Here is a 144,179-nt window from a genome sequence, read left to right on the forward strand (position 1 = left end):
GATGTTGAGATTTTTCCGGTCAAACAGCGTACATTTGATCTTTTTGGAGTTGAGGAGCAGGTTGTGGAAAGACTGCTGGATAGAGGTGAGGCTTTGTTGAAGAGTGGACACAGCAGCATGGAGTGAGGGGCCAGCTGAATATATGATAGTATCATCAGCATACAGATGTATCCGGGAGCTACCAACGGCCTTGGCTACCTCGTTAATGTAGATGGAGAACAAGGTTGGGCCTAAGATGGAGCCTTGAGGCACACCTTTAGTGATGGAAAGTGGTTCCAACGTGATGTTTTCGGTCTTCACCCTCTGGACACGATCAGCAAGGTAGCTGGCAAACCAGTTCCAGCATCTGCTGGACAGGCCAATGCTACTAAGTCTTTGCAGGAGGATATTATGGTCGACTGAGTCAAAATCCTTGGCTAGGTCTATAAAAGCAGCTACACAGACTTGCTTGTTGTCCATGGCGGTAACAATGTCGTCAAGGACCTTCAGGGTAGCGGTGATACATCCGTGGCCTGTCCTAAACCCAGACTGCAGGTCAGACAGAATGTGATTAGAGTCAATTAAGTGAATTAGTTGTTTATGAACCAGTTTCTCTATGACTTTGGCCAGGCAGGGTAAGATGGAAATTGGCCTGTAGCAGTTCGGGTCAGAGCCAGAGCCTCCTTTGAAGAGGGGGAGAATCATGGAAGATTTCCAGTCAAGGGGGAATACAGACAGTTGAAATGACAGGTTAAACAGGCTTGTAATGGGGGCAGCAATAATATGAGTGGCCGCTTTTAAAAACACAGGGTCAAGCCCATCAGATCCAGCTGACTTGTTTGGATCTAACTTAATGAGTTCATCCAGGACTTCCAAAACCATAACAGGTTGAAGGGAGAAGCTGTTAACGCTGGATGATGAAGTAGGAGTATGAGTTGAGGCAGTGTTAGGAGCAGCTGCATCAAAGACATGAGATGACTTCACGAAGTGGTGGTTGAAGAGCGTGGCCATGCGTGGTTTATCATTAACAACAATTTCACCGAATTTAATAGAGGTGGGTAGATGAGGAGAAGCAAGTTTGTTTTCCATGGACTTGACTGTTTTCCAGAACTTTTTGGCGTCAGATCCGCAAGGTGAGAATTTCTCTTTGAAATGATTGATTTTAGCTTTCCTGATCGCCTGTGTGGTTTTGTTTCTGCATTGTCTGAAGGCCAGCCAGTCGGCAGGAGACTGAGATGACCTAGCTCTCCGCCATACGGCATTTTTTAGTTGGATCATAGCAGCCAAGTCGTGAGGAAACCAGGGGCTGTAACGATTCTGGGTCCGGAATCTTTTCAGTGGGGTGTGTTCATCAATGTAAGGCTAAAGATATTCTTGAAATAAGACCAGGCATCATCCACAGAGGGGATAAGGTTGATTCTATCCCAGTTCACAGCTGCAACATCATGTAGGAAGGCCTGATTGTCAAAGTTTTTCAGTGAGTGCTTGGTCGTAATCACTGGTGGGCGTTTGACAGAGAGGCCAGAGCGAACGCATGCAATGGCACAGTGGTCACTCAAGTCTTGACTGAAGACTCCAGTTTGATAGTTTGATGGAGTGTCAGTGAGAATAATATTGATCAGTGTGGCAGATGAGGGTGATTTCAAATTGTGTCTGGCTGGCTCAGTCATAAGTTGAAAGAGGTTTAAAGCATCAAATTGCTGTATGACTAAATCTGGGGGATTGATCATATCCCAGTTTAGATCACCCAGAAGGACAAACTCATAGGAAATGTGAGGGGCCAGAAGTTCACCAAGAGCTGTTAGTGTACATGCTGGAGCAGAGGGTGGTCTATAGCAAACAGCAACAGAGAGAATGAAATTTGTTGACAGTTTAAGTTTCAACAGTAACAGTTCAAATTGCTTGGGGACTAACTTAGACAGTGTTGCAGAACATTTCAAATGGTCTTTTACAAAGATAGCCACACCACCTCCCTTAGTGGATCTATCCTGACGAAAGACATTGTAGCCCGGTATTTGAATTTCAAGATTAGAGACACTTTACTTAAGCCACGATTCAGAGACAGCCAGAACATCAGGGTTAGCAGTATGCACCCAAGATTTCAAATAATCAAGTTTTGGCAACAAACTACGGATATTGACATGTAAAAAGCCCAAAGATTTGCGTTTACAAAAATCATTAAACGACAGACTAGAGGCAGTGGGGCCTTGAATAGCAGGCCCTGGGTTTGGGTGAACATTGCCAGAGACAAACAACATGAGAATGATTAACCCACGTCTGAAAACAGTGCCAAAACATCACATTTGTTTATCTTTCACTGAGGGTTTGGTCAAAATTAATGAGGAGTCATGGAACTGATGCAATAACATGTAAGAGTGCAAATGAATAAGATTCAATACACACCGAGTAGGAAGTCCAAAAGTCTTTGTAATCCATAAGGAAGAAACGTCCCTGGGTGATAAACCGAAGTCCAAAGCACCACCACCATTTGAAATGATGGCAGACTCATGCACCTGCTGAAAAAGCAGGTTGTTTGAGCCGATGTGTGCCAAAAAATAAAAAAGATTGTAAGCTGAAAAGGCAAAGAAGGTTTTAGTGGATAAAACATGTCCAATCCAATATCAGAGGCCCAGGCTGTGGCTAGCAGAGGAGGCCCAGGCTGAAGCTAGCAGAGGAGGCCAGGCTGTAGCTGATAGAACAGGCCCAGGCTGGAGCTAGCAGAGGAGGCCCAGGCTGTAGCTGGTAGAAGAGGCCCAGGCTGTAGCTGGTAGAAGAGGCCCAGGCTGTAGCTGGTAGAGGAGACCCAGGTTGTAGCTGGTAGGGGAGACCCAGGCTGTAGCTAGCAGAGGAGGCCCAGGCTGTAGCTGGTAGAAGAGGCCCAGGCTGCAGCTAGCAGAGGAGACCCAGGCTGTAGCTAGCAGAGGAGGCCAAACTGTAGCTGGTGGAAGGCCCAGGCTGTAGCTGGTAGAAGAGGCCCAGGCTGTAGCTAGCAGAGGAGACCCAGGCTGTAGCTAGCAGAGGAGGCCAAACTATAGCTGGTGGGAGGCCCAGGCTGTAGCTCTTGATTAGATGTAAAAAAGTCACTTTCCTTGGGTGGATTGTCAGTATAAAACACAGATAAAACGCAGATAAAACAAAAATAAAGTTAAGAGCTCACATGCAGGCACACAAATAAAGGACTGGGCTGGCGGCCATCTTGGATTGCAGTCACAGTGCCTGATGTTCTCGTTTTAATTTGTATAGTGGGTTGAAACCAGTGAAATATCATCAATTGAAAAGAAATGGGTTCGCACTCAAAAAATAGCTACAAAGCTTAAAATGTCATTAAAAAAAATTGTTTTCTTCAATGCAGAATCATGCACAAACGTTTCGGCACGTTGCCTTCTTCAATGTGCAGGAACAATGATTAGGACATTCCACCTTCTTTATCTAATTGTTTCACTTGAACTTGGATGCGAGTCCAGCTAGTTTTGAACCAGTGATCTCTTGATTTAACCTGCTGAGTTTACACGTGCACGCGTGTTGGCGAGTGTTGCTGCACACAAAATGTATATGCACTCCACTGGCAACGCGCACCTACACCCACGCCCATTTATCTATCAAACTGCAAGGTGTGGTGTGTTCATGTGGCGTTTGCTACAACTTGCCAAAGTACACGTATAGATGCTTATACGCACTTTAGCCGTAGCAGGTACGCGGTGAAGGTACCGTGCATTCGTTACGCTGGCACGAAGTACGCCCCATACGCACGCACGAACGCATGCACGCACACACAGTACAAGAAAAAAAAAAGCTAAACAAAATGCCTGACGACTGCATTGCATTGAAGGTCTTAGGAATATCAGGCAAGCACAGCACCAAACCCAAACATATCAAAAATATTTTTTGCCACATAAAGGGTCATGTGGTGTGAATGTGACTTGCCTAGAAGTAAAAATGCAGGCAAGCGAGAGGAAAGTGATGGGGTGTCAGGTTGTTGTTTGCTGCACTGGCATCACCCCACAGGAACCTGCATTTCCTGCCTCCCGCCTGGTGGTTCTGCTCCATCAGCCACCGACTGACAGGCGAGCAAGGCAGGCTGGACTGATCATGTCCCCAAATCCCTCACCATGGAGATGGCCTGTCACAACAGGCCAGACTTTCTCTCTGTCAACGCGCAGCACTGGTTATTTATGCCCCACCCTTTCATTAGCCTCTCTCTCTCTCTCTCTCTCTCTCTCTGATTTAAAATTTTCTTTGCTATATATGACAAAAGAAACTGTATTGCAAAGTATAATACATACAACATGTTAACAGTACAAACAGTAATATATATAAAAACACACCTACCTATGTCCTGTTGATACATGCGTAATATACTGCATGTACATTCATAGATTCACAGTTCAAAAATAATTCCATGAAAAAACTACCATAACCTATTATTCCAAAAAATAAGGGCAAAACTGAAGTTCAGTTACAGATGTACAAACATGCCTGCTTCCATAACACTTCATAGTTTTGTAAGTTAACTTAATAACTTATTTAAAGAAATCCATATCTTAAGAAAGCAATTGTTAGTTCTGTTATTGGTAGAGCAAAGCTGGCGGGCAGTTTGCGCAGCAATGTTTGAGCTATTGTTTTTTAAGGCGAGGATTTTCTCTGCATACCCTAATGAAAAAAAAAGAAGTTTATTGAAGTATATTGTCAGATATGTAGTGCTTAGATTATGGCCTTAGAGAGGGAAACAGTGAATTTGATACAATATTATATTGTTTCTAAGAATGTGGCCTGGCCTCCCGTTGCAAGCATCAAAACAAATGTGATTGGGGCAATTTAAAATCCACTGATAACCTAATCTTGTGAGGGAGGGGGGAGTGTCGGAGGAGCACATGCAACTGTACAGGGACTCGAAAAGCTTATCCCCGAGGTGATAAGCCACTGAGGCTAGAGGGAACGAGGAAGGGAAAAAATAAAACAGACTGACAGGAGCGAAAACTCAAACTCCCTGTCAAGCCTTAAAAAACAGCCAAACAGAAAACAACCCCCTAAAAACAAGGGCGAGAAACAGAAACAAAAACACTGAGCACCGCTCAGGAACAAAAAATAGTTGGGATAGAAACCAGGGAAACCCAACGTAACTGAGTCACAGCTCAGACCCAAAACAAAAAGGAAAACTTGGGGTCGAACACCGAGATACCCAAGAACCTAAGACGCAGCTTAAGAAAAACGAAAAGGTAAAGCCCTAACGATCTGCCGGCACGAAGCTCAGAAACACAGACCGAAATACAAACCTTCTAAGGGGGAAACGCTTCTAGAGAAGCGAGAGAACAGGAGGTTTATTAAACAGGCTCTGAAATACCTTACCGGCTCAATGAGAACGTAAGTTGACACTGAAGCAAGGACTGAAAGTCAGATAGCGTCTTAAATAGCCTTGCCTGACGCAGGTGGCCGAAATCACGGCATAGGGAGGAATAATTGGAAACAGGTGCATCCAATGAGGTAATAATCAGGCCAAGAGGCCAAAAACGGAACTGCACCCAAACTCATGACAAATCTAGGCAGGCAATCTGTGGGTCTCACCTCTGGTTTGTCTCAGAAGATACAGGACACCATATCGGGGGCCTAACATTTCCCTTTCCCATTTCCTCTTTAAGTTTGAACGCAATCTTTAGGTAGGCTAGTCCTTGTCATAAATGAGTCTGACCCCCCTTCCTTCCTCTTCTACACCTTAACTCGGCATCACCCAATCAGGGCAAACATCCTCAAGCCATGCTGGGTAAGGTAGTTAAGATGGGCACAGGAAAAGGTTGTGTGTGTTGCTGTTGGTTTCGGAGCCTTGAAGAAGAAAAGTTTTTCTCTTTTCATTTTCATTTTGGTGATGGTTCCTTGGTTATGTGTTTTTAGCTGGTTTACTTTCATCCCATGGCACTTAAACTGGATGGGTGATACTTTGGCAAGGTCTGGCTTATCCATCTCTCTCTCTCTGTTTTCTGGTATTTCATGATCAATTGTTTAATGTTTTGTATTATGTCTTCTGTTTTATAATTTAGAAGTAGTGAGCCTGCATTCAATAAAGAATGTATAATTTCAATACAATAATATGAATCTAAATCTAAATTCAATTATTTAATCTTAAAACCTGATATAGAGCTTGTTTTGACTTGTTGGTTGATTCCACCAGTCCACTGTAGACTGATCTATCAATGAATTTGGCTATTTAATCATTATTCTCATTTTCAATAATAATTATTAAATTAAATCACACAAAATATATTTTACATGTAGGCTAAGTGAGGAGTTCTAGCATGCAATATTACTTGTGTTAATTATTCAGAGTGCTGAACATTTTAACAAGGGAATTGACTGTTGGATCCGCTGGATTCAGAAAATAAACATTTTTAATTAATCCTTGCTTGATTATAAGTTTTTTTTTTACCAAAAAAATGCGAGAGTACAATTAAAATCTTTCGAGAAGTAAACTCATGCCAATCACTTATTTTATCTGTCCTCACACATTACAGGCATTTAGCAGACACTCTTATGCAGAGTGACTTGCATTTTACATTTATATAGCTGAATTTACTGAAGCAATTCAGGTAAAGTACCTTGCTCAAGGGTACAACGGCAGTGTCCTACCCAGGAATCAAACCTATGACCTTTCGGTTACAAACCCAGTACCTTACCCACTGTGCTACACAGCCGGTCCTTGCCTGGCCTGGAAAAAGATTGAGGTTTGCAATCTTCTGGAACATTCAAACTGGTTAAATGGTCCTAGGAGCTAGGAGCAAGGAGCTAGGAGACTCCCGAAGGATGTATTCCTGCCTCTTGCCCAATGCAAGCTGGGATAGGCTCCAGCATCTCCTGTGTCCCTGACCAGGAATAAGTGGGCATAGACAATGGATGGATGGATGGAAGTAGTGAGCTACATTCAACAATGAATGTACTGTTTCAATTCATTAATCTAATTGATGTTTTTTTCTTAATTACTTAACACTGGACACTTAACACTTGATATAGTGTTTGTTCTGACTTGTTGGCTGATTCCACCAAGTTACTGTTTGACTGACCTATCAATGAATTTGGTGATTTAATTGATGATTGTCAATTCTAATAATAATTAATAAATTAGATCGCTTAAAATATATTTTAAAAGTACGTTGAATGAGGGATTCTTGCACAAAATATTGCTTGTGTCCAATATTCAGAGTGCTGAACATTTTAACAAGGACATTGACTATGGAACTGCTGTATTAAAAAAGAAACATTTTTACTGTATCCTCACTTCCGCGACAATGGCTAATGTTTTTTATTTACTAAGGTTTTTCAGAGGTTTCCAGAAACTGTTCAGATGGACTTATCAATGCTACGCTTCTATGAATATTGTACTTGTTTGAATATAAGTAAATGTTTACAGAGTTTAAAGGTTTGACAGTAATTATTTGGCAATTTCAGATGAGATATTTTTGTTTTTGCACCAAATATATTTTTCATGTTTCTCACTGCCAGATGTCTTTACTGTGATTGTGTGTGGTCCCCAGAAAGCCATTGGATAATTTTGGCAGTTGAATGCTTTCTGGTATTCTTCTGTACTATTTTGAGTCCATATCTAAGATTTTGGTATATTGTACACCTTACTGGACTGGGTGAGTATGGAGTTTCTTTTGAGAAACAGAAATTATATGTTCCTATAGAGTCACCTCTCACCCTAGAGTTCCAGACAGATCCTGGCTTCGACAGAGCTGTGGGAGGTTCTTTCCATTTGTATTTATCTTTATATTGTAGTTGTTCCAATGGGAAATGTTAAAATGATCACATTTGGTTTGGCCGGTTAGGTAGTTAGGTAGTTCTTTCATGAAAGCAAAATATGGAAAGATAGCAGTTCTAGCATTTGGATGAGAGATGAGTACATTTACCTGGGAAATGACACTTCTGCTTCTTAAGGGTTGGAACATTTTCCTCTGCAACATAAGGGTATTCTGATAGAGGGATATAAACAGCAGGTACAGAAATATCGCCTTGAGTTGAAAATATTTCTTTATCCATATGTGGCATTTCAAACTCCACCCTGGGTGTGTCGAAGTGTCCTTGAGCAAGACACCTAACCCCTAACTGCTCTGGCGAATGAGAGGCATCAATTGTAAAGCGCTTTGGATAAAAGCGTTATATAAATGCAGGCCATTTACCATTTACCTTCTGTGATACAGCTGAGTTTTTGAGAGGGCACAATAATCTCCGATATCCTCTCTGTTGTCTGTGGGACAATGAGTGACCATGTACCTTGTCTTACAATTTGATTAAATCGATACAGTTAATATTTGCTTTGAACTCAGGTGCTAAGCTCTTTGATCTGAAAACTTAGAGCTTAGCCTTGGATGTTCAATCTATTAACTGAAAAAGATTTCTTATACTTGCGTGAGAGAGAGATGTTCCTGCCTGGTTAAAGTGATGAAGGTATTGTGTTTGGGGTCCACTGGATGCAATGGGTCTGTTGTGCTGTTGGCAGCTATGTGGGGCCTGGGCTGAAAACATGATGTAGTGGGTCTGACAGACAATGCTGGAGCCCCTGTTCTTCAGTGGAGCAGTAAGGTGTTGTCTGTTGAGTGCGACATCCTCTAGTTTCTTGGCAAACACACTGTGTATGTGGTAGGAAAGGTGTTCTGGCTCACTTACTGGGTGGTGTGTCAGGTGGTGTGCCAGGTACATGTTGGGCAGTAGAGCCTTGGGCAATGTCAGCGTTAATCTTCTGAAGTGAGAGGGAGTAAGTCCTTGAATAGCAGCAGAATAGAGATGATGATCTTGGAGTTGGTAAAGGCCTCAGTTTGCCTCACCTGATATTTTCCTCTTGTCCTGCCCCCGTTTCTCTAAGAATAACAAAAATTGTGATAGTTTCTTAAAATTGTTTGTTGCCTCACTCAAAACAACACTGCAGAACCGTAACCCTAACAAAAGATCTATTGACATAGATTGAAATGACTGGCAGGGCTGAGAGTTTCACTAAGCTATTATTATCATGCAAATTATTTTAATGGTGGTCATTTGTTCTTGTCTCCCTTTTTGTTCCATGGCAACAAATGAACTGCAAATACAATGCGACGTCAACAATGTGACGATAGTGTGTTCAGACTGAGAAGTCAGGAGCTAATGAGGAAACTGACTTAATGAGACAGAAGCTAATTAAAAAGAATCTCACCCATGCTCAGATTCACCTCTTCCTTTTTGGAATCCAGATTGAGTAGCAGGGGCTATTTAAGACTAAGGCAACAGAAATATTTACCAATGTCAAATTACTTGTCTTGTCCCCTCAAAGAAAGAGCATTGAGGAAATTCTTGCTCTTGATTTCCTAAACCAACAGGGGTGTGGGCAGGGGGGAGAGGGGATGGAAAGAAGAAAAACAAAAATATACATTGACCTGTATTCACTCAACATTTGTCCTTGAATTGCAAGTAAATGCAAGTGTTACACTTTTTCTCCAGAGGATGCCAACTCCTAGTCATGGATATGGGCATTTGCTAAAGCAAAAAATATTAGCCATGTCCACCAATGCAACAATTATCATGGACTAATGAGTAAATGAGGTGAGCAACATTGCTCCTTTTAAGGCTAAGATAATCTAGTTCCAGTATAGTTTGTCACGACACACTTAAAAATGCATGTGTCAGGGGAACAGAACTGCAGTGTGCAAAAGTGCAAATTATGATTACACGAGCACGCGTAAGTGAGGAATGTCATGTAAAAGTGTTTCTGCATTTTATTCATTGATTAATTCATACTGCAATATGCAGTGAGGCCTCCCTAATACATTCCCCTGGCACCCCCTGACTGACTCATCTGTCCTTTACTGTATATCTCATGCACCAGACGAAACAGGAAATCACTGCTTTGTGGGAGAGAGAGATGCAATGCTGCTGCTCATCACGCCATTGCACACTTATTGGTGCCCAGGTCGAATAATGAGAACGTCTGGAAAATAAACATACAGCACCCCCTGTAGGGCCATAGAGTATGAGCATGGTCAGTTCCTTTGGGGGAACACCTGGGGCTTTGGCTTGGTGTACTGATCATAACTTTTGGCATGCTGTTTGGAACGATCAGCAGCTGCCTGTACTTTTTGAAATAAAGGTACAGTGAAGGTACAATTTTGTTCTTTAAGGCACAAATTTCCAAAATGTGCATTGAAAGGTACAATAATGTTCTTTGTGTAATAATATGAACCTTTTACAAGAAAAAACAGTCAAAATTAATTATTAAACCCATGGCTAGGGGTACAATTTTATGAACCTATAAGTCACCACCCCAGTGGCAAGTGTTGTAACTTTTTATGCACTTTTTTGTCCCTTTTTTCTGAGAATGTCGTCTAGAAGGCGCAGCAGGCCCAATTGCACTATCAGGAGACACGCTCTGCAAACAGTTCCTGATTCCGTCCTGAACGTGATGCTAGGCAGATTGAGGGATTCTGCCACCAAGTAATCGTCTACTTCAGCAGGGTCTTAGGGTTTCAAGTGCTTGTGGTCTTGCAGTTGTGAACATGTATGTAAACAATTATTGTCCCTGTCATTCTTAATGTTACCCTGGCCAAGGCTTGCAGCCAAAATGAGTAGGCTTCTGGGTGAGTTGGTTTTGTATTTCATTTTTTTTCTATTGTTGTTCAAATTCTTAAATCCAGTCATTGCATGTTTCATGCATCTCATCAGAAGTGAGCGGTAGCTCCAAAATACTACTTGTTCTTCACAAGGGGAGGGCTCTTCAACTGTATGCACCCTTAGTGGGGGGGTTCAGCCCCATTGCTTTGTTGGTGAATATCTACAATGGGGAAGGTGAACATAAATACAGCCTAAGGATAGGGGATCTTCAAAACAAATGTATGATAGTTTTTATTTGATCTTTATGTAACCAGATAGATCACCTGGGAACTGGGTTCTCTTACGCAGTTACAACCTGGGAAGGGGATTCAGAGTTGGCTGATGTCAGAGTGATAAGGTGGCCAGGCATACAGGCAATTACCTGGGCGTTTGACCAGGACACCCCTGCTCTTCATAAAATTGGCTCTGTGAGTCACCATTGTTTTTACCATTTTGTCTGTAGGACGACACATTCTTTATCACACAGTATCCCATCTATGTGGTGCAGCACTAGGATTATATCTTGTACCAACTCCTCTTCCAGCAGCAGCTCAGTTTTTCTCCCATCCAAGTACAAACCAAAACCTAACCCAACCCAACAGCTGACTAATTAAATGTCTCCCCATTTTTGTTGAATGGGTCTGCGTTTTCTTTAATTCTCTCTCTTCTTTTGATCGTTTTTCTTCCTCCCATGTCCCATTTTTCAATTCAAACATTTGTCAACTTATTTCTGTATTTTCATTCCTCTTTGTACAAATTCACTGTGAAAATGATTGCAGCATGCTGAGTCCTTGCACTGAATGTGTGATATTTGTGAAAATAACCACATCCTTCTCTCATTCCTCATGGGTTTCCTGTTTAGGGATGAGGAACCTCTCTGGAAAGGTTTATGTTCACGCAAAGCCGTGGGAGAAAATGTTCAAGGATATAAGCCTCTCTTGGAAAAAATTGGAAGCAAAAATGTCATCGTATTTAAAAAAAAATCTAACAGACCCAATGTGTATCGGTAGTAAACCTTCATCAGGCACAGTGAAGAAGGCAAACATATACCTGCAAGAACAGGATTGTATGTAAGGAGCACAGTAGGTGTGCAGACACCTCATGCTTCATGACTTCTTTGCATAACACAAACTTTTCAGGATGAAATAGCAAGAAAGTACTAAATTTATATCATATATATAAGAGGGTATAGTAACGTTGCACAGTGCATTTGTCGGGCCACATTTACAGCATTGTATTAATTTATTATGGCAGTACAATAGATATGGATGTTAAAAAGTGCAAAGAAGGGAAACTAAATTGGTTCTAGGTATAAAATGTAAGAATGATGTGGAAAGACTTATTTCTGTTATCTCTTCAGGATTAGCAAGAGGATACAAAGGAGAGATTATTACTATTATTGATAATAATAATAATAATAATAATAATAATAATAATAATTAATTGCCCTGCAATAGATTGATGGCCTGTCCATGGTGTATTCCCGCCTCTCGCCCAATGCACACTGGAATAGGCTCCAGCACCCCTCCTCCCTCCCCCCGTGACCCTGACCAGGATAATTGGGTATAGATAATGGATGGATGGATGGATAGATGGATGGATGGATAACTATAATAATGATACTAATAATAATGATAATAATAATAATACTAATAATAGTGGGCTACAATATATATTTTAACAAGGGGGCATGGGTGATATTAAAGGTTCTTTTTTCACTGATATCAGCAAGGACATTTTTCCACACAGAGGTATTAATGTCCAGAATAGCGTGTCGGGGCGTGCAACAGAAGCAGAGACCCATGGGTCTAAGCTGTCCAGGGTGCCAAAGAGAGTAGGTACAATGACATGATTATATGTGCTGATTGGCCTTTTCGTGTCTTTACATATGCTTACGTTATTTTCTTCTGGCAACACACATTTTAAAATCACCTCCAGAAGATTTCATAAAATTGTTCTGGGGGCAAAAAAAGATTTTTAAACAAAATATCAAATTAGTAGGATTGTTATTTCAACCACTCTTTCATAAGAGTATCTATTTTTCCTTCAAATAAATCCTAAGGTATTGTTCCTCATCTAAACTCCATAGCGTGTCTGCACAAGCTGTAAAGCCCCCGAAATAGCCACAGTCCTTTGAGGATATTTATGAATTTCCAAAAAGCCGATATTTCTCCAGCTTGTCAGTCCAAGTGGCCTATCCAAAATAAAGCTAAATGCTATGAATGTATGAAACTTTACGTATAGAACGGAACCAATACAATATTCCCTTATGAAACAACGACTCGTTATCTCATGATTCACAACTTTAAGCGTGGATTGCAATGGGCAAGTAGAGCACTGCATTTATTAAAACCAATTCTATGGTTTAAATGTAGCATACGTTCCGTTAAACGTTAAGCGTTAATCTTTTTATTACCGCGTTATCAAGGCGAAGATGTGTGTCCCGGGCTAATTGTAGAATTTTCTTGTCGTTTACACATTTTCAATCGTTTGAAGATCGGTGCATTCACACAAGTTAAGACAGAAAAACGCAGTGTTCGTACTAGCGTCGTAGCAGTAACCTAATCCAGAATTCTTATCTTGCAGTAATAAACGATTAATCCACAAAAACGAATAAATATCGAATGAGTAGACCAGAACAAGGAGTGCCTAGCTATATTTCGGCTGAACCATTTTCGACATGCACGACATGGTCTCAGTTTTCAGATTACGGCAGACCACCCCTTTTCAGTTTCCTTTACCTAACAAAGCTAGTATGCTTGTTTTTCAGGAGAACTAGTCGTCAGTGCCTTGTTGACATTATTCATCAAACCCGCTTCTAGCCTACATCATCTGTTCGTGTTGACAGACGATATTTTGTTGACTTATTTATTACACCTAAAAAACACTATTGACATTTTTAAAGAATTGCTGATATGTTGTATCGCCAATAAATATTTCGCATACTCCCTTCCACATAAGCGTTTCCTTATTCGACTACCAGTTGGTAAGATTTTTATGTTTTTCTCAAGCGCTGATTTCAGAACTGGACAGCTCCTTCGTCGCTCTACCTAACTTACCCCGGTTAAATGATTGACACAAGAAATAGCCATACACGAATCAAGGGCACTTTAGGAAACCTATAAGATAATGAAGGAGACGGGATTTAGGAGCACACGATTCTTTCTGTCCCTATGGTTTAGTTACTGCTTGTTATGGACAGAGGAGGGCGGAGTGTGTTTGCCACCAAAGTGTGAGGTACGACTCCGAGCATCAAAGTAACCGGATTTTCCCTTTTTTTTCAACCGACTCGCTCACATTCGAGCATCGCAGTGCAAAAGGGGCTGTGCAACATTTCAATAATAAAATCACCACTGTCAAGCGGATATAAACGAAAACAAGCCAACTACAGTCGCTTTCTAAGGGAAATATGAATTGATCTGCTGGAAACCGCCTTTCTTTAGATTATATTGACGATACAGGCTAGAAACAAGGGTGGATTCACTTGCCTACAGGTGAACACATTTTGATGTGATTACTGAAAATTATTTGGCTGGCTTTGTGCATGTTCGCACCTAACGGCAGAAGGTTAACCGGGGCTTCAATATTAAAGGCTAAACGATATGGCTGTTTTGATGTTTTTCTTACTCGTCCATGTGGGATTTGTTGTTGGATCAAATTATGGATATATGGAGTGGTCAGAGCACCAGAGAGACGCTGAAATCGGAGCAAAGCAACCCATCTACAGCACTCATATTAACAGTCAAGAACCACAGCATCATGCGCCTTATTTGCAGAAACCCGCGACCGAGCGCTCGGTCTTAGCACAGAAAATTGAGGAGGATCTACCCAGAGTGGTTACGGCTTTTCTTCATACAGGAGATTCGTCAACGTTAAAGCATGCGAACTGTTCACGGAGATACGAGCTGAGCAGACTGCTTGACAGATCATACATGACTTCCCATTATTCCCTATACAGTGTGATGGATACTGTGGTTCAAGCCGCCAACTTCCTCAATTTGATCTTGCAAGCCAACAGGTCCAGGGGGCACGATCTCCAACAAGACATAGAGTGGTACCACGGGTTAGTGAGCAGTATACTGGAAGGAGATCCAAAAATTCACCGGGCTGTGCTCACATTCAACAGTGACTCGTTTTCACCGGGTCCCCACGTCTTCCTGCAAGCCACGAGAGCGGGAAGCGAGATCGTTCTTCAAGATCTATCGTTCGCGGCCCACCATCACCTGAAGAACAAGACGCCGGAGACAGAATGGTTCCATGAGTTCCGGGACCGGAAAAACCCCCACCTGCATAGAAGAGTGCTGAGCCACGACATCAAATCTCTGGATGCCTCCCTCAGGAGAGGAGATAGCTATGTTATTGATAAAACTCAGATTAAGTGGTCGGCGCCTTACCTCGAGTGCGAAAATGGGAACTTCATTCCTATGTGGCTCCTCACGTTATCTGCTGCGTTCTACGGCCTAAGGCCAAACATGGCCCCTGAGTTCAGGTAGGTATGAATACCTCTCATGTCACGGAAGTGTCTGTGGCACAGGAATAAGAGAGTAAATACTCCACACTTTAATAATTGATGGATAGTGATTTTTATTGGTGTTCCTAACACGTTGCAGACCCCCCCCCCCCAGTATTCATAACAGTACCGTCCGCAATCGTGTGTTCCATAACTAGCCTACAAATGGATTGATATCACTTAATGTGAAGTGTATTATACCGCGTTCTGCTCTCCTTCTGGAGACCATAACAACGCAGTGGGAAAAACAGAGTTGCCTATGAGCTTGAATAATGGGATAGTCACCACGTATCGCTCAATGAAAAAAAGAAAAAAGAAAATAGGCGATGCCATTGAGACGTAGCCTAAGTCTTGTCTATTCCTGTGAAAGGAAGCGCTATACTTCCCACAAACACCCCCAGACGCAGCAGACGTTATTTCCAAGGATGTCACTGCACTGACAACACAAGCATCACGCTAAAAGCTGAGAATATCGCTAAAATAACGGTTTTGTTATCCCTCCTGATAATCAATTATTATTTTTGTTCAATCTCGCCCGTATCTAAATGTACCATGACCTCCGTCTTCCAGTCGAAAATAAAATGGCATAGCAAGTACAATGCAACATGTACGCGATAAAGTCAGCGGTATATTGAATATCAGTGTTTTGAACCTACTGATCACTATGTGCATGAGGTGTCGTGGTTGGTGCTTAGTGAACACGCGTTTCCCCTGCATTTAATGTGGTAACCACCCCAGAGATGTCACTAGTTTTTTTTCCATTGCACAAAATCTGTGTCTTCATTATGTTTTAGTTTTCCGTTGAAATAGCTGTTTTTGCTGGGTGTTTTGTATCTATTATTGAAAGATGATGTGCCATTTGTGTTCAGTCCCTCTTTTCGACTCGACTGTACAAAACAGCTACTTTGCAGATTAATTTATGGTAGTGTTTAGTTGGTATACCATAGAAACTCACGTCAAAGGGTACTGACAAAAACATAAACATAATAGTCTGCTCTGCTAATGTGATACAAGTTCAAACAGTATTGTTTGTTTGCGTAATTTCTGGAACGTTCAGTTAGAGGACAAGAACAGTTATATGTTAGGCTACATTAAACATACGGAGATAGCATATTTTGCATTATTAAAGAGTGAAGTAAAACCCAGACCAGGAATGGGAAGTAGCCTACATAATTTATACTAAATTACAATAGACTGGATTAACTCAATTTATTCTCTGAAGTACTGGAGGTCTGGCCTCAACTACAAAAATTAAGCAATATATTTTTGAAGGCAACAATATTCAATTGCAAACATTTTAAACATCACTTGTTACATGCAATACTTGGGAATTTTATATCAATAGCAAAATATGTTGAGGATGACTATGTTACATTTCATTTTTGTCCTGTATAGAATGGGCAAGATTTGGATATATGATGGAAAATAATACTCCTTATATGTTAAAATGTGATATCTTCCCCATTGTGATACATTTTATTTTTGAGTGGATAATTCACAGAGATTCTCTTTTTTCCATGACTGAACATGCATTAGCTTTAATATGAAGCAGCATCTTTCAGTTTATCTGTTTTGTGCCTGTTAAAACAATAGGAGTGTCCAATCTTATCCAAAATGGCTGATGTGGGTGCAGATTTTTATTTTAGCCCAGCACTATATTCCACTTGATTCTACTTATCAAGAACTTGATTGAAGACCATGATTCGTTAATTAGTTGAATCAGGTGTCATAGTGTTGGACTTAAATCAGTTAGCCCTTTTTGGATAAGATTGGACACCCTGGTCTAAACTGTCTTGCTAGTTTTTTGGTGCAGCAGATTTTGGACGACTGCCCTTGTCTTTAATGATCTTACTCCCAGTCCTTTGGATGTGGCATACTCCTGCTTATATGGTTTTACTCTGAGGCGCTAGTTAGACCTGCTTCTGGATTCTTTCATCAGACTGTTAGCCACTCCTTTAACCAACCCTGCACACCCCTGGTAAATGAAAAGAGGGTAAAAGCAAAATGCTAAATGTTAGGAGCATCACAGTTCAGGCAGCTCTCCAGATGAATCCACAATCAATATCATGATGAATAAATAATGAATGATGTACAACTGGAACACAAAACAATATTTAGCACAGCCTTTTATACTTAGATGATTCTGTTTTCGTTTTAGACATTTAATGAGTTCACTTGCTTGTTCAATGCACAGTAAGTTCCTATGGTCCCTGGTGGGGCATTCAGCTCTAGCACCAAGTGCAGTGAAGTGCCCCACAGGGCAGATTGAATCCCAAATGCAGTAGTGGTGACTGTGGCTTGAAGCCTCTTGGAGTGACACATCAAGTATTTGGCCATGATGGCAACAGGGCATTCCTTTATTCAGCAATGCCCCAAGTGGTAGGGCCTACACCTGCGTGTATATTTGCACCAGTTGCTTAAGTTGTGCAGTTCTTCTGCACAAGCCACTGCAAAGGAGCTCAGGTTGTGGGCCATGAAGTGAAAGCAGCGGCAGCTGGCTTGCACACTTGTCAGATGATGGACAGTGTAGTATAATGGGTAAGGAGTTGGTCTTGTAACCTAAAGGTTGCAGGTTCGAGTCCCCGCTAAAACACTACTGTTGTACCCTTGAGCAAGGTACTTAACCTGCATTGCTTCAGTATATATCCAGCTGAATAAATGGATGCAATGTAAATGAGTGTAAGTCGCTCTGGATAAGAGCGTCTGCTAAATGCCTGTAATGACAGGTGAGTGGCAACTCTATCAAACTGATGGAGGCCATTGCAAAAATAGGACAGTCCTGCTATTATGGCTGGGTAGTGAAGATAAATGAAGGCAAAAAGTTGTTAAAAAGTCACATGCATTGAGATTAAAATAGACTTCACGTTTGAAAATGTTCCCATGCTAACCTGCCTGCTGCCAAGATTCCTCCAGGTACAAACTCTCTGCGGAGGAGAATTGGATGTAATGTTGTCTTCTCCCCGGGAAAGTATTAAGAATGTTACAGGCCTTCCCATCCATTGGTTAGAGCCAGCTGCAAAGCCCAGTGAGGAACAATATGCAATCCACACACTGCTTGTGTTTTTTGGCACCAGTGGAGACCACTCCCTCCTGTGCTGCACTTCTCAGCTTAGTTTAAACTGCCAGTGCAATGCCACGCAAAGTGGTGTTGATAAAAAAAATGTAAGCAACAACAGAAATGTAACACGTATCTAAAATGAACCCTAGTAGGCCACACCAAGTTCAGAAAATGCGAGCCAAGCAGGGCTGGACTGGGCAGGGGATGAACCTGTTTTATATATTATTATTATTATTACCATATGTATATATTACTAGCATTCAAGTGCTCTTATCCATAGTGACTTAGCCAACATTTGCATTTTATGCAGTATCCATTTATACAGCTGAATATATACTAAAGCAATTCAGGTCCCTTAGGACACAACAGCAGTATCCTAACTAGGATTCAAACCTGCAATCTCTAGGTTCCAAGCCACGTTCCCTACCCATCATACTACACGGCCACCCAAACCAGGTGCGTCACAAGATGTGCCACTTTTTAAACACGTCTGCATTTCAACCAAGTATCTGATTTGTCTGCTACTGTGTCACAAGTTGTTCTGGTCTTGATTGAGGTTGAATAACAAAAAGTCTTCCTCTTACGAAGACATATGTGCATCCTTCACCAAAAGAAGCAAGTGAGGACTCATACTTCATGCTTTGAATTCTTTAACTTTAACACTTTGACTTTCCTATGTATGGCGGTTGGTTAACAGTGTCTGGGTCATAAAATGGAAGGCAGGACAAATATTTTCATATTTTCAGGCATATGAGCACCTGGTTCGTCAAACCAAATCCATGATTTTATTCAGATCTATGCACCTTTTAAATAATATTTGTATAAGCAGTTGTGCTATGCTGGAAGAGTTCCTTTTTTATCATGTATTTATTATGGAGCCATGTCCCTAAGGAAACACATGCCATTTATTCACCTCCAAAATATACTGTGGCTTTTGTGCACTATGCAATGCTATAGCCATTTACTGTGCTTGACATTCTTCTGTTATGGGGCTGATTTCCATTTTAACGCCTATTAACTTTCTTCATAGTGTTGATTATTAATCCATAAAGTATTCCTAGCGTGTTTAACTCCCCCTAAATATATTAAAAAAGAACTTCTCTCCTACATAAAATCGGATTCTGATGGTGATCTTTATGTCATTTTATAACATTGGGAATTCATTATTGTATTTATTTTAGTACAGGGCAGTCTGACCAAAAATAATGTTCAGTTGTTGAGGAAAAATGTATTTAAGCTCATGGTCAGAAATGTCTGTGATGAAATAATCATCACTACAAACAATCTCTCCCTCTCGCTCTCACTCTCAGCCTGTAGTATATTACTGCTCCATTATATTTGGGACAAAGACATATTTTTTTTCTTGATTTGGCTCTCTGCTCTGCAATTTTAGATTTGTAATCAAACAATTCAAACTGGTTAAAGTGCAGATTCCCAGCTTTTCAGCTTTTATTGAAGGATATTTTTATAAACTTTGGTTTTACCATTTAGAAATTACAGTACGTTTTATACATAACCCCTCTCCCCATTTCAGGACACCATAATGTTTTGGACAAATGGTTTCACATGTGTTAATGGAGGTATAAGAGAGATTTTTGTATTTAGGCATGATTCTAGGCTTTTGATTGTCTTTGCAGTCTGTTATTGCCATTTGTGAACATGATGACCAAACAGAGTTGTGCCAATTAAAGTCAAGGAAGCCATTATAAGGCAGAGAAATGAGGAACAAACAGTCAGAGACATAGGCCAAACCTCAAGCTTACCAAAATGAACTGTTTGAGATATCATTAAAAAGAAAGAGGGCACTAGTAATCGCAAAGGGCCTGGTCGGCCAAGGAAGACCTCAACAGTTGATGATGGAAGAATTCTCACATACTTCAGGAGGCAGGCATGGATGTGTCAGTAACTACTCTCCACAGAGAACTTCAGGAACAAAAGTACAAAGGCTACACTGCAAGATGCAAACCACTAGCTAGCTCCCAAACAGAATGGCCAGGTTACGGTTTGGTGAGCAGTACCTAAAAGAACCTGCATAAAGTTCTGTATAAAGGTCGACTGGACAGATATGATCAAGAATGACTTGTTTCAGAGTGATGACCAAAGCAAAGTGTGGAGACCAAATGACACGGCTCAAGATCCAAAGCACCCCCCTTATCTATGAAACGCGGTGGTGGGGGTGTTACTGGCTTACTTGCCTTCACTGATGATGTAACTGCTGCAGCAGAATGAATTCTGAAATATCCGGAAGCATGTTATCTGCTCAAGTTAAAACAAATGCCTCCAAACTCATTGGATGGAGCTTCATCCTACAGCAAGACAATGATCCCAAAAATTCTGCTAAAGGAACAAAGATTTTCATAGCCAAACACTAGAAAATCTGTGATTGACCAAGTCATTCACCTGATCTGAATCCAATTGAATACACGTTGCATATGCTGAAGAGAAAACTTAAGGTGCCTAGCCCCCAAAATAAGCAGGATCTGAAGATGGCTGCAGTACAAGCCTGGAAGAGCATCACCAGAGAAGATAGTCAGTATCTGGTGATGTTAAAGGGTCACAGACTTCAGACAGTCATTGCATGCAATGGATATGCGACACTACTTTAATTTAAACAAAATGAGTGTGTCCCAAACATTATGGTGCCCTGAAATGGGGGAGTGGGGCTATGCATAAAAAAATGCTGTCATTTCTACAAGGTGAAATCAAACTGTAATACCCTTTACTAAAAGCTGAAAATGTGCACTTTAACCAGATTGAACATGAATTGTTTGATTACAAATCTAAAATTGTGGAGTACAGAGCCAAATAAACAAAAATGTCTTTCTCCCAAACATTATATATATATACATTTACAGGTTGTCAGGTTCGGTCCAGTGGCTGCAAGCAAGGCATAATGTGAGCATTGCTATGAGTTGAATTTAAAGGAAAATTGCAGCGTTTATAGAGTGCGTCAGCAGTCCCAGAGAAACTGCAACTTCATGCATAAGTGATAAGAGCAGTACATCAGTTGCCCCATGATATCGATTATGTTTTTGATCTTGTAGTTATTAAAGCAGAGCTGCCCAATCAGACTTGGGAACCCCTGTGTATTCATTTGCCCATGTGACCTTTGAAGCACACCCCTCTACATCCAGCACTGCAATGCTTAGCATAGTTAATTCACACCTCAAACAAGTTCTTGTCTCTTAGTTAAGAGTTCTCATATCCAAGTCTCCCCTTTCAGACCTACCATGGTGTCAAAGATGGGAAGTGCTATCATGTGAAACCCAGGAATATATATTTTTGTTCCATCCATCCATCCATCCATCCATCCATCCATCCATCCATTCTCTAAACCACTTACTCTTGAGGTCAGGGTCACGGGGGTGCTGGAGCCTGTCCCAACAGACATAGGGTGATAGGCTGGAATATACCCTGGTCAGGTCCCCAATCCATCACAGGGCCCACACAACATTTACTCATTTACTCAGTCATATATAAGGACAATTTAGACCCCCCAGATAGCCCAACCTACTGGTCTTTGGACTTTGGTAAACTGGGGTAACGAAACAAAGCCCACTCAGACATGGGGATAACATGCATGTCCTACACAGAAAGGCATTTGACTGGGATTCAAACCTTATTGCTGTGAGGCGATGGCACTACTTGCTATATCACCATGCCACGCTTGCTTTTTGTTCTCACTCAAATTATTATTTCCAGTTTCTAAAGAACTGTTTAGTTGAGCTTTAGGGGAGCTGTAGATGAGGTTATATTACAAAAACCTCTATAATTGACTTATGGTTTTATTGATCGATTGACTGACATTCAAAATCATGCTGGAGGTCCGAATGCTGAAAGTATGAACATCTGATTGATGTAATATCTGTCACTGAGAAACAAGGGAAAAGGCAATGGCAACAAACCAGGCCTGCATTCTTCATGAATCAAAAAAGAGATGGACGCACATAAATGCAAGCTTTCAACTATTTTAATTATGGAATTGATTGGAACAAAGCCCAGAAAGGGCAGGGGTCCATATTTGTTTGGTGTATAGTACAGTATATTGGCTATGGGGAATATGGAGCTTGTATGGAGATTGAACACCTCCACCCCCAACTGTAATTTTGGAGAGTGGCTTCAACACCAAGACATGACGTAAATGTGTGTGTGTGTGTGTGTTGCATCTTTGTATTCCTGTGTCTATGCGCATGCATGCATATTTGTATGTGTGTGAGAAAAATTGATAAGTCAGGGAGTTTTTCCTTGCCAATGTTTCCCTAGGCTTACCCTTTGGGGGGCGGTTCTCTGTAAAGCTGCTTTGTGACAAAGCTCCTTTGTTAAAAGCGCTATACAAATAAAATTGAATTGAAAATTGAATTGAATAAATCTAAAGAATCTTTATTGTCTGCTGTACACAGAATTTTTCTGGACTTTATAGTTTGTATCTTCATAGTAGTTACAATAAAATACTGGCAGACATATTTGACGACAACCAATATTAAAAAAGAGGTACATCATCATAATCATAACATCTCTTTCAGACCTAAGTTAGCAAGTGTCAGATGGCTTGACATCACCTTTAATGGGCTCTTCTCTGAAGTCTACATCTCCACACACTTTAGTCAAGGGAGCTTCCCATAATTCTTTGAGCCACTGAAACACTCTTTTATTTGTCTATATTTTTTTCCTAGCGTTCATGTACAGTTGGATATATACCCGAGCAATTCCACTTCAGTGCTTCAATCAATTGTACAACTGCAATACTCTACTTGGGAATCAAACAACTGCTGGGTTACAAGTCCAGTTCCATAACCATTGCATTTTACTATACACATAGAAACTCACTTGTGCTGTAGTCCCAGTCTTAGCTTGGAGTGATTTGGTGAGAGGAGGAATGTCTTAGAGTCAATACTAAACCCCTAAACCGCTACAACTTGCTTGCAATCTTCCCAAGCGTGCTAATGGCATTTAATTTCACTGGATACCTGTTACAGTTTGCACCAAATTTTGGTACTCATATACAGGGCAGTGAATGGAACAGCTCCACCATACCTCCAATCAATCTTAAAAGCTTACACCCCAACCAGACACCTACATGGTCCCTTCTTCCTTCACTATGCTTGTTGTACTGGCCCCATAGTGGTGGCCCCATAGTGGTGGTCCCAAAGTGGTCAGGACAGTAGAATCATCTTCTGACGCAGACTGAAGACCCACCTCATCAGAGTGGTTCCCCTTCTATCCTCATACCATAGCACTTCATAACATACCTTTTGTAATAATCCAGGTTATGGTATTTTTAGGTTATATTTTTATGCCTATATGTTTCCTTACTTGTGGCTTGTTATGGATGTAGTTTGAATGTATTTATATTTGTACTTTGGTTCTTAGGTAGCATGGTTAACCTGCATTGGTGCTTTAGTGATGCTGCATCTGCATATTAATAAAATGAAGGCACTTACGTCTCTCCTATACTGTGCGACAATCTGGATAAGTGTGTCTGCTAAATTTAATGCAAAAACTGCCAAGATATTCTATTCTCAAATCCTTTTTAAAATCTGTCCCTGTCTGACTGATGGTTGTATTTTTAGGTTTCTGTAGAGTCATTAGCCTGCTAAGAATGGCAGGCCAGCTAAGTCACAGCCTGAGCATAGACATGAAAGGCCCTGAGTCTGTTCATTTTCCTGGAATTTTTTTGCATATTTGAATGTTTTTATGTGGCAAGGCAACAATGAAACTGTGCAATAGTGTTATTTTGATATTTTGATGGTTCTAGTAACCAGCAGACAAGTTCCTGCAGTAGGATTAGGAAACCTTAGAGGAATAAGTAAAATTTTAGGATTTGAGAATAATACCTCTAGCACAAGACCTTCTGTGGAATTTGTCTGTCCTCAACACGGATGCATGAGAAACATTCTTCCGGTGGATAAAAATGCGTATAATGCAGTGCACTGCAGTATAATCTTGGAGCTTCCCTGATCATTTCAGAAAATGCATGGAACACAGTGGAAATGCATTATCTCAACTGGACAAGTAAGATCTAATTCAGCCGAACTCTCTGGCGAGATGGTGCTTCCTATATGTGATCGAGGTCATTTGAAGTTCCGTCTCAGATCACTGAAGCGGACAGCCGGCCAATGGCAAATTTACTGTTCCGAATCACTGCGCATATATACACCCTGCCTTTTATAGCATTTGCAGCACAATAGACCACCACCCCCCACCCCCCACCCCCCAGCTACACTTTTCTTTCCTCATTTACCTTATAATAATCAAGATGCTGTTTGGTTAACCTCTTAACCCCAAGGAGAAATGCAGCACATCATTGGCCTAGGAATCATAAAAAAACTTAAGCTTAACCTGGAACGAACGGTCCATTGAATAAAGTAGAACTAATGCTGTCTCTGGGCTACATTGCAACAACTGACTGATTCTATGCTTGGCTTTAGTACAGAGATCAAATGGATAACACTAGCAGTTAGGTGTGAGAGCAGATCCTAAAAGAGCAGATTCTGTAGAGAGCTCAGAGATTTCTATTTTAGCTGAGAATTTCATTTCAGAAGCATGCTGTGCACAGAACAGCACCACAGCCCTTTGAGTTCGACTTGTTTATTTTAACCATTTATGTTAACAGTCCCCGTCATTAAGGCCGGCATAATGCATGTTTCTTCTCGGAACATTGAACACTTTTGGAGCATTTATGTAAATGTGAGCCGCTTAGCCCTGCGCTTCACAGGATCAGCTCTACAAACAGGCGCGGGCGTGCTTATGGGTAATCACGCACTGATTCTTTTAATCAACCCCCAGAATAATAAATATCTCCAAATAAATTGGGACGTCCGCATGATATTTTGCCCTAGTTCTCCAAATAAGATTACGTGGTGATTGATATAGGGATATCGCCAGATAATACCACAGTAGGCGCAGCGTGTTTCTAGAACAGATGGCCTGTGATTAACATTAATATTCTTATTGTTATCATTAAATCTCTTTGTTTGCCAACGTGTCTGACAGGATCAGATCAGCCCGGCTCGTTGACTTGTTGATGCCGGACGATTTCATCGCGTTGACATGTTACTGAAAACATTGCTCCTGACGGATGCCAAGGCAACCATCGCTACAAGGCCTTGCAAATCGTAGCTGTATTAAGTAATGGTGAACAACTTGCTTCATTATTCAGGTGGCTTGCAGGTTGTCCCAGTTTACAAAAAGCTTTATCACATGAGATACGGGACACCAGCTGAAACAGAGTCATGTGTTTGCATGCGCAGTGCATTCTGTTTGGTCAGGACTGTGCTATACCTAGTGGACTCCTGCTTCCCTGATCACCATTACGTCTGATACAGCAATAGCAATTACAGGATTTAATTTGTGCGGGGAGTGCATCGCATTGTCTGGGACTGTGCATATTGCATCAAAGACGAGCGCAGCCATGAAGTCTGTCCAGCATCAAAGACGAGCACAGCCATGGAGTCTGTCCAGCTTAACCCAGGCGCCTAGCCTTCCCCGGCTGAACCGTGAACTGTATGTTAATGGGAGAGGACTTTAAGTTTGGCCGGATGCATGCCCTGCATCACCGGGCTTTGTATACCTTAATGAATAATAATGGATGGAAATGGATGGCCTGTGATTTGCTCTGTACTCGACAAGCTGCCTTACCTTACGCAGATCTGAAGCTGCTTCTGTTATGTGATAGCCAGTGACAGGCCTGCCCTCTTCCTGGGTGCACGGCAAAAATGTCTCATTCTGAAGCATTTTTGTCTTGTACTGAGTATTAAAATCTTATTTTTTCACTCAAATAGAACATCTGTGTTACTTTTTGCTTAACATGTGAAATTCTAATACCCCATTGGCAAATCTTGAAAATAAAACTTTGAGTAAAACATTGCCAATCTTTGTAAGATTAAATATAAAACTAAAGTACGTAATTGAGTTATTTTTTGGTTTTTGCCGTGTGTTCTTTATTGCTATCCAAAGCATGTTAAATTGAAATGTGTTGAGATGTGTGACTGATATGGGTGGAGGTTTTTGTTTTAGCCCAGCATTACAACACCTAATTCAAAAATCAGCTAATCATGGTCTTCAGTCAAGACCTTGATTAGTAGAATGAGTTGACTTAGTGCTGGGCAACAACAAAAACCTGCAGAGTGGAGACCGACCACCAGAAGGACATGTCGCATCTTGATGTTTCTGGAACATATGTCAGTTCTGGCTTTGATTTGGAAAACGTTTCCAGGAGAGGGGAGTAGGGAGGACAGTGATTTTAACTTTTGAGGAAGAAAACAAGTGGAATTAGCATATTTACTGTTTTGGGTCTTGATAGCAATAACAGAAGGAAATGCGCCAGTGAGCAAACCAATGTTCCCGGGTTCAGGGTTTGGTATCCAAGCAGATGTCTTGTTATGGAGGCACATATTGGTAGTTTATTTGCGAGGCTGCCTTCCCTGGCAGAGTGAACCTACTTGGCAGTCTCAGAGTGGTGGCCACCTCCTTCGCCTAATATTAATACCGTAGGAGCAAATACAGTAACATTTTGTGGACAACTGTAGATTGCATTCTATTGTGAGTGCCATTCTTTCAAGACTTTTGCATCTCTTTTAATAAAATGTTTTTTTCCCCTCTTGAAATTGTTTAAAATCAGAAATGAAAAATCCCAGAGGATATTCTTCTACCACAATCCAGAACAATGAGACTCCTTCGTTCTTTCCTTGCAGAAAACCTTGTGATTATCTTTGTGTACAAATTAGGACTTGATATTTGAAAGATGGGTAAAGCATCCAGAGATACATACAGGTTTGGTGGTTTATTTAATGCTTCATCTAAGATAAATGAATTATGGAAAAGGAACAGGAACATGTAGTCAAGTAGATGAATATTTAGCAGAAGCAATAATTCACTGGAAATGCAATATTTTTCTTCTTGGGATTATTTACTTGTTTTTAATACATACATTAAAGAGACCTGAACCATTGTGTATGTGTGTGTGTGTTTGTGCGTGTGTGTGTGTGTGTGTGTGTGGGTATGCGTGGGTATGTGTATGTGTGTGTGTGTGTGTGCATGTGTGTGTGGGTGTGTGTGAGGGGGTGAGGGGGTGTAGTAATAAAGTAAGCAAACAGATAAGTGTGATAACTTTGCCTGCAGACTGGTCTCTCTCAGAGTTATTAATAATAGCACAGAAAAAGAGGCTGAGCTCTTTCTGCTGTTGCACCTCCTCACTCAACTGTGGACCCACATCATTCTCACTGTAGAAGTTGTTTCCTATTGCAGCTCCCTAGTGTGTGCATGTGCGTGTGTGTGTCTGTCTGTGTGTGTGTGTGTGTGTGTGTCTGTCTGTGTGTGTGTGTGTGTGTGTGTGTGTCTGTCTGTGTGTGCGTGTGTGTGTGTGTCTGTCTGTGTGTGCGTTTGTGTGTGTGTGTGTGTGGCATAGAGCCTCAATCTACACCAGTCTGTACTTGGGTTCTTTTTTAATATGATAAAGACTGCTGAACTTTTAGGTACTTCATTTTACTGATTCACTTTAAAATTCCCCCCAACTCACACACATTTACATGTGCATACATACATGTACATATACAAAAAAACTTCCAGCATGTATGCAGGTTTGGACATGTACATAGCTCCTATAGTTGTATACACCTGGCCAATTGTATGCAAATATGCATAAATACTGCTGGTGACTTTGTTCATAAGCGGAAATAAGGTACTTAATTTTTACAAACAATGAAAGCTATACAAATCATGTGTTTTTTTAATGATCATCTTTTCAAGGATGCTGGTTGCATGTTTGGCAGCATTATAGCATGCTCAATTATCAATGACAATTCTGTTTACTGCTGAAACATTTCATGTTTTGATGAATGCCACAATTTTGGCATATTTTGTAATATAGCCTACTAACAAGAACCACTGAAGTTCAAAAAGGAATAATTTTTTCTTTCATCTGTTGATGATCGCTTATTTCATACTTTTCTGCAAGTTTAATATCGGGAGTTTTTGGGGAACGGGTGGCCAAACCCTGGGTACTGGATTATGTCTGGCCCAAAATAATACCAGAGTAGACTTGTAATAGTCTAGTAACCCTGGTGAGAATCTGTACCCTCAACTCACTGCTCAGCAAATCACATCAGAGTCCTTCTGTCAGTCATCTGCTTTATCCTTATCACAACTATTACTGAGAGACTTAATAAGCTATTTCATTGTTAATGTACTGTAAATGTTAGTCGCTTCATCCTAATGTGAATGTGACAATAAAGAGCTTTGTGTTAATGGCAGGAAGACCTCTCCAACAGCCAGGCTGCTGGCAGGGTTGTTAGGAGACTACCACAACCCCATCCTTTATTGCCACTAATTAGAAAGATGGGCACTTTTTTCTGTGGGCCCTGTTGTTGGAATGTGTGAAGGGGATTTTCATTATGAGCAAATGCTGATCCGAAAGACTTCAGGCATCTAACAGAGCACTAATGGCTCCTTAACGATCAGTAGCACTAGGGGCGAAACCATTAATAATTGAAAGACAAGCTGAAATTATAAGCACCTACAGTAACGCTCTATTACACTATTTGCAGCTTGAGTTTGCATTATCTTTTTCTCTCCCTCTTACAAATAATAAAAATACAACACAATTCAAGAATCTGCAATACAAGCTTTCATAAATGTTCTTAAAGTGTTCCACAACAGCCTCGTGTTGGGATTAATAATTGAGCTTGCTCCCACGGTATACGGAATTAACATTGTGAATCAAAGCTCTGCGGCCAAGTGTCCCGATTCTGGGTGACATTACAGTTGCTTGAAGTAAGACCCCCAAATCCCTTAACCGTTTTTTACTTTCGCTGTTTCCATTAACCACAGGACCGTTGTTTGTCATATTTTCACATCTTAATAAAAAGGTTGTGGTAAGATACATTGCGTGTCTGAGAGGCATTTTGTGTATTGTAGCGCAACACATACACCAGACATTTTATGTGTAATAGTACATGAAATGATGCTACATTTCTTCCTCATTGCAGATGTAATTTAATTCTTCCCTTAGCCTGTAGTTATGAATGTATGTATGAAGAAATGTATGATTTAGATTATTTACCTCTGAATACACTGACTATTGTGTTTTGGTTCACTGATATTACTGTCAGTATATTATAATTAAGAGTTCTCTGTATTTATATTTCCTATTGTACAGCAGGTGAAAAGTATTGCTCTTTCTTTTCTTTTCAGAGGTGTGGTCCGGGTGGACGTCAGTCTGCAGGATGTGGACATTGACCAGTGCTCCAATGATGGATGGTTTGCTGGGACCCACAGATGCAACTTAACCAGTATGGAGGTTAGCCTGCCCTCAGTCAAAAATAGCTGTTTATTGTAATAGATGTCATGATGCCACAGATTCTTTATACTGACCAGATGGTCAGCTGGCCAGTTCATGGGTTCCTTCCACTTTCAGTGTTGCATACCTGGGAGGATGCGCTTGGTGAGGTTTCTGATGTTACCTTACAGTTTATGGCTATTCAGGAAAAGATATGCCAGAACATTTCTTGTCACAGTATTGTCTTTACGCATGCTTATTCATGAACATTGATATGATCCATAAAGTTGGTTTTGGCTTCAATATTAGGGAAGTGTCAAGAATATGGAGCTGTGCATTTCATGGGCATATACAATCTGTGACGACAACTGTGAGCCGTTGTCCCCAGCTTTCTGCATGCCTTTGAATACATTTTGCTGGTGGTTTAAGCCTTCTAAAAACAATACAATTACAGTTTGTTATATTCACCTGTGTTCTCTAATGCACTTCCTTTTGTTGAGTTCTGTATTTCTCTTGACACAGTGATTTACATTAATACCTTTATTTGGGGCAAACTTTGATTTGGAAAGTCACTGCTTAATGTTTTGTTAATTGAAATGACATTTTTTTCCATTTAAAGAAGTTTACCATAATTATTAGATTGACCATGGACAGTCATTCATTTATACGGTGAATGCAGTGCAGCATACAACAGTACATAGATTGTACTTGGTAACTCCACCTGTCTTGTGGTTCATGAAGCAAAAAATGGATAGTACCAGAGAGAAAAAAGGCTAAATGAACAAGAAAAAAAAAACAAAGCAACATTTTGCTAATATATATTTTGTTCTGTTACTGGTGCAGTTAACTCTCATCAGTAGCATTAAAATACGGAGGACTATGCACGTGCAGGGACAAGCATACACACATAGAGATAGAGATATTTATGTGAAACTGGTCATATTGCAAAACCCCTCCCTCAGCTGGTAACACAACAGGGGCAGTTACAGACCACAGGTTGCGCAACTTAGCCATGAGCAAACAACAACTCAACAGGATCTTAATTGCATCCTCTTGGGCCTGGGTTTCATTAATTGCACTGGTGTATTAAGCTCATCCACATCCTTGTCGGTGCAAAAAAAAAACAAAAAACCAAGTCAATAATCATAATGCCGTGGAGTCAGTGTGGTCAGTGCGGTTCGAATTTCCACTGTGTGAAGTGGTTCAGGTGTGTTTCTGTTAATTTAATCAATTAATGAAATGCTGTCTGTCTGAAGCACAGACATGCAAGTGAAGTGGCGTTATGCTATGTGCTAGGTGGGAACTGTTGTGAAGACAAAAAAGGAGATGTTGTTTTGCCACATGCACACTGTACCTTCAGCATTGCTGATCAGTCACTTTACCATGCATTTCAATGATCTTAATGTAATCTCTTTGGATTATTAAGAGCGATAGATTTTAAAACTAATGTGGAACTGGCTCCTCTATTATACATGCTGTGTAATGGATTGCAGCAGCCACACTGAATAATTAACTGGACTCTTTGTGTGATTCCTTCACCCCAGACGACTGCGGGAGCGAGGACAGCCTGCTCCTCATAACCATGTGTTATTAGTCAATCATTCTTCATTAGGAATTGTTATAGTGCGTGGGCACATGGGCCTGCCTGGTTGTGGATCATTAGATCTTCTTTACCATGTAAGATATTGTTTACCCTCATGTCTGATGCTGTTGACAAATTGGACTTCTCTGTGTGGTTGTCTGTTTACACTTGATTTTTAATATTTTGCCTAACTAGTTTGCATGTTTTTGGCAGTTGTGCTCACTGTTTCATCTGACCAGATTTCTTGCGTTTAGATTTTGTCAAGAAATGGGATATGTTGCATAAGAAGACGCGTGCAATTAGGGCAAAAGATGATCTTGTGGCAGGGCAGAAATCTGACAGGGGTTGGCCTGTTTCTGGAGGAACATTATGGTTGAAATACAGTCAGTGACGCAGTATCACTGTGATAATACTTTCTGTTTGTGATTTTTTGATGTTGCCTATTGTGAGGGCTTGGCATTTGGTGGGTGAGAGTTTAGAACAATGCACGATAACCGGGTTGTATCGTGGCTTTGTTACATCTAGAAACATTGTTGTGTCTAGTACCCTTTCAGTGCAAACAGGGGTACATTTTTGTTTCATTAGTCAGACAAACTATGGGGGGGATTAAGGCCCTTCGATGCGGTCTATGGGCAATTCTTCCTACCCTGTTCTTAGAATTGATCCCTCTTTTTATATGGAAGAGTGCTCAACATAAACCAAAATATTCTGCTTTGGGGTTTTCAGCAATAAAACAAAAGAAAATAATCTCCACCCGAGAGAAGGATGCAAACAAGGTAAATACACTAGAGCCATTATTATTCCCCCATCTGCTTATAAGCAGCTAACATACCCCTCCCCTGAATAATGGACTCCTTGGGCTTGAGAAAGACTGACCCCTTGCATGAAGACAAAAGAGAGAGAAGAGATGTTTCCATGTACCTTGTGAAGCACGATGCTGCCGCGCTTAAGACCATGTCCTTTAAAATGAAGGAAAGAATTGGGGAATGCTGTTTTGCCTTTGGTCAAATTGCAGACCTCTGGAAGAGTTCAAATCACTTCAAAGGCCCTCTGTTATTCTTTACTGTGTGCTACAGTGGGTGAATGTTATTCAGTGATCATTTGAAAAACTTGAAATAAAAAGTGACTGTAGGGTGATTGAAATGTGGAAATGAGAACTGTTAACTCACTCCCACTTGAAGATGTTGAGTGCTCAGACAAGCTGTGTGCTGGGATAATCTTCTGGAGATAAATGCAAACTTGTACAACTGGAAAACAACACCTTGTGTGTAGGTGTACAATTAAGAGAAGCTTTTGGTTCATAGCTTATAGTGTGTGCAGCTGAAATGTGACTACCCCCACACACCACCTCCACCAGCAGAGCCAGTCATTCTGAGAACCTCAAAATGAAGAATTGTCGGCCCAAAGGAGGTCCCTGCTCACTGCACCAAAACCAAATATAAACATCATGAAGGGAAGCCCAGTCTGCCACAAAAAGTGCATTTATTTCCCCCTAATGTGTGTTATTTTCAAACCCTCCATCCAAACCGTGTCTGAATTGATTCTTTCCTGTCGACTCATCTGCTGCGCTTCCTGGCTTCATTTATAACTTTTGCTATTTTCACTCTATTTCTGCCGCTATTTTTTCCCTTTTGCCCTTGCAGTGTTTGCAGCTTAATTGACAGGCAGTCATCAGCACTAACAGCAATTGGATGTTGCCACTCCACTGCAGCTGTATATTCCTGAGCGTTCCGCCAGGAAGGAAGAATGCTATAGAAGTGCCAGAGACTTTTTTTGCAGTTTATGTAATTTCAGGATTTGAGAAGTGTGTTGTGTGAACAAAGTTTGGGGTGGGCTACATATTTTTAGAACCTTTTTTTTGGTCTTTAGAAGTGTCATCATGGAGATACATTTCTTCAAAGGGCTTTTATAGCAGTAAGAGTCAGCTGGGGAGAAAATCCTCTGCATGAAATTTTAAAAACACATCACACACCCCTGAAAAATTAGAAGCTCTCTGCCTACACAGCTGTGTGAAGAGATCGAGTGTATATATTCATACACCTCTCTCATCAGCCCCACACTTATCTACATTAGCAACACGACACTCATTGACTCACCAAATCTTCGACTAATGTTATCGCTCAGCCACCCTTCAAATGTAAATGCTGCGTGTAGTAAGTTTTTTTTTTTGCAACTTGTGGACCTGCCGTGACAAAAGTTCTGTGTTACCACCCAAAGTTGATGTTCGGCATATTTATAAGTATCTGGGTTTGACATTGTTGAAAGTGTAACCAATGGTCAGTGGTGTTAGTGGGCAGAATTCACTGGGGCAATCCATTTATCAAGGGTGGTCCAGGCTATACTTATAATGTATCTTGATTTTAAGAATTAAAAAATGCAAGGTCAGTTTATGTTTAATTTTTATACTGAAAATGTAGGTATGTTCACATTTAGATTTCCAAATGTTTATGCATACCACAGCTATTTCTCAGTGAAAATAATGGTTGCACACAAACAAGCGTCATATTTGGACTCAGAAGACTAGACTTTCAGGCACACTGATCTTTTACTTGAGCAACCCATGTGTTTATCAGTGATCCATCACAGCTATCCATCTGTAAAGACAGATGAGCCGCTTGAACAGCATAGTTGCTTTGGTCTGTCTATAATCATTATCCAACTTCCTGCGTTCCCTCATCAAATTCACTTCTGGTGCTTTCTGGCCCAATGACAGCACTGCCCCTGATTACCTCACATCCTTTTTCATGAGATTGCGAGATGGTGAAGGTCTCCTTGTAACTTCTTTAAGATGGCTTCCCAGAGAGTGGAGTGTTGGTATAAGTGATGAAGTGCTGTATTGTGAATGTGACGTGGTGGGTTGGTAGGACTCAAAGGCAGACTCAGACAGACAGGTACGGTTCAACTCAAGGAGAGTTATTTGTTACAAAAATGAGGCAAACATGACCGGACTGGTTTCTGGCAGACAGGACCAAACTAAGGCAGACAAGACTGGACTCTGGCAGGACAGAACTGGATTCAGGCAGACAGGAGTGGAGAGGACTCAGGCAGGACAGGACTGGATTCAGGCAGACTGGACGGAACAGGGACAGGCTGGACGGAGCTGGGCTCAGATAGACTGGACAGGCTTCAGACAGACTGGACAGGTTAGTGAACTTCAGGCAAACAGGAACAGGCTCAGACAGACTGGACAGGTCATAGAACTTCAGACAGACAGGAACAGGTTCCAACAGACTGGACAGGTTACTGAACTTTGGGCAGGCAGAACAGTCGCAGGCAGACTGGGCAGGTTGGAAGAGCTGGGAAGCTGGCAGGCTGAACGGGGAAGAGCGTGACAGGGGCACGACAGGCAGACAGACAGACAATAGACAAGACTAGGGAACACAAACCCAGACTGGACGAACAGGAAGGATCGGGGCACAGGTAGGCAGGTTAGTTAGCAAGTTAGGATAGCACGTAACCGAACTGTGGTTACGGGACGGACAGACAAAGGCAAGCTAGCAACTTGGCAGCGATAGCAAACAGAGCCGAGATTATGCGTCTAACAGACTGGTAACGAACTGACAGACTGGGCAACGAACTAGCAGACTGGGCAACAAACTGGCAGCGAGTAACTGGTGAACCAGGAATTTATACTATGACTAGTAATCAGGAAAGCATGAGAATGTGAGGAAAACAGGTGGAGAGAATCAGCTCCGAGGAGACCACGCCTACACTGCAGGGGAACAAAGATCGTATGCAAAAACAAGATACAGAAGGCAAACAGGAAAACACTAGAAACACAAGGGCAAGCACTGGAGACAAGGCAGGGGACATGACAGTGAAGACTGTTAAAACGCACATACTTGAATTGAGTCTTTGTTTAATTTCTGTGTAGTTGCCCAAATAAATTCAGTCATCTTGCAATGTGCCCTGCCACTTCAAGTGTCAATCACAGTTCTCCTTCCAAGGATAGTCCCAGGAGTGTGCTTCTAATTAGCTTCTTTTATGGATTCATAGGAATGGTCTCAGTCACTGGGCTGCTGAATTGGAAACATATCCAGATAGGAAAGCTATGAAAGAACACAACCTCAATATAAACAGCATTTTGCAAAATCAGTAGAAGCACAAGGAGGAAGGTTAAGAACAAACTTCACAAAGGAGATTGTAACACCAACCCAGTCTTCAGACAGACTAGCTGCTATGTATTAGTTTCTCTAAAACCTTCAGATTTCTACGTATATGATCATTGTCATCATTTTCATATAATGTACCAGAGATAGCTGGCCTGATCAGTGTGCCCATGACATAATGTACAGGTGTGAACTGATGAGTATGGCAAACATAGTCGCGGGAAGTAGGAGTGCTGAGGGCGCTCCAGCACCCCCGCCCCCAGGTTCAGCACCCCCCCCCCCCCCCCGGCCAAGGGTGGGCTGTGGGAGTAAAAAAACGCATTGCATATTTAAGAGAAATAAATATATTTATTTTAAACTGTACAACTGACAAATCTTTTTTAAAAAAATTATTATTATCGCGAGCGACGAGCGTGACTGTTTCCGGTCATTGGCTATGGCTAGCATCACGGTGAAGGAACTCTTGCAAAAAACTTGCGCGAGCTTGCTGCTGTTACAGTGGACCTGTGCTAAGCTTCTGTAATTCATCCATTAATTAATTACCTTCAATAATACATCCATGGGTGCTACGCATGCAGTTTAGCTAATGTTAGTTACTCTTATACATGATGGCAAAATGCCCAAAATCCACTGAACATTTATTTATAAAAAACAAAACAAAAAGGTAAAACCGGGAACCCCCTGCCGGTGATGCAGTAGCAGCTGTTATGAGTAACATTACATCTACTTTGGTCCTAAGAATTAGCAACAATACAACGCCATCATCGATGCTACTTCAAGCACAGACGATAGCAGCACAGCCAACGTTAGCTGCAATGATTTTGCAGACTACAATGACAGACACGCATCTCAAGCCTGGCAATCCTTCAGATTGAAAAGGCCCATATACGATCAACATCAAAAGTAATTCAAAAGTATGCAGCAACCAAGAAGGGTGCTCCAGTTTACCATCTAAAGGTAGGGCTAAGGTTGATTTATTATTTTGCTTGCTTGGATGTTTTGTTATTCCTTGGCTTTGAGTTGTTTCTATTTAGTCATATTTTAGACCTGCGATAATATTGTACATGGTTGACATAGTAGCTACGCTGACAGTGACATGCACTGGTGCCTGTGATATTGCTGTTATTGTGCGGTCTACAGTGACGTTGTGGGTGCATTGTCATTGGTGACGACTCGACGCTATGCCAGTGTGTTCATCCTGATTATTAAAGTACATTCTTAACTATGCCGTTTTCATATTTTCATACTATACTGTTTGGCTGACATGGGGCTGTCAAGATGTGATTTACAATGTTGTATGGAGGCTCCTACAGTACAGCCTCTGACCCTTTACTGCGCTGTTATGCTGATATTTTTGTCGTGGTGATCTGACTTCAGACTTGGCCACCCCTGACTGATTTGTCTAAAATCGCCTATGGTTACAGTCACTGTATGCAGTCAGCTAGCTATCTAGCTAATGTTGTGGTCTGGTGACAGTTTTGCACGACAAGTGGAGCAGAAAAGGAAAGGAAAAAGCAGAGTTTACAGTCCCAACACATTAGCCAGGTTGCTAAAAGTTCATGAGGTTGAAGCAATAGTTTGATAGTCCATGAGGTTGAAGCAATAGTCCAGGCACCAGATTCTTTTATGCTAATGGTTTGCAGTCAAGCACAAAATAGGACAAAATTCCATTGCAGCTTTTTGGACACCTGCCAACAAAGCCCTTTTCATAACTGAAGCGTTGTTTTTCTTTTTAATGGAGGCTACTTGGGAAATTGCTGTCATATATAACCACCGCTAATGCCACATACATTTTTGGGGAACTGCACTTTAAGAAGTGTGACTCATATTTTCCTATATATGTTTGCCAGTCATTGGGTTCATGTAAAGGAGAAGTATTTTAAGTATTTTCAAATCCCCTAAACATTTGCTGTTTATTGTACAAAAAGAGTCCTTTCCTTTCAAAGGAATATTTCATATTAAATCAATAGAGAACAGGTTAACTTGAACCAGTGCAAGTATTTAAATAGGATGTCATTTAAAATGATCATGCGCACAGTAGACCTGACTGCTCTTTATTTTAAGAAAAACAATGTATATGTGTCAGGGTCTGGGGGAGGACTCAAAAGCAGACCAGATGTCCAGTGAAAAAACGTGGAGATTTATTTCCAGACACAGGGTACAGGATAAGCAACAGTCTCGTAGTCAGAATACAGGCGCAGGTCAAAAATCCAGAAATCCAAACACAAACAGGCAAAGGCACAGAATCAGGAGCAGAGACCAGGTCGAAGGAAACAGGCGGAAGTCAATAATCAGAAGCTAGAATAACAAAGTCGGCAGGCTAGAAACGTAGTCGAAAAACAAGCAAAGTTCAAAAACCGGGAATACACAAAGATACAGAGATAAGGCTTGAACGGCACTGGCAAAAACAGAGGCACGATCTGGCAAAGAAAAAAGGTGCACACAGAAACTAAATAGCAACGCCAATGAGTGAAGATGGGATGCAGGTGAGGAAGGTAAGTGGAGGCTTGATTGCAGATGCGGAAACCGGTGGAACAGGGCGGGCGTGGGCGTGGACAGGAACCAGGAACCTAAGGGGAAAAACAATAACAAACGCACACCCAAGCACACGAACACAGAAAACACAACCGCAAGCGAAAACAAGTAAACTGAAAATAAAAATAAATACACACTAGACAATAAATAATAAACAAATTTAAAAGGAGTCATTAAGAGATCATCACAGTGACGATTCCATTTGACAAATATGGAAATAGTATCCCAATGTGATAAAATAAATTTTACACAACAACATGTGTGTGTCAGATGCAAGTATGATCAATTATTTTTAGCATTTCTCAATTTGGATCAGAATTAAAAAAAAAAAGTATAGCTGCGTAGACTCAGGAAAGCTTATTTAATCACCAGTGCACCTGATGAAACTATACAACCAAATCCATCATTGCTGGAACTCTTTATCACCTACTGATAGTGCTGCAATTATCCTGTGATAAAAATGATGATTCTTCCTTGAGAATGCAAACACACTGTATGTCGCGTTGCATTACCCTCATAAACTGAACTGAGGACCTTCTGTTGTCTCTTTGAGAAGGTTCCTGTAGTTTTGGGATATTATTTTAGGAATGATCCTTGTGCTTGCCCGGACTTGTTACACTGGCTGGAATGTTTTTTTTGCCTGGACCGCAACAGCAGGGCCAGTCCTACAAACGCAAAAGTCTGTGAATGACTGACTGACTGAGTGATGAAGTTACACCATTGGTCAGCCAAGTTATGAAGTTACACCATTGGTCGGCTGGATCACGTGTGTTAGGTCCAGCCATATACTAGGTTTTAACCTGGTCTTGTTTAGGTTAAAGATAAGGGGTCCCCATTGGTGATTTATTAGTCTTAAGGTTTTTTCTTCATGGCGTCATGTGCCCCCTCTTATCATCATTACTACTGTCAGCTTGAGGTTCTGCATCTGAGCTGTAAATGTGTTTTGGCATCTGTTTTCTATTGCCATTGGGTTCAATTTTGAGTGTTCAAGTCACATTTGTAAGGTTGTGCAGGCCCTCTGCAATGTAAAGACAGATCGATCTTGCATATTGATGAGGAGGGACGGTGACCCACACCTTTCGAATTTTCCACTGTTCACTGGTGCAAACATTGATGAAATGTTATTTCATTCAGACCTTGAAGGCTGGGGGCATCCTTCTTTCATAATCACAGTGATGTCGGGCAGAATCATGAAGGCAGTCTCCAGATAAAAACATGAGTCATAAATCATCTGACTGGATTTAGTCCACTGGAAGGCACGCGGTGCATCATGGAAAAATCCACTGGAAGCAGCCCGAAGACAGGGCTTTCAATTACAGTCAGACCTGTGACATGTCTAAGTCATGCTTGTGTGCATGCTAATTTAAGGATTAACTCACTTTTAATCAGGGTATATTGCCATGGTAACTTATGCTGCACATCAAACCTGAGCCTTGCTTCGTGTGTGGTTAATTCAATTCAATTAGTCTGTTGACCTTTTGTGGTAAACTCAGGATTTTCGGTTTCACAAAGCAAGCTCGCATTTTAGCCAGACTTGTTACTGGGGCAACAGAGTCTTAAGCCCAGACCTGTGAAACTGTAGGTCTATGCTTAAGTTAGGTGGATAACACAGTCTATTAGCCACATGGTGAAATCACACACATGCGAACAGCAGAAATGTATGCAAGCTTCTTGTTGATGATCGAGCCATCAAGAATACTGAAGAATACAGAAGTGTTTTTAAAGACCGACCAGATCCTTTTAGGCCCTTGCACGATTATCTTTATGAGCGTTAGTGACTAGTGAGGGAATTATTTACCTCCAGCAATTAATAGTGGTGCACATTGCCAACTCGGAGAGAAGCAAGACACTGTATTGAGCTCCACTTCCTTGCAACGGTACATTTTATATGCTGTTGGTGAAGCTAAAGATATAATAATAAAATATATTTATTCATTAGTTTCATAAATAAAATGCAACGCAAACAAACAAAATGCAATGCAAACAAACAGGATACAAGATTACCTACACAATAAATATACAGTAGTAAAATTAGTAAATTAAAACAAGGCAAAAAAAAATCAAAGTCAGAGAAATCAAAATGTTAGAAAAGCCACAGTATAGGGTACCGAGCAATCAGAAAAGTGTATCTAACATTCAAAAGGCATATCAGTGTATTAATTTCCTGGCCATGCAAGGGTGAACACTATTAAGGAAGGTTTCTATGCAGGTAATATCATTTGCTTGAGGGTTTCACAATGATAATGCTTACATAATCCCTATTAAGTATTAATGTTTTCATAGCGATTCAAAATGTCCTGTGAGGTTAGCTACTCACCTGTACATTACCTAAAATTACCTTTGAAATGTAGAATTTTAATCAAGAGGCTATGTTTGCAATATATATATATATATATTGCCTTTTTTTCCCATTTTCTCCCCAGTTTAGTCATTATACCAATTCCCTGTGTGGGCTAGCCACTGTCCTGGTCGATGCGCTATCCTCTGTCAGTCTGGGGAGGTGTGGACTGCCACATGCCTCCTCCGATACATGTGGAGTCGCCAGCCGCTTCTTTTCACCTGACTACGAGGAGTTTCACCGGGAGAGCGTTCACGCTATCTCCCCCGGATCCCCACCCCGCTGGACAGGCACCCCGACCAACCAGTCGCTAATGCTTCCCACCCGCAAACACTGCCAATTGTGTTTGTAGGAATGTCTGACCAAGCCAGAAGTACCACTGCCCGGGACCCAGGTCCCTGCGGTGGTAGGCGAGTGCTTATACCTCTACACTACCCAGACGGCCGCAATATATTTTCATAATTTTTCAGTGTGGAGAAATTATGAGAAAGTAAGTGAATGAAAGTCTTAGGTATAGGCCTATTTAATTTTTTTGAAACTATCTGCTTCCTCTCTCATTGTGGTCGCTCTACTGCTTTACATTGTACCACTATAGGCTTATTGTTGCAGACACTGGGAACACTTACATGTACTGGGAGCTTTTTTGGGAATGTGTACATAGCTTTTTTTGGAAACATACACAGAGCTTGTTTAACAAAGCCTGCGTTCACTTAGCAAGTTGATAACCAATGTTGTGATTCCGGTTTAGCCCAATTGCGATTTTTATGTTTTGTCAAGGCAAAGAAACTCTGGGTATATTCAGCTTCCTTCATAGTATACCCCTCTGTCTCTCACAGCCTTGACAAAAGACTAGCCTTCCTTATACTGTGGGATGCAATCAGCTTTGAGATACCTTGCTGGTCAGCTTCACTGGCGAACAGAATTCAGCAGGGACCTTTGTGCCTTAAGTGGGTAAAAACAACTATTTAACAGCAAGGCTTGTCAAAGTATTAGCCAACCACCAGCAGTCTCTTCCATTTACCAAAGGGCCCCTTTTGCTATTGTTGTTGCTGCCGTTGTTTGGAATTATAAAATGAGGAGCCTGAGGTAAAAACCAGGGTAATTTCACGTGGATATGGAATCCCAGCAGCACATCCAGTATCACACTGTGCTGGCCTCCCTGGTGTTCATGTCCTCCTCGTGATGCTAAATTATTGAGGTAATTAGAGTTCTGAAAGAGCTGGCCTCTCCATGCTCATTCTTCTGTGGGCTGATAAAAATAGCTTGCTTGGTGTGGATATTTGCTTGAAGTGGTGTAATGCCTTGCGCAGCAGGCCACTGACAGATGCCCAGGCACCCCCAGGCTAGCGATTTGTGGCAGATTCCAGTCATCTCCTTTAGGGCGGGTGGGGGACGGGATATGGGAGTGGGGGTGGGTACCTCTTCCTCTGCTATTTCAGAGTACAGTAATCATTGATACACGTGGTGCTCTGCATTACCATCGTCATGGCCAAAGGGATCATTCATCTTCATGGAAATCCAAGCCAGTTAATTTAGTGTTTCTGTGCAGCAGCTGGCGCCAATGATATTAAAAAGGGTGTCAACATAACACAATCTAATTGGCTAATGCCAGTTAAATGTGATTTCATCCCTTTGAGTGGCCACCCTAGAAGAAGCTTTGAAGCTAGGAACTGAAGAGGATGTAGCTGTCAGCATAAGACATGCTAACCCCCCCTGTACTCCATCCTGCCTCTGGCAAACAAGAAATCTGTATGAAGCAACCCAGCCCTGACTAAACACGTGTAACTCCTCTCCTTTTCCTACAGCTCTGTCATTTTAATTAACAAGTCAGAAGAAGAGGCAAAGTAGGATGTTAAACCCCAGAGCAGGGCATGTTTATCCTGGACACTGAAAGGAATTTTTCTTTTAAAATGGCGAGGCAGTGAGAGGCTCTCTGTTGTACTTATGAATGTGAAGCATTACTACTGAATTCCATATTAATACACATTTCTTTTTTTGTATATTTTGCCAGCTAGTTTAATACCTCAGGTTATTATCTGCCCAATCACTACTATCAATGGTGTAGGCAGAAAAAAAATTTTTGGCAGGCTGACTTGATAGGTTTTTCTGGAATACATTTTCCACATTCACTATGCCCCACTCCAGCGCTCCTTGGAGCTATCCTATAACATTCCTATATTCCTAATGGCAATGAGTTTAGGGTCTGACATATTTCACCTTCATCACTTATGGTGTTAAGGGGGTGAAGGTAATGCCACAGCTAGTGTAATGTGCACTAATGCAGGTGGGTAGGTACAACAGTAGCTCAGCTGAATAGCAGAGGATTTAAAGCTGCAACCTCTGCTTTACAGATCCTGCTTTCAGGCCACTACTCTGCTTTGCTGCCTAAAGTTATGCAGCCACAGAAAATGGGAAAACTGGAAATATCAGTTAGATTTAACAGAAAACAGATGGAGAGCAAATGAAATGCCATTGGCGCCAGCCACCAAAGAAACAAGTTGCCTGCTTGGATTATTCTAATATGAGGCAGGAGACCATTGGTTAGAAACCAGCATTATTTTTAAAGGCTTTTCAGACAGTTTATTTGTCCATTTTTATTAACCGTTTGGTCTTCTGTTCAACAGCATGTGTCTGTTACAGCTGAACTTTCTAAGTATCTCCAATGGTGAAGTCATATTTTCACATAGTGAGTTGGGGCTGTCATTATATGATGTTTCCTATTGATAACTCAATAGAACCGCAAAGCTTTTCTATCATTTTTTGGTGCTGATCTATTTTTTTCTTTGGCACATTGAGATGTTTTCTGTAGATCACTTAAAAAAGAAATGTAGGTTTTTGCTATTTTTTATATTAACAATGTGAGAGGAAGAAGTAACATTTGATCATTCTTTTCCTATTATTTTGCTAAAGGCAAATACTCCCCACCAGACCCACCTCCTAAATCTAGAACCATGGGCATTTCATTATCTCTGGTTTTCAGCCAGAACCTCATTAATCGTGGCAATGTCCCAGCGATATTCCAGGCCAAGCTGTAAATGTAGGCAGGTTTCTTGATGCCCAGAGGAGTTACCCAGTGTTACAAACATCGCATCATCCTTGGTTGGACTCCCATGTGGTATTACATCACCGAGGGCTTGACATCAGCAGAGTGCATCTTTCCATTCTGTTTTTCGTTTGCTCTTCACAGCTGATTACAGCTTAATAACCCAAGGGCACAAAGGCAAAAGCCAAGCATTTGGTTAGGCACTTACAACAAATCACATGTAGTTTTTCCCCCTTGAAGTGTACAAGAAAAAGTACAGAGAACTAGGGGCAAGGTTTTGCACCTTTATGACCTTCAGACATTGCTCGTCAAGTGTAATTGTCCCTGGCTACGTTGTGACCACAATGTACTCTGGAGATTGGTGTCAAAAGGGAATGGGCCGTTCATTTGCTGTATCATTAAGACAAAGGTTCAAATCAATCAATTCTTGTTTTCTAAGACTCTGGCTCTGTGTCTCAAATAATATTTCTCAATGAATCTGCAAGCACGTATGTTGCTTAAAGATTAGTGATGGTGCCACTTAACAATTAACCTTAAAGTGGAACATGTTTAAAAATAAAATTAAACCGAGCGAAAGTGTTTATAATATAGTACTGGGCGGAAACTAGGGGCTGGTTTCCTAGTCCTAGATTAAAAGAAACAAGTCAATGAAGATCTTCATTGAAATTTCTTTTAGTCTAGGACAGGGTTTAATCCATGTGTGGGAAACCAGTCCAAAGATCTAGGAAGAAGCCTTCACAAAGACCCATAAATAATTGATTTCACTGATTTGTCTGACTACTTGCACTAGATCTGTTTTCTCATGAGAAAATGCCTACAGCTAGGTTCACTTAGAGCTTACATTTTCAGTGCATTTGTAATTCTGGTAGTTTGAGACCATTGCTTTACAATTCTGGCTAACCAATTGAAAATATAAAAACAGTCAATACCCTCCTGCCTACTACATAGTTCCACCCAGTAATTCGTTGGCTATTGGCTGATTTCAATGGCTGGGTCACATGGCCTTTCATTTTTTTTCAGAATCACAGCTTTGTGATTTGAGTTGTCATTGAAATATTCAGTAGATGCTCAGATTTCCAGATAGATTCATGTCCATTCCATGTTAAACCCTGGGGATCTTGGGAGAGTGACCTATGCAAGACATATATCATAGAAGGATGGGGTAAAGTGGTTTGAGTATTTCTATTGCATAATTAAGTCAGATTTATACATACACAAACTGCTGATATGTCTTTTAATCGGCGTATGGCTTTATTCCTTCGGTTTACAGCTTTATTATTTGTGTCTGTAATATATTAGCCCCTCCAGGAAATCTTGCGATTGCAATAATTAATGCAAATTCAACCAAACTCCACAATATTTGTGTGGGCTTGCAATTTTGCAAAATTCCTGCATTTTTTCCACATTAAATGTCCAAATCCAGAGCTGTATAAAGAGCCGTATATATGCGTTAATGCATATTAAAAAAATATGTAGCAAAATGCGTCTGTAGGGGCTGCGGTCATAAAGAAATGCATGACAAAATAGTTAGGGAAAGTAATCATAGGTACTTATCTGTCACCCAAGTCTTAAATAACGTTGACTGGTGATCCATTTTGTGAATAAATTTGTTCTCTGATGAAAAAATATCTTTGTTGGCAGACAGCTCCTTCGGACAATCTCTGTTATCAACACTGCTATCTAGCATAATTAGCAAGCATAGCCTAGCTCGACCTGTGTAACACGCAAGTGCAAATGCACACACACCTGCTCCTGCTTGCGTGCGCACACACACACGCACACACAAATATATATACATTTTATATTTTACGTTTAGGACAGTGTACTATGTGTGCTTGGAGGCAAACTTTGAAATTCCATCATGTTCATGTATGACACATGAAACCGTAACTGTTTTACACACCTTCAATGAGCATATACGTCCAATTAGCAGCCTGACACCATGTGTAGATCCTGCACTGTATGACATATTCTGTGCATGTAGATAATGAAGCCATGAACAGAAAATGTGTAAAGTCACTTAGCAGGGCTTTGGACCAAAATATGCGGTTAGTATTGCCTGTATGTGCTCTTGGATGTAGAGTCGAGTGGAGTACTGAATTTTGCAGGGTGAATACAGATTCATTCTCCCATAAGAAACTCAATTAATTTGTGGTTACTTCAGAATATCCCATTGTTCATAACTGAGAAGTGTTCAGATTGGGTTTACTGGTTAAGCCGTGTTGGTAAGCCTGGCTATTCTTTAAAGAATGTCCAAAACACAGTTGTGTAGGGGGTTCATACTGTGATTACTCTGTATTCACTTTGCCTCATGTAGACACCCCCTACCTCCAGACAAAAAAAAAGCTGTTAATGGTGTCTGACCTGAGAAGAGATGTAGGGCCAGAAGAGGCCTGTTCGAAACCCCTGACCGCCCCCCCCCCCCCCAGCCAGAGCTTAGCCACATTACATCAGGAGTGTTTTTTAGCCTTCCCTCCTAAGGTCTTGTCAGTAAGATGCCTGCTTGTGGTCTTTGTTTTTGCCCTCTCTCTGCTGCCCTGGTGGTGACTCAGGAGAATCCGCTTTTGTTTCACCATAGTTAATGGTTTATCTGCCCATAGCCAAACTCCCATAGTCTGTTACGGGCATGAACTCCAGAACCCGGCCCTGTTTTTTCTCCTGGGATGTGTGTGGAGAATATGCTAGTGCTTATTAAAATCCAGAGAATGAGCTATTTATATAAACCTCACTTCTTTCACCTGGGGTTTTCCTGGTTAAATAATGGTTATAAATAATGGTAACTATTAATAATGGAAACCTGCATTTATACATAGAGAAATGCTCACATGCACACATATGCACGCACATGCACATACACACATACACACAAGCACAAACACACACACGCATGCATTTACACAGACATATAATGTTATGACTCAACCCCTATAGCTAGGTGGAAACTAATGGGTGAATTGTACATCTGCAACTAAAACCAAAAAGTCAGCAGGTCCTTGCAGGGAGACAGTCCTACAGCCTAAAGCAGGTGGTTGGTGACTTACCCTCTTTGCTTTTTGGAGAATCTGCTCTTTGTATGTTTACATAGTCGATCTTCTGGCTCTGCAGCAATGCTGGCATGGAGTTTGCATTGTCCTTCATTTTATATTGGACAGTTCAAGCGTATATGTATACCACATTGTACATGCATATGCATATACAATTTTTAAATAATTTTGGTACCCAATGTGGGGCTGATCATTTCCACATTCCTTTGCAAACTCTACAGCCAGTTTACTGCATGAGAGAGTAGACGTCCACAGTTCTCCTCCGAATCAAGTGGTGTCACCAGCCTGCTTCTTTTCATACCAATGCCCGCATCTAAGCTGGCATACAGTGGAGTCGGAGGAAGACCTTCAGTATGCTGCTCTGACATGCATTCCATGAGCACCTGATCAACCAGCAGGGATTGTTAGATTGTGAAGAAACACTGACCCCTGACTGACTGAACCCCCGTACCCTGGGCAATATTGCCAATTCCACGTCTACCTATGGAGCTACCAGCCACAGTTGGAGCTGGCATGACTTGGATTCAGTCCAAGACCGTGGGACTTATCTATGCACGACAGCATGGCACCTTAGCTAACTGAGCTACCCAGCAGCCCCCACACACATATTGAAGTACAGAATAGCCAAACTAACGTGTCGTTCTCCTGTTCGAGGCTGCAGAAAAGAAAAGGAGATTGTTTGTAAGGCTTGAGTGAACACACAACAGCCTTAACAAGGGTGTATGTGTTCCATTGCTCTACAGTATAAAATAAAACAAACGAAAAATGTTCACAATTATTTTGGTATTGAATTTCATCTGAGTACAGTGATCCTGCCTGGGAACTGTGAGCTGGCTGTTCTGCAAATCGAAGCTGTTACAAAGCCTTGCGCTGAAAGACAGTGTTACACAGCGAAGCAGATTGGAATTAGGCTGCACTTCTGTAAATCTACTGACTGAAGCAGCTCCTTGTGCTCTGCTCTGGAGCCAGTTAAAAACGTCATCAGTGGCGAGCCGGGACTGGAATCACAGGGGCCATTTGAAAGTGAAGAACGGTGTTCTGTTAGCTTGTAATTAGCCGGTCCAGTTCTCTGGTAGGTCACAGATGAGCCCAGGTCTCCTCATCAATATCAAAGTTTTTTCTACATTTCCCCCCCCCCCTTTTTAAACGAGGCTATTCGTGCCCTGGAGGGGGAGGAAGAAAAGGGGTGGGGGGTGGGGGGGGAGTTTTCACTTTTCATTCCATGAAATGCTTCCTTCCCAGTCTCTGGTGGGATTTTGTCAGACAGGCCTATAGTTTCATACACAAGTAAGCCCACATGCTTCAGCTTTTGTGTGATAATGGATCAAGTGGCGTGTGTAAAAAGAGTGGGGAGTAGTCTAAAGAGTTGGCAACCCAATAGGTAAATGGGGGGAGAGGCATGTGCATATTTCAACATGCTGCAGCAGAGAGTCCGCATCTGTAAAGTCCACATCTGTAAAGATAGATTGAATGGATTTTTAAATGATTTTTATGCCTTTTTTCTTTTCTCGAGAGAGAGGTTAAACATGTTTGTAGGCCCAGTCATCACTAGCGTCCTTGGTTACCGCACGGACGAGCATGCGCTCTTCTTTCAAGCTCAGCTGCACAGTAATTACCCCTGAGGAGCGCACTTCATGCGCAGTCGACGCAGGCAGGCTGCAGGTGTCTGGTACTGATTGACTGGAGGAGTTGCTTTCTGTGCAGTGGGACTGGGGCAAGCCTGCCAGATGAAACCCCGCCAGAGCAAGGCTATGACCAATTACACGTTATCACTGGCAAAGTCAGGGTTCGACATCTTAAGTCATTTCACTAAATGTGTTCAGTGCCAGTGCTTTAGGGGTTCTTGCTTAATAGAATTATTAATTATGGGGTTTGTGTTTTGACATATAGTAGGTGGGTATGAATATAAAACCGGCCTTCATTGCTGTATGAACCGGATAGTAGCAAACAGTGACAGGCAGCCTTTCAGATGAAGGAAACTATACTCAGCTCAGCTGCTTGCATGGAGACTGGTGAGGTTTGTGATGCGCTAAGCCTAATTCAGTCAGTTGAGTCTGTGCAAATAATTGCTAGAATATTGTTGATCTGTCATATATTGTCCCTTCACATTTTGGTTACACATCGCTAGCTACACTAGTGTTGATGGTACCACTCCAAATATACCTGCATATTTTGGAACTAAAAAGAAAAAAAAATATTATGGATTGAAGCAACTCTAAACTAAGGAAATTAGGTCACGGCAAAGGTGGATTCTGCTGCTTGGGAAATTGAGCAAATTTCTCCATTCAGACTAAGCACTGTACCAGAGACACTTTCTCTACCTTGTTTCCCTGCCAACCGTCTGGGTCCCACAGTATCCAGGGAAACGGGAGGAAACCGGTGCTATGTCATGTCATCTCAAAATGACATCATGCAAACTAACGTCACATCACGTGAAGTCGCCGCTCGGAGTTCCTGTCCAGACAAATAATGGGGTGTTTTATGCGAAACGTCAGGCTCGGTCCGTGGCACGCGGAAAGCACAGGCCCTGGGACTCCTGTTTGGAGCCTGAGAATAGGTCATCCATCATCTTGATCAAACTCATTGAATATCTGTCTGCTCTGCCTTCCTGGTGACTCATGAGAGTTAAAACCCTGAGAGAAATACTGTTCTCTGTAAACATGGTTACACTGTCCTTGTTCATTTGTTGGCCTCTTTAATGTTACTTTTTAAAAAATAAAACCTTTCAAATATTGGCAGTGGTCGACAGTGCGGCTCACTGAATTTATGATTGGTTCTTATTTTCTCAAGGGGAATGACCACATGAGCAGCCAAAATGCCAATATTTAATTACTACAGGGTCAATTGCTCTGCTAAGTTGAAAGACAATAAGGCAGTAAAGCCATATTGCGAGACACCATTGAAAGACATCCAAGTTATAATCATAAATTGGCCCACCCGTTTATGTTTTTTACTTTGGTTATTTACAGTATGAAATCATATTTTTTGGGTGAAATCAAGAATTGTTAGTCATTCTACATGTGTGTATGCATAGTATTATAAATTATAAAAATGACTGACAGAGAGTGAAGTGGAAATGTAGAAATGTGTGTGTGTGTGCATGTGTGTGTGTGTGTGTGTAGATAAATAGTTTCTTTGGGGGGTGGGTAATGATTTATTGATCACAAAAGTCACTCAAGAATGCAATCTGACCTACATCTAAATCTCAACAATGCAACAGTGCAAATTGTGAATAACGTGCGCCGTATGTGAACCTTTGCTGATTTTTATGTAGGGCGTCAATTTTACAGTCTATTGGAATGTGTTGCACGTGTGGGTGCCTGACTGATGGGCCTGCTCCTGGATGCAGGTGCTGTCTGGCGCTTCCCTTCAGTGAGCACCCTGCCTCAGCACATCAATCAGGGCGTTGACGGCACCTTCATCTGTGCCTATTTTTGGAGTGTTGCGTTGATGCTGGCTGACTGGAATCGCACGTGGCAGAAGGCATCCCTCAGATTCCCATCTGTTCCAGGGAGCTCGGAGTCGGTCTGAATAGAAATGAGGCAGAGGTGCACACGTCTGTGTTGTACCAGTGTGTGGGTAACCTGTGCACAAGCTTTGCTGCTGAATCTGCGCAGTATGAGAACAGGTAACCTGTGCACATATACCTGTTCTCTATTTGTGTAGCATCAGAATAAGTATCCTCTGTAATAATTTTGATGGTGAGAGATAGTTAGAGTAGGTTACACTTACAAGTTGGCCCTAGCTTGAATATTTAATGGTAAATATTGGCTGTGCTTTGGTAGCAGAGATGTGTACCCCCAACTTTGGGCCCTCATCTGGGCCTCATTGTGATTCATTGTGTGTGATGTTCTGTGTAAGGACCCACATGCAGACCAGGGAAATCCGAAAAACGTTGTCTTTAATCAGTCCGAGGTTCGAAGCCAGGTAGTCAGAGAGAGGACGGTGCCGAATCGAGTTTCCAAAAGAATAGTGAAAAGACAGGCAAAAAATCAAAAACCAGGAGATCAGAATGGCGAAGGTACAAAGGGACAGGCAAAAGAGAAGTCAAGGCAAAGCGAAGGTCAAACCAGAAGCAAACAAAACCAAAAGGGGCAGGCGAAGTCAGGCAAAGGGGTGTCGCAGGAATCTCGATAGACAAAGGCTTACTAACAATCGGCACAATGAATTCGATCAACGTTCTGACCATGAGCTGGTGGAAAAGACTGACATTTATACACTGGGGAAGGTAACAATCAAGGAGGGGTTAAGTGAGTGAGGGCGGAGTAACAAACAACATCCAGGTGAAGGACATTAGGATAACTAATAAAATGACAGGGGACCGACAAAACGCGGACTGGAATCACATAGACAACAATGATAACAGACGGCCTGGGTTTAGCAGGTAAAACACGTGCAGAGAGAGAGAGGTGCAGTCAGAGCAAGAGACAGGTGCAGGCAATTGCAGAACTCAGCGTTAGAGCAGGCTAGAAAGAAAAGGGGCGGAGCTACAGCGCAGCATGGAAAAGGGGAGACTGGTTAATGTATTAGTATAGTGATCTAAACTATCAAAAACCCAAAACTAGTGTGTGTTAGTCCATTAGTAATATTCACATGTTAGTATATTAGTGAGGTTAGTACTTTACAATCTATAAATTAGTAGGGATTAGTAGAAATTAGTAAAACTAGAAATAAGCAGGAAGAAAGTAAAGCGAGACTGGAAAGAAGGGGGGAAACCACGAAAACCCGGAACCACCCGAATAGTGAAATCACACAAGTACAGGGGAGTGAAGCAGCTCAGGGAACACAGACACAGAGACAGTACTGGGGAGACAAGTGACCGGGAAATACAGACTACAACATTGTGTGCACTGTGTGCTCTTAATGGAGTAATCTCCAGCAAGTCAAACACAACGTGCCAAAAAATAATTCAGACCATGAATCCTTTAAGACCGCACAGTCACCATCTTTAGTGCACTTTAACCTGGTGGACAGCCAGGAATAAGCTGATGGTTGATGTTTAGAACATAGTAAAAAAACAACCCTTCACAGAAATGGACAATTCACATATGTGTATCTGCGTCTGTGAGTGACTGTTTCTGTCCATGCATGTGTGTGCACTTGTGTACACATTTGTTACTGTATGAGAAGTGACATCCATTTTTTTATGAGAATGACATTCTTTATTTATTGCTTTTACTTCCCATAGTAGTTGTTGCCATGTAAAATAAAACCCATGAACTCGTTAGGAGTCTGGGTTAGCCATGTTAGACACTAGGATGCTCGATTTGGAGGTGTGTGCTAGAACAGTCACCTGGGTGAAAGGTACAAGTAGGAAATGCAGCCTGGCTGTTATTCCCTGATGCTCTCTGGAGCTTTCTAACTGGCATGTCCACAGAATGACAGTTCAAACTGGGAAAGGAAGTAAAAATTTTCAAATCAAGGACCTTGAAACATGAATGAAGGTGATGTGTGCCTATTAAGAGTACAATCTCAACATCAGGATATGTAAAGTCCCATGGATGTATTGGATGTACTATAAATTCTGTGGACACTTCAAATACTGTGGCTTGGATTTGGCAGGGCATATGTGCCTATTGTCATTAGAAATTATGAGGGCACTGCTTTTCCAACAAATGGATTTAAGTAGGATTTTTCAGCTTGAGGTTATACAGGATAGCAAAATTCTGAAGATTCCAAGTCTGACCCTATTCCATAGAGGCCTGCAAGAAATGTGAACGGACATTCCTCTCTTGCCAAAATGTATCCTGGTGTATGGAATTTATGACCTAGGCGTTTAAGAAAATGAAATCACAATCATTAGAATTAGAATTAAGCCCTTACTTTTTATTTCCGCAAAATAAGCCTGTTCTAAATTTAGATATTAATTAGATCTTGTAACTTGGCTGAGACAGAATGAAAGCTGCCAAAGATGCCCCTCGACACTTTGATTGGATTTATTACCATTGAGTCTGCTGGAGCAGTGTTAGCTCACCAAGTGGAGGCTGCAAATAATTTGCTAAGGATATCAAAGGCACATTTAAGGGGAGAAAAAGCTCAGAACATAAACACTCATGGCTCATGTATTCCTTGCGTAACATAAAATATGGATTATTTGACAATATTAGGCCTACTCATTGATTAAAATATGCTTTAGAGAGTTATGTTACATTATAATATTATCATTTAAGTGCAATGGAAATTCTGTGCATACACCCATTTCTAGTACTTAAAATATAAAACACCCACACACATGTTCATAGGGGCCCCACTGAAATTTCCCGTGAAATTCGGATCCTATTAATACAAATATTATGACAGAAAATTTATAGTGCGTTTAAAATGTTCTCATAATATATCTATATTCCTGCAAGCCTAAATTGTTGATAATATGAATCAGTGTTCGCAGTAGTAATAGGCCATTAGCTGGGTCACTAGCACTCTTATTGCGAACGTGCGCAGACCAGTTTTCAAACCTTTTTCTCTGTTTCATCTCCAGTGCATACCAATACGGGGCTATGGATTTGTGCTGGACAGATACAAGTGCCAGTGCAAGAAAGGCTTCTACCATCCCAGGAGAGTGGCTGTCAATGGCTTCAAAAGTAAGTTTCAGTTCATTTCAGTACATACATGTATCATTGTAAATAAATGCTCTCCTTTTTTCCTTCTTTCTTTAAAAGTATCCAAACCATGTACTTTTTATGGACAAAGGCAAGTAAGTTCTTTATTGGATGGCTTCCGCTGGTGCAACACAGAAATCTTATACCCTGACAAAGCTCTTGGACATGGGAGGCTTTATAGCTAGTCAAGTGTTTCAAAGCAAGAATTCCCAAGTTGTGATGTATAGGCAAGTCTGCGAGGTTAGAAGTAGCCTAGAAAGTGGCTGTTTCTGTCAGTCGTTGCAGACGAGAGCTTTTGGTAAGTAATTGTAATGAATGCCTTATTATACCAATTGCTGGTGTGATTCCAAGGTGGGGCACTGCTGTCTTATTCTTGCTTTGCGATGAATAATATAGTGTTTAAGTCTCTCTGGATGAGTGTCTCCTGCCAATCAAGTAACAATAATAACAATGAAAGAGCTTGACGTTTTTGTGATATAAGACTAAGACCCATTCATCATTTGTCATTGATTTTGACTTGCAAATAAATGCAAGCATTCTTCACGTCCTTCCCAATGACAGTTTATTGAGTTCAACTTGCCAAACTATGATTGCGAAGAAAAAACAACGCTATTGCCTTGTGAGTGAAAGTTATATATACACAGATGTATAGCTCTGAATTCTTGCCCCTATTTCTCAATTCCGCATCATTGCATAATGGCCTCCCTTTCCTACGCTCAGATTTCTGCCAGGATCCCTCTCCTCTGGTGGAAACACTGACCGAGGACCCAGCAGTTCAGTAATATTTGCTTGCTGTGGAATTTGCCACTGGTGGGATTTCCTGAGGCGCATGTTTACTGAATTAACTGCTTGGTTTCTCCTCTGACTGCTGTGCTCTGAAACACTCTCCAGCTGGATTGTAAATCTCATTAGTGTCCATTCTTTAATTAGCTGTGCCATGCGTCTGGAACATTCATGAACTGAAATTGTTCTTAAGATTATTATGATTATGATAATCAAATTAATCAGTATTTTCATTGTGATGTTGATAACAATGATTAGAATTTGGATGGCTTTGATCACGATGATGGTGATGATTATACTGTATATATACTTTATACATACATTTATTTATTTAGTGTTATTAGTGCTTGTTTAAGCAGTTATAGTAGTTGTAGTAGCAGTATTTGCACTAGTTAGGACTGTAACAGAAGTACGCTTGCATTATTGCATTAATTGGTAACCCATTTGCTTCAACTATATTCAATGAAGGCAATATTACACTGACGACAGCGTGGCATAAAATTTCTCGTCTCCCTCCACTTGCTACATAGTGTATGTCAATTTAAAAGCTTGGTGCTGGCCTATCAGGCAGCTGAAGAAACTACTAGGTTCTAGCTTCAGAAAATCATGATACACTACAAGCCAGTTAGACCTCTCTGGTCTGCTACCTCTGGGCACTTGACCTCTCCCCCACCTGCATGCTTGTACTTCCTGGTCACATCTCCAGTCTGTTCTGGCCCCTTGGTGATGGAATAAGCTTCCCATCGTGATCAGGACAGCGGAGACCCTGCCAACTTCCAACAGACTGAAGACCTGCCTCTTCAGACTGCACTGTCATTCCCCAGGCCCTTATTAGCTTTTCTCTTTCCTTCTTTTTGGATTTCCTTTTCAAATAATGTTATACATGGCATTTAAATGGTATTTACTTTTGTCTGCAAGACTGATTGTTCCACTAACTTTATACTTATTGATTATAAATGTAATTTCCAGACCTGGGTCAACTACATATTTGTTTTGGATTCAAATACTTCTCTGTGCTCTATTGATCTTGCCTGGTGTAATTGAGCCTGCCAATATGACCAGATGGTGGGGTTTGCACTTTTTGAGAGTATTTCATTGGTTCCAATACACCAGACAAGATCAGTAAAGCGTAGAAAAGCATTTGAATCCAAAACAAATATGTATTTGACCCAGGTCTGGTACTTTCTGTGCCTCCTTGGTGATATCTCATTTTGTATTCACAGAGACACTGATGTTCTCCACTTCTTTAAGTCACTCTGGACAGATTTGCCTGTGCAATATTCTTTTATGGCTGGTTATCACAGGACTTATGTCATGCTTATCACAGCATTATGTAGGCTTCATGGCCTACAGTTCAAGTTAAGTATTACCCATTAAGGTAATGTGCAGAGTTGAAAGGAAGCTCAAACAAAGAAAAACCTCTGGTGATCAAGAAAGCGGAGCAGTCACATGTAATTAATCAGATCATTAATATTGCAGAGCATGCATATAGAGTGTATTCGCAGTACAGCATCTCCCAGGTTCTGCAGTGACCAACTAGGTCACAAGAAATATAATGTAATGTCACACTCAGTCTCATCACACAGAGGCTAGTAATTCTTCTGAGGAATTACATGAAGAAACTGTATTCATTTGTTTGTTGGCCAGAGACTTACCCAGAATCATTTGCAAAGCCACCATGACAGAATACATTTTAATACATGTCACAGGAGTGCAAGAACAACAAGAATTTTTAAAATTAGTGTTTGTATTTTAATTTGGACTAATCTAGCAATGCATGCTGGCACGCACAGTACATTTCTGAGCAAGACTGACAAGAACTATGTATCCATCCATCAAAGGACACAGATGCACAATGGACAGTTGCTATGATTTAGCATCAGGCTAAAACAGCAGTGCTTACACACTCAGTAATAGCATAGTAGCAGTAATCATTTTTGCACATACAAAATTACTGTACAGTTACTGTAAGAATTGTCCTTTAGAACATCACACTTAACATGCACATAAAGCTTGACAATAACTTATGAGTGCAGGATTACATTATGTCACAATGTTGAAGTGGTGCCAAACAATTATTCCTAAAAGAAGCATTACCTTGCATTATTCTAAAGTGCTTGTGGTGCCCAGTGATCTGTAAGAGCAACATTATACCCTATCATATTTCAGGGTTTCAGTGATCTGATTCTTGTCCTCAGGTACAGGAGAGGTCAAAGTGTGAAGGTGAACATATTTTGCATTTTAAATCGCTCTGCCTGTCCTGCTCTATGGTTATGAAATTTGTAACATGAGATAGGATGTCACTCTTTTCTGGTCAAGTGAATGAGGTTCTACACTGATGTCGTCTTTGTTGGCGATCCATTGGTACAAGCGATGGCCCCAGATTTTCGCAGGCCACATGATGTGTGAGCTCATGCGCAGTTAACACAGTGGAGTACCCAGTCGCCCGGGCCCAACACCCTCCCACGTTTCAGTATGTGGAACAGAGGGGGTGGCAAGTGGCGGGTGGCTGGCTCCTCACTGTGGAGTTGGGGTAATGAAATTACAATGGAGGGGCAGATGTGTTGCAGGAATGCTCTGCAGCAGCAGGGCTCACTGTAGGGCATTAAGCCTGAACAAGTTTGGAAATCATAGAATGTATGTAATGTCAAAATGACATTGATTTTCATAAAATCATGTTAGATGAGTCTGTTTTTCTTTTACGTTATCTCATGGAAATATTAGAATAAATGGCACCCCCCCCAACACCCCCCCCCCCCCACACACACACACACACGTGCGTGTATGCCCCCAGTACTGTCCTGTCCCTCCAGCTGTGCGTGAACCTCCAGTTTGAGTAGGTGTGGGGGATGTCTGTGGCGTACTGTCATGACAAATGAGATCTGGCATCAGCAAGCCAGAATCCTGTGAGAAACATTGACTGCTGCCCAGGGAAGCTCCAGTGAGTGCTCCTGTGGCCACCACACTCCTTCTTCTGCTCTTCTCCCTCCTTCCTCCTCTGCCTCTCCAGCTACTGTAAAATGACCTTGACATATATATAGTGTGTGTGTTTGTGTGTGTGTATATATATATATCATACACATTATTTCAATGTTTTATCTCCCTGTTGGGCTAGTTGATCCCTGTATTTAATGTCGGCCCATGCTCCATCAAAATTCAAGTTTACTTTTCATGTACATTTTATCAGATTGAAAAGTGGAGGCTGTGATTGTGGTCAATGTTGCTCTCATGAATACCAATATGGTTTACCCTTGGCTCAGATTCTTATGATCTTGAGAGCCATATGAAATGTAGTCATAGGCAGTCATGGACAATCAGTCAGAAAACCTATGTAGAAGTGTCAGCATTGCTGTAGTAAAGTATAATTTATATTTAGCATAGTCTGGCTTAAATGTCATTTATTGACGCTCTCCTTGTGTTGCTGTGGTGAAGAAGCTGATGTCTGGAGTTCCTATCTTGTCCTGTCTTTCTGCATTGGGCTCACAATAGATGGCAGAGTGTGCTAAAAATAGACTGTGAATCACCACTTGGTCCCTTCAACGTCTTGAATGCAACAGCTTAATGAAGCAATGCCGGCGTCAGGGGAAAGCACACAGTGCACAGAACTGATTATTATGATTTCAGATAGAAATATGCATATTGTTCCTCTGCACATGCAGTAGCTAATAGCATGCATGTGCATCATTCTTTCACTGAATAAAATTTGTCATTCCTGAATTCTGTGTGCATGCTATATTTTCAAAAAAAGGAATACATTTTTTCATACAGGAATAAATAACCATACTTCCTTTTTCATGGCCCATTATATATTCTGTGAAAATGAAAACATGCAACCGTAATAACGTCATGTCAGAGACAATATAGAGCTACTACATCATTACCCACTGGCACTTGCTTTGCATATGTTTCTTATCATATAGTTGGATGAGCAAACCCCTGATAAGAAAACATCACAACCCCAGCTTTCAGCCATATGGTATGCATGCTGTGATCAAAGCATGCAGTTCTTATTGCCTACATAATCCTGTGTTTGGGGGAAAGCATGTTTGATAAACGTGTCAATGTGAAATGCCAATAGATACTCTGATTTTCCTCTTTGACGCATTCCCCTCATGAACATGAACTTGAGTGTTGTTCACAGTATCTTCAGACACAGCTACAACTCTTCAAATAACTCTCAGCTGCCTAGGTAAATGAGTGGAGATTGATATTTGTTTTTTTTAGTAATTTATTAGTTGTCAAGCAAAACCTGATTATCAAGTAACAACTCTCCATGATGCAGTGACGTGCATCGGGGACCAGAACTCAACCCTGGCCAATGGGGGGGCAGACTTATAAGATGGCTTGTCTGGGAAGAGCCTCAACCCCTTATGCTTTTTATTGGGGGTGATTAATGCCTTTATTAAGGTGCTCATTCGGAATGACGACCTGCTTGTGGAAGGTGATTATCTGGATTGAAGGTATGCTTGTGGAATGAGGGTTTGCTCACAGACGTGCTCATTCGGTATGAAGACTTGCACACATTAAATGCTCATGTGTAATGAAATTGTGCAGTACATATGAAAAATACAGAATTCATTCCATCAGTTCACACTCTTATTCCACTGCTAGCATGAACTTAATTGTTTGCAGTAAATTTGTTTGTCTCTGTGTTGTTCTTTTTGAAATGCATCGTTCTGATGCTTGAGCAGCATTCACAAAAAGCCTACAGGCCAACGTTTACTGTGTCTCCATTTGTATACAAATGGGGTAGTACGAATGGAAATTTAATTTCTGAAATCATGTACCTGCTGTCCTTTATAGACAACTTGTTGTCCTTTTAGCCTGCTCGAGACTGTTTAATTAAAATGTAGAATTAAACACGTTGAAGCTTGCAAGCTAGTTAAGAAGATAATTAACAGTACTAGATGTCGGCTTAAATACATAGCTGGCTTAGCAAATTAACTACATAATTGCACATTTTATTTAGCTTGTTAGCTGAAACAGCAGAAAGATAAGCTAGATAGCCTGCCAGTTTGAAATAATGTTTTCATAAGCATTTCCTGCTAATTTCCTTACAGACCCTTCTTATGCTAAGTCAGGTGTTCCATCCCTGAGCTAGATCAAATTGAGCAGTTGTGTACAGTACACAAAGGCATTTCTATTAGCTGGTTAGCTCTCTCTCCCTCCTCTGTCACACAGCTAGCTGGAATGCAGTGGGATGCAGTGCAAAGGCAGATATTTCATTCCATTTATAGCCAACCATGACCAGTTCAGCTGATCGACTGCTCTCACATAACTGTTCTGTGATAGAACTGTACTGTATGTCGATGATGTCCTACCCTTGGGAGTAATTACACTATCACCGTCTCCTTTATGTAGAAGCATGTGTGCAAGTCTTCATGCGAATGCGTCCTCTTTCTGCGTGTGCATGTTTTGCTAGCAAACACTCATTCCGAATGATCACTTTACTCAATTTGGTCTGCATTCTGAACGAGCCCCTTAATCACCCCCCATGCTTTTCAGTGTGGTACTTAAAATGGCAACCACAGAGTATCATGGAAACTGTAAAGTCTAGAGTGACCATGTCTAAAACTAGTGCTATGACTCCAACGTTCCAATGACTAGCTTTCCATCGTATAGGTGAGCCTAACCTGATATTATGTACTGCCGAGTGCTAGAAACCTCTGGAAACCCAAAGAAAAAAAATACTCACAGGCACTTGCAGTAAGGCAGTCACTAACCCACCTGCAGGAGGGGTCTGTGGTTTCCTTCCTCTGGTAGTTTCCCATGGCAGATACGGTCTTTAGGCCCAGGAGTGAGGCTGGTGCTATAACTTTGCACTACTGTAGGCATCTGAAAAACATTCAAAATACAAAAACTATGCATCACAACTGCTAATCCAGCAATAATGTGAGCACATACATGTACAAAAAAAGAACAGGACCTTGCAATGGCTTCTCGAAATAGGTTTGGTATCAGGATTAACCTCAATGGTTAGAGTAGCAAATTAAATACAAATCTCCCACCATCTGGGTTTTCTACACCACCATTTTCCCGTACACAATCTTTTCCTAACACTAGCCATGTATCTCATAGGTCTTTTTATTTATTTTATACAACTTCTGGCCAACACCAGATAAGTAAAAAACAATTAACTGGTGGCTGGTTTTATTTATTTTGATATTGAAAGCTAGTTTTGTGAAAAGTTGAACAGGACACTGGTAAACAACCCTACTCTTTCAGTAACATTACATTTAGACAAGACAACTTACATTTTACATACACTCAATTTATACAGCTGGATATTTACTGAAGCAATTTAGGCTAAGTATCTTGCTCAAGGGTTCAAACGACCATTCCCCACTTAGGAATCGAATCTGTAACCTCTGAGTTACAATTTCTGTCACAAGTCCTGGTATGCTTGCTGGCTGAAATCTGGCTGAAGTAATTTCTTCTGTAATGAAAACTATCATTAATATGGGGCCCGGTTTGGTCTGGCTTCCCTCAGGAAAGGAGAAGGAGAGGGCAGTTTCGGGGAGTCCCCAAGGAGAGGGGGCAACAGAGGAGGGCTCCAACAATTGCCTGCCCTGCATGGAGGGGTGCGCCTACTGCAGGGATGACACGCCCTGCCACACTCAGGAGGATGGCATCCTGCGTGTGGCCATCATCTCCTTCCAGGGACTGTGCATGCTGGGAGATTTCATCGGCATGGTGCTGGCCTACCACTTTCGCAGGAATAAGGTATGTGTAGTTCCCCTTTTTATTCAGAGCAAGGGCTTTCAAATTAGATTCCCGAGTACCGACTGCATATGCTGGATTTTGTTCCAACCGTAATAATAATAATGAGCTGTTAATTCTGCTGCATTAGACACATTATGTGTAGATGATTTACCATCTTAAAATCTAATTATGTCAGAAATAGCTATATATATATATGCCATGAGGATGAAATAGTTCATGTTCACAGACCAAGGCTGCGTTTCCCAGAGCCTCCTTAGCGCTACATGCGTCTTAAGGTATACCTTAAGGTCTTCCTTTAGTTGTCGAGCCGTTTCCCAGCGCCTCCTTAGCTAAGGTATGCCTTCTGAAAAGTATACCTTTAGAAGGGTGGTCTGAGGCACTCATAGCTGTCCCTTAGCGATGCGCTCCGCTCATCCTGTCACAGTTTTAGCCTTATTAGGCCACCATTTTGCTTTTCAAATCGACAGTTGTACTACAGTGAGCATCTAGTAGCCTACATCTGCATGCTCTCACGGCCAGCTCGAAGGGCTGCAACAAACAAAGTCCAAATGCACCAAAAACAATCCAGAAAGTGATTTTAAAACAAAAACCCAGACATTTATTAGTATAAAATCACAAACTAACACGCAAACTACAACAAACGAAAACCCAAAATTCACAAAACAAAAGATCTCCACACAAACACCACAAAGCACAAACCACACACAAGAAGCCCCAAAGAAGATCTCTCTTCACAAAAACCACAAACTATCTACAAACCACACAAAAGAAGCCCCAAAGAAGATCTCCCCCAGCCTCATACTGCAGGGCTTATATTGGGCCACAGGCAGGTGGAGGCAATCAAGCAATTAAGCAATTAGGTATTACCTCCACCTGCACTACCCAGGCAAGCAGAGGCTGGGGACGTAACAATGCACAAATGACATAGATAGTTTAATATTAACTTTATGAAAATTAATTATCCAAACAACGTTTCTGTGCATAGCACATCATGAGAATGTTGTTGTTTCACCTGCCTATTCTCATCATGATGGTAATAAAGTATAGGGCCTATCCATAATACTAATCCAATTTGTGAAAAAAATAAGCTGATATTATTTTTACATAGTGGAGCTTACTGAGGATATGGCTTTTCTGACTGCATACCCTGAAGAAATTAGTTCATTTGTGTGTGAGTCAATGATCACACTGACTTGGAACAAACCGCCGGTTTATCAAGAATATAAAAGCCGTGTGAGCAAAGCTGACATTGAGTGAGTATACTTGCATGACCGAACTAGACGGAACTAAAGCATGTTGATTGGCCTAGCCATAAACACACGTACAAGTACGGTGGCTCATAATGAACAAACAGGACAAATGATCTACATGCCTTTCCTTTAGCTCACACCTCCTATATAAAACAAAATAGCACTGGGTAAATATCAACATTACAGAACATTTCTTTCTTACCATGTTATTTTTACGATTTTCAGTAAACAAAACAATAATGATATTCTTGGTTAAACTTAAGACTATCCAACAGCAAATCAAGGTGGATGAACATATCACTTTAATAGGTAGGCCTATTCATAAGGCATACCCGGTTTAAAATTAATCATGATCAATTTCCACAGACGCGCTTTTGCCTTTCATCTACGGTCATTTTTGCACTGCAGAGAAAAGTCAGCAGGAATCAGTGGATATGCTGCTACAGTTGCCTATATATTGTGTGACAAAAACAAATTAAGCCTATATCCCTTTTCCTGGGCGCCCCAGACTATGGCTTATATGTCCCGATTGATGCTCTTTTATATTATATTTTGTAGCCCACGGTATATGTATTTATTGAAACTATCACAAGGTCTCGTCTTGACTTAAAGAGATTAGCAGATAATCTTTAGTAGGCATAGCTTCCTCTTCTGCAATATTAGATTGATGTAAAATGATTATGACAACACTTGTTATATTAAAACGTCATTCATAAGCCTTTACAAGAGAGACAATCGATTCGCGTGGCATCGATTGATACACTTTTCAACACCACAATGAAGGCCAGCTCCAACTTACGATGTACCTTTGAGACTGTCCCTTAAGGCAACTGCGAAGGTACTGGGAAACACTCGCAAAATAGCAAGCTCCCTTTGAAAGGTATACCTTAGAAACTTTCATAGAACATTAAGGTACATCGAAACTGGCAAACGCAGTCCAAGACTTTAAATCTGTCCAATCAACTAATACTTTAATTTTTGGTTATTTGACAGATCCTTTTTAAAGAGTTTAGATTTTTTGAATTGATTTGAAGTTATGGGGTCACAGGTAAAATCACTGGAGCCGTAATTGTTGAAAGCACGGTCAACTGGTCATGGGAAAATGAATGTGTTCAATGGCAGTGAAAATTGATCGTGCTGGAATAAGTGGAAGTACAGAATTGTACAAAATTGAACTTATGCACATGTTTTCAGTAACCTCAATTGATCAACAGTCACTGACTGTGACAAAAAACACAACATATACAGTGAGTCGCCATGACCAAGTATGAAAGCCACAGATTTAGAACATTCAGTTCTGGAAAGGATAGCTCTTCTTTGGTACATCTCCAAAAACATCACACACCACAGTTAGAAATGGAGTCTTCCCTCGTGCTACTGCCAGAGATGCACTGTAGCGATAAAAAATTCTGGTGATACCCAATGTCAGCTATTGCACTGCAGAGTGCAAAATGAAAGGCAGCTGACAGACAGTGCTTCAGAATGCTGGTAGAATGTTTGCTTGTCTGTGCTTTTCTCAACTGTTGGAGGAAGCTGCAGTGATGGACTGGGCATTCCAAACTGTGAGACAATAAAGAATGTGAGGAAAAATGGGCTAAAAAGTGAATCCATAAAAAATAAATAAATAAATAATAAACAAAGAAGGATCTTAAAAAAGCTGAATCTTGGAAATTACAAGAGAACATACTGTATTTTTGTGCACCAGTTTGGGCGTTTGTGTGAGAGAAACACATTATAAATCGTCATTATAAATATAGCTACTGTTTTACAGCTTTAGAAAAATGTGGAGAGAGTGGGAGAGAGAGAGGGAGAGAGAGAGAAAGAGTGGAAAAGGGACAATGGGAAGAGCTACAGTCACTAATATACAGTATGTGCTTTATAAACTATTGTCTGAATCTTCCAGTGGCCAACTGCTTTGAGTGGTGAGGCAAAAATCAGGGTTCAGTTCAGTCCTTCCTATCATGAAGTTGATTTGCTGCAATAGCTTTCATGGCACTTTGCCACACATATCTGAGTACTGAAGGCATACAACTTCTGCGCTCTTACTGTTAGATCCTTCGTCCCATCTAAATAACAATGAACATTGTTTTCCTCAAAGCCATGCTATTGATGGGAGCTCTAATTCTGACTTGCTGGACAGACCTGAATGCCTATTAATTGCATAACTGAAAAATAACAATTGGATGGTGGAATAATGTGGATCCGTATTGAGGGTGTGATGCATGCTATAATGAAAATGTCCGAGAACTTGATAGCTCTAGATTTCGAATCATGTGATCCTACAACTAATAATTATGCAAATAAGATCAGACCAAACGGAAATAACACATTTCCAGCATGATGCACAACAGTGCAGATAGATGGTTGTGGGGTTTGTAGTTAGCAGGCGAGTCCAGTAAAATGACACTAGTACACCGTAGTGCACAGTTAAATAGGTAGACAGTCCGGTTCAGTTATATGGTCACAGTGAAACAGTTGAACAGTACAGCTTTGTTATATGGCCACAGTGAAACGGATAGACAGTCCAGTTGAGTAAAATGGTACTAAAACTACTAAACAGTGCAGTTCCAGTAAAATGACACATATTTTGTATATGGTACAATGCAAAGAAAAACAGCTGAACTGTTAATTTATTTGGATTCTACCAAAATGTGTGATTCCAGTAGGATATATCACATATGCTATGATGCACACCCGAAAAACATTATATGCTTCTAAATGTTCCTAATAGGGTGTCTGCACTGCACAACTAGGCAGACACCGTTGCACGCTGCACTATATTCCTAATGTGAGATTCCAGTGCATACTGAAGGGCAGACAGTTTTTCGGAGAGTGAAGGTACCATGGGCCTGCTTGTGCTTGGGCTGTCTGTATGCCTAAGTCCCATGTCAGATTCACTGGCTCATCATTCTAAACCTTTTTCCATTCTTCCAATGATTTGGGGATTAAGGAGTAGTTGGATGGTGGCCACTAAGCGCACAAACCTGAGCCAGCTATAGGTTAGAGATGGAATTGGAGTTTTCCCTTGTACGATGTTGCTTCACGATGTAATGGGGGCTCAGTGATGAAATCCTCGTTACCCATCTGTCCAATTAATGGAATCTGCAGTAGGAATTCTGCAGTATGGTACAGATCATTTATTTTGTTTTTCTAGATCACTCCTATTAGCTACCCTTCCTTGCATCAGAAAAAAAATAAAATAGAAAAATACTGGGGTTGATAACGATACCAGTTAAGAAATAAATACATATTAATACAAATAATAATAGGTCAAGCATAACAGATTGCATGGCCATTGACCTTTCTGCTTGAGAGAGGGAGGAGCACTTCCGCTGTATGAGAGCCCTGGAGTAGCACAAATCAACATTTCCATTATCCATGTGTCTGTGATGTAATTCACTGAAAGTCCTGTCATGGTAGTGAATATATGGATGGCAAATCATGCATGTAATGCTGCAGTAACATAATTTTCAATCATGCATTCTGTAAGAGGAGTTATGACCATAACAGGAAAAATGCAATCAACAGAAAAAAATACAGGCTTTGTTTGGCTGATGCCACAAGATTGAATGAATACCTCTCATCGTCTGTCACTATGCTCACATCTGTTTGGATACAGCATATATTACACATATGTAACAATACACACACACACAATCACACTATTACGACCTGATCCTGGTCAGATCGTAATAGGAAAAAAGGAGAAGGGAAGTGAGTGGACGAGTAACTTCGGTCTCTATCTGCAAAGTGTACCATCAACAGAGATTTCAAATTTCAGAGTTACCTTCAAAATAATAAAGGAAAAATAACAAAGCAAAATAACAAAATTGTGTCCCGAGGGAAGGATTTGCAATCCAGTTGGGAACACTCCCTGGAGTCACTATATGTAGCTAACAGTGACCAGAAGATGTTATTTGAAGGACTTACGGTGTTGTTACTTGAAGGACTTTATAGTGACCTTATGGTTGTCCAACGTTTGTTATGTTTTTTTAAATCCGTGTATACCTTTGTCTGTGTCATTTGCAATGAGCATTGAGCTGAAGGTCAAATGTGTCAAAATAAGGTCAAATGTGAAAAGTCAAACAAAGTAAACACTATCCACAAATACCAAGCACAAATTTTGAAGCACTAGCCTTCATTAGTGAATGACAAATGACGGCTTTTTCAAACCAAGTAACCGAAGATGGAAACGGCCAATTTGGAGAACATGAGGCATGTACACAGCAGAAACAAAACGTACCACAGAGGTCGTAACACACATCAGACACGCATGCACTCAGACACACACGCATGCAAAAATGAAAACAAGACTCTTTCATCACACAATAAAGTGAATAATACTATTAATTTGCAGTATCCTCTTAGTTAATCTACACTAATTAATGATAATTGTGATGAATTAATTTAATTTAAAAAGAAATACAATCCCATAAGCTCCTTTGGTTGGGTGGAACTCCAATGCAATGCAATATTGTAAATGTGCTTTTTACTTCCACTGACATGTACACGTACACTCCTCAGTGGACAGACGAGGAGACAAAAGTATGTTTTAAGAAATCATGTACCGAGATATTACAATACAGAAAGGCCATCACTGGGAAAAGTGTTTGGATCTTTCTTGACATTCCCTACCTTCTACTTAATGCAAAACACATGCTTCTAAGTAACAGATCTGTGCCACAAGGTACAGCCTTCGCTAGTTCTGATTGCAGTCTAATGCATTCTTTATTTGTAGTGGTGAGGGGGTAAAAAGGCACAGCACAAATGCCTTGGAGCAGCCAGAATCGTTGCTGCTCAGAAAATGCATTAAAGTAAGAATCCATCTAGGCTTTCAGATGTGGGCCTTGGGTGATGTCTGCGATTCACTGCTTCCGATGTCGGTTTTGTCACTGAACCGGACGGTGCTGGTGCAGCAGTGCACGGTCCATCTGCAGCCACTCTTCCTCCTGCCTCGCGGAGTCCTTGTTCCCATGGTTATTATTGCCAGGTATTTCCCGGGGAATGGGCATGAGAGTCACTCTGGCTGCAGATTATCTCTGTGCAGGAATTACCTTCCGAGGCCTTAATGCCAGTTCATGTGGGCTGAAGGGGGGGAGGTGAGGATGGGCGGGGGGTGGGGGTGGGGGTGGGTGGGGTAGCGGGGAGTTGGAATGTTGAAGCTACCCTGGGGTCTGAAGTGGATCTGGGGAAAATAATGCACTGTTGACCTTGAGGGGTATTTGTATAGGGAAAAGGTCCAATTGTGCTGAAAATAAAGCTTGTTCCTTCCATTCCAAAAGCCAACAAACCGCCTCACCAACAAACACACGCACGCATACTGCTAACTTGTGAGTTATAAAGCCATTCAGTTCATATCATATCGGCCTTTCTAGCCTTTCTACAGTTCACTTGCTTTAGCTAACTGCTAGGCCTTCCATACAGGCCTTTCTATAGCTCACTTGCTTTAGCTAACTACTTAGCTTACCGTGCTTTAGCCAGCAGGCTAATAATGTACGATGGTCCAGCGCAGATCCTAAGTGAATAACCACATAATTACACATATTACATTACATTACATTACAGGCATTTGGCAGACGCTCTTATCCAGAGCGACGTACAACAAAGTGTATAACCATAACCAGGAACAAGTATGACGAAACCCCTAGAGAGAAGTACCGGTCCAAGTACAGGGAACAACCGCATAGTTCAACTTGGACCCTGGTGGTTAAACTGATTAACACTAACAACGAGAACGGCAGCAACGCAATCTATGGAAAAATAAAAATAAATAAAAATACAAGTAGTCGTTAAGACTGGCGCATCAACTAAGTCACCTATTAAACAGCTGCCTAGTTGCACCCCTAAGTTTAGTCATTTACAGGGGGGGAAGGGAGGGATGGGGAGAGGTGCAGCCTGAAGAGGTGGGTCTTCAGTCGTCGTTTGAAATGGGTCACAGTCTCAGCTGTTCTGACCTCCACAGGGAGGTCATTCCACCATCGTGGGGCCAGAACAGACAGGAGACGTGTTCTGGAAGTGCAGGTGCGAAGAGGGGGAGGTGCTAGGCGTCCTGAGGTAGCAGAACGGAGGGATCTGGCTGGCATGTAGGGTTTGAAAATCTTGTGAAGGTATGCTGGGGCTGATCCCTTGACTGCCTGGTATGCTAGAACCAATGTTTTGAATTTGATGCGAGCTATAACAGGCAGCCAGTGGAGGGTAGTGAGCAGGGGAGTTACGTAGGAGTGTCTGGGGAGGTTGAAGACCAGACGAGCCGCAGCATTCTGGATGAGCTGCAGGGGTCTGGTGGCAGATGCCGGTAGTCCAACCAGAAGAGAGTTGCAGTAGTCCAGGCGGGATAGAACCATTGCTTGGACCAGGAGCTGGGTTGAGTAGGTGGTGAGAAAGGGGCGGATTCTGCGGATGTTGTATAGGAAAAATCTGCATGCCCGGGTTACTGCTGCAATGTTGTTGGAGAGATAGTTAGCATTGTTTCCAATAAGGGGTTGATACATACAAAAGACACCAGTACTGGAAGCAGAAGGCAACAATACCGATAATATTATAATATGAATTAAGATACTTTTATGAATAGCATATGCATTTCCAATTATTTTCTATCTAGTTGGCAGCTAACTAACAAACTAAAAAAACAAAACATGTACAAAATGGAAATGAAAATGTTCATAGAGTTAACTGTACATACATCATAGAGGTATCCGATAATCAGGGCATGTTCCTTGAGATATGCAAAACTTGAGACCCCTGCAACTTTTTCCAAAAATACAAAAGCACATGAAAATGATCTCATGAACAAATGAGCCAATTTGCATGATACAATATATGATGTCCAATATATGTAGCTGTCTAACCTAGATTTGTTATATTCAGAGGTCAAAATTTCAAAATGTTTAATTTTTGAAGACCAACATTGATTGTACTTTAAACATTGTATCTATTAAACTATCTCCTTTCAGCTTGGAAGTTGGTAAACAGTTGACTGACAACCTATAGCTCTTATGCCAAACTTTGTAATTATAATTTTAAAATGCATTGAATTCTACATACACACATATGTACAGCTACTCGTATATGCAAGATGTGGACCTGCAAATGCTGAGATTCAGGTTTCAGACCCAGCGACAGCTCACACTTTTCATGCAATTACAGTAACAACAATGATTTGTGAAATGACAGCTGAACCTTGTTTTTCTTGGTGCGGCCTCCTGTTTGGACCCCGTAATAGCTGCTTTCAGCAATATTTTAATTTTTTCTTCTGTTCGCAGAGTATCAGAGCATCTGGACTTGTCCTTCTGGAGGCTATTCTGTTTGGAGGCCTGCTCCTCTACTTCCCTGTAAGTCTTTACTTGCTCACCAGCTTGCCATCATCTAAGGCAAGCTGTTGTATTATTTACTGGATGTCAACATGAATGTAAAACACTACCTTTTTGTCACATCATATTACCAGCTGTTTGCATGACATTGCAGGTTGACTTATCACCATGTTGTCAGCATTGCTTTACAACACTTCCTCTTCACAGTGCATATCCTCTTTATAGCAACTTTTGCCCTCAATAATATACACAAACAGGCAGATTCCATCCTTTTGCCCTAACAGATGTTTCTTGCATTGTTTGCAAAATAGTTTTATTTTGAAGATGGAGCATACTTCAAATATGCAAATAATTTATGATAATAAATTGTGATAATGTGATTTGTGCAAATGAGGTGGTATGCAATTATGTATGCAGGTTGAACCATGCAAATAAGGATAGACCTTTTGAAGTGTCTTTGAAGTTAGCCAAAAAGGAGCCAATCAATTTGCATGTCTCCCCTTACAACCTCATTTGCCTGCATTACTGCTTACAAAGTCATCACTGCATGCAGTCCATGTTGGTGGATCTGTTTTGTTGCGTTGTGCTTACTGGCGGTAGTCCTTGATATCAAAAGCAGTCTTTGCACATGCTTGTCGTTAAAAGCCCACAAATGTAATTTTGATATAACCCTTGTAGTTTCCTGATTTCCACATATCTCACTGCAGAAATGAGACAAGCCTACACATATATGTGGAAATAATTGGACATTCAAAATTTTGAGGAAAGAAAATGTCATGTTCTTCATAGATGGCTGTATGCTCTTAATTGTGCCAGGTACCGGTGTAATACAGAAATTAAGGCGTATGTTTTATTATCATATTATTGTCATGTTATTAACATATTGTATGTTATACTATCTGGTTGTTCCTTGCTTGACAGGACCTCTGGCTCACAGTAATTGCTGTTTAGTGGAAATTATTGAGAACTATAGGCCTGCCTGACCATGAAGGGTAAACGTAATTAAAATGAACTGATTTAGAGCCTATAATCAATGCAATTAGCAGAGACAAGGTCTTGGAAAGTAATAACCTTTAAATTGCTGTTCTACTTTAAAACCTGTTGGAACCACCAGAGAAAATCCATGTTGAAGCAATGAAACATATTAATCTACTTACCAAAGAGGTTTTACTGGGCAGTAAACAAGCTTATACTCAGCATGTTGCTTGCTCAAAGCAAGTGGCCCAATTTGTCATTATTCTTAGCATGTGCAATATAATATTGTGTTGCTATTTTATCTATACATTTGTATTTATTTCACAGCTTTAACTTTACCAAGCTTAAAATCCCTCACCAAATTTTCAACAAAACAAATAATGATGGCCATACCATTTCCCCCCCAAAAAATACACAAGCATAATCATTGCTTTACTTTTATATTTTATTTTGGTGCTCATTACTGTTTTAAAGTGTTATGACCAATATGTGATCTGATATCTTTGGATCGCAATTAAAACTGTTTTTTTCTGTTATGCATATTTATTATGATAAGCTATACAACTAGATTTGCTCCTATGTTTCTGCTTTCTGAGTTAAATTTTTTTTTTTCTTCAAGTATGTCTCTCACATGCTTTATTCTTATCCAGAAATAAGACTGGATCTGGGACAGTTTCACAGCTTTTGTTTGGCCCATAGACTCCTTTGCCGCATCATATTTGTCTCCACCCCCAGCTTTTGGCTTAAAATACTTTCTTTTTTGGAAAAGGAAAAAACAGGTGACAGAAAGACAATTACTATATATGGAAACTGTTGCAGAAAATCTTTTGGACGTATATATTAAGTGCTATTCATTTTTTCATATGAAGCCAATTCCTACTTTATCACGTGGGAAATCATTGCTGCTACATTTCAGATTAAATTAGAAATGTGAAAGGCATGTCGCTAAACGTCTTTGAACTATGGTGCACAAAGAGTAAATATAGGCCAGTGCTTCCCAACATGCCTGATGATAAATCGGTCAGTTTCTCTGAGGAAATAGCAGAACCTCATCATGAACCTCATAATGTGTGATTCAGTGAGTTCCCAATAATTGACTTGTTTGACCCAATCTAGATTTTTCTGTACTGTAAAACACAATGATTTTTTTTCAGCTTCAGGCTGTGGCTTGTCAACCCTGCTTGAACACTGGATATTGTAAACTCTTCCCATTGTTTGACTCTTTTGTTGCCAATTTTAATTTAGTTTGATTTAGAATCCTAACAACATTCTTGTTTATTTCTTAGATATATACTTTATGTGCCATGATTCCAACTTGTTCCCTTTTGCAAGTAGTGAGGTTTATTGAACTAGAAAAAAGTATAATGGTTTGCCTGCACTAAAGCTAATTTGTCATTCACAAGATTATTCCTTTCCTCTATGTAACTTGTTGTGGAGTAGCAAAAATCCTATTCCTATTCTAATTTTTTTTTTCTTTCTTGGAAACATTCTTTTAAAAAATAACACTGGCTATAAAATTTCTTTAAATTAACAGCAAAATATTAGAAGTGCTGTAACAGCAATTTTAAAAATGAATTATTTATTAACTATGAATTTTGGTGAACCCTGTGAATGAAGTTGTATTTTAATTTGATCAATAACTCAAAGGTTAGTAATTTGCAGAGATCTGCAGAGCATATTTGTCAATATATTGTTTTTGTCAAAAAGCATTTTTTGCCAGTTTTATAGATATAATCACATAAACGTGGAAGTGGAAGTTCCAGGAGCGGACCGTCGGTTGCCGCATGGAGAGAGAGAGAGAATAAACAAACGTCTTCATCCTTCTCCCTCATGGGTTCTGGGCGAAAACAATTAACTAAAACAACAAACTAAAATAGCAAAGAAAAAAGAAAGAATTTGCCATTAACAGTATGAATCCATGGATCCATACTGCCTTGTGTCAGCGATGCAGGCTGGTGGTGGTGGTTCAGTGCTGTAGGGAATGTTTTCATGGCACACATTAGACCCCTTAATACCAACTCAGCATCATTTGAATGTCAAAGCATACCTAAGCATTGTTGCTTTAAGGCTACAGTTTACCGTTTTTCAAATGGATACTACCTACAGGATAATGTGCCATGTTACAAAACACACATCATGTCAAGTACCAAGGAGCTTTTCAGTGCCAGAAAATGAAGAAAAAAAACAACTGAAAATGGCTGCAGTACAAGCCTAGCAGAGCATGACCAGGGAAAATACCTTGTGATGTCTATGGGTTGCAGATTTCAAGCAGTCATCGAACGCAAAGGATTTGCTACCAAGTACTAAATACGACAATTTGATTTCAAATTATGTTATTATTATTTCTCCAATTGCTTTTGGGCTCTTAAAATGGGCATGTGTGGAAAGGGCTGCAGTTCCTACACAGATCACCTGATATGGATGCAAATACCCTAAAATTTTAAGTTGACAGTCTGCACTTTAACCTTATAATCACTGTTCTATTTCCAATCCAATGTGCAAGAGTACAGAGGCGAAACCAAATATATTGTGTCACTCTCCCAGTACTTAATTTTTTTTTTTTTTTTTGCTGATTGGCTCTTTTTTGCATGCAGTGTTAGCACTGTGTCATGTAGGGTGTTTATTTAAAGAAACCCCTCATCTTTTTAAAACCATACCCATGGGTTAATTAGCAGGCAAGATGAAAAAGTCACTTCATCTCATTTGTAGAACTGCAGAATTGCAGATCCCTTTACGTGGAAATTATTGACCTTGGCCTTGGTTTTAACATGCAATCAGCTGATCTTTTCTACATCTCAGCAGCTCCTCTCCCCTACTTAACATTTTCTCAGTGAACAGGAATATATTTTAGCATCATTGAAGATTGACTGAGACTATCTACAGTCCAGTGAAAACTAATGCTTACTTCAACCATGCAATAATTAAGCGATAAAGCACGAGAGGCCATGCTACATTGTGAATATAGTCATGGCTGAAGGGCATTGTTGCAACCCCCTTTAGCTGTGACTATATTCACAATATGGCACGGCTATGTTTGTGTGTGTGTGTGTGTGTACAGTAAGCTCCATGATGTTTGGGTCAAATACATATTTTTGATTTTGCTGTACTCAACAATTTCAGATTTGTCATCAAACAATTTGTATGTGGTTAAAGTGCAAATTCTTGCTTTTATTTAAGGATATTGTTATACATCATTCGTCATGTTAAACAGCACTTTTTATAAATAGTACCCCCATTTCAGAACATCAATGTTCGGGACAAATGACATCACAGGCATTTAAGATTAGTCAGGTGTATTCAATTGCCTCCTTAGAACAGGTATAAGAGAGCTTTCGGTATCTAGTTTTGATTTTAGCCTTTTGATTGCTTTTGGAGTCTATTATTGGCATTTGTCAACATGTGGACCAGTTGTACAAATGAAAGTCAAGGAAGCCATTATGAGGCTGAGAAATAAGAGGAAAACAGTCAGAGACATAGGACAAACCTTAGGCTAACAAAAGTCAACTCTTTGGAACAAAGAGCATGTGGGAAAGACATAAATTAGGTAGGATTACTTTATGGGAGGAACAAAATTGGAATGTGCTTAGTTTGAAAAAGACTTGGGAGTAATGGTTGATCGAAGCCTTTCAGGTTCTAGGCGCTGTGCTGTAGCAGTAAAAAAAGGCCAACAGGACGCTGGGATATATAGCCAAAAGTATTGAGTATAAATCCAAGGAAGTTATCTTATACAATACATTTGTTAGACCTCACTTAAGCCGCGTTTCCACCGCAGGAACTTTCCCCAGGAACTAGGAACCTTTTGAGGAACTCAGTGCGTTTCCACTGCAGGGACTCCTCCGGGGACTTTATTTTACCCCAAAAAAAGTCCCTGCTCGGGGGGTAATACTTTCCAAAAGTACCGGAACTTTTGGGGTGGGGCGCAAGTGCTGAATATTTCAGATTGGTCGACTGCTCGCAGTATTTTATTTCAACCGCCATTTTTAAAAATCTGCAGCCACAAACCGATTTATTTTCATAATAACTTGAATTCAAACTTGTATGTTATGCGGCGCAGTAGCCTACTTTTGGTTATAGCCTGCAAACATGTGTGCTCTTCTGTTCTTTTCTTGCTTTAGTATTCGTTTTATAAAATGTTAAGCATTGCTGCTGGGACAGCATATTTTGTACCAAAACATTCAAAGGGTTTAATTCGGTTGCTGAATATTTTCTTCCGGATTTTCTTTGTTAGCCCGTTATAATTGACTCAAAACGTTTCATACAGTTATGTGAGGTATGCGGTAGTTCTGCGTAATTTACATTGGTGACACAGTAAAAGCAAACTGGAAATCACCTTCCGCACTTTTTGTCAGGGTAAAATAACAGGTTAATTCTAGTAATCGTCCCTTTTGCTTTTTCAAACTGCCATAATTTTACTCTGCGATTCTTCAATTCCACAAAAAGACCAGGAAGAATATTAACTAATTTATGGTGCATGGTTCGCATCTGGAGGACACCCTTTGCTGCTCCGCTAGCAGTAACTTTGAAGGAAAGCAAACGGTGGCTGTACCACTGCTAATTTAAATTTTCACGAGTCCGAGTTTTCATTCTATTTATTCTTGTCATTTTGCGATTAGCCTATACGGAATTGACGATGAGAGTCGAAGTAATCAATTCAACAGCAAATTGTTTATGACGTGTGCATGTTTTCTGATGTTGTTGCCAGTTATTTGTGGAATGTGAATGCATTCTGTTGCCTCGGATGTCAAGGCATGAAAGTGAATGTTTGCATAAAAACATAATAAATGTGTTTGAGAGGATATATAAAACAGTTACAATCTGACTATATCCTATTTGTTGCATAACAACGGTCCAAGTCGAACTACCAACGAGAGTTTTGCTTGACAACGGTAAAATATGCCTAAACGGCCGCAGAAGAATATTTCAATTTCAGGTTATTAAGTCGATAAAAATACTGAAGTAACCATATATAGTCATTGTTGGTAACCCATTGTATAAGTGGAGTAAACCCCTCCGGGCTGTCCCGGTTATTAGAAAATAATGTAGGCTACTTCGGTGGTAGTATGGGGTTACAGAAGAAATCATACGACAGATGGACCGATGACGACGTTGCTTTTTCATACATCAGTGGACTAATTTGCCTAATTTTCGCGGGACTTTAGGACCACGGTGGAAACGCAGACAACAACGGGCTGAAGGAACCTTTTAGTTCCATGAAAAGTAGTTCCTGGGACTAAAAGAAGAAAGAAGAGCAACCAAATTTATTCCTGGTATGAAAGATAAAAGCTATGAGGGAAGACTTAAGAAGCTTAACCTCTTCAAACTTAGCAAAAGGAGTCTCAGGGGTGATTTGATTGAGGCTTTTAAATTCATGAAGGGGATCAACAAAATCAACTACAAGAGATTCTTCAGGTTGAGTTCTTTTAGTAGAACGAGGGGCCATAAATGGAAATTAGCGAAAGGTAAATTCCATACAGACATTAGGAAGAGTTTTTTTCACACAGAGAGAGGTCAATGTGTGGAATAGCCTGCCAGATCACATAGTAGAGGCTGAAACTCTGGGGATTTTCAAGACTAGGCTTGATGCAGTGTTAGATACAGTCTAGTCTGTAGGTGATGAGAGCACTAATTTAGTCAGGAAAATGGCGAGCATTGTTGGGCTGAATGGCCTGTTCTTGTCATTAACCACATGTGAATTGTTTGATTGCAAATCTAAAATTCTTGCGTACAGAGCCAAATCAAGAAAAAATATGTCTTTGAGTAAACATAACAAACATTAGTGCATAAACTGAATAGGAAAAACAGTTATTAGCACACTCACATACACACAGATATACACAAGAACACATGCACACACATACACATACACACACGTACACTCAAAGGAGTTTGTGTATAGTGGCAGGGGGCCTCTGATGTCATTAACATAGCTGTCATCCCAGTATGGGGGAAAATATCTTGGGATTAATGATGAGTGGTGGGAGGTTTGGAAATCGTAGGAAAATGGCAGAGTTGCTATCCTGGCTAAGGGACCCTGGCCCCGAGGAGGGAGGGGCTGGGCACAAAGTAATTTACACTCTCTCCTCCTGGAGAGCAGCAAAACCCATTACCCTAGCTGCAAGCCCCTCCCGGGGGGGAAAGGAGGGGGTGGTGGTGTCGACACTCCCTGCGAAAAAATAGTTTAATTTGTGCTCTGCTCACCATGCTGCCTTCATATTAAGGCGTCTGATGGGCCAGACTGGAAGAATGGATGGAGGGATGTGATGAGATGGAAATAAAAAAGAGAAGGTGAAGCAGGAGGAATGCAACACTGCTTATTGTGTCAAATGGAGAAATGCCGTCGCGGTTCAAGATGTTGTTGTGACATCATTTCTTTTCCCCAAAGAGAGCCAGCCATAATAATCCTGTGCACTTGTCTCTCAACAACAGGTCTGGCCGCCAGAATCCAAAATGGGAGCTTGTATTCTGGGATACCTCCAGTTGCAATCGTTAAATATTGTATCGGGTTGCAGGCTTTGGAAAACAATTCCATCCATTCCCATTTATATCTATTTGCTTAGCAGATGCTCATATCCAGAGTGCCTTACCACATAGATCTCCTAGCCAATGGCTAGGTGCACACCAGTTGAGATACAATTGCAAAGCAGAAGAGCACCACCAATGCCAAGGCGCATGTAGCAAAATATAATTACTTTGCTAAATAGTGTAAACCGAAGGTTTGATAAACACCACTTTAGATACAGACCCAATGAAGAAGTGCACTTTCATCCAATGTATGCATACATTTCATCTAAAAACTGAGTGAAATAATTGTCCAGTTTTGTGAGTGTTGACTAAAGAACATTTAGGCAGTGGACACTGAAAACATGGAGATACCAATAAAGATGCTTGACAGGATTTTGAGCTACCACATGTGCCATATTGGCTTGTGCTGTATGCAACGTGGATTTGTGTGCTATCACTAGTATGCTGTCATATACAGAAAGTTGAAAATGTTACTTTATACATTGTTTGAGAATATTCTGTATCACTAATTTACACTCTACCATGAAAAAACATCAGTTTTCCTCAACACACTTGTATTTCCAATATTTGTTCACAACCTGTAGCTTATATATCTATATTCAAAGCAATTGTTTTATACCTAATCTAAATTGCTCTGGCCTCAACCTTGACTCACAATGAAATTTGTGTTGGCTTGTTTTCGCCTGAACACAATTTGGCAAGTTCTGCAATGGGCAAAATTTATTTGCCATTCTGTTTGTGAGAAGTCAGGATTTTTTAAATCAGTGCGTTACTTACCTGAAATAAACAAAAGGGTTTTAAATGGTAATACTGAAACTCAGTTATTCTGAAGGTAATTGTACAGATTTTGGGATTTTACATTATGGGAAGGTGGAAATAATGGAGATTGGAGAACAAATATAGTAGAACAACATAGTGTCTGGTTTGCTGGATGGTTCATGCATTTGGATGAGCCTCACAGCCTCGAATTGAATATGGACCATGCCCATCCCCTAGGTAAATAGGACAATGCCCAATTGGCGATTATGTTGGCATGAATTCCTTCCTCCAAAATCTGGCCGGTTAAGGATCTGTGTTCACGGCTAGCAACCTTCACTGGTCGATCAGGCACCCATAGACTGCATGCGAAAGATGCATATGAAGGTCTTCCTCCAACTGTATGAGCGTAGCTGTTGTCAAAGATGTGAAAACAAGCAACTGGTGATACCATGTGTTTGGAGAAGGTGTGTTGGATGTCTGCACTCACCTGATTTGGCAGTGGGGTTTGCTGCATGAATGTAGTTGTGGTTGCAGATGATTGGTTATTGCAAGTTTGGTTGGGGATTTGAGATTGAGGACAGCATGAGTGAGAGAGAAAGAGAGAGAGAGAGAGAGAGAGAGAGAGAGAGAGAGATTTGATGTATGTTAGAGTGAGACACATCACAGGACGTGTGGACGTCAATTCAATGCCACAAGAACAGAACGGGCAAATTTAGCTATAACTCAAGGCAGGGGCTTTGGGTGATATGATTTCAGAATTTGACCGGAAGAGTATGTCACAGGCAGGGTGAGTGCAACCATTTTTTGCTATCACTTTCGATAGCAATGCCTCATAGAGAACGAATTTGTGCAATCCAGACATGCAGATGGCTGTATGCATATTTCCAACCTGAACTGCTGAGGGGTTTTGTGTGATGGGATGACACAAAAGAGCAGATGCGCCATACCTCCACAGGCTAAGGCGGTGTGCATGGAGCAGCCAACCAAATGACCTTCGTGGAGTCATCTTGATCCAGGGACTATGACGGCGGAAGTAACACCAGTAAATGAGAGCCTTAACTCCAGGAGGCTCCGGTGACAGTCTGGCAATGTGCCATTGCGCAAATCCAGCTGGCACAGGCTGAGGGGACCTCATTCATAATTATAAAGGCTCACTGCTGGAGGGGCCAGCATCACAGAACCCCCCCTTCCCCAGCAGCTCAAGCTGCTGCTTACTTAGAGACCCATGAAAGGGGCTAGTTTTATAGCTTACAGGCTACAGGCTTAAGTCATTATCAGTTTTACCTTTGGGAAGAGAGGTTCCACAGTGGGGTGGCTTGAATACAACTGTGTTTGTAAGGTGGAATAGATTTCCCTATTAACTTTTGTAGACCTGTTTGCTACAAAACCTGTATACCTAGTTCTCTTGACTAGAAGGACTCTGTTACACTGCAGTCTTTCAGAACAGGCACCCAAGTACTTTATGAATGAATGAATCATTGCATTTATATAGCACTTTTCCAAACACTCAAAGTGCTTTACAGTGATGAGTGGGAACTTACCTCACTCACCACCAATGTGTAGCACTGCAACCATTAGCTAAGGTGGAGAGGGGGAGAACATTTTTAGCCACTTAAATCAGGGGATGATTGGGTGGCAAGTTTGAGTGCCAGATTGGGAATTCAGCCAGAACACTGGGGAACTTCCTACTCTTTTACAACAAGCATCACAGGTTGTTTAATGACCACATTGAGTCAGGACCTTGGTTTAATGTCACATTCAAAAGGCAGGATCTCCAACAGCACAGTGTCTCCATCACTGCATTGGGGTTTATTCGAGCAGAGGGAAGATTGCCTCCTGCTGGCCCACCAACACCACTTCCAGTAGCAACTTATTTTTCCCAGGTGGTCTCTCATCCAACTACTAGCCGAGCCCACACTTGCTTAGCTTCAGCCATTGGGCAGGAGCAAGGTGCATGGTGGTATGGCTGCTAACACACTTAGCACAACACCCCAGTGACAGAAGGTAAAGGCTTTGCCGTAATCCCATTACAGTAAAAGCTTTGTCACTCCAGTCATAGCTTTTGGGGTTTGCAACAGTTAGCGACAGCTACCAGTAAGGCTCAAGTATTCTGCTGTGTTGGTCGCAGTTTAGGCCACAAATGGTCTCAGTAGTTGTTCACTTGGTGTTATAGGCCGAGTAACTAAACGGAATTGAGAGTTCAAGAATTATAGCCAAGAATTTGAATTTTTTGCATTGGCTTTCCAAGAAGTCTTGCCTCTGATGATAAAATCACACACAAGAATAATCAAGGTTGCTGAAATTAGATGATATGTTCATGCTGGAAATGATTCCTATTAAACATATGAATACATAATCTAGAGCTGAAGAGCAGAGACTGAAGTATTTCACCATAAAGTCAAAATGTGTTCAAACAATTGATATTATTGACAAGCAAGCAGCTGTCCTTAAAGCTGGGTGCTAAACAGTAAGAAAGCAGGTGAACACACAATCTCCTGTTACGTTACTCTCTCGAAAACATTTATAAAATTTTATTTATACTCTAGAGCCACGTGTATATTATGCAAACGTGTCATCATAACAGCAGTTTTTGAAGCTAGCTAGTTTGCCAGAAAATAAGTCTATTGTATTTTTGAAGTGAATCAGCCTATAGCTGCATATTTGCTACAGCAGCTTTATTATATCTTATTTATCTGTTAACTTCCCAAGACCTTAATATTATGCTAACATTTTTTTTGTTAATTTGTTTTTTTTACAAGCCCAGTGCCTTAAATATTATATAGCTATTCTACCATCATATTATACTTCAGGGGTCTGGCGATTTCATTACAGAGCAGTCGGTGCAACTATGATGGCAGTGCCCCTCAGACTCATTTTGGCTCTGGGATAGGAGTCACTCCCAAGGCTTAATGCCAAGAGTTCTCACTTTGAAAGCCTGTGAACAAAGGTATGTGGTCATTTTCCTGAACTGACCAGTTTGAGTTCCAGTGGGCTATTAGGTTTTAGCTCATGTGGTTGTAATTGTCAGGCTGCATTCTCAATGCTCACCTCCTCAAGTCACGACTCTTTCACTGCAGCGAGCATTGCGTGAACCATTAACACAAGCCTTTGCCTTTTTTCTGCCTGTGTAATGCTAGAAGAGGGCTTCCAATCAATATTGTGCAGTTCAAGTCAACAAGCATAGCTTTGGATGATTCATTTTGGCTCACAGTGTTGCATGTGTGGTCCTTTGGCATTGTAAATATCCAGTTGATATAATCTCACAAGTGGCACCTTAACCTAATTTGACCTGAAACCACTCACTCTGTATTATTTGATGGCCTGCAAGGTAAAAAAATCTGGTGGAATTATACAGGGTCCGAGGAGTAGCATGAAATCAAGCGGTTGATGCTCAATCAATGAAGTGGGGGGTTTGAGTTCTGACCTTGACTGGATGCTGCACCTCTTTAATCAGTTTGCACAGTTTTCTCTGTAACTGTTTATTGCATCGATTATTATCTTCTCATTTACATGTTTATTGTCTGCAGAGTACGAGCAGTTGGGACGCTTGTCAGGGATGGCTGCCGGGTGTGTTAGGGGCTGTAATGAAGTAGGGGTCTGTGCTAGGTCTCCATGAGTCGCAGAAAGTGTGTGTGTGTGTGTGTGTGGGTGTGCGTTTGCGTGCGTATGTGTGTGTGTGTGTGTGTGTGTTTGCGTGTATCTGTGTGTGTGTGTGTGTTTGCATGTATGCCTGTGTGTGTGTGTGTGTGTGTTTGTGTGTATATGTGTGTGTGTGTTTGCATATGTGTATGTGTGCGTGTTTGTGTGTATATGTGTGTTTGTGTATGTGTGTGTGTGTGTTTGTATGTGTATGTGTGTGTGTTTGCGTGTGTGTGTTTGTGTGTATATATGTGTGTTTGTTTGTGTATGTGTGTGTGTGTGTGTGTTTGTGTGTATATGTGTGTGTGTTTGTGTATGTGTGTGTGTGCACGTTTTTCATCCTCAGTCACATCACGTCTTCCATCATTAAACTCTAATTGAACCAGTCAAGGTACCTCCAGCACTGGCTGCTCTATGATGCAATCACCAGATCACCAATTCATGATCTCTCCTATCTCTTGACAACTCTAAATGCTGCGCTGTATGTGTGTATGTGTGTGTGTGTGTGTGTGTGTATGCATATGTGCCGTGTGTGTTTGTGTCTGTGTGGTGGAATGGAGGGCAGGGTGGTGGTGTTGAGGTCTTAAAAGAAGCGCTGTTCAGAATAGCAAGGTCTGTTTAGGTTGCGCCAAGTCGGTCCATATGAAAAAGTGATGACCTTTGGTACTGTTTGAAAAGGGGGAGGGTTGCAGGGGGAGGGGGCTAAGATTTAATGAGCATGTCTTACTGAAAGGGAATACGAGAATTTGTCCTTATTCTGATTTGTCAATGTCATGGCAACCACCGGCATTTCCACACTTAATGAGCACCAAGACCACATCTCACACCATAGCTGCACTGCTGATGTCACATGGTACATTAGTTAAGAGGGAGAAATCCGGCAAGGATTTGTAAGAATGCACGTGACTGAGTGAAAAAGGTTTTTTTTTCCTAGCGATGCTGCTAAATTGCGAAATCTTCCTATGGATCTGGTTGTTTTGAAGGTGTGCGAAATTAAAATACACACAAGCCTCTTCATCTGGAGCAGTGTCTCATGCTCATCCTCTACGATTACCACCCTTTCTTAAAGCTCACTGTACCTCTATTGGACATAGGAGCTGCATAGGACTTGTGTGTACCTGCCATGGCCAATTTCAAATGGGATTTTGTGCTTTGATTTGCTGGCTATGGTCTTATAATTACAATGCAAATGTAACCCAATGCATGATTGAGATATGTCTCACACTCAACCATTTCACAACAGAGGCTAGAAACATTGCAAAATCACTATCCAGTCAAAATGGAGTTAACATCAGAATTGCATTCCAATTAATTTCAAATCAACTATTCACCCAAATTTCTAATTCTAATTGTTGTGTAAATTTGTGGAATATTGGCAATATTTGGTCCTCCAGTATCTGACAGGTATAAAACATTTCTTAGACTTACTGTAAAATTGGATTCCCAAACAAAACTTTCGCACATTCAAACATCTTTGTAATTGGCATGGTCTTACAGATGGAGATCATACTTTATCAGTTTTTGTAATGCAGTGTTGCAGTATAAAGTAATACTGGTGCTATAGTGTTATAAAGTAGTCTTGTTCAATAACAGAAATTATTCTTTCTTCTGATGTCTTCTGAGGTTGATGCCTACATTCTTTGGTCAGTGTGGTATGCAGTATTGTTACAGTTTTGTGCCGCTTTCTGAAATAGTTAAAAGAGATGGGGCTTAGCTGATGCTAGTGAGTGCCTGACTAATGTCATTCACTCATTTATGTGAAGTAAGTCCCTGTAGATGAGTGTTATAAAATTTTAGGGGCACTCCTTGTAGTATTATTGTTATTTCAATAGGGAGACAACTGCTGTCAAAGTTTTGAAGTTACGTGATGTTGGGTGAGTCATACCAAAATAATAAAGGACGTGGAAGAATGTAAAGGGATAAGGGTTTTGAGCTAAACCAGAGGTTAAACTTGAGATATGTTCTTTTTTGTATTTTCATGATTTTATGGTTTTAAAAATACCATAATCAATCCTATTCAAAATCACTGCAAGCACTGAGTTAGGAACTACACAAATATATCAATGTCCTACAATAGTTCCTAGTGTGATGGGGTAATTTATGATGAGAAAGGGCAAAATTCCCAACAAAATTTTAAAGCTGGTTTTCTCAAATTTGTGTTTTGCTAAATTTACAATATTCAAACAGTCATATCTCCAGGAATATATTTGCTCAATCTCATCAAATGATGCCTCATTTTATAGCTCACATTCTGTCCTTTAACATGAGGTGAATACATTTTTTAGGTCAAATTTTGAAACTTGTATCCAAAGTATGTGTTTGGTCACAAATGTTCGATGAGGCTCAGTCATTTTTGGAGAAAGTGGAAAGGCTTTAGCAGTTTCAACAGTGGCAATGTTGCATCCTTTTTATCATCATGTTTTTCATCAAAAACATTTTTACATCATCTATTCAGTGCTTTCCTCGCTTTATTTGTGTGTGTGTATAGTGTAGGCCATGGTACAATGTGATGTGGACATGAAAACTGCATTCAGACCATCTGCGCATTGTTGTGAATCAGTCAGAAGTGCTCTTTAGTGCTCACCCTCTCAGAGTCTTAATGGCCTCGCGAGTCGGACTCAAACGACCAAAGAGCCTTCGCTAATGTAAGCAGGAAGAAAAAAGAAGCTCCAGGCTGTTATTAGAGGGAGATACACACACATCCTGGAGACCAACATTGGGATTCATGCTGTGTCTTCAAGTTTTTTTTTTTTTCTTCCCTTAACAGCAAGGTTGACAGGGATAACAAAATGTGAGGTCATGGTGACACTTTGGCACCCCTGGTTATAATTTAGGATGTGTATCCTCTTTCATGTCACATACATCTCAAGTGCTTTCAGACTGTGCACTGTGCACAAAGAACCCCACCACTGTTCTCAATTGTGTGTATTTTGTGTTCTCCCACAATGCACTTACATTGCAACCTTTTTCTGTGAACCATTACAAGTAATTTGTTTTTTTTTTCTCAGCCCCTCCAAGAATGACTTAATTGTGTGCAGCCATGCTTCTGGATTCATTAGAAAAGTTTGTTCTGTTTTTGCTTCAAAAGGAGGTTTCCTGTGTATACATAGTGGGAGGAATTTTTGTCAGATTCAAACAGTATGATTGACCTCACTGGTACAGTCTGCTTGTAGTGTCCTTTTGCTTGGCCAACATCGCTATTATTTTTTTAGCTGTAATTCAGAAATGCCTAATACACAATTATTTTATTCATAAACCCAGACAATTTTTTTTGACGTTGATGGCTGGTATCCATTATTGTGCTTAAGTTATACTTTGCCATTTTTATTTTTGAAAAAAACCCCACAAAAAACAAACTTAGTGACTGAATTTAGATTTTTTACACAAAGCTACAGCAGCATGTGGAAAGTATATATAATTGATTTCATTTGTAGGGGTGGAGTGAAGGTTATGTGTGCTTCCAGAACCACTTACAGTTTGGCTAAACCTCCTGTAATACTTTGTCAATGGTAATATTCATTTGTGTGCAGAGAATGCAGGAAAGCACTTTCACCAGAGAATCTAACGAGTCTCTCTCCAGACATCTGAAGTTCTATTGCTTTACTTCTTGTTCTCTCTTTTTCCTGACTATGAGCAACGTGTGAACCTCAGGTACAATGAAGTATCAGTTCTGCTGTGGAAGAATGATTCATGTATGGCTGAGACATTACGACCTCTCTTGATAATTTCTGTTTCCTGTTTTTGTCTGTATTTACTAGCAGTTTATCAGTATTATCATGTTCCCCTCCCCCCTGCTTCGTTTTCTCCCTCAGTAGTTTTAATTTCTTTTAATTCAGTTTGGGAGAGAAATGGTGGAGCTAATTGTGTATGGTAAAGACTCTAAATTCCTGCACGTGAGCCGAATTCCCAATGCAGTAGGTTTTATTGATCGAGTCTTATGTTATTGTGCACTGGCCCCGTTCATGCTTTATACCTCGTTTGAGCAGTCTTCAAAGGCTCCTTTTTGTTATGCATTTGCTCCTGTCAGCTTTGCTGTCTTTTACTTAGGTTGTGATGAAGATGGAAAAAACATCAATAGCATCATCAGTTAAAAAAACAGCGCAAATATGGAAAAAAATCTTGACCAAAAAATAAAGATTCCTCAGTTGTTACACAAGATGAAAATCATTCCCTCTTTCTGCTTATTTTTACATCTGCCTTGTGTCATTGGTGGAAGCTCTTTTTCACTTTGATGGAGCCCCTCCCACCTCCCCAAACTGGTGCTAGAGGAACGTGTTGTTCCTGTAAAATTCACACATGGGTAGACAAGCCTAGCAGATCAAGGGGTGGGGTGGGGGTAGGGGTAGTGCAGGAGGAAGGCAGCAGATGACACCATCCGCAGGACAGCTCTCCTCCACAGGAACTGCATCCCCATCTCAGCATGGGGCAAAACTGTGTCAGAGGCACCTACAGTGAAGAGGAGAAAAAAGTCAGCTGCAAAGTCAAAGCCACATACTCACAATTTATCTCATGTTTGAAGAGAAGAATTTAGAAAGTGTTGCTGGTGCTGCAGCGTCACATCACGGAAAATAGACCACTCTGAAAAAGGAAACAGAATTGTATAAAGCCTTTTACTGGGGTGATACCCTGTAAGGTTTTTTTAGAGGTACAAATATGTTTTCTTTGGCTTTGTACCCAAAATAGACAGTGAAAGTAATGCATCATATAAAGATATAAACAAATATTACACAATTAATCTTACTGCCAATTAGAGCCATTATGGATTTTCCAAGATCACTAATGTCAATGCTCTATTGAGCAGGAATGTCAAACAACTGATACTGATACCAATTGTTTTTTTTCCTTGTGAAAAAGGTTGAAAATACCAGGCATAAATGCATGTGAGAAATGACCATTCCCACCACATTTCACTTAAAAGGCTCTGAATTCTGAAAAATAACATCTTTTATTAGACAAAATGGTCGTGAACAAATGGTATATGACTTCCTTCCCTATTGACTATAATGATTACAGATTTTGTGTAATCAGTCTATTACTTTGGGAACCTTAATTGTAGAAAAATGAGGCAGTGAAGAACAGGTTAAATAAATTCATATCAAGATAATTTTTAATGGCCCATGAAAAAGTGCTTACAAAGGTTTATATGCAAACTAACAATGCAGAATGCAAGCACATCACAAATAACTAACTGCTGCGCTGAAATTAATTTTTGGTGTTTAAGTTTTGGTGAACACAAAGTGGTTTGACACAGACACATATATAATAGAGTGCTGTGACATATAATGACAAGCACTGGCTTAGTCTATTCGCAAAATTGCTTTTAAGGAACATGGTACAGTGGAAAGTTTTCCTTAACTCAAACATGATGATTGGCTCTGGAAACTAGACTGTAAGCCCAGTGCTGCTTGTCTGACACTTTATAGCAATAGTCTTCATTAGTCCCCATTCATCATGCAATAAATCTGTCAGCCAGTGCCACTAAAATTGTGACTTTGTCCTTTTTCTGGCATTTTTGAAGCATCATCTTTTTCAGATCCATATTTAATTTCATATTTTGTAGCAATATGCTTGTTAATCAGATCATGAAATGTAATCCTGATCAACTAACTGGTTAATTAATTGCAATTATTTTTGTTTTAGTTGCTGTATGCTTAAACAATGGATGCAGAATAATAATAGCCAAGATGAACAATTAAGCAATGATTTTTGCAGATAACATTGCACAAATAGTAAACCAAAATAAGCTAATGTCACAAAACGTATCTAATTAAGGAGCCTGGGTGGCTGATGTTGTGATGTTGGCAAAGTAGCTGGCCAGCTAAAATCAAATGTGTAGCTAGCTAATTAAAGCTATAAAGTTATCAATTAGTTGAGCTATGCAAAATCATGAAACGTTAAATATGTTTTCAGATATATCTTAAAACAGGGTGGTATTAGGCCTACAGCCTTAACCTGAATATTTGAGAACTTATAACATTAATAAGTGAGCTTGTCAAAACATAGTCAGTCTTGGCAAGTATAGCTCACCAACTAACTGTAGCAGTTTGGTCATTTACAAATGCTTGAATGTCAACAAAGTATTTTTGTTGATATTTTTGTTTTATTTATTACAGGGTCACAGTTAATTGATTCAGAAGTATAGTATTTCCTGTATTATTACAATGAAATGGCAAATGAAATACATTAGATGTTAAGGCAGCGTTGCATACATTCTGTCGTCACAGCTTTCCAGCGTCTGAGAGCATGGTTCACAGTCACGTAGTCTGAGAGGTCATGAGCAGTGCGAGGGAGAAATATTTCAACACTGGAGAGCCTGCTTTGCAAAAAAATGAGGTAATTATATCCATGCCTGGTGATTACTAATTTCTGATTGGGTGCAAAGTTCAATAGCAGGCCGATGTATCATGCAACTTCTACTGCTACTTCTCTTACATTGAGGATGGCATGCTTAACCAGTACCTATAATAAAATGTGCATTTATCACAAATACATTCATTTTAATTGCTGTGAATTTAATTTCATATGGGCAGTACATACATTTGTAACATTTGTAAAGAAAGTGACCCATTAACCTTTGTTCTCAGTGCCTTTTGTCTTACTGCTTAAAAAGGTCAAAGGTCAAGACTTAAAGATCAAAGACTGACATTACTATAAATGAAATAGCCTTCCAGACATAAGCACAGAAATGCAATAATATAGAGCAGTGGATGGGCCTGCCTCTGGCTCATGCCCCCGGCTTCTTTATTCCTCAGGGAGTTTCTTGTGAGGTGTGTCATCCGGAAGTGCTCATTCTGCTGGCCCTTATAGCTGTTGGAACGGGCACAAACCTGAGGTGGACATTGGGGAGATGTGTGAGAGTTGATAATAGCCCTGATGGTATTGATGTCTTCTCAGAGGTATATGATAACACCAGCTACCTCATGGGAAGGGAGGCTGAATTCCCAGCACTTAGCATTGATTATTTATGAAGAGTAGAAATCTGCTTCCCAGACAAGATAGGACTTCTGTTTTATGCAACCTGGCATATGCTTAGACATGCCTGGGCTCTGATCCCCCCACAAATGATGCTCCAAAGTGCTGTCTAAGAAAACAGGGCCCGACTAATGAGTTTGGAGGAACCTGAGATGAGGGAGGTCTACTTTCCGAATGAGAATCTGAGATTCCAAAGGGAAAATCTATGGGTTCAGGTAGCAAAGAAACTACATCCCTCTGTTTGTAGTGTAATAGCGGACTAGGATTTTGTACAGCCAAGTATAAAGAATGAAAAGTAAAGATGATCTAAGATGTGATAACTGTTTGGCCAATTAGGGGACATATTAGGGCTTGATTTGGTTATTTCAAAAGTCCTGATCCTTGATGGAATTCTAGTACTATTCCACAGATTATTAACCAAAATACATTACCCTGAATATAAGTACATTCATTTGTCCATCTCTAATGGTGAGTACTAGTCAGAGGTGACTTGAATGGAGACCCTACCCTCAACTTTTATTTGTCAGGGTGCATACTCCACAAACAAGCCCACTGAATCAACCTACAACATCACAGTAACCATGGTCACTACTTGAATAAATGGTGCAGTTTGTTTACAAGTAAAGCTTCTGATTTATCTTGCAGAACTGTGTAGAGATTACTTGGTTGCAGGAGGCAAAACCATATGAGATCAACAGTACCACCCTGCTCTTTGTTCTCCCTGGAAGGCCTGACCTGCTCCCAGTGTATGTGTGGTTGTAACTCCCGTGATTATTATTGACTGCCATGAGGCTCTTGTTACAGAGCTGCACAACACCATGTTGAAATTATACATCCTGTTTATTGAGGGTATATGACATTGGAGAGAATGTGGAATGTGGACAAGGCTGGTTCTGAAATTTACATAAAATAATTTTCGAGTTTTATGTAAACAAACAAAATGTTTGACATCAGTCAATATATTATACAGATATCTGGTATTACTATGTAAACAGCAAATTAACTGGGACAGCAGTCATGACTTGCCCACCAGAAAGCAACGTACACTAAAACTATTGTAGCTGTTAACTGTGATTAGTTCCAGGAGGACCAATGTTACACATGTACCTCCATCCAGCACTTATATTGCACTTGTATCATTATTGTGATGTTGTAGCTCATTGTCATGTCTCCTAGTTTGACTTAACATTAATTTCTGACCTAGTCTATGCTTAATGTGAACTGTAGTTACTGTGTTCATGGCTATGAATAATTGCTACATAATGAGTATTGAACCTTATTGGACCTGTGTTGGGTAGTTGTACCAAAGACCTTTGGTATGCACTTATTGTATGTTGCTTTGGATAAAATAAATGTAATGTAATGTAATGTAGTTTAGCATTATGCTGTGACCAACCACCATCTTGGCACTGCACACTAAAATGCAGTGTGCACACTAATATGCACTAAATCAGAACAATGTTTTGGATTACATGGATTTCCTCATTAACACCAAGCAATGGTGGTAATATTTAAATATGCCAAACATGGTAACAGTGCATTGTATAGTACACTAGTATCAGATAGATAACATAACTACATAATACAAAACAGTAAACAGTATACAAAGGTTGTATAACAGCAGTAATATCAGTATGCATAAGCCTTTCAGTGGCCAGGTCAGTGCCCAGTTGTTGCTGCAGCTTTTACAGTACAGTTCTTGTAATCTCTAAACTGACTTGCTTGTGATGTTTGACCCTCAAACAACAGCCATCCTCAAATTTGACTAGCAAACTTTAACTAGTGTGCAGTTGTTCAAGTGTCATCTGACTGCTGTATTGTCTGGGATAGCCCTCTGTAGGTTTTGCTATTAATTACACCTTCACAGTCCAGGTGAGGGATCAAGTTGTTGATGTTCCCAAGGAGCCACTGAGCTCAATGTAGTTGAGGGTCAATTAACATCCCCACAGTGTGGAGTGATCTGATGATTTCTGGCACCTTTAACTGGCTTACAGTCCAGGAAGGTGAATTAATGTGAAAAGGGCCCTGAACTGGTCTGCTAGAATATGCCTGCAATGCCTATGTTTTCAGCGTATAGGCGGCTTTGGGTTGGAAAGCAACCCATGAGATACATAAAATGTTTCTGGGTCAGGGTCCACATTGTTCAAAGATGCAATACATAGCATTTCGGAGCGTTAGCTGTACAGCAAGAGTGTTGAGACACATGATGATCCCTAGCAAATCTTCTTATGGGGTCAAATCTTAACTGTGAAATGCCTAAAGCAGTCAACACCTATGGACTGCAATGGAGGGCTTAATGGTCATAGCTGAGCATTTTGTAGGTTTGCCACATTGGGCGCTGTGGGCTATGCTCTGCCTGACAACCGGAGCAATTGTGCTAATATTGTTTAACAGCTTGCCTGCCATGCAGGATCCAATAATGCCTCCATATATCTGCAAATACTCATTTGTTCTGGATGAAACAGGTATGTATTGAAGTCCTGGAGCAGCTTTGTGGGTAGCTTCCACCTGTGCCTCCCATGAGGTGTATCGAGCAGTATCAGGAAGCTTTGGTCTTTAGTCACAGCAATGAGACCCCCGTAAGGTGATTCCTTTCAGCTGTGCTAATGGCTGAGGTTTGGAAGCTCATTTTCCCTGGTGCTCCTGCGATCAGACAGTTTTGCAGGTAGGCCTGGGTCATACCAGTTACTTTTCTTTTCCCATAGCTGGTGAACAAGGAGCTGGGAGGTGAATGCAGTGATGAATCCTAAGCTGGTTAACACTTTGTGCACCGCTCTCACTGTCAACACCATGTCCTGTACAGGTCTGCATTTGTAGTTCAGTATTGTTCAGTGCCACTAGAGACCCAGGGCATGTTGTAGCAGGTCTGTCCAATTTCATGTGAGCCACTGAGCCATGTTGCCTGACTTAGCCGTTGGTGGCAGTCAGCAAACAAACCAGAAGGGCTAGATGAGAACTGGAATCAAATAGAATGTGTCAGTGGTCAAACACAAAATCTAATCAACAAACGAACCATAAGGGCTAGATGAGAATCAGAACGAAATAGAACACATCAGTGGACAAACACTAAATGTAATCAACAAACAAACCAGAAGGGCTAAACAAAAGAAACACGCAAACATACAAATTCAAATGAATTATCACAATCCACAAGTGTGGAGCATGAATTTCGAAGATCTAGCCTCCACTGGTGAATGGCGAACAGCAGTGTTTTCAAACTGAATAACAGAGACGGAAACGGCCAATTTGGTGAAGACCAGAAAAACGGGACAGACACACAGTAGTGACAAATGTAAAAACAGAACTTATGACAGAGGATGTAACACAAGGTAGCCGTGGAGTTTCTCATCATCTGGAGGCGAGCCAGCTCGCCACCTGACACCAGTCACACCACATCAGCTGCTTTCGCAGCCACAAGCTAATGTATTAGTTTTCATCTAATTTTACTCAGAACATGTCTCTGCTTTCATTATCTGTATGTCTTAATATCAAATTCAGATTAAAAATAAAGTTTTAAGTTAGAGGACATGGTAGCAGCAGAGTTTCATTAGGTTACCGAGACCCAGCCCAATGTCGCCAGTCACACGTACCGATTTCAGTCTCACTACTAAACTTTGAAGCTGTTTTGGTGGTTTGGTGGCACTCAAAAGGTCATGGGACATAACTTGCTTAATATCTAGATTAGATCATCTATCATTTTTATTAAATCATTTTGGTATCATTAGAACATTTGCATTCTCCTCAGGTATAAAGCTCAAAATAAGTTGTGGGGTCATTTTGAAGAGCAGGTCACATTGGCATTTGGCATAAGAAACCTCACCATTCCTGTATTGAATTGAAGTGAGCAAACATGGCCAGGTAACTTTTAAAAGAAGAGCATGATGCCATGGAAGCCAGTGTCTGTCTTGTATCCTCTGCCTCGTCCTCTTCTTCCTTGTCCTAACCTACCAGATCTAGGCAGAAAGGGGAGACAAAAAAGACATAATCCCTCAGAGGGCACGGATGAGTTCATCAACCTCTCTGGCCCTTGGTTTCATTCAGTAGGGGTTCAAATGTATATATAAAGCTGAGGTCTGAGTGTCTTTGCAGTGTCGTCCCTCACAAGAGCTGGACACGCGCCACTTCACAGCACTTTCTTTTGACTAGTAAAAGATTCATGAGCAGCTCTTTCTTACAGGATGAAGTTTTATCAGTAAGAGCTTCTGCTCTTCAATAACATTTGGGAAAAAGGCATACATATAGAAGTAAAATGAAATATATTAATTCCATCTTTGCCTTTTCTGCTGCTGTGTGCTGTCTGCAGTTTTGACACACTGCTTGTCAAACAGAACGTTCCAGATAAGTCCTGAAGGTGAGTTTGGAGCATGTGGCATTGTGCTTTTTCTATTTCAGCTCAGTTCATCTGTGCTCCTCAAAATGACTTAGGGCTTAGCTGTTCATATTCTGGCAGGGCTAGGCTTTTGCAGCCTCTTTCCTTTCTCAGCTAGCCACACAATCACCTTATTCAAATGAATGGCCGTCTCATTAAGTTCTTTGAAAAAAAGAGTTGGGAAACCGAACAAGTTTCTGATCCCCCGGGAATGGGAAGTGTGCTCGAATGTTTGCTGCAAATTGAATGCTTGCTCCTTCATGCACTCCATGGGGCACATTGTTGTGGCAGTGTTTGCACACAATCTGCCCCCCCCCTCGGTGGTCTCTGACTAGAGACACAGAGTGGAAGTATTTGGATGCTTGCTTTTTTTTAGACTACTGTGGGGAAATATTAACGCCGTTGTTAATCGGATTAACGTTAAACCCTTTTGGGAAATAACTGCACATCTGCAGAATGCTGATAGTTGTATAGCCTCAGCTGTTTTATGATTGGATGAATTTTGCATCCCTGTATTTTGATTAGTCACCATTTGCATTGTCTGCTTTTGTTTAAAACCCCCTCTGTGAATTGGGCTGATGCCTTCCGTCATATGCTGGAACCATAGGTCTGTCTGTGCTGTGGCATATTTAGTTGCTTATATTTTTAAATACTGTCTATTTCATTTCTCTCTCACTACAAAGTCACTCCAATTTCACTAATGAAATTGGAGTGATTTTGTACTGAGAGAGAACAGGAAAGGGTCCAGCACTAAACCTTATAGAACATATGTGGAAGGCCTGGTAGTGTGGGGCCACTAACTCTAGCCAAAGTTATGTCTGCATTACACAACCTTTGTTTCATTGTCAATTCATCCCAATCAAGTCTTCTTTTCTCAATAAGCTCATATATCCATGCCCTGGGCCATGATTCCACTGTCAAATGCCAAACAGGGTGCCTGATTCTGTGCGATGGCTGCTTTATTAATTCAGAAAGGCTGAGGAAATAGACTGTGCAAACCATTAAACTAGGAAAAGGCTCACCGTTTCTTTTCAGAAACTGAAAAACAAGTCTTGTTTATTGGTATTTTTCTTTCCCAGAGGAACACTGACATCAAATTACTTTTACTGATATTACAGTGTTGGTTTGGGCAATTGTTTATTCTGTAGGTATTACTGGTATCTTTGAACTTAATTACGGAGAAGCTATCTATAGTTCATAATTTTAATGATTCATTTGCACAGAGTTTCATAATTAATCCAATATTTGTCTATCCCAAGAAGTGTACATATGGCTTTATTTGATCAAAGAAAATGAGAATTTCCCTGTTTTCTCATAGCCAGTTTGAGGCAAATGTGTGACAGATGTTTTGATAGCTTGCCGGAGGCTGGGCTGCTGTCTTGTCTCTTTTTCAATTATAGAGCTTTGCTGGCACCTTTCACAGCCTTTCACACTATATCATTGAGGAATATGATGGAATTGAATGAACGGCTGCAGCTTTCTTGGGTAGAGACTGCATGGTTTGATTCAAAACAAGTCTTCCTTTAAGAGGTTATTTCTGGGGCACTGCAAAAAGAGAGAATCTTTTTGACCTTGAAACTCAAGCTAGTTTGGCCATTACAGCTTAAGAGATACTGAGGTATTTGTGATCATACGGATAATGGGTGAGGGAGGGGATATTGTTGGTGGATAAATAAATTATTTTCCCATGTTCCTAAACTGAATTATACCCAGGTATTCCCCTAGATTTAATCATGTGCACATTAGAATAATCTGTTTAAGAGTGTATGCAGTTTAAACAAACCAACCAATTCAGATTCAATCAAATGAATCTTAAACTTCTTTAAAACTGAAAAAAAATAAAAAAATTCTACAACCAAGAAAAGGTCTGACCTTAGATTTGAGGTGCCAGGAATGGAGGTGGGAGCTTTTCTGAAACATCAGGTTATTAATTTAAAAGCCTCAATAAAATATCCCTTTAGTCTCCTTTTACTAAACTTGAACAGATTAAGCATCTTTAGTCTTTCCTAATTGCTTTTATCTTTCCTACAAGGAATCAATTTGGTTGCTCTTTGTTTAACCTTTTCCAGAGGCTCTATATGTTTCTTGTCGTATGGTCCTCAGAACACAATACTCCAAGTGTGGTCTAAGAAATGTATTGTATAAGATAAGTATAACCTCCTTCGATTTATGCTCAAACTGATGAAAAACACATTATCAACATACAAAAATGCAGAGTTACTCACACAAAGCCTACAAAGCACTGTCTATAAGTCATTAATTCATATCTAGGGCTGCCATTAAAAGTATTGATATCAAAATTGCACCAAGTTACATGAAACAATATTGGCTTGTGTCCTTTATTTCATAGTTTTGCAATATATGATTTCATAATCTTTATCAAATTAGGTCATTACTGGTGCAGAAATTGATGCTGTAATATTGGATATGTCTAGCGCCACTGCCAGCTCATGTGCAGGAGCTTGTCTTCACAAAATACAGCTTGGGAAAGTTTGAGTAAGAGCATAATAGCTGAAGATGTATTCCACCCAGGGAAGCTTTTCGATTTTTAATTTGATTTATCCGATGCAAATCAAACATGCAAGTAAAGTGGGACTTCAACAAAGACGGGAGAACAAATATTAGTAAATAAAAAACTACAAAACATGTTAGCCTTGCAGACCAGACAGACCCTAAAATTGCAATGAGCTGCACCAGAATTTCAGTACGCTGCTCAATCTTGACTGACCCAGCATGACTGCTTGAATGCTCCCATTTTAGTGCACGTTGCCTCAGGGATTTGCCTCAACGGCTCAGATGCATCAAAATCCATCATGTAAATACCACTTTGCTAGTGCGATGACTCGCAACACATCACATGCCGGCCAGAAAATAGAGCCCTTAGAGTCTATTTCTCTGTTTCCAGCTTCAGTCCTCACTGTTTTAATATCAATAAAATATGATCAAAAAGAAGTTTAAAAATAATTTAGGAAATAGAGGAATATCCTCACATTTAATCCGTGCACCATTTTATGAATGAAACCTTTAAATAATGGCGTTTCCTAGTTTTTTTTTTCAGATTATTTGGGCACATGGTATATATAACATTGTTTTTGTGTAATAATGAATGAAAAAGGAGACAAATTCTGGAAAGTTTGCAACTTTGGAACTGCTAACAGCATAATTAACCATTAAAATGTTATTGGGCTACAGTATTTCATATAATTAATTAATATAAGGTATTTGTTAGTATTCTGATTATTAAACAATTAGACATTTTAGCATACAAATGGTACAGTACATGTACAGTAGCCTGTCTCTGGTTAAAATAGTTATCCATTACATTATCTGTCCTTCCTAAAGATCACTCCAGTCAGGTGGTACAATTGACTATATTGGAGTGCAGGTTGCTTCATTTTGGCTAAAGTGTTTGTCCTGGCTCAAGCATTATTTTATGCCCTGTGGTACCACATAATAAACCTTTCACCAAATACAAGTTGCTTGCCTCATTTTTATGTAGCATTAAATCAAGGAAAGCCATAAGTCAGTGAGCTTGGACTGGCAATTACAGGACATCCCCAAGACACAGTTTTTCCTGCCAAGTCTTTTAGGAACCAAACAGAAATCCAACTTTGTTGACTCATCTAACTAAAAGATTAAAAAAAAAAAAACATTTGCAGCATCAGAAACTGGAAAAACATGTCATTTTTGGTGTCTGTTCATACCTGTATAATATCATGCATGCCAATCAACAAGCTTGCTGATGTAGAATCTGTCAGAAACAGCGTAGCTTTCTGTAATGAAATTATACTGTTTATAAAACTGATCAAGTTGTAGAAATGAAATCTATAAGCTTAAACTTGGAGTTAGCTTATCAACCAATAGCTCCAAGAAAACAAATTTGCATTGGTACAAACCTCTCATTTACATACTGTGTGAGTAAAGTAGTCTGTACTGAGATGACATGCTAGATTAATCTGGAGGGTTTGACTGAGCTGCAGATTCCCTAAACAGGCCTGTTAATTAATCTGCTTGATCCCACCCATTGTCTTACTGAATACACTCCTCTTGCTAAAAATGTATAAGGTAATATATCAAGTTATTTTATTCAATGAATATGAGTAAGAAACAACAAAGTTTCTGGTGTAGACTTGATTTTCTTTATACTGTATTTGTCATTCTTGATCCTCAACTCATCCAATTTTAAATGTAAGAGGTGCATTCGTGCACAATTAATTCACTAGACCAACGAATTGATCGGAATTTGAGTCTCTTCACTGCTAACAAGTTGACTAATTAGGCCACCTTATTTAGAAAATTTGTGATCACATATGCCAGTTTTCTGTTTTGTGTTTCCTTGTGTGCATGTGTGTGTGTGCTCACATATCATAATGGCTTATTTGATTGAGGGGGCTGGTTTGACTGAGAGCTGTGCTGTGTCTATTTGCACCACTCTCCAGCATCGTAGGAGGGCTGCTGTGTCAGCATTTTGACAGTTGATCTCATGGCACTGGTCCACGTAGGCTCCACCCACATGAATGCTGCCTTCATAAAGAGCGCTGAGTGGATGTTGAAACAAGACTAGGCATTGGAATATGTATCTATGCTCTACTCCCCTTTCTGTAACACAATCAAAATCAAAAGCACATGATTATACAACTGCATTATACACGTTTTTATGTCCTGGAACACTATCAAAGCATTATTGAAATGCCATCAGGACTAGAATCACCTTGTCTTCTGTGTAATTGTTGCAATTTGGAAGCATATAAATGTGAGTGGTTCATTTTATAGGGGTTGGTTCTTGGATCTTTATGTTTTTTCTGCTGATAAAGCAAAAACATTCATGTGCTTCCTATTTAAAATAGTATGTTGGGCTTATTGAGTGTTATGCTAATTATTTGCTGATATCCACATGAAGAGAAGTCTGTTGTGAATTCTGTATGTTGAAATGGGGTCAGAAGGCACAGAAATTAATGAGTCTGTGGTCATTGTGGTTATTTCTGTAGGCAACCCTGAAAATTCCAAACTCTCTGTGCTGTATAGGTATGGGGCATGCCGTCCCGCCAGGGAATAACTTGGATGGCATACCTGCCGTCCAAATAGGGTGTATTAATAGCCAAAACCAAAATGGTAGTATAATTTATGTCCAGCAGGCTCTCAAGTCTCTTGTTATTTAGGTGGCTTTGCGACAAGAAGGCTGTTACAACCGCTATGTCAGAATTCAGAAAGACAAGGACAATATAAATGAATTTACCGCACAGTGGTTTTGAGGTCAACTGAAAGGGAAGCTGTTTCATAGACAGTGTAGGCTTTACTTTTAATACGTGCACAATATTAGAAACCAGGTGAGTTTTGAGCAGGCATGGTAATGTGTGAAAACAGATAGCACACAATGCCAATTCAAACAAATCTCTCTTCCCATTGCCACTGACATATTGTATGAGAGATGATGTTGCAGGTGATCTCTGTGCGTTGATTCATTTTGCAGCTGCAATGGCTGAATGCAGATAGGGAGATGGATGTTAATTGAAGTGAATTGGAAATGACTGCTAATGAATCTTTCAGAGACGGCAGTGGGTCCCTGTCTCGGTTGCCTTTTTATTTTTATTGTTTTTACCTTTCCTTCAGCCAACCTTTTTGTAGGCTATGAATGCATTTGGTCATGTTTACAGCCTCACCTATGGGGCATGACTTGCACGGCAGTAAAGAAACCAAATGAAGATTCCTCAAAAAACTAAACAAAAGAAAATGACTTTTGAAAAAAAAAAAAAAAAACTACTCTGCAAATAATTTAATGTAATTTGCATTTTCTGTTTTTTTTCAAAGCTGAAAGACAAGGCACAGGTATTGCCTTACATTTTTAAATATCATCTGTCATGGGTGGAGGATAGAATAATCATTTTAAACTGAATTGAATGCACAAGTATGAATATCTCCTGTAATACAGTGTGTAACAAGAACAGAATCAGAGAGCCAGTTTTGTCATAGTTTCAGGTGTGACATAAAGTCTTGTGATAAAAGAAAGACAAAGGAGAAAAGTCCAATAGCTTTTGTAGTCATCACTATGGGGTGCAAAAACGAAGAGACATCAGAATATATGCTGATCTTGTACCATAATTTCAAAGACAAAGCCTGAACAAATAAACACCACAACGGTTGTGATTCCACAATCCAGGTCAAAATGGGTCTCTTCCAAATAAATAAAAAGCCCACTGAAAACAAATTGGAAGAGCTGTGCTTTAACACAAATAAACCTCACCTGTGTGTGCCATAACTTTAGGTGAGACTGCCTCTGTCCGTGGTCCTGAATGTCTCCCTGGCTTTGGAAGAATGCAGGAGGCACTGACAGCTGTCGAAGAGGAGGAGGAGCGGCCTCTTTGTTCCTCACTTACTCTGATATTTTTTTTTCTTTTTCAGGTTGTCATATTGTACTTTCAGCCCAGTGTGTTCCGCTGCATCCTGCTGAGATGGGTTCGACTCCTGGGATTTGCCACTGTTTACGGGACCGTGACTCTCAAGCTGTACAGGTACATTTCCTTTAATCTTCTCCCAGGTCTGCTGGGAGCAGGCTAATGGGCTATATGTCAATAAAGCACAGTCCCAGATCGGGGATCGGGTTGTCACAGAGGGTGGAATGGTAACAATGCAAAAGCATTACTCCTGTTGAATTATTGAAGGAATTCTGTATTGTGAACAACACCGCAGGCACTCTATCCATCCTTAATCATACTGAAAGGCAATAGACAAGAGAAACACGGAAAGAATATTGTTTTATGTTTTGTTTTTGCTATACTATCATATGCTAATGGATCACAACCCACGCATAGGACTTTGGAGACAGCAATTTTGGGTATAGGAAATTGTTATGGGTCTGTCACCTTGTGTACGGCAGCTGCGTTGTAATGATTTCTCATGCATAGTCACTCTCCCTTCCATTAGACCACAGAAAGTGATTATGAATTTGAGTATCCTCCTGGGGTGGTGGAGAATGTGAGTTTGTAGCTGTTAATCTACTGCACAGATGTGAATCCCTCCCTATGGGAAAACCCGGCATCCCTTAAAATACAGCAGACAATGTGGATAACCACTGCTTTCAGATCATTGTAACTGGCCAATGGAGTGTCCGGTTGATATGCAACCCTGGACAAGCTCTGTTACAGCTGAAGTGGCTTCCACTAGTTCTCTACTTCCAGTTTATTATGACCAGGCCTTCCATCATTGAGGCAGAAAATGAGGAAGTGAGAATGTGTACTTGCTTCGGATTGGTTGAGGTTCTCCTTGTGATGTGCCCTATTTTCAGTTGTAGATAAACATGTATTTTGAAGGAAAAGGAAGCTCACCTAGAGAGATGCAAATAGTATTTGTGAGTGCGTTTCCTGGGACATAGAGGCTGGCAAAAGCTCTTAACATTTCTTTTCATAAATAATGAATGCATGAAAAAGAATATTGTTTGCAGTGGCTATAAAAGGTTTTAGCTGTTTGGGCAAAAATCTTTTAACCTGGTTTCATGACTTTGATCAGCCAGTTTCTATTTATTTTCTTGTTTGTGGACAATTTGGTGATTTAAGATTCAAAGCTAAGATTCCAAGCATGAAATTACAAAGTGCTATAAATTAAAGTGCTGTGGAATTTTTTTTTTTAATTCTCTTGTTATGGATGTTTATGTACTCAGGGTCCAAACCATTGGTTATTCCCTTTTCCTCCATTGCCTGTACACTTTGTCCTGGAATTGATCACTACTTTTTCATTTTTTAATTTGAAAAGGAAATCCAAGCATTCATTTTTGTCTTCAAAATGATTTGAAGCAAGAGGGGGCCCAGTGATTGATAACAGATTGGACCCAATCAATTAATTCAAATAAATCCAATTTGACTTGCTATAGCATTCTTAAGTAAGACTTACAAAGCACTTCAGAGTACATAACTGAGGCAGGGCACAAGTTGTAATAACAGATCAACTTTGCTTCAGCGGGATTGAAAACAAGAAAAGAGAGAAAGAGAGGAGTGTGTGTGTATGTGTGTGTGTGTGCTGGGAGGGTCATGCAAATGATTTGCAGCTCGAAATTGCTCTCGGTGGATGTATAATGCAGGTCAGAGAGGCGGTCTGCCTTGCTGAGCGAGGAGCTGCAGTACCGGATGGGCAGCTTTATCAGGTCGCCGGGATGCCTGCCCCGGGATGGGGTGGGCAGCGCCAGAAGGCCTGAGTCAGCAGTGCCCAGCAGCTGAAAACACAGCAATGAGCCTGTGGCACCTGGGCTTCCCACGGGCTAGCATTCCGGAAGCGGAGGGCTGTAAAATATTAAGTGGAACCAGGGTTGCCATGAAACCCACAGAACTGGGCAACCAGTGTGCCTGACTGAGTATCAGGATCAATGCCGTTTACAAACAGTGGCACTCATTTCTGTCAGTCAGCCAGTACATACAGTATATGAATATCGACATCGTTATGTAACATGATTTTCTTGACTCCTCTAACTGTGCTGCTGAAACATGTTTGGTTCTCTATTGCAAATGTAGTTTTATGCCTCCAAGACATGAACTTAAGACATTTATAAATGTAGCAACTACATTGTTCGGTGGCTGTTTTTTCCTCAATGCTAAAGTATCCTTTAAAAGATTCACAACCTTGTTAGGCCAGACAAAGCGGCTTACGGTTAAAGGGAAAATAAACAATTAGAGTCACTTAGGCAGAACTAGGAATAATGAATTGCTTTTTATTGAAGTGGCCAAGACAAGCCAAGGCGGAAAACAGAAGAGGCGGGTACAGTAACGTCAGTCCAGAGAGGCTGTCAGAGAGTGATGGAGATGGGTCACAGCACCAGCACAGACATGAGCTAGGAGATAATGAGGCCGCAACCCTTTAATTTAAGCACACGGCCGGCTAAAAATGTAGCAGAGGGCTCATGTCACATAGAAATGTCAAGGAGGGCTAATGAAATCCTTAATTAAGGAGGGGAAGATGAATTCACAAAAGGCTAATCTGGACTGAAGCCGGAGGCCTCCCAGGTTAAAGTTAACACTGGCAAAAAAAAAAGAAAAAAAAAAAAGATCAATTTTTGATAAGGCCCTCATTAAGGAATCCAGGGGACGCTTTATCAGCGTAACGCCTGCGTGTGGCAGCCGTAATTTTACATGAAAGGAAGATTCAGAGTGACTTTATAATGAGGGGGGTTGGGGGATTATCCTGTTGTGGGATTGCTGTTTAAAGGACCTCATGTCTCTGGAGGCCCAGCTGCTCCTCCATTTAGAAGCGATTAAATAAACAGAGCGAGCACAGCCAGCCGCAGCCAGCGCTGCAGGTGCCCCTCCCCTGTGCCTGACGACGCGGCTGTCACTGCTGCGCATGCTCACTGACTCCGCATTGCACGGTCATATTACAAAAATGCAATGACCTCACGTGATTAATCTATGGTCCCAGTGCGTGACTGTTTTGATGGAAGTTATCCTAGACATGAAACAGTTTTCACTTGGCCATGTTTTTCCCTTTTTTAGGTCCGCATAAACCATTGCTAAGTGCAGTGTGGTGATGATGATGCTGATGAAGAAAATTGTTTAAATAAAACTGAATTAGAAAATAGTTGACCCCTAGGGTGATGAATTATGAATTATGGCAGTTATAATAATGGAGGTTATAGGACCTGCTTTCTTAGCCACAGATATGATTTTTGGAATGTTGCAAGGTTCTGACAGCTAGGTTATCTTTTGGAATCACTTTTTTTTTTTACTTTATTTGAAAATATTGCCAAGGCTAAACAGCTCTGATTTCTTTTTGAATGTTGTAGTTCTTGCAGTAATGTTCTTTGATGAAATTCTAACAACCGTGTTCTTTGATGAAATGTTGCATAAATCTAAACGGCAATGTTTTCCTTTTATTTCAGGGTTCTGAAGGTGTTCCTGTCTCGCACAGCCCAGAGAATTCCCTACATGACCAGCTGGCGCGTTATGCGTCTGTTGGGCATCATTCTCCTCATCGTCTGTTGGTTTCTTGTGGCCTGGACATCGGCTGTCTGTCAGAACCTGGACCGAAACCTTTCTCTCATCGATGTGGGCTCCACTCCCGATGGACTGCAGTTTAGCATGTGTCTGCTGGACCGCTGGGACTACATGATGGCAGTTGGTGCGTATCACATTGCTTAATTTGTTTCTTAAAAAAAAAAAAATAATAATAATAATCCAGACTTCTTTTTTTTCTCCCAGCAAGACCTTAATATACAGTAGATGCAAGTTTTACAGTTACAGGCATTTTGTGTGCCTTCAAGGATTTATTTTTTAGAAATCTATAAGTATTTGATCTATTTAAAAGTATATTTAAAAAGTATATAACCTGTGTTGTAATCCAGTATGCGTCCACCATGCAAGTATTTGAACAATCTGCTTCTCTGGTCATTGTACACCATGTATTCCGCACACCGTGTTCTGCAGCTTGAGGGCAGAGGATGCAAATCACAGTGTGTTGTTTTGGCTCTGTACTCCAGCACACTGGATTTGAAATGAAACACAGAATATGAAGTTGCAGTGCAGGCTGTCAGCATTCATTTCAGAGTATTTACATCAAAAGTTTGTGTTCCGTGTAGGAATGACATGGTCTCACAAATTTTTGGGGACTGTATGTCATTTACAAATATTGTATGAGTTATGTGGAGTTACTTGGAGTGTATTTTCTTGCTTCATACCACAAACCTTTGAATGTTCCTATATCAGTCATTCCAAAGCCCGCAGGTTGTCATAAACTGTAAATATATTAAATATTCTGCATCACACAGAAAAACTGACTGGACCAATAAAAAACATTCACTAAAACTGAAATAATGCCAAAAAACCCCAGAAAGTGACCTATCGCTGTCAATGTTCTGCTTGGCTGAATGTTCGGGAATTTTAACACCATTTTTAACAACCACCGTTTTAAAGCGAAGTCGAGCCAGACATGTTTCTTGGGTTTTAAATTTTTTGTATAATTGTTAGAATTATTGCGGAACACATGTTCTTCCAGGCAACACCAATGAGTCATTCTCTGAAAATTAAATTGGGTTACTGGAAAATAAGTGAATAAATAAAAATAGCAGCAAAACCGTAGGCCCCACAAATAGTGCTTAAACTGCACTGAGAACGAACTTGCAGGGTTGGTTTGGAGCTGGAAGGGATGAAAGCAGAATGTTGTTTGTGTTTTCCATCCCTGTCCTCACACTGATGGTGCAGCTCATCTAGCTACTGTATGACTAGACACGGCCATTTAATGGAACATACACAGTCTGATGTAAAAGAAAAAGGGGGGGGTGGGGGGTGGTGGAGCTACAAAGTACTTGTGCAGCTCATCAACTTTTTTCTTATTTATATACTCTTTGAGCAGAAAAAAAACAGAAAAGTTGATTCATCGCTGATTACATATCACCCCCCAACCCAGTCAATAAAAATAATTAATTAAATTTTTAGCATCCAAATACACTACAGAAGACAGGATTTGCTATTGCCATGGTGATGAAACATAATTTAAAGCATGACATATTAAAACTATGTAGGAAACGGTTAGGTTGGACAACAAACTGTTATTGAGGACCCACTGGTGGGCTGTGTTGGGTCTTGAGATATAATGACTAAAATAACTACGTAATAGGCTTTTCATGGACATTCGCAACAGTCAAAGTGAATACTTCTTGTTACAGCCACTTCCACAGCACTAATTGCAGTACTTATGGAATTCTGTTGACATATGTTAGGCTACTGTGACAGGACTGGCCAGATGTTAGAAGGCCAAAAGACAAAGATGTGACCAACCACAGACTGGTGCTACCGGGCGCAGTTTTTTTCCCAGAGAAGGTGCACGACATTTACAGTGGAGACCCAGAAATAAAATAAAAAATACTCAAGCAAAAATAACATACAAAAATAACAGCACAAATATTGCTGGTTGTCTGGCTTTACAATTATAGCCAGTATAATTATAAAGTACAGAAGCTGGTCTTGCCACCTGCTCCACCATCCCCCAATGCCAGTCAGAGCCCCCTTGTTATGCTCTCCAGTTGCTGGAAGAAACCATATCCTAGTTAACTTCAATTAAATTTACACTTGCTTAAAAGTGTTAGATAACATGCCCATGCCAATTAGTTGGTGATAGCAAAATAGTACATCTTACATACATTGACAACCAAAACTGGGATGGCAGGTATGCCAGGCTCGAGGTTATGGCTACACAGCACCAAGAGTTTGGCACTTCTACAGAAATAACCACAATGACCACAGACTCTCAGCCCTTAAGAACATTAACTTTTGTGCCTTCTGACCTCATGTAAACACACAAAATGCAGATACAACTTCACACGTCCACATAATCAAGACCCAAACTTTATTTTGTGTTTTTATCCTTTTTTTTCCTGCTGATTTTGTCATTGCAAATGCACCAGTTCCACAATCAATAATTCTCCCCATTGGACATTTAGCTACACCTTCTGCTGATCACAACATCTGCTCCAAGTAGTCAAAAAAAAAATTAGCCAATTGCAGGATACTCGGAAACAAGGCAAAATGGACATATAATACAGCCGCACTTCAGACAGTTTTTCTTTTGGCATTTTGACCGAGTTTAACATTAGCTAGCTTGCTAACAGTACCTGCTGTCATTGACTTAGTCGACAGAGCGAGTGTAACGTTAGTGAAGATGACAGTGAAATGAAGAAATAAAATGCCATAATACTACCAGGTTTTGGTATCCAACCCTATTCATGACTCAGACAGCTGCATGACCACAAGGTAGGCCCTAAAACCTTGGACTACTATTGCAGGCTTCACCCAGCCAGGGGCTTGTTCTGCTGGGATGCAGCTGAGTACTATTGAAGTCTGTTTGCAACAACGTTACGCGCAGCAGTCAAAATGATCAAGCATACAAAAAAGATAAATGGAGAATGTCTGGTCATCTGTCTGTGAGCTGAAGCTGAAGTGTAATTGGGTTATGCAGCAAGCCAATGATCCTAAACACAAAAGCATGTCCATATCTGAATGGCTGAATATAAACTAAATTAAGGCTTTGGAGTGGTCTAGTCAAAGCCTCACTTGAACCCAATAGAGATGCTGTGACAGGACCTGAAATGAGCAGTTTATACTTGAAAATCTACCAGTTTATCAGACTTAAAGCAGTTCTGCAAAGAAGAGTGGGCTAAAATTATTTTACCGTGATGTGAAAGACTGATAGCAAACTGTATAAAGAATTACTTACTACTCAACTATGCACTTTTGTATGTTGCTTTGGAGTCTGCTAAATAAATGTAATATTATGTAATGTACCGATCCACCTCGTTCTACTACGAAAGTTTGTTATGGGCTATTGTAATATTGCAGTGCCCATGAGCTTCAGGGATAAAACCCCATCTTGCAAGTCTCTTCAATTTTGGCAAAAGAAAAATGCGTATTTATTTCTCGGCATCCAGAAAAGGTAACGCTTAGGCCAGTGGTCTCCAACCCTGGTCCTGAAGAGCTACAGGGTCTGCTGGTTTTTGTTTTCACCTTAAAATCAGCGCCCAATTGAGACCCAAGACACCAGGTGAGTTGAGTTAACTGTGTAATCAACTGCTCATGAAGTGCAGAGTCACTATGAAAACCAGCAGACCCTGTAGCTCCCCAGAACCAGGGTTGGAGACCACTGGCTTAGGCATTCTCAACTTAGCTTGCCATACCCGCGCAGAAGTGGCAAGAGCATCATTTACATATTACATACAGAAAGGATTTCGTTGGATGTAAGTTTTAGTTACGTAACATGCAGTTAACACCGCCCACTGAAAATCTGGTGTTTAGACAAGGGAAATTAAGCCTAGTTTCGGCACAGGCTTATATACATTTTTTATTTTTTGCATGAATCATGTAAATATATTTCTTGGCTGTTTGCGAATGCAAAAAAAGGTATTAAAACAGCAAATTATTACCAGATTTCAGTTTCCTGGGATGTTTATTTTTTTTTTCAAATGATAATTGAGTCAGGTTAGGGGCACAGACAAATGCACAGTCCCCTTTAATTTTAACCTTGTCCTAGGTACAAACAGCAGCCCTTGGTTAGAGGACCTAAGGCATCACACTGTTATCGAGAGACAGCAGTTCAGAGATTTATTCAAGGGCTTCATGTAATGCTTGGCGAGTAATTACGAGGATTTAAAAAATTGATTGTAAAAGTCACTGGCAAGTCAAGAGGGGCGAGAACTGAAGTGATGTGCTCCCTGCATATAAACTTAAAACAAAAACAAGTAAAAACAAGAGCTGCTGCATTTTGGACTTGTTGAAGATTACCCACAGCCCCTTGACTCAAGTAAAGAATTCCAATAGTCCAAGAGTGATAACACAAAACAAGAATTATTTTTCAGTGTCTGGAAGAGAGAGGACATGTTTGATTTTATATCCCAATATTTCAGCAGGATTGAAGAAGTTTCTTGGTATCCAAGGCAAGAATGGTGGTATAGCTGCTGACTGTGGCTTCGCTTACCTAGCAACTATACATGGCTAATCGTAATTGGACATAGATCTGCCCAGGGTGGGAGTTTTTCAGTTGGTGGCATTCTCTTATTGAATACCAGCTCCTCTGGTCACCTGGTTACCTGCAGCCTGCCTGTCCCCGGTTGTGTGTTATGGGTGTTCCTCCGATGCAGTAACTGCACTACTCAGGACCATGCAGCAAAAAGAAGTGGCATGCACATGTCTGCACTCCTCTGAACTGTCAAGGAATGATATAGTGATTGGTTCGTCCTACAAATAGGCAGTCATTTCATAGCTAGGAGAAAAAGAGAGGTTTTTGGCTGTCTGCTAACGGTCTTGTCTCTTTCTGTGTGTCCTTCATTCAGCGGAGTTTCTGTTCCTACTGTGGGGAGTGTACCTTTGCTACGCTGTGAGGACGGTGCCTTCAGCGTTCCATGAGCCTCGCTACATGGCCGTCGCCATCCACAATGAGCTTGTCATCTCTGCAATATTCCATATCATAAGGTAAGCAATCAGGAGACATATTCATCAGCTGAGTGGAGAGAAAATATTGTCATGATAATAGATTGCTTAAAGGTGTTTTAATAACATTTTGATTTATCACTTTGCATACCTTCTTTTTAATATCGTCTGCTAAATTTCTTTGCAATACCATTTTCTCTTTGTTTCTGTTACCCAAATTACTGCTGCTCCAATTTATGGTTTTATATTTTTAAAATATCTTTTTAATTTCATAAACGTGAGTATGTATGTTAGAAAAAATAAAAATCCTGTGTAAGAAAGCATAGTAACCTAATAATTGCTGAAATTTTTTACTGAAATAATAACAGAAAATCAAATTACACCCTAACTGGGCCTTATGACGCCGCTTACCAAATATAAAAGTCTGCACCGCAAAACTGTACCTTTACTTCAGAGTAAGTTTAGACTTGCTTTCAGAGTTTAGAAGTGCTACTCTTATTGGTAATTTAAGAGTGCTAACAGTTCCCAGTTTCTGGACAACACCTTCCATGCCATCAGTTCAAGTTACTGCATCTACAAAAACATGCAGCGTCAACTGGATCAAAGTGCTGAAAATTCAACACATTCCAAAGCCATCACCACTGAGGCAGCACAACTCTACCACCAAACTTGGATTTGTGCTGCAAAGCAGGAGCACACTGTAACCAAATGCTTTTTGGAATCAAATGACACTCAAAGGGATATCAAACCTTACTTGTAATTATTAAGGAAGACAATTATCGTGCAATTTATGAATGTTTTGGTCTTTGGACAAACACCTGAACAAGGGGTTACAATAAAGTTATATCGCAAAATGTGAAAATCCTAGTCTACTTTTCCGGGAAATTTATCAATATGTTCGAGCTTTTTCAGCACAGTGTGCCTGAACTCCCGCTTGCTCAGAGTCTCTACAGATATGTTTTTTCAGTAGTAATTTTTTTTTACGGTGCTCTGAATACCAGTTTGTGGCTGCCTGTAATGAACATTGACATGCTTTCATGAATGACAACATTGTGTTATTCAGCTGACATTTAGAACCACATTCCCAGATGGAAACAACATAATAACATCAGATTATTTGGCAATTAGGCTTGTCCAGTCACTTCATAATATGAGCCGTTTGCTTGTGCCAGAAGGGTCACATTTTAATTAAACCTTAACCGGGATGGCATATTACTTCATGGTGAATTTTTCTAGGTTCATAAAGTATCCAGAGTGTAGGTTAAATTGATCTGTTCAGATTTTGAAACTTCAAAAATATGAGTAATTTGGCAGCAAGTTAAACAATGGAGTGCTTTGTAGATGCTATAGTCTTCTAGCCTTTATCTGAGCATTCATTTGGACTATTTTTTTATTTTATTTTTGCTTTGATCCTGCAACTTAAAAGAGGGATATACACCTTGCAGAATGTCTTCTTGTCCTGTCCAATATTTGAGAAGCTGGGAGATTTTTTTTCAAGGACTACACTGCCATGTCACAGCAAAAATAGCTTGTTGATTCAGCATTCAAATCCCTCTAGTTCCCGATGACAAGGGTCACACAATGTTGTGGAGCAGCAAGAATGTTGTCTGCTCAATTGCGTATTAATGTTGGAAACACGCTTCAGAAACCCCAGGATGAGTATATTTGCCATCTCCTGTCAATTGCTGATTCTGTGAGCCAATCAGAAGGTAGCTCTCCATAACCAATAATAAAAATATTGTCAGAACAGTAATGTGTGTTAGGTAGATGATTCTATGGTATTTAATTTTCTTGTAATATACTATAAAATGACTTGAAAGTAGTGCTGTAATATCAGCAGCAAAAAGATTCAGTAATGATACAAAAAAGTGAAATGCAACCGGAGAATGTACAGTCCTGGTGTACCCCCCGCCACGTTAGTTTTTACCCCAACCTTGGGGTTAAATGTATCATTTTCATTCTCTGTACTTTCGGTCAGATTGCTAGTGAATGGTATGTCCCAAAAATTTAACTGTGGTGTGTAATCATAGCCAATGGGTGTAGGTTGTTTGTATTAAAAAAGACTAATCTATCTCTAGTAATATTTTCAGAACTGAGCCAAATACAAAAACCGTTATTTCCCCCACTCTCCTCTATACAGTTGAAGGCTTGCCACTAGTTTGGGCTTTGCCTCTGGAGCACTGGAGTTTTGAATTCAGTAAACTTCCAAGTATGGCTTCGTGACAGATGATGGCTGAGGCTTAACAGAATTTCACACTCCCACTTATGAACATTAATACTTAACCTGAGGCCCAAATGTATCTTCATGCGCTTATTTACTGTGTTTTTCTGCTGGACTTGGTCAATTTTGTTGAACTTGTGACCCGGTTATAGCTGGTTTGTTTTGCCTCGGGGCTCAAGAGAGTAAGTAAACATGTTCATTTTTACTTTGGGAATTATTTTCTGTATGTTCATGAAGCATAGTTCAACATCAGCCCATTAAAAGTTATTAACTTGTAATTACACATAGGGATTAAAAATGGATGTGTGGATATAAGTTTATGCACATAATTACCCGCTCAATACATTTTATTTTCATAATATACTTTTATTATCCCTAATTTTCATGAATCGCCTAGTGGCATACATCCATGTTTTCTGCCCTACAACAAAGCAGTACATGGCTCCATTAGTACATTTTGGTACATGGGGATGAAATAAACTGGAATATTTATTTATTTATTTATTTATTATTCATCCAGGTGTGTTCAATGGGATAGAAATTTCTTTTTTTAGGGAGCCCTGCCCCACTTCCATGAGAAAACCTTATATTTGTGGTTTCTAGAGAAGATGGGGATGTTTTCATTATCATCAGAAGGAGACTACATATATTTAATCAAAGATATGGTTCAGGGGAGGATTTATATATGTATGTAAATGGATTTTAAAGCAAACAGATGCATGTTTCCAGCAACAGCATTGAAAATCCAAACAGGAAGGTTGAAAGAAATATGCTTACGCAGGCAAGCCAGAGAAGACTTATACTTGGGCTTAAAATAACTTTGTTCTGTTACAGTATATATCCTGTTACTGTTCTTCTTGCCGTCTGCAGCCTTTGCGAGCTCTGCTGGTTTTATTGTGTCATTTTCATTCAGATAATTCAGATACATATATTCACTTTGAGGCTACAAAGCCAGATAAAGAATTTTTATCAAATTAAATCTGTCAAAAGTCAATGTAAGAGCAAATCTGGGATTTTTCATCAAATATCCCCATTCATCATTGATATGTATATGTCAGTTGATTGAAATTTTGATTATATGTCATTATTGAATATAATAATAATAATAATAATAATAATAATAATAATAATAATAATAATAATAAGCACAAACAGCCAATATTGCACCACTTAACAAGTGGCCAAAGAGTGTTCCTCTCTATTAGCATGCCTAATTCCGTAGGTCTCCTCTATGTAATTAGTAAGGATGGTGCTGACTACAAATATCATATTTGACAACGCTCGAATAATGCATTCTCCCTGAATGTTTCCTCTACCCAAATTTAGGCCAATATTATTCAGATTAGGATCTTTTTTCCTATCTCTCTGATGCGATTTGCTCAGAAGTCAGCACCAAGTTTCTTGATTAGACACACACACACACACACACACACACAGCTGCAGAGAGACAGTGAGTTTATTTTAACGCTAGATAGGCTAGAGCAACACCAATTTGTTTTTGGAACTTTATAATTTAAATTTATCCAATTTAAATTATAAATGACTTTCCTAAATATTTAGGCTTCAACGAACTGTTTTTTAAATTTGAAAAAATCTACTTAGTAAAGAAATACAGGTAGTTCGTGCCATTTTCTTCACAACCCCCAACAATAGACAACTGGTGTTTTTTTCCCAGGTGCAAACATGTCGCTGTCTACTCCAGCATGCTGTTCAGCAACTGAATGACCAGTGCTTTGATATGAGTTTCCCAATCAAACGCTATCGAAACTAACTTCGTACTTATAATCAAGCAAAATTCATTCACTGCAATGGTCTGATGTTATTGATAAAGCCTTTAGGATGGGGCTGAATAATTGTGGACCCTTCTGATTGTGTACTGGACACTGCACTCGGAAATCTTACGCTTCTTTGCAATTTCTCACTTGGAATAACCATCTTGACACAATATGTTTACTTGCCCCCACACATCTAAGCCTAACTCCTTCTTCCTTTCCATATTTATTGCTATTTTAGTGCCTATTTCACTTGCCCTACAGGCTAAAGGCAGTAGTTTACCTGAAGTTTAAAAAAATGAACTACATAAGATTAAATTTAGTTAAGTTTGCTCAATGTAATAACCCATCTACCTCCTGCCTACCCCTCAACCTCCCACTTTGCAAAATTATTGGATAGACTTCCAATAATTTGTTTAATTGTAATTAAAGCCAACAGGGGCTATTTTGAGGACACATCTTTATTTTATTTTTTGTGTTATTGTCGGTAGAAATAGAAAAAAAGGTTTGTTCCTTGGTTTGTTATTCAATAAATGTGCATATATTAACTGAATTCTTCTCTACCTAAAATGTTTTTTAAAAACCGCAGGTGGCCTAATAATTTTGGCCTGTACTGTTCGCAATGCAATTCAAATTATATTGAAGTTGAATTTCATCTAACTTTTTTGTATCACATTTTAATAATAACTGTAACCAGAGACATTGTGAAATGAAGCTGTCCTATTTAAATACAGGGATGCGTTTGTTTGGCTTCTTGGTGCTTTGCCTGTTTGTCACACTCAGTTTGTTTGCTAACATCGGTATAAATTTCAGGAGGGGCTAGGGAATTACATTGGCATTCACTTGTAAACATATCTGGTGATGATTACGATGTCAGCATGACCGTACAGCACTTATTATGATTTTTATTACTAGGTTAGTGATCCTAGCCTATCAATCAAAGCTATAATAATTTATAATATTGCTGCAGTTTGTTTAAAGCAACCCTGGGGTTGGCTTTTCACCCTAGTTGGAGGTTGAACCACATTAGTAGCATAAAAAGTAGCACAGCAAGTTATGGCGCTTCTCCACCACCGTGCTGTGCCGGAATCCATGCTCCCGCTTTGTTTTGCCTTCTCCACTGCCACCTGACCCGTGCCGGGCCGCAAGTACCCGTGCCAATTTTAGCTACTGCTCTGGGGTAGGTACCAAAGGTACTATCCGTGCTGCAATTCGATACTGTAGATCGTTGATTGGTCAATGGAAATCGTCACAAATACGTCATTCCATGTTCAGTTTGTTCACCGGCAGCAACTGCCATTTTAAAATACCACAACAGCAAGAGAGAGTAATGTAAACTAGCGAATTCTACGGTCAATATCTGGGACTAAATAAATATACAACCTTACCATTGGTTTTACGCGTAGAGATGTCCCTTTTGAGACTGAGTGGTCATATATTGTCTTGGACAATCTGCGAAATATATGCTTCATTTATGATGCCTGGGTACCTTCCAAAATATCTGTGCGTAATACCACACGTGTTGTTTACGGCGTTGTCGCCCTTTCTCGTACAGTCTGGCTTGATTGACAATTCATTTATTCAGTAGGTGAGAGTATAAGCTTTCTAACGATGTATAACATATCTAATTTTGCTTTTGGAAGTGTTTTATAGGTCAGCGCAACCAAAATCTTTCTTATCATCGCATTCACTTACGCATTCTCTCTGTGATAGCAGTAAAAGACTTAAGACGTAATGTAAGTATTACTGCTCAACTATTTAGGTTATATACGTTATTTTTAAAATTGAGTGTCTTTAAATAGGTTAGTGGTATTATATAATGTGGATATTTCACACTGTAATGTTAGCGTTAGTTAGTAGTGTAATAGTTTTTGTGATGCATACAACAGTGATGATGAGAGTATTGGAACATTGCCAAAACGTGGTGGACAGTGAAAATTGTTTTCATATCATCCTATCCCCATACAAGAAAACATACGAGAGTACGCAGTATAGAAATACGTACAAGAGTTAATTAATACACGTTTAAAACGCCTTACCCCGCTTTACTCCTCCCATGACTCCTCCTACCTTCACGGGTCTGTTGTGTAATGGAGAAGTGCAACAGGCAATTATTGACCTGATAACTGTATGGACAATAAAAATAATAGATATATGTAAAGAAAACACAGAAAAGTGTCATTTGAATTGATTCTATTAAATAATTATTAAAGTATAATAATTTCCATTTGCTTGATTACTTATTGCTCAGCACTTATGTTATTTTATAGTCTCTACCCTTGTGTTATTTTATAATCTCTTTATCAATGCGGTGGATAAATTTAGAGTTCTGCGTTTACACAATTTAACATGTCACACAATCAGTGTCATAAACTAATGTGGTTTGTTTGTAAAATTACAGCTCTCTCGGTTAAAAGACGTTAGACTCTGTTAGATCATGCTATAAAACTCAGTTGATGGTGCTTGGGGGTTCAGGCATCTCCTCACAAATCTAGGCCTGAATCTTTTTGTCTCTCTGTTTCCAGGTTCACTTTAGCCTCTGGACTCCACCCTGATTGGATGCTTATGTTATTCTTTGCTCACACTCACCTGACGGTGACCGTGACTCTGGGGCTGCTGCTTGTCCCAAAGGTATGTCATGTGACCTCCCCCATGACCGTTTTCCGATTCCTACACCAGGAAGCACCTGCCCAAGTATACGTACACAGAACCCTGACCTTTGCATAACAACTCACAGGTGTAGGATATGTAGACACCTCCCAAACCCACAAACTGCTCTTATTGGTGGCTGGTAAGTCCACTCTTTAATTGAATAAATGCCAGTAGTCATTTTGAGCCTGACAGCCTGACATTACCCTGGACTATCCCTCCACAGTTCTTATTCACAGGGACTCATACTAGGGATGACATCGCCACAGAGGCCTATGAGGATGAGCTGGACATGGGCCGATCTGGATCCTACCTGAACAGTAGCATAACTTCGGCTTGGAGTGAACACAGCCTCGACCCTGAGGACATCCGGGTTTGTAGACTCCGCTTCCATTCCCCCTTGCCCCCAAAAATGCATGTTGCCATATTCAATTACCTGCCAATGCTTAACTTGTATGTAACCTGTCAAATACTGAGTAGCGGCAGTTTTTTATTGCAGACCCCAGATGAAATCGGCCCGCTCAGTTCTATTAATGGCTGTGGCGTAAGGTCTTGCGACAGCCTTTGGGAAAAACGTACCAATGTGAGCAGAGGTTATTGTTGTTTGTTAGAGCTGAAGAAGTCTCTATTCAAAGATAAAAAACATAACAGTCTATACATATTTTTGGGAAGGCCTGTTTATTGAAGAAGATATTAATCACCTAAAGATAAACCTTGCTTCAAGGAGCAGACACAGTGCATATTTTGGTATGTGCAATTACATTATGCTTACATTTGGAAAAATATAATTAAAAATGATATACAGAGGCTGTTTCAGTCCTAACAATTAAACACAATTCATGTCCGTAGTTAATCTGTTCAAAGATGTCCTGTCATTTATGTCAAAGAGCATGCCGTAGAGTTTCAAGCACTGTCTGTAGTTACTGTACAGTATATGTTTTAAATCTGTATTTAAAACCTGTATTGCATGTTCCATGTGCAAATGAACAGTTTTATTTTTCTTTTTAACATGTTTTTCAACTAACACACTTGTATTTTCATCCTAAAATGATCTCCTGGCAAGCCATTAATGATTTTTGTGAATTTTGTTTTTCCTTCTGTTTGCTTTAAAAAAAAATTTTTTAAAAACAACAGGAAGAGCTGAAGAAGCTGTATGCCCAGCTGGAGATCTACAAGCGCAAAAAGATGCTGGCTAACAACCCCCACCTGCAGAAGAAGCGGAGCTCCAAGAAGGGCTTAGGTCGCTCCCTCATGCGGCGAATTACTGAGATCCCGGAGACAGTGAGCCGGCAGTGCAGCCGGGAGGACAAGGACCAGGGGGATCATGGGAGCAACCGAAACAGCATCTGTGCCCTGCGGAAGAACCCCTTCGACCCTTCCCATGCTTCCAAGTCCAAGGACGACTCCTCCAAAAGCAAGGTCTTCTCCCTCAAGAAGTCCCACAGCAGCTACGACCATGTGCGGGATCAGAGCGAGGACTCCAACAGCTCAGCCACAGAAAAGATGGAGGTCTCAACCACTGAGAGTTCGCTACTGGATGCCCTGATGGGCAAAAAGCTGGTAAAGAAGTCTGTGGACAAGGTGGATGTTGAATCCACTGAGTCCGTCCCCCTTGTGTGCAAGTCTGCCAGCGCGCACAACCTGACTGCTGACAAGAAGCCCATCCACCCCAGGACTTCCATGCTGCAGAAGTCCTTGAGTGTCATTGCCAGCGCCAAGGAGAAAACCCTGGGACTCACAGGCAAAACCCAGAGCATGGAGGATAGTGGCAAAAAGAGCCACCACAAAGGCAAGGAGGGCAAAGTTGCCCCAGAAACAGAAGAGAACCAAGACTGCTACCCAAAGTTGATACCCGCCAGCCAGTCAGTGGAGTACAAACAGACAGCCGGCAAGGCTGGGATCATGAAGCAGCAGGTGAGCGGGAGCCAGCCGTCCATCTGCTCCGAGGCAGCAAAAAACAAAGAGCTCTATGACCTCTCCGAGGTGTGCCCCTGGGAAATGGAGGATGTCCCCATGCCTTCTGAAAACAGGGTACAGAAACACGTGTCCATTGCCCCGAGGGAGACCACAACATTCCATGGGAATGGCACCAAGGGGAAGCTGCAGCAAAAGCAGAAGACCAGATCAGAAGATCAGAATGCTTCAAATGACAAGCGCTCAAACCAGAAGCCGGTGGACAGGTCGGACATATGCCCCTGGGAAGCCAAGGGAGATGATGGACCGGGCCTGGTGGAGACTGTCAATCCTCAGGTGGCCCATCAGGCAGCCAACTCTACTGGGGAGAAGGCCAAAATACAGTTGGCCGAGGTGTGCCCATGGGAAGAACCGCTGGCTAAGGTGGTCGAGGCAGTCCAACTGCCAGACAAGGTCAGGGCAAATAAGTGTGCCTCATCAGTGGACGCTAAAGTAAAGGAACCCAAGCCAGATCAGCCTAAATCCACTGGCAGCCTCCTGCAGCCCTCCACCACCAAGGCGGACGTCTGCCCTTGGGATTATGACACTCCACTAACCCCCAGTCCTGAAAAGACTCCCAGTCCCACTCAGGTTTCTAAAAAGGAATCTCCCCCAAAAAAGAAAGGGGCACTGCCCATAGCCACAAAAACGTCAGAGAGGGAAACAGAGAAGGAAAAGGCAAAAGACAAGGATGAGGAGAAAATAAAGTCAAAGAGCAAGGAGAGAAGTATATCCAGCAAACCTGCAGAGAAGCATATGACCAAATCTAAAATGGCAGAGGTCTGTCCCTGGGATGTTGCGAGCGGTCAGGAAATGCCAGTGACAGACAAACGGAAAAGCGCGACAAATGAACTGGGGCCAGTCAAAAGCAAGCAAGCCGACATTTGCCCGTGGGATTACGAGGCCGTGCCAGACAGCAAAGGACTAGACAGAAATGCTTCCACAGTGAAACAAAATGCCACAAGTTCCAAAGGGGGGGTTGCCAGCAATGCTAGAATGGCTGATGTTTGCCCGTGGGACTTCGATGATCAGACATCAGGAAAAAAGGCATGACACTAGATTGGACATATGTTGAATGTTTAGTTCTCATTATACAGTACATTTTTTTGTAAGCCTTTCAATTAGGAGGCATGAAGAGGTTTTTTTTGCACAAGTTGCCTTTTTTCCAATGTTTTAGTTCTGTGTTGTGTTTTTTATTTTGGAAAAAAAAAAGCAAAGAACAAAATGAGAAACTGTCTTAAAATGAAGCATTCCAGATTCCTACTGAGTATTTGCTGAATTCTTATAAGATTAAAGTTGGTCTTACAATTATGCAACTCTAAGTCACTTTATCTGCAGTGTAGAATATTTTCATGAATTTGTTACATTGCATGTGTACACAGACATTTTTTCAATCAGTTATTTCATTTCCATTCAAAATGCATTGCTTGTAGTGCATTTTAGTTTATTTCACAAGACAAGATTATACAAGAGTATAATGCCCCTGCTGGAACTTGCTGGACAGGATATTATGTAAATATGTGCTTTAATGCTGGCTTAATGGATGAATGTGTACACAGGTTAAGCATGAGTCAAGCAAGGGGCTCAGTACACAAAACATAAGGATGCCAAAGACATAAGATGTAGTGCAAAACATCTCTCAAACTTCACTACACGCCTCAAAAACACAGACTCAAAGAAGAACAAAACTGAAAAATTAAAGCAAAACTGGCAATGGAGCCAATTATAGCACTTTATTACATGTCTCTGTGGTCTCACCAAGATTACTGGAGAAATCTTTTTTCAGAAAAGATTCCTTTTCAACATATTCAGCTGGGCTAATCAAAAGGTTTCTGACAGGTCGCTGTATAAAGCTTCATAACGCGAGAACCTCATTGAGTGTTCAATGTGCAAAGCAAGGCTCCTTTGGTTTTGATTAATGTTTCCTAACTCTTTCTTCTGTTTGGTGTGAGAGTATTCTGAAGCCCTTAAGGTAAGCAATGCTACCGGGCCTTCAGAAGTAAACCATGTGCCTCATCTGTCTAATTGTTGTAGCCTTAGATATGTGTTGGCTGAAAGTAGAGCCTCTCCAAGTGCAGATAGATCATTTCTCTTTAACTAATTAACACATGATAAACCATGGTGGAGACAAACTGAAGCCATGGCCAGACAGGTTTCAGCAAATATTTAAAGCTGGTTCAAACCATTGTTAGTCCAAGACGTCCCTTTTTGTGAGTAGGGAGAAGAGTTTTGATTTGATTGACAGCAGTTGTCTGTGGCCTCTAGAGGTTTCAGTGGTATTTTTGGGCAATGATAGTTAACAACTTGGCAGGTGCAAGCAAGGATCTCTGAGTGAGGCTCAGTGATTGAAACCGCAAAAAAGTAAATAAAAACAGAAAAGTAAAAAAATAGATTCAACCGTTTCCTGTTAGATTTAGTATTTGTGCAAGTCATTACCTAGACAAAACAAATAAATGACATCATATTTCTTATATGAATACATATAGAATATTTTAAAGGATAATTATTTTTACATTATTTATTTATCTACATATCTGTGCAGATCTAATTTATTCAAACTGCTTTTCTTGGTCCTGAGTTAAAGCTCAATGCATTGGACTATGAAACATTCTTTTACAGTTCAGTGGTTTCTTAAATTATTAATTTCTTTTTTTAAGTGCTTTTCCCTGTACCTATAGCAGATACATTTGAATATATATTTTTTCACCATAATTGCAGAACAATCTTTTATTATTCATTTTGGAACATTCTGTGTTTTGAGATTTTTTATTTATTTTTTTGCCAAATGTATCATCAAATACAGATTTCTTATGGAGTACCTTGAAGATTGTAAATGGAGTGATCTTTTACTCTTAAAAGGCGGATATTTCCAACTGTTCAATTATTAAACTAGATGTAATGATGCAGGTTGTTTCTTTTGTAAGTTTAGGAAAGACATCAACACATACTTCTGAAGGCTTCCAAAGGATATAGATATAATGAAGCAGAAAGTATTGAGATTACTGTCACTGTTTTAGAATAAACCAATTGCAATTTGTGTCATTTGAGTCAGAGAGAGAATTTTTTTTTGTAGATTTTCACTCCTGAGTTTATTTTTATAGAGAAGAAATATTAAACACAAATCAGTTTTTGTTCTCCTTAAGAAATGCTCACATCTCATACACTAGTATGCTGCCTCTGGCCCAATTCTCCTGACATTGATCATGGTGTTTTCAAACTAGGTGAATACAGCTATTGTAAAGAAAAACAATAACAATAATATAAAAAAATAATAATACACACAGGAGAAATAAATAGGATTGATGCAATAAGGGTGTCTTGTGGTAAGTATCTTTATGGTACATCATAGTACTCCTTTTGTTCCTGTGTATTTCTGTTGAGTATTTATTTTTCTTGTTTTGGACGAGAAGGCATTTAAGTAGGGCAAATCTCTCATAGTGTATGTAGTAGTAAACAAAATGAGTTCCCTACAGTGTAGATGACAGGCAAAATTCTGAATTACATTTTAAACCACAAAGTTTTTATATGTTTATAATGCTATTATTTTACCCACACTTATGGAGGTAAATACAGACATGAGAGACTACTTTAGCTCAATACACCTGGTAGTAAACATTGAGTGTTTTACTTTTGTCTTTGTGATGAAATATGCTTCTCTTGATCTCTTATCCCAGTGGGAAATATTTCAAATACGCAATGTCAGCTTTAAAAAAATATTACTAGTCTATGCTGTTAGTTTATTAGTTTATCCCTGATAGGAAGTTGTGTGAATTAGAATGAACTACATCTTCCCTATTGATTCTTATGGATTGATGTTTCAGTGCAGAATTTGTGAAACATAGCTAATTGTACGACATCCATGCACAACATCCATGTACGAGACCCCCTGTCCTAACCCCCCACTCATACCCAAAAAGCACCTTGAAATTCTGAATGTCGTGCAAGAGCATGTGTGTAGCTGTCTCAGCCAATGGGAAATCATATCCACTAAAAGCCTATCCCAGCAGGTCAGTGATGCCTTTGAGAGTCCATTGTTGAAAGGCACCCATGAGTGGGCAGGCCTGTGCATCATGTTGAGTTTTGAACAGGGAAAAAAAAACTAGCATTGTTTACACCACTCCCCCATCCACTATCATCTGCCAAAATAAATACATGAATTAGCAAATAGAACCAGTTGGGTCAGACATGTAGAGGACTTGAATATCCTTAAAATTGTATCTAATTCCAATGAAAGCCTGGTCAAAATAACAGTGTAGATTTTGGTGGTGTTGGCCCAGATGAAGGTTTTAAATTAAACCTTGGTTTACCGTTTCCTTCTTCTGTTAACTTTTCACAGTTCTCCATTTCCAGTTCAACACGCGTATACTTTTCTCACATGATCTGCTGTTTCTGTGTGTAACCTTAGACCATGTCCTGGAAAATAAAACTGTATTGCATTTATCATTTTGTTTTTGGTTTGTTTTATTTTGTTTTGTTTAAATTGCTTCTTGTTAATACAGCACTTCAGCATAAGACTAAAAAAAACCCTGTCTTTACCAGTAACCGTTCCAATAACAATAATTGCGTGTCCTAATGCTAATTAGATTCCTGTTGGGTTTTTATATGGTGACTTGTTTGTTTGTTTGTTATACCGGCTTCTTTTGTGACTTAATGATGTCACCTAATGGGGAATACTACTCAATGCTGTAGCTGTAACTGTAACTGTTGCTCAAGTGGCTTCTGCATGAAAACAATAATTAGTAGGACTGACGTTTCACTGCCCTTGAAAAACTTTGATCTTTTGGACTGTTATGAATTGTATAGTGAGTGAAACTGTAACTTACCTACTGTATTACATGCTTGTTATAATAAATGCTCTATGACAAGCTTATAGCATCCACATGGAAATATTTGTTAGATTTATATTGTGTTATATTGTGATAGCATGTAAATAAAATACCTCCTCTGCAATAAAAATTTCTATGAAACTCAAACTGTGTGGCTGGACTGTTTAATTGATGGACATCTTTTTGCACCTCAGTCTGCACCAATACACACATTTCGCCAATTGCATCTGGTGAAGAGTGACAGTGTTGTGTAGAGGTTAAGCAAATGGACTTGGACCCTACTGGTTGCTGGTTCAATTATTTATATATTTATATATCCATGTAAGTCCCACTTCTAGGAAGCCCTGGCCTATTTGGGGTACTGCGCCTATACACATGGGCAAGGAACTCAGCAAGTTATTTGTAAAATGCCAAGACTGCATGAGAATATAATGTAAATTGGGGTAGCTCTGGGTGCAGGAATCTTCTTTGAATTCCTCATTGTTCTGGAGGCCCAAACCCCTCTGTTCAATAGGTACTTTTTCAGCTGTAGATGATATATAAATTCAAATCTAAATTCAATCTGAAAGTCTTAGGAGGGGAAATGAGAGACTCTCTAAAACAAACAAAAATTGGGAGCTGGATGAAAAACAGACCATAAAAATAATGCCTAAAAATACTGTCCCGTGAAAAAGTATTTACCCCCTTCCTGATTTCCTCTTTTTTGTTGCATATTTGTTACATTGAATGGTTTCTTCAGACAAAATGTAATATTAGAGAAAGGGAACCCAAGTAAAGATAAAATGCATTTAAATAATTATTATTTCATCTATTTAATGAAAAACATTATCAAACACCCATATCACCCATGTGAAATAGTAATTGCCCACTCAAGCTTGAGAACTGGTTACATTACCTTTAGCAGCAATAAATGCAACCAAATGCTACCTATAATTTGATTTAAGTCTTTAACATTGCTGTGGAGGAATTTCAGTTCTTTTCCCTTTGCAGAACTGCTTTAATTCATACAAATTGGTAGGTTTTTGAGCATGGACTTTTCATTTCAGGTGCTATTGGGTTCAAGTCTGGACTTTGACTAGGCTACTCCAAAACTTTAATTTTGTTTCTTTTTAGCCATTCAGATGTGGATGTGCTCTTCTGTTTTGGATCATTGTTTTGCAGTATAACCTTTCAGCTTCAGCTCACGGACAGATGAACAGACATTCTCCTTATGAATTTTCTGGTGTCATTTATAAATTTCCACTTTTAGCTCATCTGTCCACAGAATATTATCCCAAAAGGTTTGGGGATCACCTAGGTACTTTTTTTGCAAATGTGAGATGAGCATTAATGTTTCTCTTGGTTAGCAGTGGTTTCTGCCTTGCTACTCTCCCATGAATCCCATTTTTGATCAGTCTGTTGCTTATTGTGGAGTCAGGAACACTGACCTTAGCTAAGGCTAGAGAGGCCTACAGCTCTTTGGTAGGTTCTTTTGGGATCTTTTGTGACTTTCTGGATGAGTTGTCACTGCACGCTTGCAGAAATTTTGGCAAGCTGGTCACTCCTGGGAAGATGCACCACTGCTTCAAGTGTACTCCATTTGGGGATAACAGTGGTTCAGTAGAGTCCCAGAGCCTTAGAAATGGCTTTGTAACCTTTTCCAGGCTTATATATTTCAACAACTTTTTTCATATTTCTTCTGCAATTTCCTTTTATTGTGGCATAGTGTGCTTGCAGAAACTTTGTGGTGACTACTTCATTCTGATGATATGAGTGAGGTTTAGATTCAAAAGGGCTTGCTGCAATCAAGGCAGGCTGTGTTCTATTAGCTGAATCTAATTAACAATTATATTTAGTTAATTGGTTGATTGAGTAACTAAAGGGGCAATTACTTTTTCACATGGGTGATGTGGGTGCTTGATAACTTCGTTCATTAAATAACAGAAAAAATCAAACACTTTAGACAATTTTGAGACATTATTTTTCAAACGCATATACTTTCACGGATTGGCGAGGGAATGGACCCAAATGCAGAGTTCAAAAAACCCCCAAGAACTCCAAAAGGGGAATACAGACTTTAATTACAAAAACTCAAAAACAGAAAACAGAAAATCCAAAGAGAAGCTAAACGGGCAGGGCAGAAACAGGTGGACAAAAACAGGCACGGGGAAACACGGGCAAACACTCAGGCAAGACACATGGAAACATTACATTACAGGCATTTGGCAGACGCTCTTATCCAGAGCGACGTACAACAAAGTGTATAACCATAACCAGGAACAAGTATGACGAAACCCCTAGAGAGAAGTACCGGTCCAAGTGCAGGGAACAACCGCATAGTTCAACTTGGACCCTGAAGGTTAAACTGATTAACACTAACACAACAAGAACGGTAACAACGCAGTCTATGGAAAAAATACAAGCAGTAGTTAAGACAGTTAATGCACCTAAGTCACCTACGAAACAGCTGCCTAATTACAACCCTAAGCTTACAGTCATTTACAGGGGGGTAGGGAGGGATGGGGAGAGGTGCAGCCTGAAGAGGTGAGTCTTCAGTCGTCGTTTGAAATGGGTCAGTGTCTCAGCTGTTCTGACCTCCAATTTGGCTGGCATGTAGGGTTTGAATATGCTTGAAACACAAGTGAAAACACAAGGAACCAGCACCCGAGTCAGGGAAGACGAAGACTTAAATAGACTAGACCCTGACAAGACACAGGAGGGCACAATGCACAATCAGACCACAGAGGGAAGGGATAACTAGACACAACTGAAAAACAATAATAGAATAATTGGAACCAATAAAACAATTAAGCAGGGAAAAGGAACAAGACTACCGCCATCTGGCGGCCCAAAAAAGGAAAAAGAGAAACAAAAAGACAGAACCATGACATATACGTATGTAATTGAATACTTTCACTTATGTATTCAACTATGCAGTAAACTAATTGAGAGGGGTCTCAATGAAGCAGACCACTCATAAATGGTAGAAAACTCGGTGAAAATATTAATGGGGCTTTCTAGGGCAGTTCTCTAGGGCAGAAAGGTGAGGCATTCTCGAGCATTCAGATAGTTCCCATAGTAACTGAAATGTCATGACAAAGAACAGTAAATAAATACACTATATAACCAAAAGTATCTGGACACCCCTTGGTCTGGGGCTGTTTTTCATGATTTAGGCTTGGCCCCTTAGTTCCAGTGAAAGAAAATCTTAATGCTACAGCATACAATCAAATTATAGATGATTCTGTGCTTCCCCTACAGTACGGGTAAGGCCCTTTCCTGTTTCAGCATGACAATGTCCCCAGGCACACAGCGAGGTCCATATGCAATAGAAGTGATTTTGTCAAGGACAGTGTGGAAGAACTTGCCTGGTCTGAACAAAGCCCTGACTTCAACCCCATCCAACATCTTCAATTGGAAAGTCAACTGTGAGCCAGGGCTAATTTCCAATCAGTGCCCAACCTCACTAATGCTCTTCCGACTGAATGGAAGCAAATACCTGCAGCAATGCTCCAACATCGCGTATAAAGCCATCCCAGAAGAGTGGCGGTTGTTATAGCTGCAAAGGGTGGCCAAACTCCATATTAATGCCTGTCATTTTGGATGTTAGGTATCCCCATACTTTTGACCATGTAGCATAAATGTACCTCTGAGTTAAAAAGTACACAGACCACACAATACAGAATGTGGTGCCATTTCATTGTGCTTATTCGTGTCTGCGCTTCTTTCTGTAGCCCAGTTTATGGAGTTGTTTTGTCACACAGTGAGTATCCTTGAAATCATTCTGCAATATAAATGACTTTGAAAGATAGCTGTGTCTATATGCACATCTTGACTGTAGAACAACAATCCAATAGAATAACAATGTTGTTGACCATAAAAAATAAAGTCTCTTTTACCAATTAGTTTAGTACCTCAGGCACCAATATGTCCGTCCACGATGATTATTTGTTCCAACACTTTCCCCATTACCTCCCTTTTATTATTTATTCAAAATTTAACAACTGACACCAGGCCAACCAGTGAAGGATATATATATCCGAGTTCCTCCCAAGATTTCTTCTCACTATTTTTTTCTCACTATTGTTGGAGTGCTTTTTCTTCCTTCAGGGAAATTTGTTTTACTTCACCTTCTGGTTTTATGGGGGTTCAAGCTTGGTGTTTCTGTTTTCCTATTTCATTGTAACAGTGCCTTTGTATCAGCCTTTCTGCAGAGAGCACTGTACAAATAAAATTGAATTTAATTAATTGATTCAATTCAATTTTATTTATACAGTGCTATATAGTTCACCGGCTTTTCAATCAGTTTGTAGAAAGGCAATGCAAAATTACAATGTCTTCCGAGAAACAACTGGCTGCTCAGTTCACTCATGATGACATGTCAGCAATATGGAGCCTAATGTCAACATCATCTGAAAAATACATCGTTTTTAAAGTTATAGTTAAGAAAGGTTCACATTACGCTCAAGTTAATGGCTACTACTACAACTGCTACTACTACTACTAGTAGTAGTTATCTTTCTAGAAGGGTTTTCTACCAACTGCCAGCTGGTATTTACATATCACTCTTGGAAACAACAAGAGAAATTAAAATCAATTAGAGTGATGTGCAGGAATTATGACAGAGAGAATGCAACATAAAAGCATTTTGAAAGGGTAAACAAAGCATTTTAACATTGATTTCTGTGCTAAAAGCACTCTGCCAGTACATCTAATGAGCAAGGATCAATAGCACATTACAGATTTTACTACAGGCTTGGCCAACCAAGGGTATGGTGATTGACAGTCAGTTTGGCAATCATTAGCCCCAGTGGTTAAGGAAGGTCAGTCACTCCAACATGTTACTTTTTGAGTTCTTCTCTGTTTTGTTTTCTGTTTTTGAAAGCTCAATAAAAGTTGTTCACAAAAAAGGATGCTCAGTTAGTCTAATAAAAATATGGCATCATACTGGCCTGATAATATCATTTTAGATCCTGAAAATGTTGTTATACTATGCCAAGTTCATTGTGACAAACCAGTGTTTTTTAAGGTACAGAGGGCAAGCACAAGCTTAGACACTGGCACATGTACTTGTATGTGGCATGCGCCCATTAGGAATGAGGATACGGTGGTGTCATGGACTGAGCCAAAGCAGGCATTGCCTTGTAGGCACGTGAACAGATCTGATGCAGCAATTTAATGGAGTAAGATTACACCATTACTCCACCAGTGTCATAATTATTACCATTACACTATTATGATATCACTGTTATTACTATTAATGATGCAATCACCACCTTCTATTTTGCCAATTTCTATTTTTTAATGATGATGGGGATGATGATGAAACATTTAAAAATTATGAATTAATTGGATAATTAATTGGTAATCTTTAAATAATTCATTTTGCTTTCAATTTCATTTTAAGATACTTACTTAAGACTAGTGATGCTGACGGTCAACCATGTCAACTGTAATGACATTGACCAGATTTGTGAACAATTTTAACTTGTATGTGTGATGTATTATTAGGCATTCGTAATAATCATTTAACATGATCAGGATAAGTGAATAAATTAGCCTGTGTGATGTGATTGGGCATTGTCATTTCAAATGACAGGAGCTTTGGCTATTGGGTGTTTCTTTATGTCCTCATGTCTATGCAAAGTTGATGCAATGATAAGCAACTGTAATAATAGCTACTCAGAGGAGTCAAATGGCGCACGTTCTCACTAAGGTTTCCATTATGTTTTAATAAGAGCATGTATAATTAAAATGTCATTCATTGTCTCCAAGTCACCAAGATGTGCATTCACCAGGCCAGTTTTAATAATCTTAATAATCACTGTGGACTGCTTGAACTGAAATGTGGTCATTTCCAGCTGCATATAGTATTAACATGGCATCACAGACATAAACCAATGGCAATGTTTTTATAGTCAACATTTTTACATCGTTCTGTAGTTTTTTGTATGGGGCAACATTTTCTGGAGGCAACAAATACTAGTTATTATAAATTACTCTTTAAAACCTTGAATACTGTAAGCCTACAACACTCAAATATCCAATAATAAGTTGATTTTCTGAAATAAAAAGGTTAATATTTATGACAAAATTGTTTACTTTCTTTCCCACACTTGCATCCTCATTTTCATGTTCAATGGAAAGTGGATAAATGACTACCATATGCTAGTATCACCTGGTTTGTAAGACTAAAATCAAGATTATGATATTATGGGTATAGAACATTGACATAACTGAACAGGCTATTTTATAACAGCCTTTTTACCTCGTTTATCTTATAAATGTGTAGATAGTGCATATTTGAGCCCATGGAAAAGAACTGAAAGCATAGGAAATTGACTCCAGATCCATACTGTTCTTATTTTTCAATGAGCACACACTGAGAACCAATAGAATACAGCCATTCCACAGACCTAAAGGCCTCCAGTGTACATAATAAGATGGGTTCTAACTATATCATGACCTATATGTCCTACATGAACTAGCAAATTATGTGAATTTGTCATTATTATTCTTCAACAGCTTAATATATATTGTTCCCATTTCTTGCATGTATACACAATTAAAAATATAATTATTTATCACTAGTATTTAATTAATGCACATTTACTGAGTGCTTGTTGGCCCATACACCAGTTTATCTGTGCAATCATTGGCCTTGTGCAAGCAGGTTACTGAAACAGAATTGCTGAATTGATTCAGGCCACAAGGCCAGATTTAATGATTTGTTACTGTGGGGTGTTTTTCTTTGTCAAACTGAGCCCCCTCCCCCCTCTCCCACCCCGCTGTTTCAGTGGTGTGACTTCTCAGGCATGCCATCCTGCATCCATGCTTCAGGTGACCCCTACGGCCCACTCTGTGGTCCCAAGATATTGAGTTTTTCCAGATTTAAACACAGAATGACCTGGATCCAATAAGGTTTTGGCTTCACAAATCAACTGACTTTCAGGAAGAAGACTATCATTTTGACTTATAGTACAATGCAAGAGTCGAGGCTCATGTTTGCGTCACAAACACACATAAGTTAATGCTATTGATTACTGAAATCAGAAAACTATGTGTGCTTAATGGGAAGACAAAAGTTAAAAGAATGGTCCAGCTTTTAGGGAAACTCTCTTTTTGGCTATCTTACCCATAGACGATAAGACTGACACCTATTTCATCCCTGTGCGTCCAGTACAAAATAATTTGACAATATCTATGGGCTGCATGCTGTACTACCTCTATGAAGGGCTGCTGACAGAAGCAACATTAGCTCTGCTAAGTGAAGTGACAGAAATACAAACATGAGTTTGGGGGTTGCAGGTATGTGTGTCACTGACCGTACACTTGATGCAAAGATGTAAGTGTAAACAACTCAGCTTTTGGAAATGCTGAAAGGCATATTTCTGTCACTCATAGAGGTAGCACAGTTAACATGTAGCCCGTAGATATTGTCAGATATTTTTGTAAGGGATGCACAGGGATAAAACTGTTATCAATCTTACCGTCTAACTACGGCAAAGATAGCCAAAAAGTGAATTTCCCAAAAGTTGGAGTATTCCTGTTAGGATGAATGTTCGTTCATTGAGTCCAGACCCAGCGTATTGTGAGCACCTCTTGAATGTAGCCCCCATGTCCCAGTTAGTTTTTCTCTAGGTTAACATGAGTAGTACTGTACATCTGGTTCTGCCAGGATTTTTACCTGTATTTATTGGAAAACATACTTGTTCAGCACTGCATCCCAGCATGCCTAGCCAGCTTCAGAAAAAAAAAAAACACCCAGTACTTTATTACTAACAGCTCATGACAGGTATATATTGCTGACTTAAAACAGGGATCTTGGATTCATACCACATGAATTTATGAGAGCTACAAGACTAAAAAAATAGCAAACAAAAAAGCTTTATTCTTTTTTATGAGAACAATTCCTAGGAACATTCGCTGCACTGTAATCATAACCTTTCAGTGATAGATTGCATGACTAATCGGTGTTGATGTCAAGGGAAAGAGAAACACTATGTAAAAGATGACGTAATTATATATCTTATGAACTTTTATAACGGGTAATTCAAACATCCATTCTTTATCATATGGATTCAAAACCATTTTTTCATGGATAAGGATAACAAAATAATGACTTGCCAGAGAAAATGTATGTTAAATTTTATGGGGCTATTTTTTACATACAGGGGAAGCACAAAAACTGTACTCTATTCAGTCTCTCTTAGGTTTAAAAATATACTACACAATGTATAGCTTGGAATCAATGATATAGGAACTGATCAAAATCTTTTCAAACCATTAAAATCAGCTACTGTAAAATGTCAACAGTTTAATATCATTCTGGATTATACATTTTTATACACCAATCAGTCTATGAGGTAATACATATACATTTCTATCAGTGGTGTAGGACACACCAGGAAGCTTAATCTTTAACACAATCTTTAACACGGCAACACAATCTTTAACTCAGAGGAATGCACCATCTGCAGATGTTAAATCTGCAGACATAGATTCAGTATGTTCACTAATATAGCCACACTAGAATGTCTCTACAATACAAAGCATGGCTTTCACATTCTCTTTTTCAGACTTCATACGGCAGTATTCCTGTGTGAATCATGCCCTTTGTAGAAGGTGAAAGTAGGATGGGGGTCTGGTTGGGAGGCGGGTAGTGAGCACTGGTCCTGAGACTGACTCATCATTACTGTGTAGGCGATCAATGAGGTCATCACATGCCTCCTAGCACGTGTTACAACTGGACACCCTGACAGACAGACACACACACACACACGTGCATACATACATACACACACACGTGCACACATGAACATACACAAATGGAAGTCAATAAAAAAATTGTTGAATTAAGTTATGATTGAAATGGTTGTTTATGCTACATTAAGAGGGCTGTGATGGCAATCAAGCAAATACGAACATCAGCTCTCGAATGTCAGGTTTGTCCAAATACCTGATCCCCCCATTTCAGTGGGCTGCAAGTGGACCTTTCAGTTAGCCAATGATCCCAAGAATCTTGAAATCAACCATGAAATTGAAGAAAGAAAGATTCAGGTTTTTAAATGGCAGTTCCAGCTAGACTTGAATATTCTAAAAATCTGTGTGGAGATCTGAAACATGCAGCACTTACAACTACACAAATATTTTGGAGCAGGAACAGTTCGGCAAGGAAAAATTTCAAAAAAGGTTTTCAACAGTGGCAGTACTTGCTGGCTGTTTTGGACGCTGTTGCACACCTGCCAAAGAAGGCGTCACAAAATTCTAATGGACATGGTGTAAACACATTAGCACATGCCATTCTATTTGCTTAGAGATTCATTGTAGCACTAAAATTCAGCATACAGCTGTACATACAGTATGTGTGTGTATGTGTATATAAATATACATATACAGCATATATACACATATCTCCACTTACTCCATTGGCAATATGTGGGATATAAAATTATAAGAGTGCTAAGACATAATTAAATTTAAATATGTGGGGCATGAACCATTGTGCATCTTCCATTGTGCAAGCGTACTTTCCGATCCTCTCTGAATTAGGAGAAAGTTGAAGGAACGGTTTTGTTTTATTTATTTATTTTTAACGCTATTGAAACTGTGCAGTTATTGCGAATATGCCTACGGAGTGCTTTCATGGCAAGAATTCCTGATCGTGTTGGTTTGTGTCGCGAATACAATTCATATCCAGACACCCGCGTCGTGCTTTCATCCCCGCCAGTCACATTATTACGGTGAAAGGAGGGCTCGTGACTCAGCGGTCCTTTGTGCTTTCCCTCCTTTACCGTCTGAGTAATACGGCTGCGTCGTGCGCTGACAGCACAAAGGACAGGACAAATGTTCTCATTGGTCTCCGGCATGATCCTGATACGGCTGATGCGTTCAAGCAGGGATGGAACATTTGATGCATTTGTAATAAATAAATTCATAAATAGAACACGGAGAGGCTGAAAATAGTGAAATGATGTTCATGGGCTAAGTTGTGCTGCTGCTTCCCTGTTATGCTTACGTTGTCTGAGATGGAAACTGAAGAAATTAATAGGCGAGAGCGACCGATGAGGACAACTGAGGAGAGGCAATTGCTTTAGGGAAGGTATTGTTGAAAATTTTCCCCCTTCAAAAAGCAGGACTGTCTAAATGAAGAAACAGATAGCTGATGCTGCATGAAGGGCTGCATTTGAATTCAATGGTTAAACCTCCACGTGAGTCAGTGAGTCCTGACAGAAATAATTTATTGAATCTTCAAAGTTTCAAAAGTTCATTTGAATAACACTGCCTCACTCATTTTAGGAGAAGCAGATATTACCATTTGAAGTAACATTGGCCCTGCTGTGTCACCTATTTTGACGTAACACAATTCCATCCAGCTAAGGGTTGTCAGACGTTTTGTTTTTTGACTGGAACATCCAATTTTCAAATTATTTGTACCTGTCCGGTTCATGGTCCTGACCGGGCAATGTGATGTTTGCTTTGAGTAATTGATGGAAGAAATTTACCAGTAGTTTCTGAATTTGCATATCAGTGACTTGGTCGGGTACTTGGAGCTGAGTGGGATGGGTTGAAGTCAGAGGTGGAGACCTGTTTGATTGCAAACACAAGACCGCGGCATGGCTACAAAATCCTGCTTTGTATGCCTTTAAACAACCAAATACTCACAGTTTCACCTACCAACTTCTACTCCCTCCTCTTCCTCAAATGGGACAGTTCCTCTGAACTCAGCCTCCCATCTCCTGTTGACTCAACAGGTACTGACCTATGCTCCATTTGGGGAAGAGTGGGATCACATACAGGATACATTGGGTCCCACAGCACTGGGCCACTGAGACACGCACCAAATCCCACCCTGAATCTTGTCTCCCCTTCGTCAGTTGTATTTCACTGGAGGTGTCTGGGTACCCGTTCCTCTAATCCCAGATATCACCCACTGGACTGATTCTCAGATTAATCCCAGGGCATTGTACACTACTCATCTCCTCCAGATTTGATCACATACACCAGCCATACCGGCTGCATTTGTCGGACAACAACATATGGACAGGGCTGCTGCAGATGGCCAGTTTACCATGCTCTCACCACCTGAATTTCCTCTCCAGCAGTCAGTGACAAAAGTCCTTGCCACAAAGGAAGGTCCCACGCTCACTGATCTTGATCTGGCCTGCTGCCACTGATGCCATATTAGCCCACCCTTAATTGCTCTCCCCCTGCATTCCACGGCCTCTTCCGCTCACACCACCACTGACCTTCATCTGATAGGGATTCCCTTTGTCTCCCCCTGCCGGGGGCTGTAACCACTCAACCGCAGTCCGCAGATGTACATCTCGTTACTGCGGCAGCTGTAAGTCCCACGTGCTTTGGAATGCTGCTGATGTCTTCTTGGGCTAAATGGATTGTCCCCCTCTTTCTAACAACTGGGACAACAGGTCAGCATTCACATTTATCCCCCAGCTTGTACTTTTCCACAACCTCATAATTCACCAGCTGGACTAACCACTGCCACTCTGTCACCCTTATCCACAGAGTTGTCAGATGGGCCAGGTGGTAATGGTGTGTATTCCTCGCCAATTTAACCCCAAAGGTAATCTTTAAATTCCTTCATCACAGCCCACTCCAGGGCCAATGGCTCCAACTTGAAGCTGCAGTAGTTATTGTTGTTCCACTGGGGTGGTAAGGCACTCCTTAAAGTCACAAATGTCCACCGGCATTTCAGTGTCCACCGCACCTGCTGCTTGTGCTTACCCTGAGCCGCAGTCCCCACCAGTAGCAGATTAACTACAGTATTACAGTAGCCAGGGAAATCAAGAAGAGCCTCCAACTTGAACACTAGGCATTCCTGGACTGCAGCAGTCTTCTCAAGGTCCATGACCATCCCATCCTCCTGATGACCAGGTATCACTACAAAAAGCTAGCATTTTTGTGGCTTGGTAAATGGACTGCATTTATATAGCGCTTTACAATTGATGCCTCTCATTCACCAGAGCAGTTAGGGGTTAGGTGTCTTGCTCAAGGACACTTCGACACACCCAAGGCGGGGTTTGAACCGGCAACCCTCCGACTGCCAGACAATCGGTCTTACCTCCTGAGCTATGTCGCCTCATGTGGTGGAACCTTGAGCCCATGAAAAGCCAGATACTTGACCACCACCACCAAATGCTTTAGGTGCATATGGAAACTTGTGGAAAAGACAAAATATATTGTCCAAATAAATTACCACAACCTTCCAATACCCCCCTGGCTTGGTCCAGTGTTGAGTGCCATTTGGTCCTCTTCATATTGCTAAGCAGGTCCTGAGTCTTGGGCAGCAGGTAATAATCTTAATGGGTGACAGAAGCTAGGAGCCAGTAATCCATGCAGACCCTCAACCCCTCTTTCTTCCAGACCAGGACCACTGGGGCAGTCTGAGCTGCTGAGCTCAACTCAGTCTGAGTACAATTGTTTTTGCACTAAAAAGGGTCTTGGTGTTAGATTACTGCTGTATGCACAAATAAAGGGCTGGCCACTGGGAGAGAGAAAGAAAAACAAGAAACAAGAAAGTTAGCTAAAAAGTGTTTTTACTTTTTTAGTTTATGTTTACCTGAATCCCATGAGGTTGAAATAAATTAAATGTTTATTTCTTTGTTTGTTCAATTGACCCACTCTCTCTATCGGCACATAAAACACCAGTAAAAACCCAAATTAACACATCTCCCTGTGTCCTGCTGTTCTGTCCCTCCCAGGTGTGTCTACCAGCACGTGACATTGATTTTCAATACTGAAGAGCTGTTTTAAGGGACGTGTCTCTTCCAACAACAGGGAGCCCAGTCCTGACTTGAGGATCTTCAGCGCTTTTTACTCCCTTCCAACTACACAGGCCTTGGCCCTTCTGAGATATGCCCAAATTCACTTGAGATATGTAACTGCATAACTAACCAAAATGAGGGGTTCACGCTGCGTTGTACTAAATATAACCAAATGAGCTGGTCCCCGCCCACGCCCACAGATGGAAAATGTCTATTTTCCCAGAGTTTGCGTTCTTTTTCCCATTCTTCTCCTCCCACTACTTTTTAATTTCTAAAAAAAATTATAAGGTGCTACAGGGAATAGGTGATATAAATTTTTAAAAAAGGTTTTAGATGTATTTTAAAGGATTTAATTTCCATGTCTGAAGTCGGCAAAATCCCCAAATAGAAACCTGGCTTATAAAAAAGAACAGACCCAGGCACAATTAGACATCTTCCAAGCTGCTTTTCAATTTAGGCATTTAGGTTCCAGATGTGAGACTAAAATAACCATATCCACCTCGTACATTCCTGCAAGCCATTTTAGGTCCATTTTAATGGTTTAAGAAACACTGTCTACGCTAATGATTGGCATCTGCCTCATTAGCTCTATTGTTACTGCACATATGTGGAGGAGAGGTAGTATCCTGTCTAAATAAATTAATATTACATGTAAAACAACAACAAAACCATTAGTTTGGCATCTGCACAATTAAATACACAAATAATTTTTAAAATTAAATCTGAGAAAATCGATATTTTGGTTAAATGGGAGAAAAATGCATATGAAAATAATAAACATTTTATGGCACATTTAGCACCTCACGTGCTCAGGGCAGCTAGACGCAACACTCTTTTGGGGCTAGCTTACTTAAGGGAGGCCATATGCTGTACACGAAAATGTTTTAATGATGGAGGCATTTAATATTTAGAATTAATTAATAAAATCCTACCAAATGTTGGGACGTGAATGTGAATATTCAGTTAAACATGTATGCCACATTATTCATTTAAATATGAACCTCTAAATTGGCATAAAATGATACTGGTTAAATCAATTTTGCTAGTATTGCATGTAATCTGCTTATTTTAAAAATCTTTGAACTATAATTCCATATGCCGATCAACTTTTTTTTGTGAGAGCAAAGACTGCATATACTGTGGGTGCGTCAAGCCAGGATTTACACTCAGTGGGACATACCATTTAATTGAGACTTGCCCCAAAGCGTGCATTCATCATAACCCTACTTTCGTAACCCAAGCCAGAATATGCATAGGGAAAAATAATATTACTTGCCCATAAATGTGAGTTAAGCATGCGTACATCAAGCCAGGATCTGGTCCACATTGCAATTCATAACAGATTATTTTATACTCATTATTACCAAGCCCCAACAGTTCAATGTTGAAAAGCTATAGCCAGAATTAATGAAGCTAGGAATTTGGGGCATAGCACTTCCTACTAGGAGAATTTCGTAATTCTAATACTGCCCTAGTGGCAGCATGGTGGTGCAATAGGTAGCAACATCCTTAGTACAAATCCTGTCTGGGGCCTTTCCGTGTGGAGTTTGCATGCTCTCCCCATGTCCATGCGGGTTTCTTCTGGGTACTCTGACTTCCTCCCACAGTCCAAAGACATGCAGGTTTGGTGAATTGAGAGTCTAAATTGCTCCGAGGTATGTATGTGTGAGCGAATGGTGTGTATGCCCTGCGATGGACTGGCAAACTGTCAAGGGTGTATTCCTGCTTCTTGCCTACTGCATGCTGCTCCAGCACCTCCCACGACCCTGACAAGGAACACGCGAGTACAGATAATGGATGTATGAATGGAATACTGCCCTACTGATTTAAGGCTAGTCCCTTAGTCAATCCATCCAAGTGGTTTTCTTAATTTTAGTTAAATCTGCCAAAAAAAGATGTCTATTATGTCTAATAAAATGTATCTGAAAATAATATGCAAGAAGTAGCAAGCTTGGAGGCATGACATTCAGTAATTCAGACAAGATGAACTTATTGTACAAACATAGGTAAGTTGATGTGCCCAATTCATACATGTTAATCTAAGCATTGACAATCCAGTTGTCAATCCAAGTTCTCTTCCATGTGATCCCATAAGGTGACTGGCTGCAAGAGATTTGTTATCATGTGAAATGAAGATACAGAAATTTATAGAACTTACATCAAAAAAGGACCTGGTCCATTTTTTTGCAGTAGGTTCTGTAAGTTTTTATACCTTCATAATCAAAAGTTTATATAGGGGCTGGTAAGGGGTGAGGGCAGTATTTCGAGGATCACCATAAGCATTAAATGCAGAATGCAATCTTAGAGGAAAAAAATACATCAAGCTACCCAATCAATCAGTTAATTTTGATATTACCACTGGCTAATGTGAATGATCATTACAATGCTAAAGTTACAATATCATTTTTACATTGCAGGATGTCTGAGAATTGCAAATATTTAGGTGGCATAACACCTCAATCAGTGGCAGATTTTAGACTTTCAGTGAAATCTAACATCAACCAAAGAAAAATCAAAGGAAGAAAAAGCCTTCCGATACATATTCTCTGGACTCTGAAATATATTACTGTTTAGTTGCTCAAATTGGCAATGTTTCCATCCCCAGGGATCCTGTTCAGGACAAAGCCTATTAACATCACACTCAATTCAGGCTCCAATTAGTCTTGTATTGCAGGGGAATGCTGAAACATGGGATTTACTGAGCCCAGCCTGAAAAATCTTCTGTTAGGAATTCTTGCTCTCTAGAAATCTTGCTCCTTTCTTTTTTATGGTGATTAACTAGTCGCCTGTGTGACATTTTTCTCCAATTACAAGCCCTTCTGTCTTGTGTCTCCGCATGACAGAACATTTCCCAGAGAAGTTCCTCCACAAGCCTGTCAGGAAATACTATCCATTCTGCATTAGACCACCCCCACCAATCCACCCACCTCTCGCAGTGGAGGAGGAGGAGGAGGAGAGAGAGAGAGAGAGAGAGAGAGAGAGAGAGAGATGAGAAGACATGGCAAAAACGAGCCTAAGACTTGTAAGTATACTGATGGAATACTGCCATCCTGTGGACAGAAACATCTTGTGGGCAAAACTCATGTAGTTGATAGTTGATTTGAAAATAAAATTTGAATGACCACATTCTCTTCAGAAGGTCAAGTTACATTAAATAATTTCAAAAACATTGGGTAGTGGGGGTGTCTCGTGGCGTAGCCTGTAGAGCGCTGTCCACATGCTCATTACGAGCCGTGATGTCGGCGGTTCGAGTCCGACCATGCGACCCGTCTCTCCCTCTTTCTTCCCCTGTTCTTCCTGTATCTCTAAACTGTCCTGTCCAATAAAGCTGAAAAGCACAACAAAAAAACAAAAACATTGGGTAACATTGCTTTGGAATAGAGCTTCTTTAATTTATTTGAGCTAAGGTAGCCAATATGATTTGTTGTAATATTGCTTGCCTCATTTTGATATGTATACTTGGCAGACCTGCATTTTAATTCATGCCTTATAGGCAGAGCTTTGTATGCTTGAGTAGATTAATAAATTAATAAATGCCACATTAAGGGCTCTATTTTCAGGCTGGCACATGGTGTGTTGAGAGCTGCTGTACGGGTGAAGTGGAATTTCTTGTCATAGATTTTGACGCACCTGAGCCAATGGTAATTTCCTGACTGACCATGCGCTGAAGATAGCTTCTGTTACGGGTGTGTCAGGCAAGACTGAGAAGCGCACTGCAATTTCGGTGCGGCTCATTGCAGTTTTGGTATCAGACTAGTTTGCGATTTGCGCCCTTGCCTCCCGCCTGCTCAGACCAGGTCTACAGAGCAAGTCGCAGCCCAGCAATGCGCTGCATGCTCATAGCCTGTTTAAAAGCTAATCAAAAGTTTTCTTACATCAAATGCTGTTCAATATCACTTTGATATAAATCCCACAAAGAGAACAAATAAATACTTTATATTGTTCATTGTCTTCTTTATTTTTTATTATTTTAATTCCTGTATTTATTCTTGTTTTTAATTGCTTATGGCTGTTCTTATACTGCATTGTGATCCTTGAAGTACTGTATTTCATTCCTTTTCTTAAACCCATCTGTAATGAGAACAATAACAATAAACACAACTTCAACAATCTTTTCATTTTAAGTGATGGCAGTTAAAATGATAACTTCAGTACTTAAGGCCGTGTCCAGGGAGGGGCATGTGGCAGCACCCGCCCCTAGAGAAATTTGATTGGCCATCATGGGGGCCACCCTACACACTCTGGGCAATAATAGGTAATTTCATTGTCAATCAAATTGACTTGGAACGACTACAGTCTTGGCTATTCCCTTAGCGGGCACACATGTTTAAAAGCAAACGTGCAAACTTGAACAACCTTCCTTAACCGGCAATTTTCCTTGTTGGCATCCAGTGTGAACAGAGATTTTTCAGTATATAGTATCTTGTTTGTAGTAGCAACACACTTTACTTTTGTATTTATTACTTTTTTCTTTCATTTGTCATTTCACTACGTGAGCTGACAGTGCCCCCCCCCCCCCCCTCCCCCGTAGCTCGTAGCTGGCCTATGTACAGCAGACTAGCTACACATCAGTGCATGAACTAGTGGTGAGCATTCCAATTCCTTTCAGGGACACAAATCCTTTGACTTAGTTCACTGGTTCCTTCACAGTTCTCGTCCTGACTCCTGCAAATGAGAATGAGAGTCATGCAGTGACTGGTTACGCTTTCTGACTCTTCGTTCACAGACTCCAGTCTGACTCCAACTTCAGATTCCAGTTCCTAGCGAAAAAAGTGACATACTGTGCTTTGTATGTGATTTCCTATAGGAACCTAGGAAAGACCAATGTTATGCGATTCACAGGCATTTTTTGAAACATTTCACCAAAAAATGTATAGCCTATATTTCAGCTTCCTCCCTGTCTATCAATGATCTGGCAGAGGGTTTAACTATTGCGAAAAACCCTTGATGTAGTTGCTCCATTAAAAAGTTAAAAAGTAATTGAGAAGATACTTGTGCCTTGGTATAAACCAAAGTCTTGTCAACTGGAACGCAAGTGGCATTCCATTAACTGCAGGTATATCACCTGGCCAGGAAAGAGAGTCTTGGTGCCAATAAGCATTCTCTCTCCAATGCAAGGTCTACTAACTTTTCAAAGCTTAGACGAGAAAATCAGAATAATCCCCAGTTTCTATTCAAAACAGTTGTTGATTTAGCTAATAATCATGCAGCAACTAAACCTCAAATTCCAGAATTGAGTAGCAGTAATTATTTCTTGACTTTCTTTTGCATTAAAATAATAGGAATTAGAGAACATATATCTGCTTCCACAGGCTTGGTCAACAGCAGCTTTATTGATATCACAAAATGACTGTAATCCTTTACTCCTATACTTCTTAGTGAACTAGTCAAACTAGTTTATTCTTCCAAATAAACCACCTGCACTCTTGACCCCATACCCACAAAGCTACTGAAGGAGCTATTGCCTGTTCTTAGAAAACCAGTTTTTCATATAATTAACTCTTCACTGTTGTCCAGCTATGCTCCCATACATTTTAATAAGGCAGAAATAAAGCCACTGCTCAAGAGATAAAATTTGCTGAAGAGATAAAATTTGAATTTTGAGAAATGTGAGGCAACAACCTTCTTCTTTCTTATAGGATAACAATGTGTATAAGAGTATGTGTATTGCACCAACTCGGCCTTGAAACATCTCCAACTTGTACACAATGCAGCTGCTAGGTGTCAGTCCAGTGCTTAATATCTGCTTAACCCTCCTGTTCTGTTCATTTTTTAGGTACAGCAAAAATGTTCCCGGGTGATATAAGCATACAGGGGGGGTTTGCAAATACATGAAATGAACCATTTTCATTCAGAATGTTGATTACACTAATTAGGCCATAAAAAGTTTCATACTGAAAAAATAATTTTAAGTATTTTTCCTAGATTTTCAAACTTTAAAAAGGGTCAATTTGACCCGCAACATAACAGGAGGGTTAATATCTCTTCACTGGCTGCCGGTCAAATCTAGAATTGACTCTAAGATCTTGCTGTTAATGTATAAAACTTTAAGCGGTAGTGAGTTACAGTTTAGCCCAAAAGTTTGCGTACATGTTTACATACAGCTAGGCTGCAGATATTCAAACTCAGTTTTTCACTACTCCACACATTTCATGTTACCATACATTTCTTTTGGCAAGTCAGTTAGGGCATCTGTTTTGTTCACATCAGAGGTAATTTTAAAACGATCGATTAGAGACAGATTTATTTTAGCTTTAATTCACTATATCAGAATTCCAGTAGGTAAAAAGTTTACATACACCAAGTTGACTGTCTCTTTAAACAGTCTGGAAGATTCCAGAAATTGATGTAATGACTTTTTAGAAGCTTCTGATTGGCCATTATTAGGAGTTAATTGGGAATTAATTGGCACCTGTGGCTGTATTTAAGGGCCTATATTTAGAGCAACTGCCTTTTTGCCCTTGATACCATGGGAAAATCAAAGCAACTCAGCCAAGACCTCAGAAAAACACTGTGGACTTCCACAAGTCCTGTTCCTCCTTAGAATCAATTTCACAAACAACTGAAGGTGCCATGAGCATCTGTACAAACAATATTAAATATAAAAATTTTGCAACCACACAGAAACTGCATCATTCAGGAAGGAAGCACAAATTAACTAACTTTGGTCCTAAAGGTTCAACTGAACCCCAAGACAACAACAAAGGAACTGGTGAAGGAGTTGGAGGCATCAGGTACCTAGATATCTACATCCACCATTAAGAGACTCCTACATCACCATGGCCTGAAAGGCTGTCACACAAGGAAGAAGCCCCTACTCCAAGCCCCTACTCCGAAAGCCAGAATGAAGTTTGCAGGTGATCACCAGGATGAAGACCTAGCATTTTGCAGGAGTGTTCTCTGGTCAGATTAAACAAAAATTGAACTGATTGACCATAATGATATGCGCTATGTATGGAAGGAAAAGGGTGAGGCTTTTAATCCAAAGAACACCATCCCAACTGTGAAGCATGGGGGTGGCAACATCATGTTGTGGGGGTGTCTTGCTGGAAAAGGGACTGGTGCACTTCAGAAAATAGATGACATCATGAGGAAGGAGGATTATCTAGAAAAACTGAAGCAACACCTCAAGACATCAGCTTGTTAAAACTTAGTCGCAATTGGGTCTTCCAGCAGGACAATGATCCAAAGCATCCCTCCAAATTTGTTATGTCAGGAGGAATGGGCAAAAATTGTGGCAAAGTATTGTGAGAAGCTTGTGGAAGCTATTATTTTGAAATGCCCTATTATGAAAATAAAGTGGATACCCAAATTGACTTAAAACAGGAAATGTATGGTAACATGAAATGTTAGTATGGAGTTATGAAAAATTGACTTTGATTGTCTTAAGCCTAGGTGTATGTAAACTTTTGGCCTTAACTGTAGCTTAGCATAATTGTAGCATTCCATACACATACATTTTCTGTGTATTGACTATCTTTATCATGCCTACCCATATCTTCTCTGTTTCTCGTTCTTTGGGGCTCCCACCCCTTACCTCGCCATGAGTTAAAAGACCGCTCCAGCCTGTTTCCTTGAGTCCACGGGATTGCTCCAGCCCTGTCCCTCACTCCATGGTCATGGACTGCTTCAGCCCTGTTCCTCACCTGCCCATGTCTTGATGCAGCCTGGAGCTTCAGATCCATCACCTGGCTCCTCTAAACTGCACTATACTAAACTATACCATTAGTCTTCTATTATTTATGTTAGCTATCACCTCAAATGTAAAGTGCTTAACCCATTTTATTTGCTATGATAGATCCCTCGTAGCATTTCTGCTACATTCAACCCAACTGTTACTTTACATCAGGCTGGTCAGTGGAGGATTGATTCCTCCTCTATAACATCCTCTCGAGATTTCTTCTGATTGGGGAGTTTTTTCTCGCCACCGTTTGAGGGTTTTCACACCACTGCAAGTCTTTTACCCCATGTACTTGCTATTTGGGGACTCTGGCCTGGTGTTTGCTCTGTTTGCTTGTTTTGCTCTGTTTCTTGCCTTGCTACTCGGTAAAGCGTCTTTGTGACAGTTCTCTAATAACTAAGCGCTATACAAATAAAATTTAATTGAATTTAACTGAATCTTAAAACTATCAACTCTACAACTGTGTTGTATTTGGTAGGATTTTGATTGCTGCTAGAACCATTATTCAGTTAAATATCTGGCTGTTTTAAAGATGAGTGTAGATATTCTGCCTTGCCTAATATATCCAGTCATGTGTGAACTTGGAGACGTATGGCATGCATCTTTCAATTGGTTTTATTTCTAGACTGTAACGGTAATATTAACTGTGATGATAATAAATTGTAGGTTGAATATTTGGCAGTATTGGATAGAAATGACATGTGTTGTAAAAGCAATGCAAAGGTAAAAATTGTTTATTCATAGATGTGTCCCCATGTGTAATTCTGTGGCGAGCTTGGGCCCTCTCCACCATTTTCTGTAGCACCCCTTGTTTAACACAAGCCTGAAAATGACATACCTAAAATGAAATGGTTACTATTCTTGACCCTTTTTACCGTGGGCATAATCTTCAAAAATGTTCTCTATATATTATATATTCTAATATATTATATAAGTATTTCTGAAACAAAGTAACAGAAGCTGAAACACAGTTTAAATTGATTTTTTTTTCACCTAAAAGATTTCTTTTTTTGACTGGATCGCTTGTTATACTTGTGGCTGTGCCTGGTGGCCTAGAAACACAATGGAGCCACAGCCATAATGCTGGCCAAATTCTGCTTCAACTGTAATGCCAATACCACCAGAAATGAGTATTCTGCATTGTTTTTTTTTGTTTTTTTAAATGCTATGTCTAGGTGGATTCCAAAAAGGCCATTTGGAGACTCCAAAGGAACACTAGTAACTGAATAATATTGTGGATGTTTAGTGGTATAAAACACTATATAGTATATTTTTTGGTCATGTTGGTCATGGAAGACGTGTTCTGAAATGAGCTCCCTTTCCCCCTTTTGTCAATCCCCCTCCCTCTTCCTTTCGCTCTCCACCTACCTCTCCTTGCTCACCCCTTGCCACCTCTGGCATTAGGTCTGTAAGATTGTGGGTAAAACTACATTAGGTAGTTTACTAATCCCTTGATTGAGTTTTTGTCAAATACCCCACCCCCATAAACATGTCAAACACATCCCACAATTTCACATGCCACATTTATTATTCTAAATCAGGCCTACTCCTTATTTATAAGCAAAATTAATAGTACTAAAAATATTTTGAGAATGTATTTAGATGCTCATCAATATAAAATTGGATTAATGCCTGCACTGAACATGCCCTCTGCTGTGGAATCAAAACTGTCCTCCTCAGAAATATTCACTTCCAAGGCCTCCAAATCTTCTGTTTAGACTTAGGCATTGCAATGTATGTATCACAGATATCACAGAGTTCTTTGTATAATCTTTGTGAATGGCCCTTAATGTGATGGCTGTGAGTTATAATACTGAGAGCACTCCAGGCAAACTACTAGGGGCTAGGGGTTGAACTTGGATTATAGGCAAGGGTATCCTACGCTGGCAATTTTAAACAACCCATGCGCTGCCTCTAACAGACAGTAGTCTAAATGCCCGTACATGTCTTTGCATGGGAGGAATGGAAAACTTGCACTTCTTGATAAGCTACTTAGTTTATTTGCACCCGTGCAATCTTTTCAAAGTTAGTGGCTTTTTACGGTATTTCCTCTTTTTATGAGTGTTCAACAGCCATATGTACAGTTCCATCTATTACATTTTGTAAGGTTAGACACTGATAAAATAGAATTCAGCCCTGCATATTCACTACCAATTCACAATGGAAACCAGTACAATTGGACTGGGGCCGTCAGCAGTCACTTGATGTAGACCATCCTCCACTGGTCAGCCTGGTGTAAAGTAGTAGACAGCAAATAAAATGGGTTGAACAGGTTACAGCTGAGGTGAAAGCTAACAGGAATAGTAGAAGACTAAATGGTATAGTTCAGAATAGTGCAGTTTAGAGGAGCTGGATGATAGATCTGGAGCTCCAGACAGCATCAAGGCATGGGCAGGGGAGGAACACGGCTGAAGCAGACCATGACAATGGAGCGAAGGACAGAACTGGAGTGATCCCGTGGATCCAGGCCGAGGAAGCAAGCTGGAGCGATCTTTGGACTCAGGGTGAGGTAGGGGGTAGGAGCCCCATGGAAAGAGAAACAGAGAAGACAGGGTTAAGGTCAGCTAGACACTTGTAATATGTAATATAATTTTAAAAAATTCCAAATGAAGTTATCCATTGCTAAAGCCACGTAGATTAGACGTGACAGGTGCTCTGTTTTTGTTATTAGTGTTATACCGTCCTGTCATAGATAATTCTCTCTGGAGCCAGAGATTGAATCTTTGTTCAACAGATCTAATTAATGGCATGAAATTCTCTTTTGCTCTTTCATTTTGATCTTTAGAAACAATTAAACCAAGGTATTTTACTTCATTTTGAACTGGAATATTACATGTATTATTTTCTGTATATTTGTTGATAGGGAGTAATTCACATTTGTCTATATTTAAGAATAGATCTGAAGATCCAGAGAAAATATGAATCACTTTTACTAACCAGCTTTTTAATTGATTTAATTTGATGTTTATCTTTCAAAGAGAGTTGTATCATCTGAAAGTTGATATAAATGTCATAGCAAGACGAAATTTGCAGAGCAAGAAGAAATACACACAGAGATAAGGGACAACCTTGACAGAGAACTCATTTAATATGAAATCTTCTAGTGAAACCATGGGGCAGTTTAATTGAGCTATTGCTTTTTTATATAATGTTTTACTGACCTTTATAAATGCTTTTCCATAACCAAAATATTCTAATGTTTTAATCATACAATGATGTTCTGTGGTGTCAAATGCTTTATAAAAGTAAAAATAAAATAAAATCAAAATAAAATAAAACTTATATTAAAAATGAATAGTCTAAAATATATTATATGAGTAGAATATTATATATCTGAGTCAAATATTATTGGTGATACATTTTCAGAACAAACAAATTAAACGTATTATACAACACTGTTTGTGTTAGGGCCAAGTTACTTGAAAGAAGTTACATTGGGTAGC

General features: G+C 40.2%; 1 protein-coding gene across 2 annotated transcripts; it reads left to right on the forward strand.

Moving 5' to 3' along the window:
* The first annotated feature begins 13,556 nt into the window (after positions 1–13,556).
* Positions 13,557–120,438, forward strand: gpr158a (G protein-coupled receptor 158a). Of its 2 annotated transcripts, XM_064332481.1 has the most exons (12): positions 13,557–15,070; positions 29,340–29,445; positions 52,554–52,656; positions 59,948–60,180; positions 68,693–68,761; positions 98,376–98,485; positions 101,836–102,074; positions 106,774–106,912; positions 113,389–113,494; positions 113,739–113,885; positions 114,012–114,095; positions 114,647–120,438. In XM_064332481.1, the coding sequence occupies exons 1-12, from the start codon at positions 14,184–14,186 to the stop codon at positions 116,516–116,518; spliced, it is 4,095 nt and encodes a 1,364-aa protein (XP_064188551.1). In that variant the 5' UTR covers positions 13,557–14,183; the 3' UTR covers positions 116,519–120,438. The 2 variants fall into 2 exon arrangements, with proteins under 2 accessions (XP_064188551.1, XP_064188552.1); XM_064332482.1 differs by lacking the exon at positions 114,012–114,095 and having other exon boundaries at positions 13,570–15,070.
* The last annotated feature ends 23,741 nt before the right edge of the window (positions 120,439–144,179 follow it).

This window comes from Anguilla rostrata, chromosome 4 (assembly GCF_018555375.3).
Source record: "Anguilla rostrata isolate EN2019 chromosome 4, ASM1855537v3, whole genome shotgun sequence".
Taxonomy (NCBI): domain Eukaryota; kingdom Metazoa; phylum Chordata; class Actinopteri; order Anguilliformes; family Anguillidae; genus Anguilla; species Anguilla rostrata.

Bases quoted from the DNA above. Each gene is read 5' to 3' on its own strand.
- gpr158a (XM_064332481.1), top strand. From the start codon at position 14,184: ATGGCTGTTTTGATGTTTTTCTTACTCGTCCATGTGGGATTTGTTGTT. The intron at 15,071-29,339 runs GTAGGTATGAAT...TTTTCTTTTCAG, and splicing joins AACATGGCCCCTGAGTTCAG to AGGTGTGGTCCGGGTGGACG. The intron at 68,762-98,375 runs GTAAGTCTTTAC...TTTCTTTTTCAG, and splicing joins GCCTGCTCCTCTACTTCCCT to GTTGTCATATTGTACTTTCA.